The sequence below is a fragment of the Alosa pseudoharengus genome, unplaced genomic scaffold, assembly GCF_046254945.1.
Source record: "Alosa pseudoharengus isolate Yale_2024_CS ecotype anadromous, Long Island Sound unplaced genomic scaffold, YU_APseudo_1.1 YU_APseudo_1.1_scf_13, whole genome shotgun sequence".
NCBI classification, from domain to species: domain Eukaryota; kingdom Metazoa; phylum Chordata; class Actinopteri; order Clupeiformes; family Clupeidae; genus Alosa; species Alosa pseudoharengus.
The window spans coordinates 27,797,056-27,929,555 of NW_027468598.1; the positions used below are offsets into that span (position 1 = coordinate 27,797,056).

Genomic DNA, 132,500 nt, shown 5'->3' on the forward strand with positions numbered 1-132,500 from the left:
TAGCATACCAGATTGGAGCTGCACCTGACCAGAGTTGATGGGTGAGAGACAAAGTCAGCCATATTATTTCCCATCACCCAAAGGTGTCTGCAAAAGAGGAAATGTGCCTAACAAAAAAAGTGCCCGCAAGAATGAAGAAGTGTCCAAGTCACGAGAAAACAACCCCTTAAATACCCCCTCACCCTCACCAGGTGTGCATAATCATCCAATTTGTAAAGCTAGGCCTGCTTTGCCCATGCAATGGCCATGCCAGACCTGAAGGGGGCGCAGATAGTCGTAACAGGCAGGCAGGCAGATTTTCCTTGTAGGCGTATCCAGTGCTGGATCATGCATTTTTGGAAGTAATTGAGTGCCGATCTTCTGGAGTTTTGAGTATTGAGGTATTGTGTGCAAGTGTGTGTATGCCAAGGTCAGTATAATGCTATAGAGATAGAGAAGGGCAAGGTGCCAGTGGGAGGGAGATGACCCAAAGGTGCCTGCAAAAGAGGAAATGTGCCGAGCGGAAAAGTCTCCGCAAGAATGAAGAAGTTTCCGAATCAAGAGAGAGAACCATCCCTTAAATACACTCACCAGGTGTGCATGGATCATGTGTTTTTGGAAGTACCAATCTTCTGGAGTTTTGAGCATTGAGATGCTGTAAGCTGTCGCTTTGTGTGGTGGTTGCCTCCACCGTAATGACTGGGTCCGTAATCAAGTTGTCATTGATGTCGACTGGATGTCAAGATGTCGACTGGATGTCATGATGGATTCTTTCAGCACTGCTGAATGTTTGTGTGGTTACTGAGGAGAGGTCATTCAAATCAAGCCAGTCTGAGCGCATGTCGAAATCTTGTGTGCTGGTATCAAGTTTCGTTTTGTTCGGTTTTTTTTTTTTCTTTACTGAAATGCAGTCATAGTGTGGCTCGGGCTAGTTCACACATAGCTGAGTCGTCATTATGAAGCATTTTTAATCATCGAGTTTAAGCATATTTTGGTGGCAACATAATGGCCACTCTGTGTGAGGGTCCCAGCCCTCCCTCTCCTGTCCTCTGGAGCACAAAGTTTTTTGTTGAATGTGTATTTAGGCCAACCCAGCGTCTTACTATGCACACCGCCTTGTTATTCAGCTCTGTTAAGATGTGTTTGGTGATATGGATATTGGCAAAGAGATTATGTATCTCGATGAGAGCGATCTCTCGTATGACCTGTGATTTCATTGTAGTTCGAAGTGGGGATGAGTCGAACAGTTCTAGTCAGTATTCAGTACGCAGACACACACAAACACACACTCACACACACAAACGCACACTCTCACACACACAAACACACACTCTCTCTCTCACACACACAAACACACACTCTCACCCACACACTCTCACACACACAAACACACACTCTCTCACACACACACACAAACACACACTCTCACACACACAAACACACTCTCACACACACACACACACACACACACACACACACACACACACACACACACAATTTAGAGTATCTGAGGAGGACATGGTCTTTCATGTGAGGCAGAGAGTGCTCAGTTACTCTCTCTTGAGCTGAAGAGTGGATTCAGAAGGATACACCAGGGACCCCCCCCCCCCCAACCTCCTTAAAACAAGCCCCCCATTGTCCTTGCTGCCTCTTTCTCTGAAACTGTACACCTAACTGCTGTGTGTGTGTGTGTGTGTGTGTGTGTGTGTGTGTGTGTGTGTCTGTGTGTTTGTGTGTGTGTATATGTATGTGTGTAGCAGCCCTCCAAGACCCGGGCCTGACAGGTGATACTTAGATGAACGCTACTCTGGAGAAGTCACTGAGGTCTTTTGTGAGAGACCTCAAAACACACCACATTCACCACATTCTCTCTTCTCCTTTTCTCCTTCTTTCCTTCTTTCCCTCTTTCTTTCTTTTTCTCCTTTTTCTCCACTCAGGTGAGCCAGTCCCCTCCACATCTCATGATGGAATGAGCAGAGTTGCCCCATAAAGCATACCAGTGCTGATTGGTCCCCGGAGATAAGGACGTTATTGCTCTCCGGCTGGTCCAACAGATCTCCATATCTGAGCACAAAGGCCCCCTCTGCCTGCTGCTTATCAGTGTGTGTTCCTTATGGCCATGATTAAAGTCATTAAAAATCGCTGATGAGGATTACGAGAACAACACATATATATACATATCAGTCACTTCACACACAAACACACACACACACACGTACACACAGTAGCTCTTAGAAAAACAAGTTTATGTTACAGAGAGGGAATGTGTGGAGCGTGGTTGAACGTACCATATAACATAAGGGTCTATAGTCCAGGTTACAGGGAGATCCATTTGCTGACATACAAGTGACTTACGTACTAATAGCATTCAACTGATCAATACATCTGTATTATCTTGTCGTTTGGAGGATGATTTCAGAAGAAGATAATAATGACAACACTGTACTTTCAGAAAGTCTGTGTTTAATAAACATTTAATGCATTTCCAGGTTTATTGGTACAGTCTACAATGGATCCATGTATCGATAAGATAAGTATCGGCTATTCAACATGTGTCACCCAATAGACAGACAGATGGGACTGTAAAAAACAGAATAAACTGGATGAAAGAAATAATGACATCTTACCCCTTCAGTAAAATACTGCATGGCTGCTTCAAAGACAATCAGTTCTTACTGTAATCTGAATTACCTCACTCACCCCACCCCATGATCAAACATGTTACTGAAGTCCACTCGTGTCCTGGTGTCCTGTGGCAAAGAAAAAGAGAACTCAGTTCAAAGATGAGTGTCCAAGCTCCTCTTCATGCTTACTGAAGCCTGTGTCCTTTATCTTAGCTATATGGCTGTGACTTCTGTATCTCGCATGCAGCTCCATGATTCAGTTGGTCCACTGTGACCACGGCAGTGTCCGGTCCACTGATCCAGCCATCCCAGACAGGAGCCCCGCTAACCCAGTCCAGAACCCGGCCTCACATGGGCCAGATTTGGGCCATATCTGGGCCAGAACGGACTGTCATGTGGCTGGAGGGTCATGGCTGCTGCTGCTAGACGTAGTCTCTCCTCTCGTGTCCGTCGAGGGAGAGGGCTTTGACGGCGGAGTAGCGGGCACGGCTGCCGTGCGAGAGCGTGGCCGCGGAGGCGCCAGCGCCGGTGCCAGCGCGGGTGCCAGGCTGTGCCCGAGCACAGGAGCAGGAGCACGAGAGCAGCGCCCCGCCGAGCAGCAGCAGGCACGACGCCGCCCAGCCAAAGTACAGCGACTTCCCGAACTCCCTCTTCTGCGTCTCCTCCAGCAGCGGGTTGTAGAAGTCCAGCACGATGGTGTGGGCCGTCCAGCACACGGCCACCAGCAGCAGCAGCCCCGCGCCCACGAACGCCAGTCCAGACGCCAGCGCCAACCGCGGCTTGCTGGCCGGGTCGCGGGCGCAGTTGGTGCACTTGGCGCCGGCCACGGCCAGCGCGATGCCCAGCACGCCCAGCAGGAGCGCGGTGACGGTGAGGGCGCGGGAGGCTTGCAGGTCGGCGGAAAGCCCCAGCATGGACTCGTAGATGCGGCAGTGCATCTGACCGGTGCTCTGGACGACGCAGCTCATCCACAGGCCCTCCCAGATCACCTGCGCCATCACGATGTTCTGGCCCACGTAGGCCACCACGCGCCACATTGGCAGGCAGCAGGCCACCATCACCCCCAGCCAGCCGGCCACCGCCAGGATCATGCCCAGGATCTCCACGCCGGCCGAGGGCATCCTCACCAAGTGGAGAGCAGCGCAGCGCAGAGCAGACGAGAGGAGAGGAGCGATGAGGCAGAGCACAGAGAGAATGAGGGTGGACGCTGCTCAGCACACTGTGTGTGTGTGTGTGTGTGTGTGTGTGTGTGTGTGTGTGTGTGTGTGTGTGTGTGTGGGTGTGAGTCTCTCTCTCTTTCTCTCTCTTTCCCCCTCTCACTCACTGGGTGTGTGTGTGAGCTGCTCTGTGCCCGTGTGTGAGTGTGTGTGTGTGTGTGTGTGTGTGTGTGTGTGTGTGTGTGTGTGTGTGTGTGTGTGTGTGTCTACGTGTGTGTGGCCATGTGTGAGGGTCAGTATAAGGAGGCCCAGCCCTCGGGATTAAGCGAGGAGATCGGATCTCTCACTGGCTCAAGGTGCTGAAGGTGTCTTTTCTAAGGAGGGAGGGAGAGAGGGGTGAGGGAGGGAGAGAGGGGGTATGGTGGGCACAAATGCGAGCGAAGGAGGGGAGGGAAAAGAAGGACATGGAGAGAGGAACAGGAGAGAGATAAAATGAGAGGAAGAGAGTGAGAATCAGAGCAAAGGAGAGACATAGGAGAGGTGGGGTGATCAGACAGAGGAAGGAGAGAGAGAAAGAATGAAAGGAAGATAGAGAGAATCAGAGAGAACGAGAGATTGAAGGGATTCAGAGAGAGGACGAGGAAAGAGAGAGATAAAGGACAGAAGGGGGAGCCTTTGGGGTGGACACAGAAATGTTCTGTGATTGTGAAGCCATGACAAATGACACCATGTCATTCTGAAGCTAATAAACTGTCAAACCAGATCCATTACACTCTACAACACATCACAAGTATCAGATCTGACACAAAAGTGCCTCTGCCAGTATTTGAAATACAGCCCCCTTATGCTGAAAGAGAACACCTTAGTCATGTTTCCTCATTAACCTTGCCGTAAAAGCGCTGAGTCACTCCTTCCATCTTGATGATGCCCACCCCAGCGGAGTGACAATCGCTGTCTTTGTTGAGTACTGAGTGAGGACACATAATCCCCTTCTTGACTGCAATGGCTCAGGCAGGCAAAACCTAGATGAATGCTTCCAGAGCAAAGCCGCCTGAATGAATTTATGTGTGAATGACGGGAATCAACCAGTAGCTTTTTCCCCTTCTCACACTGCAATCTGCTATGCTGAAAAACAATCATCACGTGAATTGACCAAAGGATTTTTTTTTTGTCTTTAGAGACAGGACAGTTGAGAGTGAAAGGTAGCAGGTGGGAAAGAGAGAGATGGAGTAGGATCAGGAAAGAGAGAGATGGAGAAGGATCGGGAAAGAGAGAGATGGAGAAGGATCGGGAAAGAGAGAGATGGAGTAGGATCAGGAAAGAGAGAGACGGAGTAGGATCAGGAAAGAGAGAGATGGAGTAGGATCGGGAGATGATCGCTGGTCGGAGTCGAACCCGGGTCCCCATGGGACCCGAGTCTGGTATTGGTGCTGTTGCTTGTGCCACAGCAGCTTCTAAAGGAATTAATATTTACTCCTGGAAACTTCTCAAATACGGAGAGTCAAGTGCCACACCTCTGTAGAGCACTGTCAATAGGCCAATGATTCCAGAGAAGAATTAGCATATGGGTAATGTGACACAACAAGCATTTTTCAAAATGTACACTCACTAACTGATTGGGTGACTTAATGTTTAAACCGAGAGCGACTCCCTGGAAGGCCCCCTTTTGGTATCGGCTAGGAAAACCCCCAAGCCTACCTCACATCTCCGACAGCAAGCTCTACACCAAGCCTGCTCTTATCGCCTCCTCTGCTGCAGGTAATTCATCTCCAGCGCGTATACAAACATTTGTTAGCCGAATAGCTGGTAGGTGTGACCATACACTAACAGACAATTTGGCAGTCCCATACATCATGATGACTCTGATGCTCACTATGATGTTTGATATTTGGCACATTGACTTGGGGAGTCTGTCAGCGCACCGTTAAGGGGTCGTCGTATAGACCTGGGCAACATCTGGTCGAAACACAGGCCAAGTCCAGTCCTCTGGCTCAGCTGTGGAGCAACCCCCCCAACACACACACACACATAAACACACACACACACCCTTGCTGGGAGGCCGTGAACCGAGAGCTGATAGGTGAGGGTTTGATTTTGAAGGTAAACATGGGTGAGGTCACTCTCTCTAGCCACACCCTCTGACATACTCCTGTTGTGAGTAGAGGGGTGTGGAGCAGATTCAGGCACACACACTCACTCACGCGCACGCGCAAGCGTGCACATACACACACACACACACACACACACACACACTCACACACACACATACTCACACACACACACACACACACACACACATGCACACACACACTGGCTGTTTTTGTGTGTTTCATAACATTTCATTTGGATAGTCTTTTATGCACACACGATAAATACAGTCACACACTCAGACACACTCACACACTGTCTCCTTCTCTCTCTCTGTTTTATACAGGTTTGGATTGTTCATTGTTGATAAACCATTTTACAGTAGCTATATACAACCTATTAAACAGAGCTATTAAAATGCTTGCCAGGCAATGATGATACACTCCCCTGGCTATCACATAGATGAAATCTTACTCCAAAAAAAACCTGTTGCTACGTTGGCATTTGTGTTGTTAACTGTCAACAGATTATCCATTCTCAGAGGACCTGGCAAATCAAAATGAAGTAAAGGAAATACAATGAAATAAAAGGTATTTTAGGTTGCAGTTGATTAGAAAGCTGTATTTTATTTGTACTTAAAAAAAATAAAGGGAAAACATGTCTTTGCTCCTTTTCAGGTCAGATCAGGTCTCAGCAAGGATATTTAAATATGAATGTGTGTAAAAGTTTATGGGGACAAATTTATTTCTGTTGTAGATCTTATCAGTTTATCTTCTGGTGGTGATATACAGTATCAGCTGTTTTAGTATTTTATAACTCACTAAAGTAATAACAGTTCTCAAGGTGTAAGTGATTTAAAAAGTATATATAAATTAATCTCTCTCTCTCTCTCACACACACACACACACACACACACACACACACACACACACACACACACACACACACACACACACACACACACACACACTAGTACCCACAGTATTTTTCTTGGGTACACAAAGGTGTCCAAACTGTTCCACATCTCTGCCTCAGCATGTCTAAAACTCAGTATGAAACAGGGAGGGACTGTTTGTGGAAATTATCCCTAACTGTCAATCTGTGCTTACATACACACACACACTCCTCTCTCTTTCTCTCTCCCTCTCTTTCTCTCCTCTCTCTCTCTCTCCATATATTTTCACAGTCTGGTGAACACTTTCACCAGAGATTCCATTTAATAAAGAGCGTTCAACTCACAGACATCAAGACATAAACAGACAAATTAACAAATAATTTACATTAAACAGAAACAAGATGCTGGATGGAGTGGCGTAGGTCACCAATGTACCCGTAAAGCACAGATATAAACACACAAAGACATAAACACACAAATTAACAAATAATAAAAAGTAAAAAGCAAAAATTAGTTAAATTAGTTAAATTAGTCTAATTTGTTGCATCTAACCGGCTGAAGGGCAATGATGACTTGCATGAAACAGCGCACAGCATGGTGCCTTTAAACAGACCAACCCGGTGGATTTACTGGGAGTCTGGTTAGCTGTTAAGTGAATAATGGTGTGTGTGTGTGTGTGTGTCTGTGTGTGTGTGTGTGTGTGTGTTGGGTTGGGGTGCAGGTTTACAGGATGACAGTGAGAGCGGTGGCACAGATAAACAGGTGAACGGCTGCACAGGTAAACAGGTGAACGGCTGCACAGGTGAACAGGTGCCCAGTGTGGCGGGTGCACCTTCATCCTGGCACGGTGCTGAGAGGTGCAGCGCAGTGCGCCCTCTGCTGGACTAACACTAAACATAGGTGAGGTGGGGGGTGGTCACAGGTGAACCAGGGCACGGGTGTTTCGTGTGTGTTTGTGTTCAGCCTGGCACTGTACAGCGCTGCAATTCACGCCGCACACCACTCATGATCTGACACGCCACAGAGGCTCGCCAGATGCACCTGTGGGAGCCGGCAGCCAGGCGGACCGGTTCCAGACGAGCGACAGGTGCCTCTTCCCACGCCTCTCTCTCTCTGCTGTGACAAGTAACAGGCCCGTACACGCGTCTCTGACGTAACAATACTGCACCGAGTAACAAGCCCACACAAGCCTCTCAGAGACGGCAGCAGAGACAGCAGAGAGCGAATGTCAATACACATCAGGTTTCGTGGGATCTTTTGTTATTTTGTTCGTTTGTTTTTCCATTCCATTTAGTTTGTTGCTTTACGTTAAACACATTCCAATACATGATAAAAATAAAAAATTAAAGACACAAACACAAGTTCAGGCTTTTAAGGATTACCCTTACTGCGTAGAAACAAAAATGTTTGTGTCAACTGAGATCTAAATGACTCTGTGTGACATCTCAAAATATTGGTAACACTTTACTTGACAGTATCGACATAATAGTGACATGACACTGTCATGACACATGAACTCTAACCCTAATCCTAACTCTAAACCTAACCCTAACCATAAACCTAAACCTAATCCTAACCCTAACTTGTTATGACAAAAACCGAATGACACTTAATGATAAAAGCATTATGTCATAAACGTTTATGACTTGTTTATGACACGTTCATGACAGTGTCATGTCACTCTTATGTTGATACTGTCAAGTAAAGTTTAACCAAAATATTACTAATTGCCATATCATAATAAGTGAAAATGAAAATAAATTAAATTAATGTCTTAGGTCATGAATATCAGTGACTTCTCAGCCCTCTATTTTTTTAGCTTTGTCTTTAAAAATGTGGTGTGTTGATAAAAATGCTAGAACATTTGCATTCTTATTACCTCAAAATAATCTAGTTTAGAAAGAATGTCAAGATAGTGCTCTGACAGAGATCTGACACAGTTTCGTCGGCTTCATGAGGTTTTGTGCCTGTGACAGGTGAGAATCTCTGGGACGTCCCACCTGATCACTCACCTGAAGAGCTGACTGAACAAACAAAAAAATACAGGACACGCATCACAAACCAGAAAGATTGAGTAAGTCCCAAACTCAGAAGTAAACAATGTCCAGCATTCCTCACAGACTTCCATGAAACTGCTGGATTATGTGTGTACGACGAAGAAACGCCTCAGGCATAAAACAACTCACACAACTCTGTGTTGCGCAACTCCAACAGAGAGACCATTTTAACTGTCAGTAAATTTTGTCATCAAAAACAAAAAGCACGTAAAATGATCCTGTTCTGGAAGCCTTTTACTTGTGATTAATCAAAGTCCAAATTACTGACCATAGGAAATCTGTTTCCATTCTATTCCATTCCATTCAAGTGGATTTTACGTAGAAAATGTGATACCACAGTGATTCTGTTTTAAACAGGAAAATGGTTTGTAAGTATAAGTATATTTACTCTTTTGATCCCGTGAGGGAAATTTGGTCTCTGCATTTAACCCAATCCGTGAATTAGTGAAACACACTCAGCACACAGTGAACACACAGTGATCCCGGCGCAGTGAGCTGCCTGCAACAACAGTGGCGCTCAGGGAGCAGTGAGGGGTTAGGTGCCTTGCTCAAGGGCACTTCAGCTGTGCCTACTGGTCGGGGTTCGAACCGGCAACTCTCCAGTAAAAAGTCCGAAGCGCTAACCAGTAGGCCACGGCTACCCCAAGAGATTGGTGCCAAGTCAGAGGGAAAATAAAAGGCTATCATCCTCTTCATGTATTCAAGAACAGATCCAAGACAGTGAGGAACCAGGAAGAACAGTTTTGTATTTACCTTTTCCTCCAGCACTACTGGTGTGGAGAAAACGAAACAAGACAAATGAACACACTGACAGCACATGGAAACTGTCGTCATATTGTCATGTGATCATGAATGTCTCTGTCATGCATGAGTCAGTGGTTTCTATCTAGAAGGTTGAGTCTACATGTTGAGGAAAAAAAAAACAATTGAAAATTCATTCAATTTATTTCATCATATTTTGTTATATTTGTTATATACACTATATTGCCAAAAGTATTGGGTCACCTGCCTTGACTCGCATTTGAACTTAAGTGACATCTTAATCTATAGGGTTTAATATGACGTCGGCCCACCCTTTGTATACCCTTTTGTTGTACCCCACTTTTGGAGTAAATTAGAGCGGAGACTGAGAGCCAGGCCTTCTCGTCCAACATAAACACACTCCTGAACCTTGGGCAAAGCCTTCCCAGAAGAGTTGAAGCTGCTATAGCTGTAAAGGGTGGACCAACATCATATTAAACCCTACGGATTAAGAATGGGGTGTCAGTTAATTTCATATGCGAGTCAAGGCAGGTGACCCAATACTTATATATTGTGTATATAAATAAGTATTTTGTACCAAATCATATTATTTAATGATATTTCGCACAAATTAACCCTTTCTGGGCAGACACACCTGTTAATTCTCTGTTCTTTAAGAGGGACAATATGTCAATATGACAGCATAATAACACAGGTAACAAAGGCTGTCTTGAATGCCCCATCTAAAGATCTCTATTCCAGTCCTGTTGATTGACTAGTCTTTAAGTGTAGCTGGACTCACATACCTAGTAATGCTTGTCCCTATGCACACCCTGTCAAACAATGTTTTGTTAAACAACCCTCCTCGTCTCACTCATTGTAATGCTTCAACAGCAAGAACATTTCATTAAGGCACAGGAAACGTACTGCTGTGAATGACATTAATGAATAACAAGCCACCACAAGTCCATCTTAGCTTCCCCATATTTAACATATCACAACAATGGAGATAAACAAGAGCAACAACTGGACACAAACAACAAATAAGTATGTGAAACAAATAAACACAGTAAGATCATTGTGAGTTTGAAGTAAACGCTGGCGATTTGATGACTAGCTATGAAAAAGACCTGTTGTTGTCAGTCATGCATACATGTGTGAGTCATAATGGTTGTGTTTAGCTCGAAATGGCAGAGATTGCTATCACACAACATCATAGCACTGAAACCCTGACCCCACCCTATCTGCATGACCCCAGGGCAAAACACTGTGACATCACACACCTGTCCACACACACACACACACACACACACACACACACACCCACACAGTTCTCTCTTTCTTCTCTCTCACGCTCTGTCTTTCTCTCTGTGTGTGTGTGTGTTTGTGTGTGTGTGTGTGTGTGTGTCTGTGTTTGAGATCAGAGAACCGCTCATCCGTGGGTTTCAGTAATAGTTAATCCAAGCCCACCCGGGGTCAAAAGACCAGTGCCCAGTGGAGTTAACAGACTCTCCACACACAAGTAAATGATTGGACACTGGTGTCCAGCAGGCAAGGTAAACCTCAGATAGATTTGGGACACACAGCTACCGAACACTGCTTTACTGAAGAAGCCCTGATGAAAGACTTTACACTCATGCTGCCAATGCTCTAAACTGCATTGTATTTACTGTGACTGTCTTCCTGAACAAACAAACAAACAAAAAAATGCCAAGTGACTAGCTATACTGCTTGTGCACCTTTCTGAGAAACTATCAAACGTTTCCAAACCAAATGGGGTCCCTTATTTCAATCTACATTGTCTTCAATGGTTGCTATATTAATGCCATACATACAGTACACATCTAGCATTCAACAACTCCTTCCTCTCTCCATAGACGGCTTCTAGTGATTGTGCCGTTTACACAGTCTGGTATATAGATAACCACACCTGCTGAACCTGTGTGTGGTATGAAACTGTACATTTTAAGGTTAATATGTTTTTTTTTTTTTTGTCAGTGTCACCTGCAGGGCAGCATGAGATGTGTGCTAGGTAGGCTATTGTTTGCTGTGAAACGTTATCTTCTCAACTGCTGCTAGCCACAAGTGGAGTCATGTTCAAAGCGTACATACAGAACCTGTTTTTCCACAATTAAAGAAATACTAATTAAATGTCATACACTCCAAGCACTTACACAGTCAAGCTTTAATCCACAGCAGTAACCTTTAAGATACCCAAAGAACTGTTCTGTTTTTGTTTACATCAACAATGTTTCTTTACAAAGGTCATATTGTAATGCTTTACTTTACCCTACTTTACTTTACTTTACTTTACTTTACTTTACTTTACTTTACTTTACTTTACTTTACTTTACTTTACTTTGCTTTGCTTTGCTTTGCTTTGCTTTGCTTTGCTTTACACATATGCAGACAGGAATTCATTTGGTTTTGTCCTGCTGATGTGTGGTGGCACATGAGCTCCTGATGAAAGAGTCTTTCACAAGAGTCTGTCTAAGCGGAAAGTCGGTGCAATTGGCCCACCACAGCGTTGAGCAGCAGACTCAAACTACGTAAAGGGGAACCAAGTGGTGTGAAGAGACTTCACTGCTTCAGCTTTGCCCACTTTACCCCCACACACACACACACACACATACACACACATACACACACATACGCACACACACACACACACACACTCACACACACACGCACATACAGTCCAGGCACAAGAGACAAATTGTAAAACAGCACAACATTCTTGAAGTCCCTACTGCTGTGTGTGGAAGTGATTTCATTGATTCATTTACATCGTTGTGTAAAGTAATACTTTCGCGGACGGGCCCCTGATAAGCTGAAGCCCTTGAGTGCTCTGGTGTAATCCCACCGTGAAGGTGATATTCTCCAAAGCCGTCTTTCCGCGCTCCCTAATTGTGGAAATTCCTTGTGAGTGTATACCTGTGCGACAGGAACCCTATCTGCAGGTCCGTGCCAAGCAGATTCTAATGAGCGGCCTCCTTAAAGAAGGCCTTTATTGTCCCAAAAGGACGTTTTTGGCCCGCAAACAGTGGGCCTCTTTCTAGTGTGGAAACAATCGGCATCTATCCTCTTCTTCACCCTCCTTCCACTCCGGCCAACAACTGCAACCACCTCAGCTTGTGTGTGTGTGCGTGTGTGTTTGTTTGTTACCCCTGTGTCGACACCGGGCCCCCAAACATTCTCTTACACTCCCTGTGATTTCCCTGCGTGGAGCGGGGCTACAGCACGGTTCTTCTGAAAACAGACAATTCTTTGCGTGGAGCGTGAGTAGAACTTGGCTCTCCTGAAGACGACCCATTCCCCCGCGTGGAGCGCAACTATAACACGGTTCTCCTGAAGACGGCCGGTTCTCCAGGGGTTTGTGGCTGCATCTCTCCCTGTTCTCTCGGTTCTTTGAGGGCATCTGGTGTAAGGTCAGCTCCCTTCTTGTCTCTTCACACACGTACGTGCAATGTCTTGTATACTAACAGCTACTTTATTCTGACAAACTGGCTCAGACTGCAGTGAACTGCTTTCTTCATGTGTGTGTGTGTGTGTGTGTGTGTAATCTGGTCAGGAGAGAGGTATGATAATATAGCAGTGGTGGTTTGGGTGTGATGTTGTATGCCGATCTTTCAGTCTGATTACTGATTTATTGTACTTCTGCAGCATGATGGTTTTGAACTGCAATGGGTGCTCATCTATTAAGCCTAGTTCACCTATACAGCGATCCGCTTGTCGCTTATCGCTAGTCAAAAGTTGAAGTTGTTTTGGCTTGTCGCCTGTGTTGATTTCACCTGTAATCACTGAATTGCATTACACTTTTGTCAGATATGTCCTTCTCATAGTCAAAGAGAGAGAAAGAGAAAGAGAGAGAGAACGATAGAAAAAAATGACCTACCGCTGACATGACAGATACTTATGAATTGCTCTTTAACATGCTTAATTTTGTTAGCGCTTGCCTGTGTTCTTTAAAAAAAAGGTTTTAAAAAACGGTTAAAATACCTAAAGTTCTTGTTTTAGATAGATAGATAGATAGATAGATAGATAAATAGATAGATAGATAGATAGATAGATAGATAGATAGATACTTTATTGATCCAAAAGGGGAAATTCAAGAATTCAAGTTTTACACAGAATCGCCTCCATACTTCATATTTCATGTTGACTGTGAGTTTAGCATTGAAGCAGACGCAGATTTGTGATGTCAGCCTGATAGAAAAAAAGGTTTCAACCTTTCAGTGTATGCAGAGGGATGATTTCGCAGCAGCTGTGGTGGTGTTGCGACATCAGGCTTTGCTGGGCAATTTCAAAAGTAGCTTTAAAGAAAAAAAACATGTGAACCTATAGCAACCTACAAAAACACACACACATGCACGCACACGCACACACACCCACACCCACACAAACACACACACACACACACACACACACACACACACATTTCAAAGCAAAATGAACATCTCATTTGTGTTCAAATATTTGCGAAACCCTTCCAAGCACGTGTGTCTTTACTCTTGAGCTAAGCTGAGCCCTGTTGCCATGATAGTCAAATGGTTGCCAGGTTGCTAAACCACCCATGACTCATAAGGGGATGACAATGTGGAGGTTTCCTACATGATGAGAGAGAGGGAGGCAGAGAGAGAGAGAGAGAGAGAGAGAGAGAGAGAGAGAGAGAGATGGGTGTGGAAGATTTCTAAATTTCTAAATGGTCATACTAATAAAGTAACTTGGATTTTAGTTTGAATTTGACAAAGACTGGAAAAAAGAGCGAGAAAGAAAGGGAGAGAGAAAGAGGAGGAGAGAGAGAGAGATGTAGATTGAGAGAGTCTCTTCCGTTTGCCCTGGGGGGGGGGGGGTGAATGAGTCACAGAGGTGTGTGGAGCCCCTCCTTTTGAGCAGAGCTTAAAAGGACTGGCTCGCACCCTACCTAAATATTAGCTCTTTGAGCAGCACCCACTCAACACCATCCTCAGAGACAAACGCACACAGACCAGCTCTACACACAACGTACGGAGAACCTACAGAGAACCTACAGAGAACCAACAGAGGATCATCAGAGAACATGGTGTCAGCAGGACTTCAGATGGGCGGCACTGCCCTGGGTATTATCGGCTGGATCGGCGTGATTGTGGTATGCGCTCTGCCCCAGTGGCGCGTGACGGCGTTCATCGGCAGCAACATCGTCACCTCGCAGACCAGCTGGGAGGGCATCTGGATGAGCTGCGTGGTCCAGAGCACGGGCCAGATGCAGTGCAAGGTCTACGACTCCATGCTGGCGCTGTCCTCTGACCTCCAGGCCGCCCGCGCCCTCTGCATCATCTCCATCCTAGTGGGCATCGTGGGCATTCTGCTCGCCACGGCCGGCGGCAAGTGCACCAACTGCATCGAGGACGAGAGCGCCAAAGCGAAAGTGGGCATAGCATCAGGCGTGGTCTTCCTCATTGCCGGCATCCTCTGCCTGATCCCCGTCTGCTGGACGGCCAACACTGTCATCCAGGAGTTCTACAACCCCTTGGTGGTGAGCTCACAGAAGAGGGAGCTCGGCGCCGCTCTCTACATCGGCTGGGGAGCGTCCGCAATGCTCATCATCGGAGGGGCCTTGCTCTGCGCTAACTGCCCCAAGGAGGACAATTATTCCGCCAAGTACTCTGCCACCCCCCGCTCTAACGCCCCCAAGGACTACGTCTGAGAAAACGATTAAAGACTTTGTCTGGCCTTTGTACAGAAAGAAAAAAAAAAAACAGTGACTTCTTTTGTTGCCACATTTCAATTGTTGCCTAAAAGGCTTAAAGAGGAGAGAATGCGAATCAGGGTGGGGAGGGCCACCTAAGCCAGGGTGGAACCAGCAGTCCTCTGCTAAGGTTTTTACTAAGGTGTGCACTTCCAGACAACACGGACAATACCTGCCAATCAGCTCACTGGAAAGACTGAACGTGGGTGTTCAGTTTTTTGTTGTATGCAATTTTACTCCCATTTTAATGTCTCTTTTGATATCACATGAGTTTTTTGTTGTTGTTTTGTATATATTATGCTGTGTATCTTGTACATTCTGAATGTTTCAAATTTTATATTTTTTAAAAGATAAAAATGTTAAGACATTGTAATAAACATTTGGGGTTTAACATAACTTTTTTCTTCCTTTGTCTTCATTATGAATTCTTATACTTGCCCGAGAGGGGTGATTTCTGTAATTAACTATCACAATGAATAGCTCAGGTGTACAAACAACAACCTCAAACTTCAATTCCATGTCTGGAATCAAAGTTGTTTTCCTCAATTAATAACTTTCTTTTAACCAGATCAGATAGATAGATAGATAGATAGATAGATAGATATTCTTATAGTTATTTTTCTGCTGTTAGTGAATGTGTGTGTTGTCTGTATGCTACTGAGACCTTGAATTTCCCCTGGGGATCAATAAAGTATCTATCTATCTATCTATCTCTATCCCAAGGGGAAATTCAAAGATCAGACACAAGCCATCAAACTAGCTCATTATAGCAGGTAAAACAAATGCTGTAAATGTCTTACTGTAAGTAAACGTCATACAATGGTTCAGTGTTATCTGATTCATTGGTAAGCAGTTTATTCAGTTGACTTCGCATTCAAATAACTGAGCCAAGCCCAGTTTTTTTAGAACATGAAGCATTACGTGGACTAGAGAGGAACATTGGTTTGGCCATAGTGGCATATATCACATTCAGTCATTCAGATAGCATTCCTGAGCATACAATCATCCTACTGCATTTTACCTTACAAATGGCAAAAACTAACCCATGCTGTGTGTGTGTGTGTGTGTGTGTGTGTGTGTGTGTGTGTGTTATATACATATAATTAAACAAAGCCTTTTAGCCCTGTCCTATGCCTCAGAATCAGCCCCATGCATAAGACATTCTCTCTCTCTCTCTCTCTCTCTCTCTCTAACCATCTAAAGATTAAACTCCCACTGCCAACACCTGCCACTAGCAGTAACGCCAGCACCTGCACTCTATCGGTACATAACGACTAGACGACTAGTCAACACATATCATGAAAAACGTATCAACTAGTAAAAAGCCGTAGTCATGATGCTAATCAGAAACGAGGCACTGGTAGATGCACACGGGTAAAATAGTTGGTTGTCCAATGTCTCCCCCTACTGTGACTCTAGGGCGGTACATATTTTGGATGAATATATTAAGTGAATAGATCACCCCAGTATACCTAGTAGTTCAAAAAAGGGCGATCAATTGATATATTTATTTTGCATGCCACCATGGAACAATATTTATGGGATAACATGCCTAGTTCTTACACACAGATATCAAATTGTGTATCGTTTGTTGTGTATATACTCCACACACATTCCAGCTATTGTTCTCTCACAAGTGTAACAATTATCATTAATGTCATGCAAATAAGTCTATGCCATGACAGTGAGCACCTGAGGAGATCTCATAAATCTCAGTCAATGGTCCTAATGAATATCTCATGCAGGTTCACAGATAAGTACTGTTTTCACCAATAATACACTTTTTTCAGGTAAATCTGATTCAGTAAATCATTGTTGAATGATACAATGAATGATAAAATAAATACATTCCAATATAAACACTGCAGGACACTTCAGTTGGGCTGTTGCTATAACATCCAATGGCCAAACATTAAGAATGCTAAACAAACCTAACAAATCTAGAAATTGCAGGCACAAATAAAAAAAATGCTCCTTCATTTTCCATAAAATTGGACTGAAAATGTGGGTTGGATTCTGATAGACAAGCACAGTCATGAGTGGACTTGCAGCTTCAGGTGAGGTGTGGAGGCTTCCATGCTAGCAAGCAAGCTAAAGCCCTGGGTGCTAGCATCTGTCACTGCTCTGTGTTTTATGCTGTAACTGCACTCTCTTGCGGACATACACACGAACAGCAATGGACAGCAGTGGACACGAGTTGTTATTTATATGCAGCTTTCTACACAGTTCAAGCACGGGTGGTTGGTGCCCTTGCAGTGTACAGTCCTAGCGGTCACAAAAAATTGGAGTGTATGTACACGGATGTCCAAACATGGCCTCAAACTACATCATTGGGTTCCAGGTTACAGAATGCATCCTGACAGATTGAACTTTTTAATGGACACTGGGACCTACTGACTTGGAACAGCAGCCAATGGACATTCCATTGGATTTCTTTATTTTTTTTGCGATCAAATTTTTATTTTATTTCAATTCAATGAGCATGGCATGTGGCATAATACATACAAAAAGTCAAAAGGATCTGTTCTAGCATACCACATACTGTAATAACAATGACAACAATGACAAAGCAAAAATGACAAAGCAAAAAACAACCAAAAAACAACCGTACGTACACAAAAGACACAATATCGAAAACATACACATACAGACGGAGACATAGACAAAACAGAGAGAACTAAACAACATAGCAGACTAGTGTGGAAAAGGCTGGATAGCTTAAAGCATATCTTTCAAAGATTTAGAGAGATTGTGCCAAAAATCTAATGTCTTATCTGAAGCACCGTTAATTCGGGCCGTTGAAAGCTCCAGATATACAACATCCACAAAGGAAAGGATCCAGGCCTTAACAGAAAGAGTATGAGGTGGCTTCCAACGGGTTACAATCATTTTCTTGGCTGCTGTCAATCCAGCAAAAACAGCGCGCTTACTCAGTTTCGAGAGATTAGAATTTGACAAGTTATTTCAAATCAATACACACACAGACACAGGAATTCTTTCCTGAACCAAGTCAGACAATTTGGATGCAACATTGTTCCAGAATCCATCGACCGGTGGACAGTCCCACATCATGTGAAGATATGTGCCCTGAGCCCTCAAAGAACAAAGCTTACAAGATGAGTCACTAATGATATTCATATGGTGAAGTTTAACTGGTGTAAGATATGTCCTATGAATAAAATTTAAATGAATTTGTTGATGGTCTGGATTGCGTGATACTTGAGGGATATCGGACCACACATCATGCCAATCAAATTCTTCGTCAAACTCAGGGCAGTCCCGCTCCCAGATCCTTTCAACGGGAAGCCCAAAGTGTTGGGGGACTATCATAAACTCATAAAGTTTGGACACCATGCCCTTATTTGAAGTTTGTACCGTAAATAAATGTCGAAGTGGGTGAGTGGATAAAGGGCCCTGCCAGGGAACACCATATGCCTTGAGTGCTGATCTTAGCTGTAAATAAAAGAAAAAGGAAGAACCTGGCAGATTGAATGCATTTTGGATATTAGAAAAAGAAAGTAGACCATGATTATTAAAAATATATTTTAGGTGACGGACACCCCTTTGCTCCCATTGCGGAGCTGATATAGCCCTCCCGCCAATCAATAGAGCTTTGTTATTAAATATTGGAGAAGAAATGTGCCACTTAAATGAGAGATGGCGATGAGATTCAACCGCTCTCCATGTTCGTATAAGATGGGAGACGATGGGGCCAAACCGCAGTTGACTCTGTTTATTAGAGATGTTGGTAAAAAGCACATCCTGGAGAGGCCAAGGTTTTACCAAGTTGCTTTCTAAGGTATGCCAAGAGACTGAGGAGTGTGGATCAAACCAAGAAAGCAAGGGCCTGAGTACAAATGACCAAAAATATAATTTAAAATTAGGGACAGAAAGACCACCATCCTCCCTCCTCCTTTGTAAAGTAGTCATTTTTAGGCGTGGCCGTTTACCCTTCCATATAAAACGAGAGACTCCAGACTGAAGCTTACTCCAGTAGTCAGGTGGAGGGGGGAGAGGAAGCATAGAACTAACAAAATGTATCCTCGGCAAAATGTTCATTTTAGTAATAGAGACACGGGCTTCAATAGACATGGGCAAGACAATCCACCGGTCCATATCCTTTAAAACATTGGATAAGGTACCTGAATAATTGTGCTTAATAATCTGATTAAGAGTGGGGAAGATCTCAATTCCCAGATATTTAAACTGATTTACAATGGGAATACTGACAGATAGGGATGATTCTTTGGCGTGAATGTTAAGATGAAGGAGTGCTGATTTAGACCAGTTAATTTTAAATCCTGATAGTTTACCAAATTCCTCACAGATAAACAGGAGGTGGGGAACAGATTGAGCGGGGGTTTCCATAAACAATAGTGTTCTGTCCTCTTCACACACGGAGTATGATTTGACAGGCAGCTAAACACTTTCCGAATCAACAAGACGTAGATGCAACTGTTGTTTTATTGATAGAAAGGTAAAACTGAAAAGAGAGAATATAGTCTTACATTACTCTCTACACAATCTCATACGTTCATTACAACTCATAAGAATAGCTAACAGAGCCTAGCAAGGGCTAATGAAACACACAAGCTAATTATTGTGTTAGACTAATAAGCAGTTAAACTGCATATATTCGCTAAACAGCCTAAAAGTAAGTAAATGTATCACTCAATAACATCACACACTCAGAAGGAACATACCGAGGATGCTGACACACAGGAGCAAGAAGCATAAACCGCGGAGGAGAGATATTGTGAACTTGCGTGGGAATAAGTTTGTCTTACAACTGACATCCACACCGCTAGGGGGAGACAACGCTCAAATTGAAATCAACAACATACAAAACACAACACTCCCCGTCTGGTATTTCTAAATACCACTTCATTATAATTATTCAAACATGAACTGGTCTGTTGGGAAGTCCCTATTTATTCACAGAGTCCTCTGGTGGAACAAGAAGGACTAAGTCTGAAATGGGCCTACGGAACAGCTTAGGTCCGTCTTCACGTATCACCTTGACCTCCACAGTTCGCACCTTCCCGTCCTTGCTGGGGCAGGCCTTGGTCACCAGCCCTATTGGCCAGAAGTTTCTTTTTGTCTGAGAGTCTTTCAGTAGTACGACGCTGCCAGGCTCAAGGTTTGGCTTGCTGCTTTGCCACTTGACGCGTGTCTGTAGAGTAGACAAGTACTGCTTCCTCCACTTGTCCCAGAACACATTGGCGAGGCTCTGCACTTGTCGCCACTGCCGTTTGCATAAGTCCTTCACATCAAATGTCCCTGCTGGCGCTGACAATGTTCCGACCTTTTGAGTGAGAAGAGTTGAGGGGGTAAGTATGATTGGGTCTGTAGGGTCGGTTGACACAGGGGTCAGAGGTCGTCCGTTGATGATGGCTGCTATTTCAGCCATAAGGGTGGTGAGTGTTTCGTGAGTCAGCCTCGAAGGCGTTTGTAAGAGCATTGAGTCCAGTATTCTTCGTGCTAAGCCTATCATTCTTTCCCAGCATCCACCCATATGGGAAGAATGGGGTGGGTTGAATGTCCATTTGCATCCCCTTTCCGCAAGGTATCTGTCAATTTGCTCACTGATATTGGATGGAATCTGCAGTTCTTTGCAAGCACCAACAAAATTAGTGCCCCTGTCGGACCTGATCTGTTTGACGGGGCCTCTGATGGATGTGAATCTTCGGAGAGCATTAATAAAACTTGAAGTATCAAGTGCTTCGATTACTTCTATGTGCACAGCTCTCGTACTCATGCAGGTGAACATGACTGCCCATCGTTTGCTGTCTGCACTCCCACCTCGTGTGCGACGTGTTAGGATGAACCAAGGCCCAAACACATCAAGGCCTACTTCCGAGAATGGTGGTTGCACCGTCAGCCGGTCTACAGGTAAGTTGGCCATTTTTTGAATTTGGAAGTCGCCCCGCAACTTGCGGCAGGTGACGCATTTATAGATGCTGCTGCTTATTTTCCTTTTTGCTCCAATTATCCATAGGCCTGCTGTCCGTATCGCCCCCTCTGTGAACAGGCGGCCTTGGTGACGTATCTGCTCATGATGATGTCTTATTAGCAGTGCTGCGACATGAGTGTGACCCGGAATGATGAGAGGGTTCTTTTCATCTACAGGTAGGTCCGCCTCGGATATTCGGCCACCCACCCTCAGCAGGCCGACACCATCAACGAAGGGGTCTAGTTTCCTGAGACGGCTGTCCTTGGGAACTCCCATTCCTTTGACAATGGTCTCAATCTCTCGACCATAGGCATCTTGTTGCACAGCGCGCATGATGACTTGTTTGGCTTGTAGCAGTCCTTCGACTGTGAGGGCTTTGCTGCAAATATGCCAGCCCTTGCAGTTTTCTGCGTCCGTAGGCTTTGGATTCTTGAAAAGTTTTGCTGTATGGATTAGACGGGCCACGGTGCGTGTTAAAGCTCTCCAGCACAAGAAGCGCTCAAACCTCTGTGAATTGAGGTGTTCCTCGGAGACGTTGGTGTTTAGTGATGACACATGGGGACGTAGCTCTGTATCCTGAGTAGGTTCAATTAGCTCGTAGCAGTGGGATTGTGGTGACCTTGGTTCCTCCTCTGGGCCGGACAGAATCTTAGGCCCAGTAAGCCACACGCTACCATTAAGGTGAGATGCGGGGATAGCTCTCGTAGCTTGGTCTGCAGGATTGATGTCAGTACGGACATAGCGCCACTGTTTGGGTTGTGTAGATCTGCAAATCCGCTGGACTCTGTTGTTGACGTAGACATAGAACCTTCTTGTTTCGTTATAGATGTAGCCGAGCACGACTTTACTGTCAGTGTAAAACAGTGTGTTGTCAACCTTGAGATCAATTTCGGAGTGAATGAGTTCAGCGAGCTCGACTGCAAGTACAGCTGCACACAGTTCTAGTCTAGGGACTGTATGTTCCGGTCTTGGCGCCAGCTTTGCTTTACCCATGACAAACCCAGCATGGTTGATGCCATCCCTGTCTGTGACTTGTAGGTATGCCACTGCTGCTACGGCCATTATTGAAGCGTCCGAGAAAATGTGGAGGATTCTCCGTAAGCCATCGGACGATGAGATGGGGGTGTACATTCTGGGAATCTGGACACTGTTGAGGTTTTTAAGAGAGTCTCTCCATCTAGTCCATGTTTTCTCTTTCTCTGGTGGCAGGGGTAAATCCCAGTCCGTGGCATCTGTAGTGAGTTCGCGTAGCAACGCCTTGCCTTGTATTGTTACTGGTGCAGCAAAACCTAAAGGGTCATATAGACTGTTTATGGTAGATAAAAGGCCCCTGCGTGTAAAGGGTTTGCTTTCATCTGACACCTGGAAGGTAAAGGTGTCTGTTTTCAGGTCCCATTGTATGCCCAGACTGCGTTGTATTGGCGGATGGTCAATACCTAGGTCTAAGTCCTTTAGGCTGGCGGCGTGGTCGTTAGGGGGAAAGGCACTCATGACTTCTGCACTGTTTGAAGCAATTTTGTGTAGTCTGAGGTTCGAGCTTGAAAGCACATTTTGTGTTGCTTTGAGTAGACTGACTGCAGCATCTGCTGTAGGTAGCGACTTAAGGCCGTCGTCCACATAAAAGTCTCTCTGGACAAACTGACGAACATCTGTCTTGAATTCAGACTCACCCTCTTGAGCGGCCCGCCTTAGGCCGTATATGGCAACAGCTGGCGAGGGACTGTTCCCGAAGACGTGCACCCTCATTCTGTATTCTGTCACCTCCTTGTCAAGATCGTTGTCCCTGAACCACAAAAATCGTAGGAAATTTCTGTGCTCCGTCTTCACCAGAAAACAGTGGAACATTTGCTGAATGTCCGCTGTGACAGCCACAGGCTCTTTCCTAAACCGGATGAGGACGCCAAGAAGGCGGTTATTGAGGTCGGGCCCGTCATGAGAACGTCGTTCAAGGAAACGCCTTCGTGCTGGGCACTCGAGTCGAAGACCACTCGTATTTGGTCCGGTTTTTTGGGGTGGTACACCCCAAAGATGGGGAGATACCAGCGTTCCTCTTCCTTTGAAAGAGCTGGGGCAAGCTCTGCATGCCTGTTCTCAAAAATCCTGGCCATGAATGAGAGGAAGTGATCCCTTGTCTCTGGTTTCCGTTCTAAGCTGCGTTTGAGTGACAACAGGCGGCGTAATGCTTGGGCCCTGTTGTTAGGTAGGCGCTGCCTTTGGGGTTTGAATGGGAGGGGCGCCTGACAGAATTCCTGTTCCATTATGGCCAGGAAGGCCTCGTCTTCAATGGAAAGTGCAACTGACTCGTCCTTGTGTGTTCTTTGGAAGATAGAACATCCCAAGCTGTCTCCATCACAGATGACCTGCTCGTGAGTCTTTGAAAGTTGCATGTCACTGTACCTCTCTTTGACCATGAAGCGGTTAGGGCAGGGAAGAAAGAGACTGGGACGTCCATTTTCCAGAGTGCTTGTGTAGAAGGTATTCACAGTAGTGGGGGTGTGCAGGCCTCCCAGGCAGACTGTCCCTATGATGACCCATCCTAAGTCCAGACGTTGGGCATATGGGGAGTCGTGAGGGCCATTTATCTGCTCTCTTACTTTGTGGACTCTAATTATGTCTCGGCCAAGGAGGAGCATTATGGGGGCCTGAGGGTCCAGTTTGGGAACCTGGTGACTCATGGGTCGAAGGTGTGCATGATGTGCAGCAGCCTCTGGGGTGGGTATTTCTGAGCGGTTGTTAGGGATTTCATTACATTCTATCAGTGTGGGTAAGTCCAGGCATATCTTGCCGTCTATGGATTCAACCTGATATCCGTTAGCTCTTCTCCCAGCTGTATTGACCACCCCTGAACATGTGTTCAAAGAGTAAGGTGAGCTTGGGCCTGTTATGTTAAAGAGGCTGAAGAAATCTGTGCGGGCAAGGGACCTATTGCTTTGATCATCGAGGATAACATAGGCCCTGGTTGCTCTCTCTCTCTGACCAGTAGGGAACACTCTCACTAAGCAGATTTTTGAGCATGACTTTCCCTTTTTTTCCTCGCTGCAGACTTTGGTGCAGCTGGATAAGATGGATGTGGGCCGGTCGTTCTCTTCCTCCCCGCCGTCCTCTGTGACGGGCTGTTGGCGTGTCCACGGGGCTGGGCCTGGATGCAGGGCTGTGTCATGGCGTTCACTTTCGCACTCTGAGCATTTCACATTTATTTCACACTGTTTTGCTAAGTGTGATGATGATAAGCAGCACCTGAAGCAAATGCCATTTTCCTTTAAAAAGATCTTGCGCTCTTCTAGTGGCTTTGCTCGGAACACACGGCATTTTGTCAGGGGGTGTGGCCTTTTGTGTAACGGACACCAGTTCTCGGTACCTGTCCTTTCCTGGGCAGAATCAGTTTTGACGATGTCCGTTTTGTGAACGGAGATGGTGGCTCTTGGATAGTTCTGCTTAACTGCTGTTGCTGCAGACATGGTGAGGTCAAAGCTTGGGTCGTTTCTGGTCCGGGCTTCACGACAAACAAAGTCAACGAAAAAGGAAAATGGCGGGAATGTGACTTTTTTCTGTTGTTTATACTGTGAGCCGAGGCTTAGCCATCTTTCCTGTAAATTATGTGGGAGCTTCTGAACGATGGGGTTCACTCCTCTTGCTGAGTCTAAGAACATTAGGCCGGGCAGGTCTTCGCTGGACTTTGCGGATAGAAGCTCTGTGAGTAGGTCGCCTAGCTCTCTGAGTTTACTATACTCTTTGTTAGGGACCCTGGGAAAGGCATCTAGTCTTTTGAATAAAGCATCTTCGATTGCCTCAGCAGATCCATAGCACTGCTCTAGCCGCTCCCAGATGAGCTTCAATCCCATAACAGGTTGTGTGATGTTGACTGCCCTGATGCGTTTAGCATGTTCTGAAGAGTTAGGCCCAAGCCACTTTACTAAGAGGTCCATTTCCCCAGCAGGGGACACGGCAAGACCTCTCACTGCGTTCTTAAATGACGAGCGCCATGCTCTGAAATCTTCTGGCCTGTCATTGAACACAACCAGACCCGTGGAGACTAGTTCCCTCCTTGCAAAGTATCTAACAAAGTCCCCTAAGCCGTCGCTGCTTGCATGCACTGGTGGATACAGTGTTGTGGGAAGACTATCTGGAGGGCGGCCATGCTCATCTAGCCTTGGTTTGGCCCAGCTACTGTACTGGTTAAGCCCAGGTGGGGTCATGTCACTGAAGTGAGGAGGCAGTCTATGTGGATGGTTGGCAATGTCAGGTGCAAGGATGTTCTCAATGCCTATGACAGGTGTCCGATATTGCGCATGACCACTGATTTGTGTCTTAGCAGGCCTTCTGTGTATGTCATAATCAGAGACTGTCTCTAATGGTGGCATTGAGTCAAGGCTACAGTCAGGGAGGTTATGTACATATTCCCGTGTACGTTGCTGAGAGTCTTGGGTGTAAACTGGAATAAAGGGTTCTTTGTGATCATCTTCATCAATTTTTTCGGCAGCCGCCTCTAATATATTAGCTTCGACCACAGCAACAGCGGCTTTCTTCTGCATGGTCAATATGTCTAATGAAGCTTCTATGCGGGCTTTTTCTAACTTCATTTCCATTTCTCTTTCAGCAAATTTAACTTGGACTTTGGCTGCTTCGGCTCTAGCACGGGCTATGGCTGCTGCCGACCTGGTGGACGACACTCCTGATAGCTTTGCTGATCCTGATATATAAGATCTGGTTCTGTATGAGGCAGGGAACTGTTTCTCTGTCATGATGCATGGAGCGATCTCACCTCTTTGAACTGCTGATTGTGTGAGCGGAGAACGCTGTGACGTGGCAGCAGTCGAGATGCTACGGTAGTTGTCTTCACTCGTGCAGTGTTGATAGCCCTCGTTTTACTGTTCTGTCCTCTTCACACACGGAGTATGATTTGACAGGCAGCTAAACACTTTCCGAATCAACAAGACGTAGATGCAACTGTTGTTTTATTGATAGAAAGGTAAAACTGAAAAGAGAGAATATAGTCTTACATTACTCTCTACACAATCTCATACGTTCAATACAACTCATAAGAATAGCTAACAGAGCCTAGCAAGGGCTAATGAAACACACAAGCTAATTATTGTGTTAGACTAATAAGCAGTTAAACTGCATATATTCGCTAAACAGCCTAAAAGTAAGTAAATGTATCACTCAATAACATCACACACTCAGAAGGAACATACCGAGGATGCTGACACACAGGAGCAAGAAGCATAAACCGCGGAGGAGAGATATCGTGAACTTGCGTGGGAATAAGTTTGTCTTACAACTGACATCCACACCGCTAGGGGGAGACAACGCTCAAATTGAAATCAACAACATACAAAACACAACAAATAGCACATCATCTGCATACAGTGACAGGTGATGTTGAGTATTATAAATGCATATCGGAGAGGCCGTAGCGGACTGGCGAATAGCCTGAGCAAGTGGCTCCAGTGAGAGGACAAATAGAGCAGGGCTCAAAGGACATCCTTGACGTGAAGACCTAGAGATCGGAAATAAAGCCGATAGAGTTCTGCCAGATAACACTTGAGCTGAAGGATTAGAATATAAGGTTTTTATCATTTTAATAAAAGTGGTACCAAATCCCATAGCCTCCAAAACTGACCATAAAAATGACCATTCCAATCTGTCAAAAGCCTTCATGGCATCAAGGGAAAGGAGGGACATTGGTGTCCTACTGCCTGTTGCAGCATCAATGATGTGCAAAAGACGCCTAACGTTATCTGCTGCCAATCTTGATTTTATAAAACCTGTTTGATCAGGACTAACTAATACTGGCACGTGGGGCTCAAGACGAAGGGCAAGGAGTTTTGCAAAGATTTTTATGTCAGAATTTAAAAGGCTAAGAGGGCGATAACTAGAACACTCTCTAGGATTCTTATCCTTTTTTAAGAGTAAAGAAATTAAGGCAGTATTAACATCCCTAGAAAACCCGCCCTTATTAACAGAAAAATTAATCATATCCAAAAGAAAGGGTCCTAACTGATCCCAAAAAGTGGTATAGAATTCAGGGGGGATCCCGTCAAGTCCTGGCGATTTACCTCTCTGCATTCTCTGCACTGCTACTCTCAGCTCCTCTAAGGTAATTGACTCACCTAGACCGACCGAATCCGTTCTGGAAAGTTGGGGTAAGTCCAACTGAGACAGCCAATTATCACACCGTTCTTTGTCTAGAATAACCTCTGATTGGTATAAGTCAGAAAAGAAGGTTTTAAATGTGTCATTAATCTCCTTGGGATCCGTACTGATATTGCCATCAGCTGTTTCTATGGCTGGTATGTCAGAGAAATGATCACTGGTCCTAATTCTCATGGCAAGCAGGTGGCTAGTTCTGGCACCATGAAAATAATATCTCTGTCTAGTCCTGTGAATTTGGAATTCTGATTTCCGTTTCAAAATACTATTAATTTCTTTTTTCACTATGGAGCGCTCTAAAGATACCTGCTCTGAAAAATTATGTTGCAAAGCAGAATCTAGCCTCATGAATTTAGATTCAAGGGCTTGAAGCTGGTGAGATCTGGCCTTCTGTGCATTGGAACTGAACAGTATAGTGTTATTCCTAATGAATCCCTTTACTGCCTCCCATAGAATTCTAGGATCATCCACTGAGCCAACATTGATATCTGCAAATTCCTTAAATTCAGTAATGAACTGAGAAATATAGGCTTCATTTTTTAGCAAAGATGTGTTAAATCGCCATCTGGCTGCACGCTGAGACAATTGACAAACAGTAATGGAACAAAGGACACCCTTATGGTCAGATAAAGCCATTGGTAGCAAAATCGCCTTGTCTATGGAAAGAAAAAGTTGGGGGGATGCAAAAAGAAAATCAATTCTAGAAAAAGATTTATGTCTGCCTGAATAAAACGTAAAATCTTTGTCCCAGAGTATTGGCCCATGATTTTAAAGCATTGGTGGCCTGGCCCTGATCCCCTGAAGATGTTGCGTTTGACCTATCAACAACAGGATACCACACAGCGTTGAAATCTGCGCCAACAATAAAAGAGTAATCAGTCAATTCTAACATTTTGATTGTGAGAGTGTTATAGAAAGTGGCATCAAAAGCAATTGGAGCATATGCAGAAACTAGAGCAATATTTCTGGCATTAAACTCTATTTTAGTTATCACAATTCTGCCCACGATGATAAAACCTTAAGTGGGAGATTCCGTCTAGCTATAATGGCCACGCCTTTTGTTTTTGTGGTGGCAGAGGAGAAAGCCACAGTATAATAAAATCTATTGGCTAAACGCTTAGCATCTGCATTAGTCAAATGCATCTCTTGTAACAAAGCAATATCGACATTTTTGTTCCTCAGTAAGTTTAAGGTGTTTGCACATTTATGGGGAGCATTCAATCCACCACAGTTCCATGATAAAAAAGAAAGTTCACCCATTATCCAAAAAACTCAGTCCTAAAGCATGTAGGCACATTCTCGAACACTGAAGATAACTTCTCATATTGTAGGATTCCAACAATGATGCATCCAAAGTTAAGTCCCTCAAAACATAAAACACATAAGACAAAGACACAGAGAACACATAAAATTACAGTAAAAATAAAGAGAAAAGAAAGGAACATCCAACTGCAGGTCTGTGATCAAAAATGGATATGGGCAGCCAAAGTGGTCCAGCCCAAAACTTTGAAAAAAAGAGTGATGTGGCTATATGCCTTTAATAACCCATAGCATTTACCCCCCTATTTTGAGTTTTTCCTCGAAATTGCACACCGCCTACTTACAATGGCCCTGTTGCCACATACTTTGACTTACAATCAAGTGCCTGACCTCTTTGGAAAGCTAAGGCCTTGTAGATTTTTTGGTACCAATAGATTGACTGTGTGATGAACTATCAGAGAGTGGCAAAGGGTAGAATGATAGTTTTTCTTATAGGCGGTTATGTACATATCTAGAAATGACCACATTCTGCCCTCTTGGTCACTTGTATTGTCTTGAAACCACTACTGAGGCCCACTAGCAGGTCTTGTGAATCTGTATCTCAAAGTAGATCCCTATAGGATGAAGTATGAATGTGTGGGACCCATATTTGTGTGGGCATACACATGCGTTTTGCTTTGGAGACTCCAAAAGGACCTTTGGTTACCCAAAACACATACTGACAAAAAACTCTTCCTATACAAGAACCCCTTTATGTAGAACCATGGAGTGCTTTGCAGTGGCTGTGCCATGAGTCCAGAGAAGCATTATCTGACCTGAAACTCTTACTTTTGCTCCTACGCCTTTGAGATTTCCATGAAAAAAGGACAAACATTGTATTATAAAATGAAACAAAGGTAAAGAAAATAGTAAATATTATAAATATAAAAGGTAAACAATGAAATGCAGTGCAAAAGTTCAAAAAATAACAATACCCTGGCAAACGAAACATCAAATGATTCATATTCAATGCAATACAAATGAATTTGTGTTGGCAACCACGGTCAACAAAATGGAGCGTGTTATGAACAACTGATAGTTCTAATATTGTGTACTGTGCAGAGATACGCTGGGGGCCAGGAGTCCTCATAGGGCGAAACGTGGGCTGTGGTGGTATGGTGTCCTGGATGTCCGTCCTAAGCCATGGTTCTTCATCTCCGCTCTCCTGTCTGCTGCGGAAGCACCCTCTTCCCCTGCCTTGGCCTCTCCCTCTTCCTCTGCCTCTCCCCCTGCTTCTTGCAGCACCCTTTCCTTTTCTTGTCCCACTGGTCTCGGCCACCGGCTCCTCTTCCTCAGACACAGGATCCTCAGCTCTTGTTTTTTTGCTTGGCGGGGCCCAGTCTTCATCGCGGTCACTGAAACAATTGTACAGGTGGAAGTTAGGCTCAGACCCACTAAAGTATATGAAAACCCTTCCCAACAACTTATACAAATGATATAAATGTGTGTACTCAGGTCACACCTCCCCCTGCTCTCTTTTACACACACACACACACACACAAACCCACACTGCATTCTCACCTAATTCCCCAACCCCCAGGTACCAGAACACTGTTCACACCTCCCCCAGGTCACACTATGAAACAAAGCTAAATGAAAAACTATGCACTAAACATTACAAAAGCAAACTAAACTGTATCTGTAACTGTATATGGATATAAGTAGTCTACTCACAGCTCAAAATCAGGGTCCTTCCCAGCTAAAAAGTTCTGCTCCTCATCGGAATCGCATTCCGAAAAATTGCTTTCTTCTCCTTCATCGATGTCCTCCAGATCTTCAATGTCCTCGGGTTCTTCGACATGTTTCGTCTTTTTTTGTCTCTTTGGCATGGTTTACGAACAAAAACCTTCAAAAACATGTCTCTTGCTTGTTTACTAACAAACTTCCAAACCACTGCTTCGGAGAGTCTGATTACGCATGAGCTTTGCGCCTTGAGTTTAGCCGACAAGGAAGTAGAATGTGACGATGTGTCACGTGTCTAAAGAAAGCTCTCATCGTTGGCTACACGGACATCTAGGTCCCATCTCATTGGCTCGTTCAGACGCAGCGCTATGGCCATTCAAAGACTGGTTGTCAGATTCATCGCTTACGTGACTCATTGGCTTTGATGGCATCTATCTCGACTCTCATTGGTCCTACAGACATGTAATTGGTATCGATGGAATCAGAAGAGCCTCGTGAACACGCAGAGTAAAGTCCAGCGTGAATCCAGCGACAATAATGGAAGTCAAACCGAAATAACTGGATTTCCGCGGAAAATAAGTTTTCACTTCGCTTCTTTTCTTATGTATCTGTTTTGTTTGCACTGGCGTGTACAACTACTCAATATATTGGCAATAAAACGATGTAAATATTTCACATCTATGGATTCTTACGAAAATTTCAAGACCAAGCATGCTGGGCTAACTTATTGGTACGGCCATACAGACAAGTGACAAAGTATCAACGCAGCAACTTTGGGGGGTGGTGGAGGGGGGTATTCTGATATGTTATATATCGGGATAAACTTATATTTTACACACGAAATATATGTTAATTCATGGAAAGCTTTACATATATCGATTCTTGAGATTCTCAGCTTTAAAATGGTATATAGCATGACTATGGTAGTTCATGATAAGGTGCAAAAAAATGCATGGGGGTTGTTGGGGGGAGGTGGGGGGCACTGTATTTGCCCGAACTCGGGTCACCCTTAGTGTGCATTAATTGTAATGAAAATCTAATGTGGCCTACAACCCACACAACAAGTAGCCTATAGGCCTAAACATATAATATTGTCAAGAGAGCTACGTCCACTCTGCAATACAAAAAGTAATAGCCTAACAAATTACCTGAAAACACTCATCCTCAAGAGGCTATTTCACTAAAGCTAGTAGCCGTTAAGATAACAGAGAAAACCAAGCCTTTTAACCAGCCTAAACTATTAGTCCAACTTTTAAATGAATAAATTTAAAGAGCAAACCAGTGGTCCACCTGTAACGTCAGGACGCTTGTAGCCTACATCCTAGGTTCAGTCCTCTTGCTCAGTGGTCTCCGACGTAGCATTCATCGAAGTCGCCAGGTATGCAGTCACGTAGTCCTCCGCTTCTTTGGGAGAAGAGAACGATCTGTATTGGGCGTCGTCCTTGATTTTCAGCGTTGCAGGATACAGTAGAAAAAAGTCCAATCCTTTTGTCCGGGCTGTATTCATTGCTTGGTGAAAGGCTTGGCGGCGCTTGACAGTAAAGTTGCTATAGTCTGGCGAGAAACGAATTGCCCGGCCATCGAAGGAAAGAGGGTTTTTCTTGGCAGCATGCAAAATGGCTTGACGAGTGGTGTAACGAAGCACGTTGAAAATTAGTGTGCGGTTAGTTCGATTGCAAGAGTAACTGTAGATTCGATGAGCCCTCATAATCTCAATCTGAGTGTCGGAAAGGGTCGGAAACCACTTGGGAAGGGAGTGAGTGAGGTATTGAATGGCGTTGGAGCCTTCGAGCCCCTCTTCCAGACCAATGATGCAAATGTTACATCTTCGGTTTCTATCCTCCATGTCTGCCAACTTCAAATCTACGTCCTGCAGAGACTGACCATAACTCTTGAGCGCACCAGAGTTGCTCTGGACCGTAGTTTTAAGTTGTTCCACGTCGGATTTGATAGAACCCAAGCTTGCAGTCAGGGAGGCTAGTTCAGCGTGAATAGCACTTAGCTTCTCAACATTGTCTTCTCCCATCTGTTGAATCTGTGTGAGGCGCGGTTCAAAGTAGCCCCGTTGTTTTTCAAATAAAGAGTCCGTAATAGCGTCAATATCTTGCCGACAAAGTTTGCTCTTAGTAGACATAATGGCTAATCTGGTTCCAATATCAAAAAACAAGGTTAGACAAATAACTCGGAAACTACAACAATTTGGCAAGGTTGGGCCAGGAGCTAAAAACCTAAGCTGCCATCTTGTCCAGGTGATCACGTGACTCCCCTTTGGATTTCTTTATAACTCATGCTGACATCTGAAAGTCCAAGCCCTTTTTGCTTGCGTGGACAGAATACATGCTTTCTGTTCTGGTCAACAGCTCTTTCCGACACGTCATAATTCGGTGATATGGAAAAACAGTTACAGTAAGACAACAAAATGAGCATTCGATGGCACAGACAATCAACTTCTCTCTAGAATGGGGTGGGGGGGGTGGGGGGGGGTCTGTTTCTAGATGAGGGCGGGTAGGCGATTTTCATACAATTCCATTGAAGATGGCATTACAAATTTGACCAAAACACAGCATCTACGAGAACAGCTCTACCAGATGTGTTTACTGTGTGGCTGACCTTCAGGGATGCGTTGTATTTCGCCCTCACTGCTCACGGCCCCTGGGCCACTGTTTGTGTGTAAACATCAGGCATAGGGGTCCTGAAGTCACAACGGGGCCCTCTGGTTCACAACACCCAGACCACTCCTTCCACCCTGAGGCTTATAAACACAGAAGGACATCTGGGAGAGCATATTTTGGGGACTAACTGAGTGGATGTTCAGCTGCCTTGAAGCCTTAGTCATCTGGGATCCTTAACCATCTTGGATTTTTATTCGTTTTGTCTCAGTGCGCGGCAGCTTACAGGATGGTTTCCCAGGGGATCCAGATGTTTGGCATCATATCAGCACTGATTGGGTGGCTGGGTGTGATTGCTACCTGCGCAATGCCCCAGTGGAAAGTGTCGGCGTTCATCGGCTCTAACATCGTGACGGCGCAGACCTTCTGGGAGGGCATGTGGATGAACTGCGTGGTGCAGAGCACGGGTCAGATGCAGTGCAAGATGTACGACTCCATGCTGGCTCTCAGCTCCGACCTCCAGGCGGGACGCGCCATGATCATCATTTCCATCCTGGTCGGCGTCTTCGGCATCGTGCTGTCCGTCGCCGGGGGGAAGTGTACCAACTGCATCGAGGATCCGGGCTCCAAGGCCAAGGCGTGCATCGCGGCTGGGGTGCTCTTCATCGTGTCGGGGCTCCTGTGCCTGATCCCTGTATCCTGGTCAGCCAACTCCATCATCCAAACCTTTTACAATCCTTTGGTCATCGCTGCGCAGCAGAGGGAGATGGGGGCCGCCCTCTACATCGGCTGGGCCTCCTCGGGGCTCTTACTGCTGGGAGGGGGGCTACTGTGCTGGAATTGCCCCCCAAAAAAGGAGTATCGCTACGATACCAAGTACGCTCCTCCCAGGACCAGCTCCTCGCCCAGGGAGTATGTGTGAGGGGCCCAGGGCGAATCCAGAGAACAGACTGCTAATACAGACCTCCCAGTGCCCTCTCCACATCTGCGTGTGGATGTCTGTGTTCTTATTGTTTTCATTGTTTATTTATGTAGCACATACATGTAAACAATGTACATATATTGTTTTGTTTTTTCATTCTAACTTTTAAAAAAAAGGCAAAAACATTATGTTAAATCTTGACTTGTAAGCTTATCCTACCAATGAAATACTATGTTATAATGGAAATTTTGGCACAGGTACATATAATTGAAAATACCGTCTACCGTAGTAGAGGGTCAGAAATATGGGTGTGAATACACATTTAAACTTTGGTCTAATTTCAACACTTATGCCAGTGGTGGACGAGAAACCATAAAGTTACAGTAAATATGCTGCTTTTCTGTGTTTGTTTTTCAGTCTGCTGTTTAATGAATGGTACAAGTCATCTTCATGTACCCATGAATAAAACATGTCACAGCAATCAGTCAGCCTGTGTTCCTCCTATCTTCTGATCCCTGTAGTGAAGTCAAGCTGCAGTCACAGGTTGACTAGGACAAATGTCTGTTGGATTAACGGAACTGGATAGACCAGTTCCCTCTCCCACTGTGTGTGTGTGTGTGTGTGTGTGTATGTGTGTAAATATCAAGGCATGAGCAAGGTAACCTCATTCTTCCCTCTATTCTACCTTTTCCTGAATTTGAATCATGTTCATGTTCATGTGTGCTTCACCTTGCCTGCGAGAATTTCCACTGGTCTGACAGCTCCTCGTCCACAGGTTGACACACACATACACACACACACACACACACACACTTAAACATATTGTGTCCGGGTGGTGGTGGTGCGGGGGGGCTATATTTCCTCCTGTGCAGAACCAAACACATCAGTAGCCACTAGTTACCACAGGTTATGCTGATCACAGACATCAGCATTTGCAGGTAGGTCCTACCATAGAGAACAGAGAGTATGTGAACAAAACATCAGAAAAACAGTTATGCACACACACAACACTGATGCCCTGCCAATTAAGCATCAAATGCATTATAATATAGCATGCCACAGGCTATCCAGGCTAAGCATGCTATTGTTATGGTTATGGGATTAGGCAGACGCCTTAGTCTATTATTGACATCTATAAACTAGTAAACTATATATTTCCTCCTGTGCAGAACCAAACACATCAGTAGCCACTAGTTACCACAGGTTATGCTGATCACAGACATCAGCATTTGCAGGTAGGTCCTACCATAGAAAACAGAGAGTATGTGAACAAAACATCAGAAAAACAGTTATGCACACACACAACACTGATGCCCTGCCAATTAAGCATCAAATGCATTATAATATAGCATGCCACAGGCTATCCAGGCTAAGCATGCTATTGTTATGGTTATGGTTATGGGATTAGGCAGACGCCTTTGTCCAAAGCAAATTATTACTATTACTATTAATGCATTTTCTGATTTTCCCAGTATTGTGTCGATAAAATGAAATGAAATGATGTTGTTTGATATCTGTTTCCTGCATTTGAGACAAACGAGAGATCTACACCAAGATCTTTGAGCAGCAGCATTCTGTACTAGTCTCTTTACTCATAATGTAATGTAGAGTAAAGCGTGGATTCCTTTTTCTGCATTCTGACGCGATTAGTCTTTTCTGATTTTGCTAATTGTGTAGATGAAAAAATTATGTTATCCTCAAACATTTCCTGCGTTTGAGTCGAATGAGGATCTTTGACACTTGAACTGAACGTCAGTGAGATGCCATTAAGAGAGTGGGTGCAGCTGGACAGTGGCTTTCTCACATGTTTCGGGTCCACAACCTCTGTTTTATCTGTGTTAAAGAACAGGAAGTTGTTCATCATCCATGCTTGCATGCACATTTCAAGCAAAAAAAAAAATAGTATAATTCCTGGATCTTGTCATGATATCATGAACCAAAAAAACACAACAATGAATTATATGGTGGTGATAATCGTTTACTTGGAACCCAGGAAATAAGAAAGAAAAACATGTATACTCTCCAAGTCTCCCTGACCTCGGCAACATCAGTCTTTTGCAGGCCTTTCCTCAGAATGACCTCAGATGTCAGAATTCCACCACCATCTGTTCTTTCTCAGCCCCTTCCCCTTTGGAGCTTTGGTCGCCTGGATTCTAGTCATTGTGGATCTCTATTGGCTGGATTATAACTAGATGTACCGCAGAGCGGTACAAAATATTACCGCCGCCCAGTCCAGCACATTTTTTCCACAAAAATAAGTCACGCTGAAAGGCATATATGATTCTAACTGTCTCACTGAATTGCATTATGCACACTCAATTCTCACTGGTATCTGCTAGACAACAAGTACCAACATGATTAGTTCATAGATTTCACATGTAAAATACATTTTATACAACCCCACCCCCATCTTGCCTGTTCATAATTCTGAGAAATTCTTGAATTGTGTGCATGTCTGCGTGTACATGTTTATGTTTATGTGTGGGTGGGTGGGTGTGTGTGTGTGTGTGTGTGTGTGTGTGTGTGTGTGTGTGCCTGTGTGTGTGCGTGCATGCATGCGTACATATGTATACTGTGTGAGTATGTGTCATACGTATGATTACTGTGAATGTATGTGTGTGCGTGTGTATCTGTTTATGCACATGTGTGCATATGGAATGGGTTAACATAACCCCTGGAGGCAAACATACGCAAAAAATTGGTCATCCTAGGCCCTACGGTTCTCAAGATATTCACAGAAAACTCTGTTGGTGTACGGTCACTAAATGTACACATAAATTAATTTATTGTATTGCCCCCCATGAACGAAAGTCCACGAAACTTGGCATGCATTCGGAGGGTGTCATAATGATCCTACACTTTCAATTTTGTGCAGTTTTGACCATGTTAGGTCACAGATACCTGCGATTACAACACCTAATTTTTACTTTTTTGTTTTTAACTAGGTGGCGCTATACATGAAATGAGTGGTTATGGAATGGGTTGACATGGCCCCTTAAGATCAACATACAAAAAAAGGTGGTCCTCCTAAACCCTACGGTTCTCGAGATATTCACAGAAAACTGTGTCTGCCCTACCCTCCTTTCGTGGGGTCCAGTCCAGCGGGGGGGCTACAGATCAGAACGCCATGCTATCCATGTGGGGCTACACGCCCACCAAGTTTCGTGTACCCCGGTCTTTCAGTGTCCCGGGAATCCTTGACGGAAAATTGGCCATGCGAAAAAAATAAATAAAAATAAATCTGACTTCGCTGCGCAGCGGTCATAATTACTAAGCAAAAAAACAAAGGCAGATTCAGAATTTGTAACTCAGTTAGCAGAAAGCTTCTGGGAACAGTTTGGTCTTAAGTCTAGATTTAAAACTGGCTACAGTTGGGGCCTTTTTGATGTGATCCGAAAGTTGGTTCCAGAGCTGAGCCGCATAGCAGCTAAAATCTGCTTCACCATGTTTAGTTCTAACAGTAGGTTTTACTAACAAGTTTTTCACCTGGGACCTGAGAGGACGAGAAGGTGTGTACTGCTGAAGCATGTCTGACAGGTATTTAGGTCCTGCTCCATTTACTGATTTATAAACAAGCAATAGTGCTTGAAATTTAATCACTGTCAATTAATACACCATGATTTGTCCAAGTGGGAGCATATAGAGGTTGAATAACAGTGGCCAAGGTGAGAAGGGGAGACGGGGAGGGGGCCTTGATTAACTTGCGGGGCCCTACACAACATGCATACTGTGAGTATAGGGCGATCCGGCCCTATGTGAAGGTGATCCACACAAAATGATTCTTCTTTCCCAGATAGATAGATACTTTATTGATCCCCAAGGGGAAATTCAGTCTTTTATGGGGGGGGGGAAAACTATATTTGGTAACTTCTGTAGACATCCGAAATGGGGTGGGATGATTGTATTGGGATCACTGGGGTGCCAGGTGCGACTGTAAAAGAGTTCAGGTAGGAGGGGCCCCTTAGCAAGATTTTGCTTAGGGCCCAATGGAGGTCTGAACCAGCACTGTGACCAAAATTGTGAGCAACCTTTAAATATCTGACTGAGAAAGGGAGTGCGGAAGTGCGATGATCTCAGATCAGTGAAGAAACACGTTTACTGTGTAAAGTTGTAGAATACCATGGAATTACAAAATACCAAAAGGCAGATGTACAGTAGACTATTGAAAAGTGCCCTTGAAATCTGTTTGGGTTGTGGGGAGAAGCTCACCTCATTGCAGTAAGGTGAGCCTTTAAATGGCAGGTGCTGGCAGCCTGTGGTCTTTAGGTTTCCATTAGCACAGGAAACACTGATCTGTTTAGAATTGTGTTTAATTTGATTATCATTGACATTGGTGTGGACACGTCCTTCGGTCCCCACGCAAATCTACGCCCCTGTGTTAGGTATTTTTCGGTCCCTGTGATAATTTGTGAAATTGTGCAAACGGCCTTTTCAAGTCATTTGAGAAGGAAGGAGTGTAGCAAGCTCCCAAATTGACGCTCGTCTGAGAAATTGAGTTTTGGATAATGTTCAGCTTCGGCAGCTTTACAATGACTGAGGAAGCCTAGAGACGAGTCCATAGCAACAAGTTCATGTGTTGAATTTGTTATTACCCAGTGTGCTTTGTTGAATGGTCTCAATGCTTTATTGTTTTATTTCATGTGAATACTTACTAGAGGAGTAACTTTTCAAGTAGGCTAATGCAGTTGCAGGAGTGTGCATTTAGTTTCCATGCTTATTGTGTTTCCACAACAATGTTAGGGAGTAAATCTACTGAAATGGCCACCATCTTGGTGAAGTGTGATGTGTAAGATCAGAAAGCAGAGGTTGATTTTAGGACGGTAGCTTATGTTGATGTGTTATCATAGCATAGCTTAGTGCGTAAGAGCGTGGGCGGAAGACATCGACAATTGGCCCGGGAGGGTCATGTCATTTTTGATTATGCTGCTGGTGGGTCGTTGAAAATTATATTGCAGGCAGGGGAGGGTCATGCAACTTTTGATCGAAGCACTCAAAATCCCTCCGATGATCCCGTTTATAAATAACGAACGGTCCCTAACTATACCATGAAAGAAATACTCAGGCAGGTGTATCTATATAAAAGTTGCTTCTGTTTTGTGTCTCAGCAGTGCTGACAGATGGGGACTGCCCATTTGTGCTTGTGACGAGAGGCACTCACAGGAGAAGTCACAGCGCTTGTCATGAACGAAGTCATGAACAAAGTCATGCAAATAGTAGGATATTGCAAAATTGTGAAAAACTTGTGATTCTCCGGGACGTTGGCAAGCAAGTTGCAAGGCTGGTTCTTTGTAGCCGGCTACGCTAAGGATGCAGAGGGTGCACGAGTCGCCCTATCACATGTTAGTTTACCATTAAAATGGCTTTTTTTCTCAGTGGGTGACCTAGATTGTCACATAGGCGAGGCCTTTTTAGGAGAATGAGGTGAAGGTTTGTTCATCTAGGCATGCAGGCTCTAGCCAGGAGGGCTTTATGACCCTGAAACCTTTTAGCCAGTTGAAAACACATCACACCCCTCAAGACCATCAATACACACACACACACATTAATTGTGTCAATAATCCCTCCCCATGTCTCTGTGGTCTTATTGTACTTGTGGTCGTATCCAGGTTTCTGTTTCACACAACTAGTATTTCAGTCATGTTTTAGTTCTTCAGACAAGTCACACTGACCAACAAAATACAACTAAACCGAACAACTAAAACAAAATAACTAATTAAGCCACACACCTTCCAAATACCAAAGTTCTGAGGGTGTGGTGATGGAATCGTCATGTGATAGCACACAGATACCAGCTGCATCTCATTGGTCTTTGGAAGTGAAGCCTGTGAAGTTTCACTGAGATATAGTTTGTTGGCGATGTACGCCTGTGGTTCCTGGAAGAGCCATTATGTGGGCATGGTCTTCACTGAAAGATATTGTTTCTGCTGGACAGTTACACTTGCTGGCAGAAAAGGCTGTGTGTGTGAATGTACAGTATGTGTGTGTGAATGTACTGTATGTGTGTGGGAGAGGGGGATGGGGGGGGGGGGGGGTTGAGTGGGGGTGTTTGTTGTTGTTTGTTTTCTTCACCAGATGCTCGTTCTCACCTCCTCCCCCGGGTAGTGAGCGCCTTTCAGGAATCCAGTCGGGCTGGAACGCTGCTCCTCCTCCCTTGGTCCATCCCTGCGTCGGCCGGTCTAACCGGTGTGTTCTTCCTGTATCTCGCTCAGAACCGTCGCCCCACTCCGCACTGGCAGCAGCAAATCTCTGCGTCTCTCTCTCTCTCTTTTACTCTTTCTGTCTGTGAGCCCCATCTTGACCCCACCACCGTCGCCGCGTCTCCACCATGGGCCGCCTCGCCAAGGAGATCTCCGGGCAGGTGATGTGCTTCATCGGCTTCGTGGGTGTCTGCCTGACCACGGGACTTCCCATGTGGCGCGTCACCTCCTTCATCGGTGCCAACATCGTGACGGGCCAGGTGGTCTGGGACGGCCTGTGGATGCGCTGCGTGATGCAGGCCACGGGCCAGATGCAGTGCAGCATCCAAAACTCCATCATGCGGCTGACGCAGGACCTGCAGGCCGCGCGCGCCCTGGTCATCATCGCCGTCATCATCTCCTTCGTGGGCATGATGCTCACCTTCATCGGCGGCCGCTGTTCCAGCTGTCTGAAGAACGAGTCCAGCATGTCCAAGGTGGTCATCACCGGCGGCGTGCTCTGCATCGTGGCGGGCGCCGTCTGCCTGATCCCCGTCACCTGGTCGGCCGCCATCACCATCCAGGACTTCCAGAGCACGCTGACCACCGAGGCCCAGAAGCGGGAGCTCGGGTCATCCATCTACATTGGGTGGGGTTCTGCGGGGTTCCTCATCCTGGGGGGCGCTCTTCTGAGCAGCTCCTGTCCCAAGAACGAGATCAACTACCCCCCACAGCCCATGTACCCCTACAGGCAGCCGGGCGTCTACGGCCCTGGCACGTACATGGCGCCCTCCAAGACCTATGCGCCCAGCATGACGTACGCTGGCACAGGGTCGTACATGCCCAACAAGCCTTATGCCGCACCACCTTACACGGCACCCAGGCAGTATCTCTAACAACGTGGACTACATGAAGATGACAGGACTTGGGGTCCGTGGGGTTTGCTGATCATTTATGGATCAGCGAGTTTTTGAGCTGCACTGGAGAGCCTTTCTGAGAGAGTGTTTACTATTTACTCTTTCTAAAGTGTGTTGTTTGTGTATCTGTTGAGTAGTCTTAGCATGTTGGCATTGTGTAGAGAAACAAAATGGTGTGTTAAAATGGCGTGGCAAAACCTCAAATGTTGTGATGTTGTCAGGTTTATGAAAGGTATCCAATGTCATACAAATAAGTTTGCACAAATTTATACTCCTGTTGAAGTTACATTTTCATGACAAATGTAAATAGAAAACTGTAAAAAGAAATGCTGAATTGCTCTTGATGTTCATGTCTGAAGTGTGATCTGTATTATTATGAAAATACTTTGACAATAAATCATATTTTATAATATCGTCATGGTCCATGTATATGTGTCAAAAACAATACAAAGAAAAAAGAAATTCACTAACATAATATTGAGTTGCAATTAAGTGAGTGACATAGTGTCAACTTGTATATTTCAGAATCAGAATTAAAAAACTTTATTCGCCAAATGTCGCTTGACATTTCATTGAGGTCATTAAAAATCCACAAATTAGCTTTAGTAGTTTATCTAAATGAGCACTAGTTATAGGGTCATTCCATGATGAATCTACAACAAAGTGACAAAAAAAAGGTAGAATAATAGGATATGACCCACATCACAGTTGTAGTAATGTTGAAATCTTGGAACGCTGATGCAAAGAAATGGCAATGACAAGAATATGTGACTACATCATGATGATGTAAAGACAAAGGAACTGAAAGTAATCTATGAGAAAAATTGTCTAGATACCAAAGATGTCCAACAGTGACCTCGCAAAAACAGGAACAACTGTGGAGCAATTTCCTGTGCTGGCGCTCGTCTTTGCCACCTGACCAGCCTGCCAGACAGGCTCTCTCGGTTGAACTCTGGCCAGAACTCACCTTACCTATTTGACTTCAAATGCCACCTCACAGATGCGCATTTCGGCCGAAACTGGTCCTGGCATTGACGTGACAAAGCTCTGAGGAATCTGGTCCAGCTGGAAGTCCCCCCTCCCCCCCCCCCCCCAGTTTCCCTCCATCACCTAGTTTCAGTTGAGATTTGAAAGCTGATGGCTCCACCCATCCACCCGTGCATGCACACCCTATATCTCTGCGGTGACATCCTTCCTTCTTCAGTCAGTAACCGTCGCTCCAACCACATCTACTGCTCCCGTCAAGATAGACAGAGAAACAGAGAAACAGTGAAGATGGTGTCCCAGTGCCGGCAGATGTTGGGCTTCTCCCTCTGCATTATCGGGTTCCTCGGCAGCATCGTCATTTGCGCACTGCCCCAGTGGAGGGTGAGCGCGTTCATCGGCGCCAACATCGTGACGGCGCAGACCTTCTGGGAGGGCCTGTGGATGAACTGCGTGATGCAGAGCACGGGTCAGATGCAGTGCAAGATCTACGACTCCATGCTGGCCCTGCCGCAGGACCTGCAGGCCGCCCGCGCCCTGGTGGTCGTCGCCATCATCATCTGCGTCTTCGGCATCCTCCTGGCCATCACTGGGGGCAAGTGCACCAACTTCGTGGAGGATGAGACGTCCAAGGCCAAGGTGGCGCTGACCAGTGGAGTGGTCTTCCTTATCGCCGGTGTCATGGTGCTCATCCCCGTGTGCTGGGCGGCCAACACCGTCATCCAGGACTTCTACAACCCCCTCGTGACCAGCGCCCAGAGGAGGGAGCTGGGCGCCAGCCTCTACATCGGCTGGGGTACTGCGGTCTTGCTCCTGCTGGGAGGGGGTCTGATCTGCAGCAACTGCCCGCCCAAGGATGATAACGACTACCCAGTGAAATACTCCCAGGCCCGCTCCACCGCCACCAGCCAAGCCTACGTGTGAGGAATGATGACCGAAGGGTCAAGGCCTAGGAGACATTAATAACCTGGTTCCTTTTGTTCAGAGAAGCTTTGCCAGCAGTGTTGGGAGTAATGCATTAAAAAAGTAATGTAATTACAGTAATGCATTGCTTTTTGCTGTAATGCAGTAATGTAAGGCATTACCAATACAATTTCAGTAATATTTTACTCGGTACAATTCTCAGTAACTGAAGTTACTTTGCTTTTTAATCCAATTTTTAGCCATTATTCTCAAACTGTTTGCATTAAGTTTACACCACTGTAAGTGGAATGATAGGCAACCAGCAATGATGAGAACCATTTAAAGTCAACATACAATTTCACTATGGCTATATTTTACTATAAGTTGTGAGTGACCTTTGGCCTTTGAGGCCTACATTGTCCCATGAGCCATAACTGCAACCATTATATTGTTCTTTTGTTAGCCTTAAGCCTAGCTCAGTCATTATGTCATACCACATCACCTCCTGCCGTGTAATGAGCTGCATTGAACACATGAAGATCTATTGAGAACACTAAATCCATATTTCCTGTTATTTTGGTGAAAGTAATGTAAACGTAGTGTAATGCCTTACAATTCAAAGACAGTAATATTGTAATGTAACAAATTACTTTGAGATGACAGTAACAAGTAATAAATAATGCATTACGCTTTTGAAGTAACTTGCCCAACACTGTTTGCCAGTGCACAGAGGAACTCGTGAGAGTGAAGGGAGAATTCACCTGGACTTTGATGAAAACAAGACAACAGAAGTGCCAAAGCTATTATAGTTAATATAATATATATTATATATACTAGTTCAAATTGCCTCTAGGACTAAGGAAGTGCAAAGGTGTGGTATACTGTATATCTTAAGCTTTTCTTGCCTGACTTCCTGCTTGGCAAACTGAGGATCTAATCTGAGATCTAATTTGTTGATTGATATATTGGAGCTGATTTGAAAATCAGAATTACACTTGCTGGCAGAAAATGCTGTGTGTGTGAATGTACAGTATGTGTGTGTGAATGTATGTCTGTGGGAGTGGGGGATGGGGGGGGGAGGGCGCCCTGGTCATCATCGCCGTCATCATCTCCTTCGTGGGCATGATGCTCACCTTCATCGGCGGCCGCTGCTCCAGCTGCCTGAAGAACGAGTCCAGCATGTCCAAGGTGGTCATCACCGGCGGCGTGCTCTGCATCGTGGCGGGCGCCGTCTGCCTGATCCCCGTCACCTGGTCGGCCGCCATCACCATCCAGGACTTCCAGAGCACGCTGACCACCGAGGCCCAGAAGCGGGAGCTCGGGTCATCCATCTACATTGGGTGGGGTTCCGCAGGGTTCCTCATCCTGGGGGGCGCTCTGCTGAGCAGCTCCTGCCCCAAGAACGAGATCAACTACCCCCCACAGCCCATGTACCCCTACAGGCAGCCGGGCGTCTACGGCCCTGGCACGTACATGGCGCCCTCCAAGACCTATGCGCCCAGCATGACGTACGCTGGCACAGGGTCGTACATGCCCAACAAGCCTTATGCCGCACCACCTTACACGGCACCCAGGCAGTATCTCTAACAACGTGGACTACATGAAGATGACAGGACTTGGGGTCCGTGGGGTTTGCTGATCATTTATGGATCAGCGAGTTTTTGAGCTGCACTGGAGAGCCTTTCTTAAAGAGTGTTTACTGTTTACTCTTTCTGAAGTGTGTTGTTTATGTATCTACTGAGTAGTCTTAGCATGTTGGCATTGTGTAGAGAAACAAAATGGTGTGTTAAATGGCGTTGAAAAACCTCAAATGTTGTGATGTTGTCAGGTTTATGAAAGGTATCCACTGTCATACAAACAAGTTTGCACAAATTTATACTCCTGTTGAAGTTACATTTTCATGACAAATGTAAATAGAAAACTGTAAAAAGAATGCTGAATTACTCTTGATGTTCATGTCTGAAGTGTGATCTGTATTATTATGAAAATTCTTTGACAATAAATCATATTTTATAATATCATCATGGTCCATGTATATGTGTCAAAAACAATACAAAGAAAAAAGAAATTCACTAACATAATATTGAGTTGCAATTAAGTGAGTGACAAATATATAGAGTCAAATATAGTGTCAAGTATATTTCAGAATCAGAATTAAAAAACTTTATTCGCCAAATGTCGCTTGACATTTCATTGAGGTCATTAAAAATTCACAAACTATCTGTAGTAGTTTATCTAAATGAGCACTAGTTATAGGGTCATTCCATGATGAATCTACAACAAAGTGACAAAACAAAGGTAGAATAACAGGATATGACCCACATCACAGTTGTAGTAATGTTGAAATCTTGGAACGCTGATGCAAAGAAATGGCAATATATGACTACATCATGATGATGTAAAAACAAAGGAACTGAAAGTAATCTATGAGATAAATTGTCTAGATACTGTACCAAAGATGTCCAACAGTGACCTCGCAAAAACAGGAACAACTGTGGAGCAATGTCCTGTGCTGGCGCTCGTCTTTGCCACCTGACCAGCCTGCCAGACAGGCTCTCTCGGTTGAACTCTGGCCAGAACTCACCTTACCTATTTGACTTCAAATGCCACCTCACAGATGCGCATTGCTATGATGACTTTTATTTTGCATTTTCATCTACTGAATTTTGATACTAATAATATTCATGTACATTTTTATCTATATTCCTAGGTCTAGACAGTGTTGTAATGTAACGGAGTACAAATACTTCGTTACTGTACTTAAGTAGAAATTTCACGTATCTGTACTTTACTTCGCTATTTAAATGTATGTCAACTTTCACTTTTACTCCACTACATTTCCAAGATAAAATGTATACTTTTACTCCATTATATTTCCACTAAGCATCTTCCTTACTCGTTACTAAAACATAAAATTAGAAGAAATGTGTGCGACTGCAATAAGGGAGGTTTGGCAAATCACTGCTCCTAGATTGCATTACGCACGCTCCGCACGCTGCGCGCTCTATTTCAGCGCTTGTTTGTTGCTAAAGGAGGAGGACGCACAACTGAAACCGCCATGGAAGCACGAGCACCTACTGGAGGACCTCCCGTTATCATAGACAACCACCTCAACGATAGTGGTGAACTCGGTGAACAGGGTAGTGGTGAAGAGAACTTCATACACCCGTGGCCATATTTGCAAGAAATGTTTCTGTACATTGGCAGCTTTCTGTGAAGCTACCTGCCTCAGCGGCCTGTGAAAGGCTATTTAGCATCGCAGGACTTGTCTTCAATCCAAGAAGAGTAAGACTGAATCAGGCCCGGGGTGGGTAATCGGAAGAATCGGGAGAATTCCCGGTGGGCCGCATCACTTTTGGGCCGGTCGAGGAAAAAATATTGACATTATAGTCTATCTTTTCTTAAAGTAGGACACGTTCCGCATTCTGTGCATGACACCAATGCAATGCCTCTGCATGGGTTGTAGCCTACAGTACGTGAGGGAGTTCTCCCCTCCCAAAAAGAGTTGGTTGGGTCCATATAGCCCGTCTTTTCCAAAAAGTTTTCTCAGATACGGATAGCCAAGCCGGCCCTACAGTAGACACAAGCGTCAGGAAGGATGGATGGTAGAAAGAGGCCAGGAGAGACTGAGCAGCAGATCAACCAGTCGACCACTGAAAATGATGAGCCCGAAATTAGTGATGAGGAGGCCATGACTACAGGGACAAGTAGAGAGGATAAATTAAAGTTATTTAATGTAAGAAAGAACAATTACCTATCATTATCATGATAGTATATGCCTTGTTTGCTCAGAAGAGGGTGTAGCCTAGTAAAGGAGTAGGCTAAATCACCAAACAACAATATAGCCTACAGATGCAAAAAACATGTAGCCTAAACATTAGTTCAATATGCCTCTTTGTGGAAGCGTGGGATAGGCTACATTGCAAAGGCTTTCTTTCTTTCTTTCTTTCTGTTTTTGTTAACTAGTGGAATATTTTTTGTTAACTTCTCAGTTGAAGTGAATTATTATATAACCTTTACACATTTGTTGAACCATGGTACTAATAAAAACTACAGGATAGTAAGAGCTGAAATGTTGCTTAATTTATCCAATTTCCACCACTATGGAAAACGTGGGCCAGTTTTGTGCCTGAAACTTTATTTTGGTTTTAGTAAAGCATAAAGCATAATATGCTTTACTAAAGCCAAAATAAAGTTCACAATAAAAGTTCAAAATAAACCACTTGCTTTTTACTTTCTACTTTTACTTCAAATACTTAAGTACATTAAATATCAGAAACTACTTTTGATACTTAAGTACAGTATATATCAGATACTTTAAGACTTTTACTTAAGTAATATTCTAAAAGGTAACTTTCACTTCTACCAAAGTCTTTTTCTAGTACGATACTTGTACTTTTACTCAAGTATTGCTATCTAGTACTTTATACAACACTGGGTCTAGAGCACTGTTGTCACTGTTATGTCACTGTTTTCTGTCAATGTCGTTTAATGTCATCTATGTGTGTGTGAAAGAAACCCACTCTTTTGACCTGCAACCAAATCTACCCTTGGGTACAATAAAGTTACCTTACCTTATTTCGGCCGAAACTGGTCCTGGCATTGACGTGACGAAGCTCTGAGGAATCTGGTCCAGCCGGTAGTCCCCGCCCCCTTCCTTCCCCCCCCCCCCCCTACAGTTTCCCTCGATTACCTAGTTTCAGTTGAGATTTGAAAGCCGATGGCTCCACCCATCCACCTGGGCGTGCACACCCTATATCTCTGCGGTGACATCCTTCCTTCAGTCAGTAACCGTCGCTCCAACCACATTTACTGCTCCCGTCAAGATAGACAGAGAAACAGAGAAACAGTGAAGATGGTGTCCCAGTGCCGGCAGATGTTGGGCTTCTCCCTCTGCATCATCGGGTTCCTCGGCAGCATCGTCATTTGCGCACTGCCCCAGTGGAGGGTGAGCGCGTTCATCGGCGCCAACATCGTGACGGCGCAGGACTTCTGGGAGGGCCTGTGGATGAACTGCGTGATGCAGAGCACGGGTCAGATGCAGTGCAAGATCTACGACTCCATGCTGGCCCTGCCGCAGGACCTGCAGGCCGCCCGCGCCCTGGTGGTCGTCGCCATCATCATCTGCGTCTTCGGCATCCTCCTGGCCATCACTGGGGGCAAGTGCACCAACTTCGTGGAGGATGAGACGTCCAAGGCCAAGGTGGCGCTGGCCAGTGGAGTGGTCTTCCTCATCGCCGGTGTCATGGTGCTCATCCCCGTGTGCTGGGCGGCCAACACCGTCATCCAGGACTTCTACAACCCCCTCGTGACCAGCGCCCAGAGGAGGGAGCTGGGCGCCAGCCTCTACATCGGCTGGGGTACTGCGGTCTTGCTCCTGCTGGGAGGGGGTCTGATCTGCAGCAACTGCCCGCCCAAGGATGATAACGACTACCCAGTGAAATACTCCCAGGCCCGCTCCACCGCCACCAGCCGAGCCTACGTGTGAGGAATGATGACCGAAGGGTCAAGGCCTTGGATACATTAATAACCTGGTTCCTTTTGTTCAGAGAAGCTTTGCCAGTGTGCACAGAGGTACTCGTGAGAGTGAAGGGAGAATTAACCTGGACTTTGATGAAAAAAAGACAACAGAAGTGCCAAAGCTATTATTTCCACTAGTTAAAATTGCCTCCAGGACTAAGGAAGTGCAAAGGTGTGGTATATATCTTAACCTTTTCTTGCCAGACTTCCTGCTTGGCAAACTGAGGATCTAATCTGAGATCTAATTTGTTGATTGATATATTGGAGCTGATTTGAAATCAGAATGTCTGAAGTCAAGGATACTATATGAAGGATACATACTGTAAATATGTTTAATTAATGCAGGAAAAATGTCTTTATTAAATCACTATTATTTTGTGTCGTTAAGACTGTGAATTAAGTCAGTGATGTAAACATGTATATGTTTAAGGTGACATTATTTTCTATTTCATTTTTTTTCCTTCTCACATTGTTTATGTGTGCAAATTCAGTCTAAAGAATCTTGTGGTTTTCTGACTGCATGTCAATGTTGAAATAAAAAGAAAATCTCTGCACTTAAACTGGGATGTGTTTGTTCAGTTTTATGGACTTTTATGGACAGGTTAGTAAGCCCTCTGAGAATGTAACTCTAGTTGGGTTTTTCCCCCCAAACCTTTCCTTCCACTTGCTATTCCAGTTTCAGGATGCTCAAAGCTGGTTGTTTAGTGATTACCAGTACAGAAATTAAATCTGTTGAAACAACCCAGTCTCATTCCCCCACGTCGGAAAACAACGCAGAAGGTACACCTTTCTCATTGGAATTTGACGCCAAGGACCCTTGACCATGCGTCAGACCTTTGACGAGTAGGGAGTGAGACCACTTCACCATTTGCATAACAAGGTGTGGTGGACAAGGGTGCAGTTGTTGGTGGGGGAGGGGGGGTGTGGTCACTGGGCATGAGTGAAACCTGTACATCTATCTCGGTCAAACAGCAAGTGAAAGGTAAAAAAAACTCAGTAATGGAGGCTACCAGGTGTATTCTGAAAAGTGTTCATTTAAAACTCCTTCAGGTGCTGCTGTGCCATGACACTAAACATGTGTTTTTTACAAAACCATCAGCAGTAACAGACTACTGTATGCTCTTCCCAGACAGGTACTCATTGATGCCCCCACATACACACTGCTGACATACTTTTATGTAAACATTACAGCATGCTTCAGTGAACCTAAAGCGAAACCCAAAGGTAGTAAAACCATTGTCGCTATTGTTATCATGGGGGAATTTGTAGGTCTCATTACATGCTCTTTCACTTCGATTATTATAGTTTGAGGCATTTCGTCCTGTGTTCCGTGAGGTGACTGCGTCGGAACGTTGCTCAACAGGTCAGACCGTGCCATGTGGCCCTGCAGCATACCGGGCTGCCTACTGACAGACGCAATTTTGTAAAAAAAATTGTGTAACAACCTATGTAACAGTATGTAATATCACATACTTATATTGTCCATACATAATGTATTTTTGTGTACCTACAGATCATTAGTACACTCCAGAGTTATGCTTTATTGTTAGGGTGTCAATAGTCCCAAACTTCACCTCGTCCTTCCCCAAAGAGAGAAGCCACTTTGGCAAAGTATTGTAACAAGTACTTCTTATTACACATGTACTAATGATCTGTAGGTACACAAAAAATAATTTTGTATGGGCAATACAAGTGTGTGATATTACATATTGTTACATTATGTAGATACACTGGAACAAGGACACCTTAAAATAAAGTGTTACCCAACTTTTATATAGTCCGTCACATCTCCCTGAGTGTTTCTTTCATGTGGAAGCTATCTGTGACTGTCAGGCAGGCTGGAGTAGACTTCATCTGCAGGCATACAATTACTAATTGCTCACTGTTGAATGAACATGAACGATTAAAAAAGTTACATTTGGCATTTTGGATAAGAAATTTGAACACATGCACAATGATTGAATGCATTTTTAGTGCCTCCCGTGTGTGAGACATTGTGACCTAATTTGTCACCGTGTGTGAGACATCGTGACCTAATTTGTAAACATGTACAGGTACCCTGTGGTTTGGCACTTTGAGTCGGAAATATCTGACCATCTGAACGTGTTTCCTGTGCTAATGGAAACCTAAAGACCACAGACAGCCAGCACCTGCGGTTTAAAAGCTCTCCTGACTGAGAAATCTGTAACATGAGATACATCTCCAGGGGGCATAGATCCACTGCAGCCTTTGTGTGAAGCTACAAAGGAACCTGTAAGGCGGGTATAATTTTGTTTGGCTCCAAATACTTGCCAACACATACACATACACACATTCCCACAGACACACACACACACACAGACACATACACACCTCCCTCTTCCAAACCCATATAAATACCTCACCTCAGGGCCCGCATGATTTCTTAGCCAGGGAAAGAGTTCTCCGAGTGGAGTGTCTATAAGGTTCCGAGATCGTTGTTGCCATGGCGTCTGCAGGTCTGCAGATCCTGGGCATCGCCCTGGCGTTGTTGGGCTGGGTCGGGGTCATCCTAGTGTGCGCCCTGCCCATGTGGCGCGTGACGGCGTTCATCGGCAACAACATCATCACCTCACAGACCATATGGGAGGGCATCTGGATGAACTGCGTCCACCAGAGCACGGGCCAGATGCAGTGCAAGGTCTACGACTCCCTGCTGGCGCTGACCTCTGACCTCCAGGCCGCCCGCGCCCTCGTCGTCGTCTCCATCGTGGTGGGCATCGTTGGGCTTCTCATGTCCTTCGCCGGGGGAAAGTGCACCAACTTCATCGCGGACGAGGCGGGCAAGGCGCGGGCGGGCATCGCGGCCGGCGTGGTGCTGATGGTCAGCGGCATCCTCTGTCTCGTGCCCGTTTCCTGGACCGCCAGCACGATCATCCGCGACTTCTACAACCCCCTGCTGAACGACGCCCAGCGTCGGGAGCTCGGGAGTGCGCTGTACGTGGGCTGGGGGGCGGGGCTCCTCCTGGTGCTCGGCGGGGCGCTCCTGTGCACCTCCTGCCCCCCCAGAGAGGTCAAAGGTCGCGCCACGTCACTCAGGTTCTTCCCTGTGAAGACCCCCAAACCGTCCAGCCAGTCGGATTCAGTGCCCAGCCACCAACCTCCAACGCCACGCTCCCTCACGCCAACCAAGACCTACATCTGAGACTGCAGGAGCACCTTTGGAGTGCCCGATAGGTGCCCTGTGCCACGCTGCCACCATGGCATCACTGATGCACTCAGGGGAACCTGCGTCATCTCTGCAATGCTTTTACTGTTTCTGTCTGTGGACTCTACTCTGAAGCAGCATGACATGGCTTAGCACATGTGTAACTGACTGTAGCCTTTCATGCCATAGAGTTTAGTGAAGGAGAAGGTGAAATGAAGGCTGTACATATGTGTGATTGATTATTACTATTCTTCTGGATTTCTGCTGAGCACTTTCCTCCTCTCTGACAAAAAATCTCTGATGTTTGTAAATAGATTTCTAATCTTTTGAAGACAGATGAAGGAAAAGGTCAAATGAAGGCTGAGTTTCTGTGACTGTATAATTCAGTTTGTAAATGTGTTTTTATAGACCCTTTCAATCTGTTCCTAGAAGAGTGTCTTGTCCCTTTGAAAAGTACAAGAAACACTTTCATTTTTTTAGAAAGGCAGGACTAAATTGCACTGAAACTTAACACTGAAAAGAATTTAGAGTGATATTGTTCTGATAGTTGTTTGATTATTTCAGCTTAGCTTGCTGAAGTTTGATTGTATCAACAGTTTATTACCCAACATAAGACATTTTACCATAGTTTTATATATATTTAGAAACAAGTGGTGTCTGATGATCAACCAATTGGTGTGTAATTGTGAGTAAACAGAGCTGAAAGAGGTCTGTGTGTGAAAGCAAAACTCTGTTCTCACAGTCGGAAAGACAGGCTCAAGTTACCAGGCTTTCACCTGCAGCCACTCCCCCGCAGCATTCTGGTTTCACCAGGAAACTAAAGAATAACATCCCCACAGCCAACCCGAGACCCTGATAAATACCCTGCATTGTTTAAACATGGTGTTCGTGAACCTTTAAAACAACAGTCTTGGTTTTCAAAAAATGCTTTGTGGGTCAACTCTGGCCCAGTAGATGCCCAGGTCCAGCATTGTCTGTGCTATCTAGACAAGATCTCTTTGGTTCTTTATGACCGTACTTATAACAACTAAAAGCCTGATATGTGTGGTAGTAATGTGGTTTGGCATGTTAGGGAGGGGAAGACATTAGGTCTTTTGTGTGATGCAGTTTTGTTTTTGCAAATTGTGTTCTGTCTGTAACAACTGCAACATTATTAACTGTGTTTACAACGAAAGTATAATAAATGTTGTACATTCATACCTGAGTGTTTCTTTCATGTTGAAGTTGCCTGTCAAATTATTTGGACAAGTTTGACAAATTTCATGTTTTCATAATGATTCATGAATTGTCAGGTGTTTTTTAAAAGCATTGTCAATGTTTTTGTTTTCATTTGAAACTGTGTATGGTTCTTGATATTCCAAGTATGTGGTTTAGTGAGAAACCAGGGTAAATGGCTTCATTATATGGCTTCATTCTCCAATGCCATGGCGCTCTTGTTGTAGGAGGTTTACCACTTACTCTGAGTAAACCATGTACTTGGAAAAGCCAGGGGAAAACATGATAAAATACTGCCATGCATTTCCTCCTTTTCTATGATATGTTATACTGCCCCCTTGTGGTGAAATACTATTTATGCATGGCTGCCTATGAGTGAAATTGGAATAGGCTACTCCCTGATTTGTGACTGTTTAAGAGTTCTGGTATCCCTGTCTAAGAATTAAATTGACCTTTTCAAGTGTACTATTCCTTTAATTTGGAAAAAAAAAGCTCACCACACCTTCTAAAGTGGACTTGCTTTGTAGGATTAGCGTAATACAGAGAGTGGTCAATATGTTTAATTTGCAACACTGTCATGCTTTTTATACACTATGAGGTTAATATACTGGAAATAACTGTACTGAGCTGAAAAGCCAGTATGTGATATATGTATGTAATCTCTTTCTCTTTTCTGTCTTTGATCTACAGGCCTTGGGTGAAGCGGCAGCCATGGCTCTCCAGGTGCTGGGCATAACCCTGGCAATGCTGGGTCTGGCGGGCACCATCCTGATCTGCGCGCTGCCCATGTGGAAGGTCACGGCCTTCATCGGCACCAACATCGTGGTGGCGCAGGTCTTCTGGGAGGGCCTGTGGCTCAACTGCGTGTACGAGCGCACGGGTCAGATGCAGTGCAAGCTCTACGACGCCCTGCTGGACCTGGACCCGGACCTGCAGGCAGCGCGCGGGCTCGTTGTCGTCGCCATGGCGCTGGCCTGCCTGGGGTTCGTCGTCTTCCTGGTGGGTGCGGAGTGCACCAACTGCCTGAGCCACCCGCGGGCCAAGGCGCGCATCGTGGTGGCGTCCGGCGTGACCTTCGTGCTGGCGGGCCTCACCGTGGTGGCGCCCGTTTCCTGGACGGCCCACTCCATCATCCAGGACTTCCACAACCCCATTGTGCACGAGGCGCTGAAGCGCGAGATGGGGGCGGCCATCTACGTAGGCTGGGTGACCGCAGGTCTCCTGGTGGTTGGGGGAGGGGTGCTCTGCACCAGCTGCCCGCGCGAGAGCCCAAGCTACGCCACCCGCTACACCCAAGCCAGGCCAGGCACCCACTGTAGCTACGCCATCAAGAACTACGTGTGACTCGGACTCTGCAGCACAAATTGAATCGTAACAATCTGCTCAACTCAGTTAGTGGTCCAGTTGTAGGGTAATGGTTCTTCAAGGGATGCTCAGACAGCAGATTAGACTTACTCATATGGCAGACTTGATGCAGGTAACATTTACTCGACGGGATCTACATAAAAGTGACATGACACTGTCATTAACACGACACTGTCATGATACATGAACCCTAACCCCTAACCCTAACCTCTAAACCCAACCCTAATCCTAACCCTAACCCTAGCTCTAACCCCAACTTGTCATGACAAAAACCGAATGACACTTAATAACAGAAGTGTTATGTCATAAACGTTTATGACTTATTTGTAATGTTTATGATACATTCATGACAGTGTCATGTCACTCTTATGTAGATACTGTCAAGTAAAGTGTAACCGATGCCTGTTACACATGGCGAAACCATGGAGCTGAGACAGACAGCTGCTCAAAAGTATTTGTATTTTTTTGTTGTTGAGAATGCCTCTTTTGTTACTTATAACTGTCACTTTTCAACCGTCTTCAGTTATTCGCACATGAACTATTTAAAATAAGCATATTCAAGAATGAAACAAAGGCCAGCTGTCCTCAGACATTCCTTCTTATGATAAGTAAGTCTATATGCCAAGTGAAATGTCCTTTGATCAAGCTACAGGAAAAGTTGATCTAGACGTTCTAGGCTTATGCCACCGTAGATATTCTTCATCTTCTGACCTTTAAGCTTGTGAGCATTTAATAAAAACTTTTCTATCAAGTTGTTTTTCTATGTGCAAAAAGCACATTAAAGGAACCGTATGTAAGAAATGTGTTTCAATTAATCATAAAATGGCCCTGATATGTCACTAGACATAAAAAAATCATGTTCATTTCAAATACTTTTATCTCTGACAACAGTAGTCCAGCGAGGATATTGTCATTTAAAAAGTGAAGTTGCAGCCCTCAACTGATGTTGATGTTGTGTTTTGTCATGTCATGTTGTGTTTTGGCCTGATGCGCCACCCTCTACCTATCTACTAATCACGAAGTCAGTAGTGTTTCGGCATCCGGGTTGGCAACCTCGATTCAGGGGGGAGGGGGAGGGGATACACCACTCTACAGTAATTTGAAAGTGATTGCAGTACCAGTTTTGGCCACAATCTTACCTATGGTTCCTTTAAATAAAGTTTTGGGCTCTGTGCCAAACGGCAACAACGGTCTTCGTCCAAATAACTTGTGTGATATCACTTTACTGTAAACCAGTGTTTCTCAAAGTGTGGGGCCCACTAGTGGGGAATAGAGATATCACAGGTGGGGCGTGAAGAACAGGAGGAAATGTGTGCCCATCTTTATCAATGCCTTTCTTATTTGACAAGGAAAATCGAACATTTAAAACAACAAAGCAGCAAGGCACACATAGGAGTCATGGACCTCTGAAGTTCGCCTACAAAATGGAGCCAAAGCTGCCATCTTTGCCCATATAAGGAGATCCGGGTGTTAACTGAAGCCAAAATATCTATGGCAAGTTGCACTGCAAGTTAGCTCTGGGGTAGTGTCTCGTCTTAACGTACCAAAGATCACAGTATCCACTAGAAGGCAGGGTTCAAAAGTGTGTTGGGCAAAACTTCTGCTTTTCCGATTTATTCATCCCTGCAAGAGAACAGGTTCGATAATTAATAATCCCATAGTCTATATCTCAAGATACCAAATCTCCTCATAGGGGTAAAGATGGCTATAGATCAGTGTTTTTCAAACTTTTTCAGACCATGTACCACTTAATCAATGAAAACAAATCATGGACCACCTAGCTAAAAAACAACAAAATAAAGACCTAGTTCGACAGTACATTACACAATAGACCTACTCACTGAACCACCTTGCTTATTGTGTCAGAGAATTCATATGATTTTCATGAGGCAAGCCTGATGCTTTTTCTCTATTAAGCTCCCCCTAGTGTCTGTCCGTGTCCATATGTATGCGAGCCCTTGCTCGGTCTGAAGCTTTTATCCTTTTCTTTGCATCTTCCGTCAAGGGTTTATGCTGCTTCTTTGCCGGCTCTGCCATTATACACACGTTTGCAACCATCGCTAGCGTTTTGTTAGCCTGCCTCTGTGCTGGGGATGCAGGATGTAAACTGATCCTGCTTCTCGCGATGTCTGAGACTTTGTGAGACTACAGGTCGGCCGGTCGGATACACCGAACTTGCAAGTGGGATCAGCGGCGTAACAAACCAATGGTGGGCCCAGGTGCGAGAGCTCTACGCGGGCCCCACATCGAAGAACTTTGGGCCAGGATGAATTAGCTCTGATACATGCAATACACATTAAGGGTGACTTCAATTGTTTATGCAAAGGGCCTGAGGCACCGAAGTAGTTTAGTAGTTACAGATTACAATTTCAAATAAAAAACACACGACTACATATCCATTACATGTGAAAACATTAAAAAATTATTTTATTAACAGCCTGCAGGCCAGGGTAATCTAATATTACTGCATCTAATATTACTGCACTCTTCAACCCTCTGCTGAAACTGAATGCATAGATTGCTTGCTTATAAACTCCATTAGAAGAAGGCCATCTTACGAGCCTTTCGTTGTGCAAAATCGTCGACGATGTTCCCAATATTTAATGCTCTGGCTCTCGTATTTTCAATGGACAGGATAGCTAACCCACGGAGCCTCTCCTGCCCCATGCTGCTCCTTAGGTATAGGTCTTAATAAGTTTGAGTTTGGAAAAAGATCGCTTAGCTGTTGCCACAGTCACAGGCAATGTCAGAAACAACATGAGTACACACTTCCCCGAATGTGGATGTTACACTGTCATAATCTACCACCAGCATTTTGGCAAGTTGAAAAATAGATGACTTCTGTGAAATCTCTGCTTTAAAGCAAGACCTGAATGAGAGGAGTTGTGTTGGGAATGTCCCTGCTATAATCTGACAAACGTCTTGCCTTTTCAAGCAGTTCATCATCACCTTCGAGTTGAAGGGTCATAGGACGTAAAGACTCAAACACATGACAAGTTTCCCGCATACTTGCAAATCTTTGGGAGAGCTGACTGATTATGATGTCCAGAGTTGCATTAAATACCTGCACTTTGAAGTATCTCTCTGCATCGGTTAAGCGCTCATCTTCCGATAGCTCGTGAAAGTGACACTTCACTCTCTGTGCTCTAACATTCTAAAGTTCTAAAAAAAAAAAAAAAGGAGGCAGGGCGGGGGTAGCGACGGGCCCCGGGAGGTCACGGGCCCTGGTGCGACTGCACTTGCTGTACCTACTATAGTTACGCCACTGAGTGGGATATTCTTCCTACAGGCAGTAGCGGGCGAGAGAGTCTTCATTCGCCTGTAATGAGTCATTTAACCATATACCGACTTACGAAGATGATTAATTAACACGAAAACATTGCCTGCTGTCCCTTTAAAGTGCCGTAGTGTTATAGACTGAACCACAATCCGCAACATAATTGGGGGCTCGTCCGGGATTTGAACCCGTTCAGTCCGTAACATAATACGTAGTTTATATATGCAGTGTTGCAGAACTGTTTGGATTTACATAAAAGTTGGTTCAATATTGCAAACAAGTCATCTATATTATATTTTACCACGTCTGCTCGCGGACAACTTGGGATTGCTTGCGGACCAGATGGGGCTTGAAAATTCCCTTGGCAGGATTTCCCCCTCTGCTGGAGAAATGTGCATTATACCATTTCAAACTGTGGGAAAAGGTAACGATAAAGCACATGGATTTGTTTACAAGCTAGTGAGCGGTTAGCATACGTCTGGTAGAACTATGTGGATGTTACAAGGTAAGAAACACGTTTTAAAACGAGTTTCTTGTTTCTGACTTCTCTTTCCGGGACGATAGTTTCAATGTTGCAAGGTTGGTTTTCCGCCTGGGGACGCTAGGCGCAGCGGGGAAAGTCACCATTTTCACCAGAACAGATCATTTAACCATCCAAATGATTTCTAAACGGCTAAGTGACATAATTGTTTGACTGGCAGAGTGGGAGAGTGGGGGGGGGGGGTTGTTTTGAAACCATGGTGGAACAAACATCAGGAAACTCTCTCTTTATGCCAGTGTTTGCCTCACGCCTATGCAAGGAATCCGGGCGAACAAGTTGTGACAGTTGAAGCTTCGGCTGCTTTGTAGTTTAAATTCATCGACCATCAGCATGGATGACAAGTTGAGTCTTGCCGGCCTCGGGTTGGGCTTCACGGGCTGGATCTGTGCCCTACTGACCCGCTTCCTCTCCACGTGGACGGTGAGCGGCTCTGTTAACAACAACACGGACACTGTGGCGCTGCACTGGGACGGCGTGTGGATCCACTGGGAACAGGAAGGAGACGGCTCGCTCCATTATGACTTCATCCAGTCGGCGCTGCATCTGTCCGGGAACTTCCGATCCTCAAGGGCTCTCATCATTGCCTCGATCTGCATCGGATTTGTAGCAAATGTACTATACGTCGTCGGGCGACTGAAGTTCCCCAAGCGCGTGCCGGTGAAGGTGGTCTCCGGTGTTTTGTTCGTGGTGTCAGGCTTGTTGTTGCTGGTGGTGGCATCCTGGGTGTCTCACCGCAGCGTTGAGCCACTGTACAGTGTGATTCCACTTAAACGTGAGTTGGGGGCGGCACTCTACATGGGCTGGATTGGGACAGTACTGCTTATGGGGGGGGGAGTAACTCTGGTCAGTACGCGCTGTCTCTCACCCCTGCCAGAGGTTCATCAACTGCCGATGGCAGAGCTTGGAGTATGAGTCTGACTCAAGTGCTAATTTTAAGGACTAGTGACTCGGACTTGCATACAAATGACTCAGACTTGTGTATTCAGACTCGGATTTTCTTTCTGTCTTTTTTTCATCACTATAACTGCCAGCTTTTCTCTAAATATCCCTGTGAAAAAAGCGAGGATCTAGCATGTAACCCTGCATAGCATTTACACTGACTGCCGCCTACATATATCCCAGCACGCATTAAGCTAATCTGACCAGCAGCTTTCCAAATTTTATAATGCTACCGTCTGCTGATATCTACGGGACCCAGGAGCTGTCATTGCAAGATATTTTTGTATATCGAGAGAATGTGCGCTCATTTTAGTAATTGTTAGCTCATTTTACTGCGTTTACAATTTAGTATATTGTGTGCTCATTTTACTAAATAGTGGTCACATTTTACTAAATAGTGCGCTCATTTTACTAAATTGTGCTCTCAATTTAGTAAATTGTGCACACATTTTACTATATTGTGCGTTTAATTTTTAAAAAATGAAATGAAAGCATAATTTAGTAAAATGAGTGCACTATTTAGTAAAATGTGCGCACGATTTAGTAAAATGTGCGTACGATTTAGTATATTGTGCTCACAGTTTGGTAAAATGTCATTTTGACGTCACACAGGTCGAGAGCGACAACTGTAAATAAGCTTTAACACTCCAACATCCACAGACACACACCTAAAGAGTTGTGCTTAGAATTAGCTGGCATTTTTACATGAGATAGGCCTATAGCTGGAATAAATTTGTGGTTTCTGTGAATTCTCTTTATGAATTCTCGTCATTTTAGTCTGTTCTTAAACCATAATAAATGATTAAATACCAGCTGGGGGTTTACATGCTGTACATATAACTGTGAAATAAACTGTGAAATAAATCCCACCAATAGGTGGAAGAACACTAAGTAATTATGCTTACTGCTTCTTTACCGTAATTATGACGGACGCGCAGCGAAGCGGCGGTCATATAGGTTTAGTCAGATTTTTTTCTTCTTTTTTTTTCCGCATGCCCAAATTTCCGTCAAGGATTCTCGGGACACTGAAAGACCGGGGTACACGAAACTTGGTGGGCATGTAGCCCCACATGGATAGCATGGAACCATTGTTTTTCGTTTTCATCTGTAGTCCCCCCGCTGGACTGGACCCCCCGAAAAGGAGGGTAGGGCAGACACAGTTTTCTGTGAATATCTCGAGAACCTTAAGGTTTAGGAGGACCACCTTTTTTTTGTATGTTGATCTTAAGGGGCCATGTCAACCCATTCCATAACCACTCATTTCATGTATAGTGCCACCTAGTTAAAAACAAAAAAGTAAAAATGAGGTGTTGTAATCGCAGGTATCTGTGACCTAACATGGTCAAAACTGCACGAAATTGGAAGTGTTGGATCATTATGACACCTTCTGAATGCATGCCAAGTTTCATTGAATTCCGTTCATGGGGGGCCACACAATAAATTAATTTATGTTACTGTACACCAACTGGCCTGTAGGTGGCCGGAGACAGTTTTCTGTGTATATCTCGAGAACCGTAGGGCCTAGGAGGACCACCTTTTTTTCGTATGTTGCTCTTAAGGGGCCATGTCAACCCATCCCATTTCCACTTATTTCATGTATAGCGCCACCTAGTTAAAAATTAAAAAGCAAAACATTAGGTGTTTTAATGACAATATATCTGGCTGACATGGTCAAAACTGCACGCAATTGAAAGTGTAGGATCATTATGACACCCTCCGAATGCATGCCAAGTTTCGTGAACTTTCGTTCATGGGGGGCCATACAATAAAATAATTTATGTGTACATTTAGTGACCGTACACCAACAGAGTTTTCTGTGAATATCTTGAGATCCGTAGGGCCTAGGATGACCAATTTTTTGCGTATGTTTGCCTCCAGGGGTCATGTTAACCCATTCCATATGCACACATGTACATAAACAGATACACATGCACACACATACATTTACAGTAATCATACGTATGCACTCACACAGTAGACATATGTACGCATGCATGCACGTGCACACACACAGGCACATATGCAGGCACACACACAAGCACATGCACGCACACACATACACACACAAACACACACACCGACACACACATAAGTATAAAAATGTACACGCACACATGCACACAATTCAAGAATTTCTCAGAATTATGAACAGGCAAGATGGGGGTGGGGTTGTATAAAATGTATTTTACATGTGAAATCTATGAACTAATCATGTTTTGGTACTTGTTGTCTAGCAGATACCAGTGAGAATTGAGTGTGCATAATGCAATTCAGTGAGACAGTTAGAATCATATATGCCTTTCAGCGTGACTTATTTTTGTGGAAAAAATGTGCTGGACTGGGCGGCATATTTTGTACCGCTCTGCGGTACATCTAGTTTCCCAACTATTAGCCGTGGTTTATACATTGATTTTGCAAAATTTATTCAGCTATAAGGTTAATACGTGGGGGCAGTTAATATGGTATTAGTATGTTATTTTTTTTACTTGTATAAAACACTGTCCTGCTGCTTATACACAATGCGGCTAATACACAGGAAATACTGTATTAATGGATGGATTTGGATTAGCTGCTGCTGGATACAAGACTTCTGGATGAATAACTAGTTAATTGGCAAACAGAATGCAATGTTTATGAAATGCTTGAAATATGTAGAAAGGACTCTTGACAGTTCTGTACCCTGTAGTTTTTTTTATAAAAGATTGGTATTATTCAACACCTTAGTGCTTCCTACAAAATTAATGAATTAATGAATGCTTCCTACAAGAATATCATGAACACAACTGCACTAAACTATGTCAATGACCCATACATTATTTTCAGTATTTTATTAATTGGCTAACAGAACTGCCCTTCTGCTAATTTCAGGCATTTCATAAACATTGGTACAACCCAGTAGTTTTGTAAACATTGTATAAACATGGTACAGCACCCTGTAGTTTTTGTTTTCATAAAACATCAAGAGGTCTTAACTGTGAATACTTCCTAAAAGGTATCATGAACAACACAACTGCATTGAACTATGTCCATGACCCATACATTACTCTCCAGTATTTTATTCATATCAGACCTAAAATCTGGGTAGCTGTCATAAAGAACTGACAGCCGTAGAAAACACCCACATGTATATGCCACAGGCCTTCTCTCTAAGCCTGGGATGTTTGTAAAATCAGTGGTGACAGTGTTGCCTAGGAACAGATCTGAGCCTATACAGAATCTCAGAAACTGAGACTATTGCTTCGTATCACACTCTTGTAGATATGTTGTCTAGCGCTTTTCTGTTTCCTTATCTTGGACATTAAGTGTGGTGGGGAACTGAAGCGATCTTATAATTTTTCTTGTTGTTGGCAGCAGGCTACCAAACAGTTCCCACTTCCACAAGGTGCTTGTTGAGAGGGGCAAGCAGTGCTTGACCGCTGATCAATAACAAAAGATGGCTCTTGGGTGAGAGTTTTGTGTGCCAATTCCTGTAGTATTTTTTCATCAAGTTCTCTGCAGTTGACACTCTTCGGCAGTTGTAGTGGTATAAGATGTCCAGTAGTTCATCTTGATCACAGCCTCTAAAGTCAGTACGGCAGGATTCCAAGACAATGTGGTCTCAGATTCTGAGACATAAATAAGGAAATGATCAATGATATCACTCTTAAAGCTGCAGTTGGCAAGATTTGTTTCATCATATTCACTGAAACCGACACTATGTTCCAACAGAACAACATAAATCAGCCGGTTTTAGAAAAAACTCCACACTTCTACCTCCACCTAGAGCCTGTTATTTGTTTTGCAAAAATCCACAGCTCCCGGTTCTTCTGGTCCAATCAGAGCAGGGCTGTGTGAAATCTGACTGTCAATCACAGTCTGGTGCATTCTGGTGCGCACTGACGAGCACAAACTTGATGAGAGGGTGCTTGGTGGTAGTGGGGGAGGGGCATGAGAGTTGTAAACATTCAAAATTTTGCCAAACTTGCCAACAGCAGCTTTAACGGACTCAAGAGCTGCTTGCTCTAAGATCACCGGAGCAAGTTTAATGGGGAGATATTTCTCCTTCTGCCAACCAAAAGAAATGATTTGCCCTATAATTCTCCAATGTTTCTTTTCCATAGTCATGCCTGCTCATAGAACTCATGCCTGAATTCTGAAAAACCATCTCTGAGAACCCCTCCTTCATCCTGTCCCATCTCATATTGTCTAGGAAGTAAGCCTGTTTGAGTTGTGATTCACTCGGATCTTTCACCCGTATCTTTAAATTAACCCATGAGTCGCGAGTCTCTAGTATCATTAACTCGGATCAGTTGAGTCCTACAATTCAATCTAAAACGATAAACAGCGCCACACACAAACCTCTTGCAACATTAGCTAGCCTAGCCTACTAGTCCTAGCCCTAGCCATCGTAGCTGCCAAAAATGTAACAATTTCGTAGGCAACCACAACTCCACAAATCAACTCAAGCGAGTGAGCAGGCAGTCCGAGATAACTGGTTAACTTCCCGCAGAGCCGGAAACATTGCAGACTCACAGACCATGGGACTTGGAGCTGCCGAGTAGCAATCCGGGTTAGTCAGATCAGCCGGCCGGTTAGGCTACGTTGAGTACGAGTCAGTCGAATCAGCCAGCTACGTTTTCATGATGGATCTGTAGACGAGCGAGTAGGCTAGCTCCTCCTCAAGGTGAAAAGCAATTCCACAACAAAAGCCATTCTTTCACTTCTGAAATAACATTCAATGTTCTGCATGTAGACATAATTAGATTTGGTGTATAGATGTAGCATATTAAAATGCAATTAGGTCGTGCAGACAGTCCGAACTGCACGCTCATGGAGCTGCTTGAGTAGGCTATCTACCCGGGTCAGTCGGATCAGCCAGGCGGGCCGGTTACGTTATGTTGTTATGAGTGCGAGTCAGCCGAATCAGCCGGCTACGTTGTCATGAGTGGATTTGTAGACGAGCGAGTAACTCCTCGTCAAGGTGAAAAGAAAATCCACAACAAAAGCCATGCTTTCACTTCTGAAATAACATGTTCTGCACGCATAGCCTACTTTAAAATGCAATTAGGTCGCGAAGACAGTCCGAAACATTGCAAGCTCTGTATGGAGCTGCTTGGCTAGCCTACCTGGGTCAGTCGGATCAGCTGAGCGGGCCGGTTACGTTATGTTGTTATGAGTGCGAGTCAGCCAAATCAGCCGGCTACGTTGTCATGGATCTGTAGACAAGCGAGTACTCCGCATCAAGGTGAAAAGCAAATCCACAACAAAAGCCATTCTTTCACTTCTGAAATAACATAGGCCTACAATGTTCTGCACGTAGGCATAGCCTACTTTAAAATGCAATTAGGTCGCGAAGACAGTCCGAAACATTGCAAGCTCTGCTTGGAGCTGCTTAAGTAGCCTACCCGGGTCAGTCGGATAAGCTGGGCCAGTTACGTGCATTATGAGTGCGAGTCAGTCGAATCAGCCGGCTACGTTGTCATGAGTAGATCTGTAGACGAGCGAGTAGCATAGTTTCTACTCGTGTCAAATTGATAATAAAAATAGGCCTAATGAGAATAATAGTAGTAGTAGTAAAAATAATAATAATAATAATAATAACAATAATAATAATTTATTCACTGCAGGGCATTTCTACGTTCCTGTTTCTATGTCTACATTGAAAGTCAATTGCCTAGGCTACACTAGGTCAAGACAATAAATAAACAGTCTGGCTCAAACTGCTTTCTTTCCCGTGAGTGGGTGGAGGTTTTGATGCTATTATATTAGGCTATTTTATATTATATTATATTATATTATATTATATTATATTATATTATATTATATTATATTATATTATATGATAGGCTACCTAACAGTATAGCTATTATTAATAATAATATTAGTTGCCTAGTATTAGCAGCCTATTAATACGTTATTAGAATAGATTCCTAGTAGCCTACTATTAGTATATAGTAGTGGTAATAAACATTGTAGCAGAGTAGCATTAGACCTAGGCAAACTTTTCTATTGTTAACAAAACAACAACAAATAATTAATTATTATAATATAGGCTACCCTCTCTGTCAATAAGATCAATTAATTAAAATAAGTTTCTTTAGACTTACTTGACAACATGTTTTCAGGTAGTGTCATAAAGCCCTTACCCCCTTCTCTTTTGTAATATATCTGACTGTTTGACCCTCTGCCTTGTGGCTGCACGGAAAGCTACATGAGTGAAGTTGCCGCGGTAATGTACTTGACCGGCCCCCTTGACCCCTTACCCCAGTAACAGGCTTATCTGATTGGGAGGTAAGGGGGTAGTCCCCACCCCACACCTACTGTATTGTCCCCAACCCCCAAGTCCAAAAACACCTCAAAGAGAAGTGACAAGAAAAGTGAGAGTGGTGTCAAGACAATTTGGAGGTTAATTTCAAGAAGTCTCTGAACATGAGCAGCAGAAAGATGAACAATGTGTGGATGCACTTCGACCAGGAGAGCAAAACTCTAAACGCTAAATGCAAGTTCTGCAAAAACCTGGTTTCAAATCATGGAGGATCCACATCCAACATGAGAAGGCACTTAAAAATGAAGCACCACACTGCACTGCTTGAAGTAGGACTGAATTTTCTTGCGATTTAGCAATACTGACTCAAGTGACTCGTTCAACCCGGATCAGTTTAGTGAGTGACTCAGAATAACCCGGATCCTTAAAAGGAATCGAGTTTGACAGGCCTACGAAGGAGCCGCTTTATTTAAATTTCAGACTGTGTATAAGCCAGACTTTCATCCCTGAAATGTGCAATAAGCTACCTGGCCACGAATGAACGAGAATAATGCACCCCCCGCCACACACACACACATACACATACAAAAATAAAAAGGTTTTTTTTCATAGCAATGTCTCCAGTAATTGTTTTTTTCTTTTTACTTTTGTTTCGTTGCTACATTTTTAGTACATTCACTTAAAGTATTACATTGATAACTGGTTGTAGTTTTCTTTAATTCTGTAAGAATGTTTGGTTTTTGTAAAAACTTTTGTTGCAAAAAATGTAGCTGATTACTGCAGAAATTCTAGCCTATATAAAGCACATCAATGTGTTCCTGTTGACTTGAAAGAGTAATTTAAATGGTACATGTGTGTATGGTTTGTTAATAATAGTTGAGTTTTGATTGCAGTGTTTCATTTTGGCATAGATGTGAGTTGTTTATCTCCACACGCTATGTCTTATTTGGCTGTGTGTAGAGTTTTGACATAATGAGCCAGATTCTGCAAAAGGAAGCAATAGGCAAAAACTGTAGGCCTAATGTTAGTTTGACAAATTTCATGTTTTCATCATGATTCATTATATGAATTGTCAGGTGCTTTTCTTGTTTTCATTTGAACCTGTGCTGAAAGTCTACAGCTGTTGGGTAAGCCCAGAGCAATATAAAGGTAGAGTTGCGACAATAGACCTCTCCAGAATAAGTCCCGCCTCCGTAACTTCCGTATCCATCCAACTTCCGGGCGTCGATTGTCTATGGGAAATAACATGGCGTTTCGAAATATCATACCGGTAAAACATCTGTAGGTAGCGAAGTAGAAAAAAATGGTGGGCAGATTGGCCTACACACTTCTGCCATCTAGTTTCCACTGGATTTTTTGATTGTCGGTGCCGTTAAGTAGTATAGTCTATAGTATACTAGTATCCATAGCCTAGATGCGCATTGCGCATACGTTACAACTTGACGTGATGGTGAAGCTAAATGCCCAAGAAACGTCACGTCATAAAAGTGTAGGCCTGCTAAACGCAAAAACTTAATGACAGCTTGTTCGTGGTGGTGTAGTGCTGCCTAATTGAAATGGGATAGGCAAGGGTTATCTTATATCTATTACGTGTGGCCAGTGTTGGGAGTAATGCGTTACAAAAGTAATGTAATTACTGTAATGTATTGCTGTTTGCAGTAACGCGGTAATGTAAGGCATTACAAAAAAAAAATTGGGTAATATTTACTCGGTACAAACTTCAGTAACGCGCGTTACAATGCATTTTAACCCAAAATTAAGCGCTTGTTTTTGATACATATTCGCAAATACCACCGCGAGAACAACAGACGAGAAAAAATGCGCGCAAAATAGTAGAACGTATCTCCTGATACTGGTTGAAGATGACTGTGGCTGCAGCAGACTCAAAGTCGGACTCTATTTGCGGGATGGACATAAGCCTACGCTCATTATTTTTAGCTTGTCAGAGACAAGGATATGAAGAACATAATAGTTAGTGCACGTAGAAAACAAATGTACCTCCGCGCTACTGCGGGTCACATCTAGCGCATCAACGGAGAGGACCGAATCCAGTAGAAGAGAGAGAGTTCACCGGAGCGACAAAGATGTGGAATTTAAGTATTTTTTATTTAAGGTCTCAACATAAGGACTAACGTTTCGACGTGTGCCACGTCTTCATCAGAGTCAAGTATGACATCAACTTGACTCTGATGAAGACATGGCACACGTCGACAAAAAATCCATTCAGATAGGCCTAGCTAGGTGGATACCAGGCTCATAATTCACTTTTATTTGCAAAACGAAATGTGAAGCAACATGTCATTGCATACTTTCCAAAGCAATGAAGGCTGCTTTAAACAACTTAACATTGTGCATATTATTGTTAATATTGTGCTATCAATGTAACTCAACAAACAAGGCTTGTAAACAAGAGCTGGCAAAAGGGCATTATGAGAACGTAAAGATCAATGCTCTTAAAGTGACCGTGCACCATTTATAAGAAAACAGCATTTCTTCAGAAATTAATGTTAAAAAACACACAGTAGGCCTAATGGTCTGTATAATAGGCCTTTTATTTTACTTTAGGTGTTTGAGTTACCATTTAAATGTCACTCACTCAAAGCCACTCACTTAGGGCACCGAAATGGCCAGTAGGCCACCATCTTGACATGTCTTTATTACAGTTTTTTCTGATTGCTTAAGCACATTTTTTGTAACTATGGCTTTTTTTGCAAAACTCTACACACAAATGGCAAAACCTCTCACCCAATCAGCAAAACATTGTAGTTCTCTTGCAAAAGCTAACACACCTTGCTTAACTCTTCACACCTTCGTAAAAATGGTGTTTTCATATCTAACAGTAAACACAAGCCATCACAATATAGTAAGCACACAATGTGCCAACTACACACTGATGGTATGAATAAAAAACACATCTGGCTTTTGCTTTCTCTGTGCACAAGGTAGACTATGTCAGTTTGAGGTCATACTTTTGTCATAGTTCTGTAAACATACAGGGATCCAAACTTCAAGTATTAGTGTTTATTTACACACATCAAAACAAACACAAGTGTGTTTTTCCAAGTCAAAACACAAAATAGCATTTCACTGAGACAAAACAAATCAGTCTACATCGGGTCGTCTCTCTCAAAATTCTGTCTACATCACATGCAATGTCCTAGTCCAAGGCACTGGGAAAAATATATTCTGGAATGACGTATCCAGACCTGACATGACAATATCCCCACATGTAGACTGTTTTTTTGTCTGTAAAAGGGCTATTTCTTTCTCTTTTCACTCTTCCTGCTCACTCCATTGTACCCATTGTACATTACCTGTGGCTTATTTATAGTGCTTAGGCTGATTGCAAAGTGAACTAATTATCTAAAACAGTTTTCACATGAGAAAGTGTGCCAGAGAGTTGGCAAAATAGTGTAAATAATAGCCATTGTGCCTACAGTTGTGCAAAGTGTGTGTTACAAAATTGCAAACTGAGTGCAAAGCAGTGTTTGTGCTTTTTGTTTTGCGAACTCAGTGAGTGGTTTTGCCATTTGTGTGTAGAGTTTTGCAAAAAAAGCCATAGTTACAAAAAATGTGTTTAAGCATTCAGAAAAAACTGAAAGCTTTGATTTACAATAGGCTCTCTATTGAGCAGGCCTAGGCCTTAAAGTTACAGTATTTATATCACAATTTACCAGACTTTGACCTTTTGTCCGTTTTTAACAAAATTCTGACTATGATTGTTCCTTGTTTTGCATCATGAGCACTGCGCCTATTGCATTCTTACTGTATGTTGTTAGCCTTAAGCCTAGCTCAGTCATTATGCTATACCACATCTCCCTCTATTGGAAGAGCAATGAGCTGCATTTAGAATGGCAAATCCATATTTCTAGATATTTTGGTGAAAGTAACTTAAAAGTAATGCAATAGTAGTGTAATGCCTTACAATTCAGAGACAGTAATATTATAATGTAACAAATTACTTTGAAATGACAGTAATAAGTAATGCATAGTACATTACGATTTTGAAGTAACTTGCCCAACACTGCGTGTGGCACATTTATTGGGCTTTTAGCCTCTTTTAATTTATTTGATGAGGAACGGATAAAGACTGAGCAGCAGAAAAGTCATAGTCGAAAGTCAAATCGTTTATTATTATAATTAGGCTATTGATAGCCTACTATTACTTTACTACTATTACTGTTATTATTATTATTATTCGGATGAGGCAAAGGAATGTAAATCTGAGTCTGAAATGTTGGCCACAAACATACTGCTGTAACTGCACTGCTGCTATTATTAATTGTTAACTTCCGGGAACTATTTGAGGCTTCCATTAGCTGCTGCCATTGTTGGAAAAAAATGGAACATGGAGTTGTCGCAACTCTACCTTTATATGGCTCTGGGTAAGCCCAGGGAAAACATAATCAAATACTGCCCTGCATTTCCTACTTCTCTCAGAGTATGGCTCTGCCATCTCTATACGGCTCTGGGCTCTGCTGTATGATACTGCCCTCTTGTGGTGAAATACTATTTGTGCATGGCTGCCTTTCTGTGAGTGAAACTGGAATAGGCTAGGCCTACTCCCTAAAATAGGCAACATAGAACGGGTGAATAGGGTAAAAAATGTAACTCCTTGATATTTCTATGAAACTTTACTAGTTGATTATTTATGTAGAGACAATATTTTTTTGCATTACAAGTTTTCTGAAATATATGTTTATGGATGTAATTTAACAATATCTCATTAATTATGCACTCATTTGCATGTACATTTCAATTCCAGACATCTGAATATTGGATAGTTAACATTGAATGTAGTCACGTTCAGGTTTGCCTTCAGAACTTTTTCTGGATTCAGAGCCTTAAAAGAATGGCTTGTTCAAGCGCCAGTCCTAGGTTATGCCGATTTCAGTCGTCGCTTTATCTTAGAGACGGATGCAAGCCATGAAGGATTGGGGGCAGTTCTGTCACAGGAGAAGGATGGGTTACGGCGAACAATAGCCTTTGCTAGCCGGGGCTTGCGGCCAAGTGAGAGGAACATGTCAAATTATAGTGCCATGAAACTCAAACTCCTTGCAGTCAAGTGGGCAATCACGAAAAAAAAAATGCAAGTATCTCCTGGGCAAGTTCACCGTGTACACTGACAACAATTCCCTCCAATACCTGCAGTCAGCGAAACTGGGCGCTCTGGAACAGCGTGGGTTTCTCAGCTTGCCCTCTTTGATTACAACATCAAATATCGTCCTGGGACAGCTTATCACAATGCCAATGCCCTTTCTAGGCTTCCCACTAATACTTTGCAATCTGTGTCACACGGCCTGGACGTCCCCCTGCCGCTTGCCATAGCCAACATGCAAGCCTCGAGTGCACCTATCCGAGACTCTTGGATGACAGAATCTTGTATGCTGGACACCATCCCTGGTGGAACCAAAAGAGACCGGAAAGTCCTGCAAGGGACTGATCCCTGTATTTCCAGAGACCTGTGGTTTTGGTGACAGGGACCACCACATACCCGTTAAGACAAGTAGAGTGAACCAAGGGAAGTCCAGCAGCTGATAAAGCAGTGGTCCCAGATACAGGAAGTGGATGGGACGTTGTACCGAGGGATCCAGGCTCCTCCTTCCAGGGATCCAGTGCTGCAGCTTTTACTGCCAAAGGTGTTGTGAGTTGAAGTGCTCACTAGCCTACACAACAACCACGGCCATCTCGGGGTGGACAGGACCACAGATTTGATATAACAGAGGTGCTACTGGCCCCAGATGTGACATGAGGTGCAAAAGTGGTGTTCTGAGTGTGAGCACTGTGTGGTTGCTAAAGCAAGACAACCAGCAAGCCAGAACCTTCTTGGGAAATCTGTTAGCCACTAAGCCTTTGTAGATAATCTCCATTGACTTTACTCTCTTGGATTGGGCTAGCACAGGACAAGAGAATGTTCTGGTAGTCACAAATGTTTTCTCAAAGTTTACCCAGGCCTTTCCCACCCCTGATCAGAGAGTTTCCACCGTAGCTAAGATTCTAACTGAGAGATGGTTCTATGTGTATGGCGTGCCAAGGAGAATCCACTCTGATCAGGGGCGCAGCTTTGAAGGGTAGCTGTTGAAGCACCTGTGTGACACCTACAGCACAACAAAGACTAGAACCACCACTTATCATCCAGAGGGGAACGGTCAATGTGAACGTTTCAACAGGACACTTCATGACTTGCTCAGGACCTTACCCCCTGAAAAGAAGCGTAATTGACTCTAGTTTCTCCCTCAGCTCCTGTTCGCCTATAATACCACTGTGTACCAGTCCACACAGCACGCCCCATACGAGCTGATGTTCGGTTAGAAGCCACAGTTACCAGTCGACCACCTACTTGGAAATACTGGAGGTGACCACAGGGACAGTTCACCGACTGATTGGGTGGTGCAACATCAAGAGTACCTGACTTCTGTCTATGCTAGTGCTAGGAGACACTTAAGAGGCTGCGGCATATCGTAGGCATGGTGGTCCTGACACTGTAGTCCTCTTCAAAGTGGTTGTATTCACATCCCACCTCACTGAGGCTAGGTGCAGGACAAAAAAAGGCTTATCAAGGAAACAAGAGTAGTTGTCCGCACACTGCAATCTCCCAGAAGAACTATGTTTATTGAGTTAAAAACATAACATTACAGGCCTGATGAAGACCCTGGTGGGTCGAAACGTTGCATTATGTTTTTAACTCAATACATTCAGTTCTTCTGGGAGACAGTGTGCGGTCCTGACACTGTACCCATATTACCACCTGGCACTCTAGTCTTTTTCTAGTGGGCAGTGGCAGTGTAGTGGTTAAGGAGCTGGGCTAAAGTGAAAGTTGTTGGTTCAATTGCCGGCTTTCACTGTTATGCCTTTGAGCAAGGCACTTTTAACCCCAAGTTGCTCCGGGGACAATGTAATCCCTTGTAATATAGCTGACATACAGTATTTAAGTGACTTTGGTCAAGAAGTGTCTGCTAAATGTAATGTACATGTAAACTCTTTTGCAAGAACCATTTTCACGGTCGCCACAAAATCCAGGATACATGGGTGTCTACCAAGTATGAAATTGTGGAGTGTCTGGATGGAATTGGCACACACTATAAGATCAGGCCGTATGGGGAAGAGGGCGCCCTTAAGACGTTCCACTCATAATACTGCTGGACAGCATTCAAACCTCTTCCACCTCCCACAGTCTGTTTCACATGAGTTCTCTGCCAGTGTAGCAGAAGTAAATATTCTCCCCGTCCTCTTCAGGCCTTGGCAGTAGATAGGTATGCTACCAGGATGGTGAACTTTAAAGACAGATGTGTATGCAGAAAGGCTGACCTGCAGCGCTGGCGCACATGCCCACCCGTGGATGGTGATCATAGCTTCCTCTCTGGGAGAACAATGCCATTTGAAAGTCATTTGAATTGTTTGGCGCATGAGTGGTTGTTGTTGTTGGAAGAGCTTTGTTCTTAATTCTAAGACTTCATTGCTTCTCTCGCACGCCCGGCCTGTTGGCTGTGGATAACCTGTTGCTTTTAAAGAGAGCAAATGCACATGATTTAGTGTCTGAACAATGTTTTCCCTTGAGTTATTTGTTTTTTGTATTAGTTCAGGCTGAGAGGGCCATCTTTGGTTTGTCTGTTTGTTTGTACCTTATATTCTTTTGTTTGTTAATTTTGCCTACTGTTACTCAACTACCCATGCCTATGACACCTAGTGGTGTACTGTGTTGCCTGTACTATTATAGATCGATCATTTCCAAGACAAATTTCTCTTAGACAATAGAATGACATGGCGGGTCAAGCATCAAGAAAAGCAAATATTAAGAAATCATTTTTGACAACTAGGGTGGAGGTGTTTTTACACTTTTCAGACACTCAAAGTTTGAAAACTATGGATATTGTTTTAGAACCAACAACCTTTCAACATTATCTGGGTGTTTTGTGTGCAAAAAGTGGAATTAATTGTCAAAAAATAACTTTACTTTTTTTTTTTTTTGACTAGATATAATCGTTTATTTTAAAACATACAGATAAAAACACTAAAGATGGATCGTGAAAATTTGAAGACAAAAAAATCTTGTTCCTTAGACTCTATATATAAAAATCTATTTTTACATGAAAATCCAGCGGGACCCTATTTTCCAAACACAACACTGTACTATGTGGAAAGTGCAGTGCAAGCTCTAGACAACCTCCTGGACCTGGACCCGACCTGCAGGCCGCATGCGGACTGTTGTTCGTCGCCTTGGCGCTAGCCTGCCTAGGCTTCGTGCTGGTGGGCGCGGAGTGCACCAACTTCCAACACGGGCCAAGGCGTGCATCGTGGTGGCATCCGGCGTGACCTTCGTGCTGGCGGGCCTCACCGTGGTGGCGCCCGTTTCCTGGACGGCCCACTCCATCATCCAGGACTTCCACAACCCCATTGTGCATGAAGCACTGAAGCGCAAGATGGGGGCGGCCATCTGCTCTGCACCAGAGCTACGCCACCCGCTACACCTACACCCACACAAGAACTATGTGTGACTCGGACTCTCTGCTGTACAAATTGAATCGGAACAATCTGCTTTACTCAGTCAGTGATCCGGTTATAGGGTATGGTTCTTCAAGGGATGTTCAGACATGTTCATCTGGCAGACTGAATGGATGCCTGTTGACATTTGTGACGAAACCATGGAGCTGAGACAAACAGCTGCTCAAATGTATTTGTATTTTTGTTGTTATTGAGAATGCTTCTTTTGTTACTTAACCGTCACTTTTCTTCAGTTATCAGCACATGAACTGTTTAAAGGAAGAGCATTCAAGAATGAAACAAAGGCCAGCTGTCCTCAGACCTTTTATTTCCCTTTTATGATAAGTAGGCTAATCTATATGCCTAGTGAAATGATCTTTGATTAAATAGCCTACTGTAATATACTCTACCCTAGATATTCTTCATTTGGTGACCTTATGATAATTTAATAAAGGCTTTTCTATATAGTTGTTTGTCTGTGTGAAAAAGCACTAAACGGCAACAAAGCCCTTCATCCAAATAGGCCTAACTTGTGTGATATCACTTTACGCACAGTGCCATTATTGTTTGGTTGGCAGAGTGGGAGAATGGGGGGGGGGGGGTTGTTTTGAAACCATGGTGGAACAAACATCAGGACGCGCTCTCTTTATTCCCCAAATGCCGGTGTTTGCCCCCACGCCTATGCGAGGAATCCGGGCGAGCAAGCTGTGCTAAAGTGACAGTCAAAGTTTCAACCGCTTTGTTGTTTCGAGTCGTCGACCAGCAGCATGGACGACAAGTTGGGTCTTGCCGCCGTCGGGTTGGGCTTCATGGGCTGGTTCTGTGCTGTGCTGACCCGCTTCCTCTCCATGTGGACGGTGAGCGGCTCTGTTAACAACAACACGGACACTGTAGCGCTGCATTGGGACGGCGTGTGGATCCACTGGGAACAGCAAGGAGACGGCTCGCTACATTGTCACTTCATCCAGTCGGTGCTACATCTGTCCGGGAGCTTCCGATCCTGGAGGGCTCTCATCACTGCCTCGATCTGCATCGGATTTGTAGCAAATGTACTATACGTCGTCGGGCGACTGAAGTTCCCCAGGCGCATGCAGGTGAAGGTGGTCTCCGGTGTTTTGTTCGTGGTGTCAGGCTTGTTGTTGCTGGTGGTGGCGTCCTGGGTGTCCCACCGCAGCGTTGAGCCGCTGGACAGTGTGATTCCACTTAAACGTGAGTTGGGGGCGGCACTCTACACGGGCTGGATTGGGACGGTACTGCTGGTGGTGGGGGGAGGAACTCTGGTCAGTGCGTGCTGTCTGTCACCCCCGCCAGAGATTTATCGCACGCCGGTGTCACCGAGCGCACCAGAAGCGGTGGACCCTCTCAACACCATCCACAGTGCAACTTTCAGACAAGACGATTCGCCCTATTACCCAACTACAAGACCATTCTGAAAATAATTTTAACGCTATCAGATGTTCTACGATACACTTATATGGACACTGTTTTGGAGAAATGCATTGACTTAATTTGATTTATAACGGTTTATAACGGACAATATGCAACAATGTTAGCATTTCTACAAGGCAATGCCTTACAAGTTTTGTTTTACTCTAGCACTAAGCTATAATTATTTATGTAATGTTGGTGTTTTTTATCCTGTTTGTGCTAATGAGGTGAGGATGGTGACCACTTCATTAGATTAACAAGTCATGAGGTCATACATTGTTTGATTATTCTGTTCTCCTCTCGGCTTTATCTGACTTATCATGTGAATGTATGTCCTGTCGCAGTTATGTGGCACATGTTTTTGAAAGAAGGCCAATAAACAGTGGCTACTGATGCTGCATTCTACACAGCACGGAAGTTCCGAAACCAATCGCAACATACCATGAACTGAACATGCTTCTGACTACCGATTTGTCTGGAATGCAGCTGAGCAGCTCGTATGGATTCTCAAAAAAGCCCGTCTGGAACTTACACCTGTTTGTAAAACTTAACCACACTTTATGCTCAACATACCACCAATCTCACTTTGTAATGTAGAGTACCCCCCAGAAACATTACAACACATGATCATCCCTCTAAAAAAATCAACAACCTCAGTTGTCCCAGGCAAAACATGGGCTTTACTTGATATATTCAGATTTTAATAATAATAATAATAATAATAATAATAATAATAATAATAATAATAATAGTGTATATATTTAATGGTGTACATGTATACAATGAGTATCCATTCACATATACTTTAAGTGGTGTTAATAATGGCATATTTCAATGGCAATACACATTGTAATGACTGAACCACCTGATGATGCATCATGCTCTGACACTGACACAACCAATCAGTTTTTAGTGTGACATCTCTTCAACTTCATCTCTTCTAGCACTCAAGCATTGCTATGCGGTCATACACTGTGGTTTTTGACTATTGTGAACACTTTCTTCGCCCCAGTCACCTTTGGAGCGTGATAAGATTTTCAGCAAGGCACAGTTAGGTTGTGGCTCTATTGTGTGATCATTCTTTTAAAAAGTCATGCTGGGTATTCAGTTTCTAGTATTGATCAGTGAGAAGCACATGGACATTTGTTTTCTTTTTTAATTATCTCCCCTGAAAAGCTATTGTACAATTTTCACAGAAAATAACAGCATATTCCACAGTGGTCCTTGCAGAAGCGATAAAATTAGGTTTCCTTAGCAAGACGGAGTAAATTAAAAGGTTTTCCCTCCTCACAGCCAGACGGTGTAATGGGGTCTGAGAGACAGGAAGTGATGCGCTACTCCAGCTTTTCGTCTCCCTCCTCTACATCCTTGAGGCTGAGGACCTCAACAGTGCCCTTGCCTTTGGTCTCACAGCGGATCAGCTCGTCAATCTCCCGGAAGCAGCCTGGATCAATCAGACACACCTGAGGAGCGAAACAAACACACACACACACATTGCATAAAAAGATACATTATGAGCACAGATATAATAATAATAAAAAATACAAACTTGTGAATCTGTACACTGCAATCTTAAACATTAATCTGATACTTTAGCACAACATTCCAACAATATAATTTCTATTCAGAACAGGCTTTAAATGTCTTCAGTAAGTGGTCATTGTTAATGGCCAGGGTTCCCACTCTAAGTCAAATGTAAAATTCCATGACTTCCCTGACAAAAAAAATGAATTTGCATGACTTACTATATAATGAATAGTACAATATACCGACCAATGATTTCAGCGCACCCGCATATAAGTCAAGAATTTTTTACTTTTTTAGTGGAGGAGATGAATAAATAGGCATTAAATAAGCACAGTTACGCTACTCAATCAAGCCATACAGCTATTAACCAGACGCCAATTCTATGTGGAAATATATTTGTATTAATGTATTTTGGGAAGTACATTTTAAACTGCTACACCAAAATTCCCTGATATTCCATGACTTTGCCCCCAAAATGATAAAATTCCATGATATTCCAGAAATTCCATGACCCGTGGGAACCCTGAATGACACAAGTGATAGTTGATGAAGTGGACATCTGAGCCAGATGTGTTTGGTGCGTTAATTAACCAGTATCTATGTGGGATGGAAAATCAGCCCTCACCATCTCTAGCTGGTCATCAAAGTCCTCGCTCTCCACCACCTTGAGGAGGGTCTTGAGTTTCTCCTTGATCCGCTTGCCATCTTTAGCGGGCAGGATGAAGCGCAGGCGCATGTGAGCCCGCTGGATCTGAATGGACTCCTTCAGCTGCCGGATCACCTCCAGAGCCTGTCAGGGGACTGATACAGTTAGGCTCCTGGTGACTCAACATTTCATAACTTGTAGGTATGTTGAACATACCTGTTAATATTGAAAACAGGGATATGGTAAAGATAACATTTATATAAAAGAAGAAAAATAAGTATTTGGCTACTGAAACATATAATCTTCAACATGGAGAGAGTTGTTACTAAAATGCTATGCGAGATTACTTGCTACGGGGACAGACCAGAGTACCACTGGGTTACAATCTATAAAAGAAAACATACATACAAACAAAACAATCTCCATAACCAGACCATAAATAATGTTTCAACTTGCAGTAAAAAAAAAAAATATATCCACACGGGGGCAGTATGTAGATACGAAAATCATAGATACAGATTTGGGCTCTGGCCCACAAAAGCGATGATACATACAATTACAAGGCCAACACACCTGATGAAGCAACATCTGGTACTTCTAATGTAACATCTACCCCTAACCTTACGGGAGACCTGCTACAAACCTGCTGTTTTGTGCTCTTGTTTGCTTTGACTGAGTAGTGGATGTCCTTCATGGCTCTCTCTATGAGGTTGACAGTGTATGGACGCTTGGTCTCTGGATTGACACACTTCTCGGCCACTATTGTGGCGATGTCTCTGAACATCTGCTCGAGCTGGCTCTGTCGCTCTTTGTCTGACACTTGAAGTTCTCCTTTTGACAAAATCTGAGAACAGATCATTATAAAAGATAAGAGTATGGGACATAACTTGAGAGATGCTGGAGATGAGATTAATGTTAGTATCTGTGGGCAATCAGTGATGAGTGGTCCTAGGGTCTTACTCACTTGTTTGCATATTTCTGTCAAGTCGTCTGTCCCAAATGCTTTGGACAAATCCTCCTTTTTTGCCACCTGACCCTTCGACACATTGATGAACACTGTATTTGTCTGTAGGACTTCATCTAAATCCTTCTCCCTACAGTAAAGATGCAGGATGGAAAACAATTGAGTAGGGTAGCTGTAAGTTGTTAACTATTAAATGAATCGCCAAATATTTTATTTTGGCATTTAGTTACACTCCAATGACATTCCATTTCTCTCACGTGACTGCCAGCCACCGGCAGCCTCGGAGTGATAAAAGGCGGACATCCCCATGATTGGCAGCCTGCCATAATGGACAGGTAGGTATCAGATATCGGAGTTCACGTTTTAAGACTGACTGGAAGACAACGAACATCGTATACTAATGATGATGACCAAAGGAAATATTGTAGGACAGCGTGACGCCAGTAAAACAGAGTGGTGGTGGCTGGGGTGAAACTGTGGCGATGTTTGGAATGATCAAGTTATTTGAAATCTTTTGTTATCATTCAACGTTAAAAAATATCGTCGCTATATGCAAATCAATGACTGCATATATACTCTCTATATAAAGTAATTTATATAAACATATCAACAAACTAAATCAAACACTGAACATGTATTAACGTAATGCTAGCTAATGTCAGTTAGCCACCATGGTTATTACGACAGCCATTACTCACGCTCCGGATCTCCAACTCATGACTTTATTCTTGTAGCAGGCTATTTCAAATCGCTTTCCACCCTTCTTCATCCTGACATATGCCACATTTGTCAGTCGAATCTGGTTGGTTGGCGTGAATATCGACATTTTCAATACCGATACCTCCACACTATTCAGAGGTAACGTTGCTGCTACTAGCTATCTACACACGCAACTTCTGTTGTTGTGCCTTCACAACGCTCCGGAGTGAAGCAATAACAGGCGTGAAAAGGTCCTACTTGGATGCGCATTGACCACAGAGAGTAGCTTGATTGACAGCAGGTGAATAAAAAATGGGCTTCCTCGAAGATTCAAGATTGAGTTTATTGTCCCACGATGTAGATTTGACACGGGCACCCACCCATATAATTATATATAGAAAAGCACCAATTAAAATACTTAGAAAGTAGGCTAATGTATAGGCCCTATGTACAGAGGTTCTATACAGATAGATAGACAGATAGATAGATAGACAGACAGACAGATAGATAGATAGATAGATAGATAGATAGATAGATAGATAGATACTTTATTCAATCTGAGTGGAAATGTAGGGTAGCCTAAACATTCGAAGCTTATAAAACACACACATAAGAACAGGAAAAAAGTATCTCCACACTATCAAGATGAAAAATACAGTTATGGTATGACAGTCTCTTTTATATCAGATGTGAAATTACATAATACAATTGTATTATTTTTCAATGAATAACTGCATTTATTAGGATAATAAGTTATGGAAGGACAAGGACTTTGTCCTTCTATAATAAGTGTGTCTTTTCATGACTCTGATAGTAGCCTATTGCCTATATCTTTCACTGATGCTGGTTGCTGTGGTTACGTCACATCTGGGATTAGGAAACTAAACTGACAAATAAGACTACCTACACAGAATTTCACTTTTTTATTAGTGAAAATACAATATACTCTATAACACTGTTTAGTTCAATTTAATAAAATGCTAATGTCGGCCTTCTTTTCTTTCCTGTCTTTACAAACGAATTCTGAAATATCTTGACAAATGACAAGTCAGTCTTTCATTAGCCTAGTCATTACTTTCAAGTAGAGACTATTCAATTTACCCCCAGCGACAATCGTTAAAGCAACTGCAGGACAACCTCCTGTAACCAATACACCGTGGAAGGTAACTAAAGTTTCAGGGACGTTCAGACAGTTTGTTCTGTCGGTAGGATTACATAACCCTGACCTCTTCCCCGCTGCACTTTGTGATTTACGATAGAATTCGGGTTACATGTGCACGACGTAATTAGGTAACTTTTATGGATCAGCTCATTTAGGAGATAAAATGTGTAAGTACGGAAATCATAGTCATGGCGCAGATTTGGTTTATGATAAAATGAAGAATATACAGATAAACATCTATATTTCAAATAAACAGAGAGATAAATTAGATAATTGAGGATGTATTATCGATCGGATATAACACAGTAACTAATAACACCTTTCCTACAACACCCCTATTTGGAAGAATATTGGTTCAGACCAATAATATGACGGTGTGGCGTAAAATTTCCGCATCGTGCAACTTGCGTGCAACTTGTTTTACAGAACAGGGTGAGAGGGTGAGTGGCTGAACTTTCTTGCACTCATATTTGTGAAGTTTGGTGCATTTTTATGGACATATCAGTGTTTTGTACAGTTGATATTTAGACAGATATAATTTACGTCAGTGTTCATCACAGTAGTTTGCAGAGCTAACAGTGTCAGGAACGGGGTATGCAATTGTTAGCTGCCGCTAGCTTGATAAAATGAAGTTATAAACTTTCTCAAAACTGATTTGATGTAACCAGTAACGTTGTTCCAGAAGATGACATTAGAAGATACAACTATTGTAATATAACCACATAGATGCTTCATATATTAGAGACTATGTTGTTTGTATCTAACATAGCTTAAAGTTGACGGGTTGATATCGCCCAATAAATTACCCAAACAACTCAACGTTAGCAGTAACGTTACACTTTGGAGACCAGCAAGACGAATCCTTGCTCGCTCATTCGAGTCAACTTTCTGATTTACGTTAATGTTAGTCGTTATTTGCAGAACGATAAATGCACTAACGTAAGTCAATGCATCAAGAGATAAGATAGCAGGTGATCAGTGGCTTTGTGATCCTGAACTCTCTTGACCTCGTTTGAAATTATCCCAACGTCGTCATTAGCTTTAACACAATCCGACAGATTTTCGCTAATTCAAGCTCCTATTGTAGTTTAACACAATGAATGACATAACGATTATCGAACTGATCTTTGGTCGTAACAGTGAAGTTAAATTACAGATATTACGCTAACTTAGGGTAATGTTAATGTTGAAATTTTAAGCTCGGCACAGACTTTGTTTTGTCTTCAATATTAGCTGTCCCTGACGTTTTCAAGACTCCCAGACGATTTCATGTTGTGGCTCTTATGGGAGTGCTGCGTGCGATTGCCCCAGTGTCTAGTCAGAGCATGTGACCAAGGGTCGGTAAATTGCACTGCATGGACTGAAGGAAGCCCCCTGTTGTTGCATCTAGGCTGACACTGCGCATTCTCGAAATTCATGTCAGACGAATATCTTCTTTTTGTTTGGAACCAGTAAAATGATTTAGCTGTAGCTATTGTATATTTCTGTATAATGTCTGTAGCTCTCCGCCTGGTGTGAAACTTAAAACTGGTGATCTGATGTTCAGCAGCTAATGCTAAATTTTCTAATAGAGGAGGGCGAAGAGCAGATTTGTAATATTTGTGATTGTGGGCGTTTTGATAGACAAATGATATATGAATTCTCATTGCATACCTGTGTTTGAGTCTTAGTCATTTTGATTTTGTAGACATGTCCACGTCATGCTTCTGAGTTTAATAATTGATTGTTTCAAGTGGCCTTTGTCCAAGTTGTGTCTAACAGGCTTGTAGGATGAACTCCCTAAAATTCTCCCTTTAATTCTCAGTGAACTGCTCAGTAAATCCCAGTAAAAACACATTGTGCTGAGAAAGGGCTAGTTATGTATTCAGTTGATTGAAGTCACTGTTAAGAGTCTGAAACTGATTAACAGGCAAAATAAAAGAAATCTGACTGACATTGTTTTTCCTGGTTGTCCATGTATTTTGTCAGATATCACTCACTTGTAAGCTGTGGAGAAGTTTATCATTTTAGTTAACTGACTGACTTTTTACAATTGCAGGAGATCAATAACTTGTTTTTACATCCTTTACTCAGTCATTGAGTAAACAAGAGAACCAAATGAATCCGTTCAGAACACCTTCAGAACTAAATGTTACCGTAGGAACAGATCAGGCTGTTCTTGTTTCCTTTGGGAAGACCAATGGGAGATTCACCAGTATTTATGAGTTAGCCTACACTGTAGTATTTTACTAAGGTAACTGAAAGACTTATCTGGTATACTGGTGTTGGGATACTCTGATGTTTTCAGTTTTTGAGGGGAAAAGAGCACTCTGCTGTCTTGTGCTCTGTAAAATGTCAAAACGTATTGACCACCATTTACAATCCAAGTCTGGAACCTTCTAAAGATTGGGGCATCCCTCTTTGTGGTTTTGTTGTGTACATTAAAAAGAGGGTGTAGTCTATGTTGGAGGCATTTTACGTTGAAATAATTTAAATACTGATTTTGCATGGTCTCTGTGCAGGTATTCCTTGGCTATGTAACATCTAGTTTGTAGTATTCAGTCCAGTGCTGATCTTGGGAGGGAGTTAGGGTGTAACCGCCTCACTTGATCTTTGGCCTCTGACCTGTAGTTTGTTGATGTTTCTGTAGTTTTGCAGCACGAGCGTGCAGACACCGCACCCAGGACTTTAAAACCAACAAAATAAACAAATAAACACACAAGGCCTACACACACGGCCGGCGACGCGATAGCGATTTATGGCAGTGTGTGACAGCCTTTATGTGATTGCAAACCAGTACAGTAGTAAGATGCATAAGTAGTCTCTGTTAAGGGTGTGTGGATAGGTCCATTGCTGTGGATGCAGGGTATGGTAATGGCGGACATTAACGTTGTCTCTCAGCTATCTCCCCAGTCTCGTTAGTAGACATTAGGGTCCAAATGTTTTTATTGGCTCAGCTTTCCTTGCTGTCAGACTTAATAAATGTTATTTTGTTGTCGCTACTCTCTCCTACTCTTACTAGTACACGTGGCGGACGTTATGATGTTTTGCCCCTGCTCGGTCTCCTAAGGTGTTGCTTTCCATCATGGCCGACATGATTGTCTTGTGTCTGCTCTCTCGAATGCTATAACGTTGTTTCTCCTCTCTAACTTGCTATCAGTTATGGCGGACGTTGTAATGTTGTCTCAGCTCTCAGCTCTCACCTCTCTCTCACCCTTGCAGTGTTGCTATCAGTCATGGCGGACGTGCAGTCGGAGGCGCCTACCCAGCCCGATCTCATGGAGGCGGATGAGCCGCTCCTGAGCAACCTGGACATCTTCCTCTTCTCGCTCATCGCCGGCCTGGTCATCTACTGGTTCACCTTCCGCAAGAAGCCGGAGCCCATCCCCGAGTTCAAGAAGCTTGACATGCCGTGAGTACCCCCCTCTCTCCCATCCCCATAATCAGCTGTGAATGAGTTTAATATTTAGGAAAGTAGACCTGTGGGAAGCACTGTTATATTCCTCCCCAACAGTTGAAGTCTCACAGATAGGTGGACAAGTGGTGTCCTGTGTTCAGTTTAGGCATCCAAGGCTCGGCTCATTTAAATCCTTTCCAGTCAGAAAGAAAAAATGGGATAAGACGCTGCATGTTTTTGCCCCTTTGAGCAGAGTAGATAGACTAGACCTTGTCTTATCACGTCTGTGTGGAGAAAAGTTCAGGTATTGAGGACATTATGAAAGCTGCTGGCATTTTGTTCGGAGGGGAAACTCTAGTTGCACCAGCTTTACATGGCTGCTTTTGTAAGCTTTCTAAGATCTCGCATGGCCATTAGGAAACCTGTTTTTTTTTTATTTATTTTTTTTTTAGAAAATCACAAGTCACAACCTAGAAAGTGGGTTGGTGGTTACTCAACTCCTGTATTAATCCAGCTCTTTAGACAGAGAAAGAGGGAAATCATGTGCCAATGTAAAACTTGCTGTCGTCGACAAACTAAAGTGAAAAAAAGGAAGGGAAATGTTGCACTCTTGTTACATGAGTTTTATGTAAGACTACGTTATGCAATGTGTTTGAATTGAGTTCTTGAGTACATCAGGGGCTTAAGAATTATGTTTCAGGCTAATTTATTGCAAGATGTTGCACTTAACAACGCTTGGTTACTGTGTTCTTATCCACTCTTATCAGGGCACCACTGTTCTTGTTGTATTTGGTGAAAGTGTCTTTCCTTCCTGTCTTTTTAAAAGTTTTTACTTCACAGCTGTTGCACCTCCTGTGTGTGATGTTGGCCCGTGAATTGAAACAGCCTATCTGACTGGGTCACCTCAATTTCAGCAAAACCGAACTGTTCAGTTGTTCAGGTCCCTGTTTGGGATTTCAGTGGGATGTCGAGTGTGATGTGGTGTTCTATCCCGGTCCTGTCTCAAGGGTCTTGTTGTTTTTGTGTCTCTTGCCAAGCCAGATGGAAACATGGCGTATGCACTCCAATATGCGTCTGTGTGATGTAGTGTGCTTCACCCATAGCTAAGGGGTCTAGTTAAGTCTGTCTGTGGGCTGTGATCGCTCAGGTGCATGTGCTGTATTTGGTGCATCCTGTAGAAATTTGAATCTGGATTGTGGAATTGGTTGTTTGCCTTGTCTATGCTCTCATTGAGATTAACTGTTAGTTTGCCAGGCTTAGACAATAGATGGGGTTGAGAGAGAGAGTGTGTGTGTGTGTGTGGGGGGGGGGGGATGTTGTATCAAATGTCCAGCAAGCAAGCAAGCCTGCAGATTAAGGCAATTGTGTAATAAGAACTGGTAAAATGGACAATGGCATCTGTCAATAAACATAGAAAATGTGCTGTAAAAGTGCTCAGTCAAATTACTTTAAGAACATCAGCAACAGCTGTTCTGCTTTGGTTAATTTTTTGTGATTCACATAGTTCTCTGCACAAACAAGAGTACAGTATACAGCTCTGTTGTTGAGGTGTTTGTGAGTGTGTGTGTGTGTGCGTGCGCGCGCCCCCGCCCCCATGTGTGTTCCTGTATCTCCAGAGGAGCAAGGCTGCTTGTTTGGCACACTCTGTCCTTCCGGTGGCCCCAGCTGCACTCCTCCGTTGCTACAGGAGACAGGACACCAGTTCTCTCCTGTCTGCCAGGGTGACACCTTAACGCTGGCGGCCTCCCCCACCCTGCCCTCCCCTTAGCAACAGGCACTAGCAACACATTCAGCCTAGATCTGGCTCTGATCTGTCCCTGGTTTCGTATGGACCCGGGGGCAGCACTTCAGACAAGATTCCAAGTCAGCCCCTAGTGACTACCCAGCCATGTGGGCAATTGTGGCCTACTGGTTAGGGCTTCGGACTTGTAACAGGAGGGTTGCCGGTTCGATCCGCGACCAGTAGGAACGGCTGAAGTGCCCTTGAGCAAGGCACCTAACCCCTCACTGCTCCCCGAGCGCCACTGTAGCAGGCAGCTCACTGCGTCGGGATTAGTGTGTGCTTCACCTCACTGTGTGTTCACTGTGTGTTGTGTGTTTCACTAATTCACGGATTTGGATAAATGCAGAGACCAAATTTCCCTCACGGGATCAAAAGAGTATATATACTTATACTTATACTTATGTGTTGCTACCTAGCATGATGACGGCTACAAACATGCTCTAGGAGCTGACTGATCTAATCATATATATGTGAACATGCAGTCACTCATACACATACACCCACACCCACTTCACAGCTGCATGCCTTAGCTTCTCTGAGTGCAGTAGAGGCTACACCTCACCCAGTCACGCCCATGCGTCTATGTGGAGAAAAGTTCAGGTATTGAGGGGATTATTAATGCAGCTGCCCTTTTGTTCAGTGGGGAAACTCGAGTTACATCAGCTTCACAGTGCTGCTGTTACCAGCTTATCCTACACACGGCTTATCCATCAGAAAACCTGTTTGTCTGAAGACAAATCAGCTGGGGGTGGGTCACGACTGGGAACTACACACTGTGGAAAGACCAGTTGACGAGTCTTGAGTTGACACAGGAGGGGCCATGATGTAAAATGGCATGGTGTTGATGGACACGGTGCCCTGCCAGAGGGGCGTGAGGCCAGACACAGGAAAAGGGTTGCGTGACTATGACTGACCTTTGCACTGAGAGAGAGAGAGAGAGAGAGAGAGAGAGAGAGAGAGAGAGAGAAATAGGTGACATTATTGGATGTAGTAGAGGGATTGAAGGAGGGGTTGTTGTTGTTTCTTGAACAACAAGATTCTTGAATGCTATCCGGCTGCTCTGAAATCATTGGTCAGTATATTGTACCATTCATCATATATATTTATTTTATATTGTAGCATTCATTATAAGTCATCAAGTATGTGATTCCTCTGAAAAATTATACTAACGTCTTGGAAATGTTGTACATTTATTTAAATAGATTAAGAAAACCATCGTTATGCTTCGGTACTCTATTGTTGTGGTTTTTAATTACTGGATGTCGGTGCAGCTTTACACCATTCATGCCACTTCATGGAGTAGAACAGTAGGCGGCAGCTCTCTCTCAGCACCTGAGCCACAACTGAGCCTTAACTGAGCCATAACTGACCCATGTCTGGGTATTCATCTCCGTGACGGCTCAAGGAGGAGTGTGTTTGAGTGGCCAGAGGGGAAGCAGCTGGGGCGTGTTCTGCCGGAGGCTTGTGTAAAGCCGAAGGCATCCCTGAGGCCAGGGAGAGGAAGTGCTTACGTGACAAACTTGTGTGTAGGCGCAAGGCAGTGAGTAAGAGGGAGGGAGGGAGGGTGGTGGTGCAGTGTTTCCCATACATTGACTTATTTCTGGCGGCCCACCACAATATCAACATTGACCACCACACTGATTTTCCAGGTTGTACTACATTGTGCTTAAATCTGGTTAGCATCATAACCACGCTGCGCTAATTTGTTAAAAACTGTTGCATTCAAGTTAATTCTGCAAACCTACCACCACAAATAGAATTTAATTCTGTGGGAAACACTGTGGTGGTTTCATTTGGCTGTGAACAGGAAGGGATAGCGAGCTCTAACCCCAGCACTGGTCTCTGGCCTTTCCCCCTGAGCCCTGTAGATGAACCCTGTATAAGGCCTGCATCTCAGGAGGTGTGTGTGTCTGAAGTAAGAGAGTGTGTGAGTGTTGGAATCAAGCAAGTGTGTTGACTGTCTGAAGGTAGCGAGTATGTCAGTGTCTGAAGTAAGCTATTGTGTGAAGTAAGAGAGTGTGTGAGCGTTGGAATCAAGCAAGTGTGTTGACTGTCTGAAGGTAGCGAGTATGTTAGTTTAGCTTCTGAAGTAAGCTATTGTGTGAAGTAAGAGAGTGTGTGAGTGTGTGAAGTAAGCTCTACTCAGTATTACACACATCAGACTATTTGTTTTCCGCACCCATGAGCACACAAGGGTCCCGTGGGGTCCAGGTGACATAAATGTCACCGTCGGCGGGTGTTGGCAAAGCTCGGTGTGGATGTGCACGTACCCTTCACCCGGCCACCATGCTTCAAGGGCACTAAATGCACACAGTGGAAAACCAAAAGGCTTTAGGATCTGACCGAAAGGTTTTGGACTGCTGCGCATGTATGGAATGCGCCTTCAAAGTGGACAAGAAGTGGACAAGAGAGTAGTGTAATTAGAAAATAAAAGAGGCCTTAGTATGTCAGTAAGTGCGTAAGAGCATGAAAGTGTGTGTGTGTGTGTGTGTGTGTGTGTGTGTGTGTGTGTGTGTGTAAGTATGGGAAGTGTGTGTGTGTGTGTGAGTGAGTGTGTAAGTGTGTGTATGAGTATGGGAAGTGGTGCCTTGTGAAGTGGAGTCCATATCAGACCATAGACAGTAAAAGAAATGGACGAACAGACTCCGTCGTTTTCAATGGGAGGGCACAGAGTAAAATAGAACGATTTTTCAGTCGGTCCCCCCAGTACTGCGCAGACTCACACTTAACTTTGTGACGTTAGCCATCGAACTGAATCTTGTAACTCATATGATAGATACACAGAAATTCTTCTTAAACATTTATTTATGTATTATTATTAATATCATCCTCACGAGTGATACCAAGTCGTGTTAATGTTGAAGCTACCACACATGATCATCTTCAAAAACAGTCATGCTAAAACAAAACAAAAAAGTTATAGCCTTGAAGCTAATCTTCTTTCCACTTTTCCGACTTACGGTCAATCCATCGAAAACCTCTGAAATGATTATCGTTAGTGCCATTTTTCATTAGGTTTACTTGCCTCTATGCAATGCTTTACTTTAACATACAATGCTATAGGCTACATAGCTTTGTTCATGAGTTTCCGTGCTGGCTGGACTGAGCTTCTTATCCAAACAATACAGTTATCCCCCTACGGTGCGTTAGCTTCACTACAACCGGACATGCTAAACATTCTTCTTAGGGGAACCTAACGTTACGTACGAGGTAGTCGAGTCTTGTTTTGCCTTTTATTGTTTATGTAGATTACACAGAAGCTACAATATCGGCACAGGATATATGTTATATGAAGTTATGGTATTTCAAAAAAATCGTAAAATGAATGGGCTTCTATGGGGTTAGCAGAGAAGTGGTCCCTCCAGCTTACATTGATTCTTCTACTTCCGGGAATTCCCCTGCCCCCTTGTATCAGACGTGCAGGCCTACGTCACTCCCAATTCGCTTCCCGTTCTTTTGAGCACGCCTGTTATTTCCTTTCTCCACCCCTACCCCTGCACCCCCCCCCCCCCCATACTCCCCACCTCCCTACTCCCCACCTCCCTACTCCCTTCTCCTCTGTTTAATAGGGGGAATGGAGGGAGAGAAAAAAGCAAAAGAAAACTGGCTTTAATGCGGCCCTGGAGAGCGGTGGGGGGGGGGGAAAGGCCAGCCAAGCCGTTCTCTCAGCCTGTGGAAAGGTGGAAAGTTGAGGCGCGAGACAAGCGCCCCATTCTGTCTGCCCCCCTCTCCTCTTCCCTTTTCCCCTCTCTTCCTCTTCTGGGTCGGCCAGCTCTAATTTGCCTCGCTGGTCGGTTGAATGGCGCAGGCCCTAGCTTGCCACAAGAGAATCCCTTTATGATGGATGAGGTTGCCATAGTAATCTCACTCTTTGTGAAGGTGGGGGGCTGTGTGTGTGTGTGTGTGTGTGTGTGTGTGTGACTGAGGGTTGGGCTTTAGTGAAGTGAGCTTTCCATAGAAAGTGTTTTCTAACATGGTCAATTCCCCTCTGTCTGTCTCTCTCCTACTCTCGTTCATTTTCTTCATTTTCTCTCTCTGTGTTTCTCTCTTGTCTTCTCCCTGATAAGGGTGCATGTTTATGGTTCATTTTGGCTATAGAACTATAACTTCATTAATCTTGTTGGAATCGGTACGTGAGAGAGAGAGAGAGAGAGAGAGAGAAAGAGCGATTTTGTGTGTGAGCGAGAGAGAGAGTTGTGTGAATGAAAGAGTGAGTGAGAGGGGGAAGGGGATACAACAGGGGCTGTGAGAAGGAGGAGGGGAGAAACGGAGTGAGGGAAAGAGAAAGAGGGAGGGAGTGCGAGAGAGAGAGAACTCTGCGTTTACTGGCATTTACGGGAGATTTCATTAGGCTGGGCTTGGTCTCTCTTCCCTGTCTAGCTCTGTTCGTTGTTGCCAGATGTTACTGGCGCCTTCCGCCACTCTGTAGGACTGCCTGTGTGTGCGTGTGTGTGTGTGTGTGTGTGTGTGTGTGTGTGTGTGTGTGTGTGTGTGTGCGTGCGTGTGTGCGTGCACGCGCTGAGAGAGCAACACCGCAGCAGTTTGTTTCCAGCAGCAGAGAGAGAGAGGGAAAGTGCTAATAGGTAGCAGTGTCAAAATCTCCATCTGGACGGCTGCTTTCTTGTTTCTAACTCTGCCACACACACACACACACACACACACACACACACAAACGGAGAGAGGGAAAGCGAAAGAGAGAGAGAGCATGGCGCGCTTGAGTGAGCTCTCCACAGGATCTGCAAGACCATTCCTCTCCACGCTGATCCGTACGCTCGGGTTGTGATCGTCGTAGCGCTCCTGTCCGCCCGTCCAGGGGGAAGCGGTCAGCATTTGCTCCACCTCCTGAAACAATCGCCAGGGACTTCCTCCATCCATGTCTGTGCTGTGAGATAGGACCTGCCTTCCCCCATCCGCAGCTACTACCGGTGGTGATAACACCAGCCTTCCACAAACGCGTCTGCTGTAGAGGACCACACCAGCTACGTGCATCCGTCTCCATCTTGGGGGGGCTTGTCATCCTGACTGGACGTTAACGCGTGTGTGATTCGCCCGCCGCATGCTTGCTGCTTCGGCTGTCAGCATCACTGAGCGTGTGCGTGACTTTAGTGTGTGTGTGTGTGTGTGTGTGTGTGTGTGTGTGTGTGTGTGTGTATCTGTGTGTATCTGTGTGTGCGTGACTTGAGTAAGTGAGTGAGTGAGTGAGTGTTTGTTTGTGTGTGATCAGCGACCTGATGGCTTGCTTGTGGCTCGGAGCGCTGGCATCGTAGCGCAGCGTGTGGTGTAGCTCGGAGGCAGCCACCGAGCATCATGGGATGCGTGTTCTCTCTGCCGGAGGAGCGCAGGGCCGCTGCGGAAAGGTCAGTGGCTCTCCACGCATGCACGCACGCACACTCATGGACACACACTCCCGTCATACATGTGGCCCTGGTTCCTTCGTCTGTGTCTGTGTCTATCTGACTGGCCTTTGGAGTGCCAGAGTCATGCTGACGCTTCACTAACGGTGGGAGAACGCCTGCGGAATGTGTTGTCATTTGGAGGAGGGAAGGATGAAAACATGCACTGTGCTGTCTGTTTTTTTTTTACTTTATTTATAATTTTTTTATTATTAAATACTCAAAGCGGATATCTTTGTTTTGTAACATTTTAGCCTGAATTACATGTTGGGGAACTCAGTACCATGGAACACATTGGTGGTTAACGTGTCCTGCTCTGTTAAGTGAGTCCTCTGAGCATACAATGCTCCTGTTTGCTGGAAGGAAGTCGGCTGGTTTTGCGTACTGTACATAGAGTTTAATATAGAGCTATGCATAGCTTATTTGGGTATTGCCTCATAAGAGGGATTGTAAAGTAGGTGGGTTTAGTTTGGATAGTAAAATCACCCTCTAGGTCCCTAGGTTACAGCAGTGGTGTTCACACCGAGTTTTCTTGCTGACTCTAATCTTGTAAAACTGTAGTTGTGCTCTTCCCAACACTGATATCAGTAAAACTGTAGTTGTGCTATTCCCAACACGGATCTCAGTAAAACTGTAGTTGTGATTTTCCCAATGGTGTGCTCTTCCCAACACTGATCTCAGTGAAACTGTAGTTGTGCTCTTCCCAACACTGATCTTAATGATATTCTAGTTGTGGTATTCCCAACACTGATCTCAGTTAAACTGTAGTTGTGATATTCCCAATGGTGTGCTCTTCCCAACACTGATCTCAGTAAAACTGTAGTGGTATTCCCAACACTGATCTTTGTGAAATTGTAGTTTTTGGCTTCTTTGTATGACTCTGAGCATTCACTGTTAAGATGAATTGTGTTATTGTTTATGCTGGGCCTAAGCACTGAAAAGTGTGTGTGTGTGGTGTGTGTGTTATACTCTTTAAGACGCTGTGTGGTGTTGATGCCTGAGTTCTGCACTGTGTTTCTGAATACAGAAAAAGGGGGGGGGGGTGCACCAATCAGCAGTGAGCCCTTGGGCTGGGAGACGTACAGGCTGCTTAAATTCCTCAGACCCTACCCGCGACCCTCCGCCTGAAGAAAACCAAACTGGTTCCGTTTATTGTGCAACAGTTGGCCAGTGTCCCAGAGCATTTAGCAGAGTAGGAAGAGGAATCTCTCTCTCTCTCTCTCTCTCTCTCTCTCTCTCTCTCTCTCTCTCTCTCTCTCTCTCTCTCTCTCTCTCTCTCTCTCTCTCTCTCTCTCTCTCTCTCTCTCTCTCTCTCTCTCTCTCTCTCTCTCTCTCTCTCTCTCTCTCTCTCTCTCTCTCTCTCTCTGCCTATGTAACCCTTGTGTAATAATAATCCTCATCCTTCACTAGCCATGTCATGTTCGCTGCTGTGCAGTTGGAGAACTGTTATGCAGGGACAGGCCCCAGCCAAATGTTCTGTTAAATGATAACATATGAAAGTGGCTGATAGATTTCAGACACAAAATGATGATTTGCTGTTGAGAGGTTGCTGAATTTGACCATTTGTCTGTCAGTGGCTGGTCGATATTTAAGTCATTTTAAGAAATTAGTTTCCAACCCTGGCAGCATACCAACACACTGAGTCATAGCTGAGTCACATGTACAACCCTCAAATGGAGCGGAGTGTTGAGGACAAGGCAGTGTGGTTTAGCACAGGGCAAGTAGACCAGGAGAGTGGATAGTAGAGCCCTAGTTCTGTTTCTTTGGGCTGTAATCAAAGGTGTGTGTGTGTGTGTGTGTGTGTGTGTGTGTGTGTGTGCGTGCGCGTGTGCGCCTCTTTATTGAGGGGGTGTGAGTCTTTATTGAGTGTGTGTGTGTGTGCGCGTGTGTGTGCGCGTGTGCGTGTGTGTGTGTGTGTGTGTGTGTGTGTGTGTGTGTGCTTTCACTGGTGTAGGCAGTGGACAGCAGGTTAAAGGCTGAAGGTGTGTCCATACACGGTCACTGGGTCAGAGCTGCGCTGCGCTAAGAGAGGAGAAGACTGGAGAGGAGATCAGGGCAGGATAAGTGTGCTATTGCCCCCGAGTGAGTCCTGTGTGTGTGTGTGTTTGTATGTGTGTGTGTGTGTTGAAGAGGTACGTAAGAGACCTTGCTGTCCTGCATGGTATGTGGGTCCTGAAGGGCTGTAAATGTTTTGCAAGATTGTTGTTGTTTTTGCATATTGGATTTATGGAGCCCTGATGCATCAGCATGTTGTCAGCATGGCTATGCCAATACAGCAGCATGCTCAATATGACTTCGTAGTATATCACTATTAATATACTTGCTGAAGCATTCCATAGTATGAGTCTGTACCATTATCAAATATACTATAGCACCCCACAGCATGAGTCTATGCCAATATACATATAGTAGCATCTCAGTGTGGTCTCCCATACAGGAGTTAATGGGAGAATGAATGCAGAATGAATTAACCCTTAGAACCCGATTGACGCAAAGTGCGTCAAAAAACACACCCTTTCTTCTCTGTTACAATGCTCCGGAACGGTTCATCGCAGCGAGATGAAACCTTTATTGCACGACAGAGCAGAAGTGGGGCTTTCCAACGAGACTACACACTTGTCTTCACGATCAAGTATGAAAATTTAAAAAAATCATGAAATTAAATCAAATTGCATCATATTTACAGTCTATACTTCTCTGCATTCACCTGCACACACATTACTCTAGTTTGAATTACTCGCGAACCCGTGATCGCATCGATATGGCAAGCATATCAGATGAAAGAGGGGGCACAGGGCTATCCATTGGTACCATGTTTATCGATCCTTCTGGCTTATAAAATCAGACGAAGTGACTGCAAAATAATAACGTCATGTACACAAACCAACGCTGCACACTCATTACTCTCGTTTGAATTACTCGCGGACCCGTGATCGCATAGATATGCCACGCATGTCAGATGAAAGAGAAGACTCAGAGCTATCATTTGATACCAAGTACATCCTTCTGGGTTATAAAACAGACGAAGTGACAGCAAAATAATAACTTCATATAGCTGGACTTACCCCACGTTTTTGTCTGTTCTTGGCAAAGCATGTTTATAATCCAATGCTATCATGTGTTTCTCTATGGCAAAGCATGTTCATATTCCGGTTTTGAGATCCTAGCAAATTCCTGCATGGCATCCAATTCAAGGCTCACATTGCATTCCAATTTGTTCAACAAATAAACACCTTTTTTGCCTTTACTTTGTTCATGGCAATGCAGTAAAGAGTTGAGAATTATTATGACTGCATACACACAGGCACGCAGGCTAACACGCAACCTCGGGTCAAGTCAGGTCAGATCAGTTCGTGTCACAGATATGGAGCGCAGAAAGTTCATTTTTCATCACTAAATAAAAAATGGCATTTATTTCCGTAAATCACACAGCAAATATTTCTGTAAATTGCTCAGCCCCAGAGTATCCCTCCAACATGGCAATTATATTGCCCGATTCAGGACAGTCTGCCCTACACACACATGAAATGCATGTAGAGCTGTGAGCTTGCAGTGGTGAGATACATGTCGAAATATAAGAATTTTTATAATACACTTTTTATATTTTAATTCTTTAAAAATCAAAATAAAATCAATGCTAGTATTAATACATGAAATGATGGCAGATCTGAATAGCCTAAACTCTCCTGAAAAAAACAATATATAATATATGTGTGTGGCACTTACAATGACCAGAATAAATCCTTATGAATAAAGGTAGTGAAAATGCCCTAAAAACAGCTTAGGGTTCTAAGGGTTAAATAAAAAAAGATGGGTGTACTCGGTAGTTAAAGTGGGATTTGGCAGGTGGGGGAACCCTAAAATCCTGTGTCGGTGCAACGGGGAAAAATGGCTCACCGTTGGACAACATATTGAGTATCGTGGTGTAGCAATACTTTTTGGACAATAATTGCTAACTTCTTGGTCACCTCTGTATAGGCAAAAAATGAACTCATCATTTATTTAAACAATATCATCGCGCTATATCATTGGTATGAAAGAATATATTTATTAATCAATATATAACCCCTTGGTGTACTGCTCTTCCATGAAACCCAGTGGAGTAGTACAGCTGGTCAGCACCTATTCGTATGATCTGGTGCTGAAAGCTTTGGCCTAGCGTAGCGTTTGTGTGCTGCTGCACATGCACCCAGCGGCAGCATGGTTTCCCCCTGCGGGTTGTTTTTTGTTTTGGGCCGGCCTGTCTACAGCCGCCTCCTGGGTCCTCAAGGCGAGATGCCTCCTGCTAAGCTCCTGTAATCACATAAATGAAGTGGAACTGAGGCTGCGAGGCTTCTCCCCCCTTGTGTTGCTGTTGCACGGCCTTGTTCATGGTGATCGTACTGAGCACGCTCAGTAGAGAGCAGACGCTGGTCAAACTAAGCTGAGTAAACTAACTGTGTGTTTGTGTGTGTGTTTGTGTGTGTGTTTGTGTGTGTCTTTGTGTGTGTGTTCCTTCCCTTCTCCAGAGCCCCTAGCACCAGGGAAACCAGCTTCATCGAGAAAATGAAGAAAACCGTAAGTTGGCACTTTAGTAGTTTTGCATTCCAGTGCAATGATCTGGCAGGTAGATCCAGCTGATTCTGTTCAACAATGTTAATATTTATAAATTCTGTTAAATCGCAATTTTCTAGAATGGAGCCTTTGTGCTCTGTGAGAGGTCTCGCTTTAGTGTGTTGACAGGGCTGTTCAGAATTTGCCCTCTATTCACTTCAGATGTGTGTAACTCTGCCAAGTTCATGTCAGGACTTGAAGGTCTTTTTACTGGAGCTCTGACACACACACACACAGACACACACATTTGTTTTGAAGAGTGAACTGTGGCGCATGTGTGTATCATCTTTGCCATCTCTCTCTGCCAGGGCCGAAACATTGTGGTGTTCTACGGCTCCCAGACGGGCACGGCCGAGGAGTTTTCCAACCGGCTGTCCAAGGATGCCCAGCGTTACGGCATGAAGGGGATGGCTGCAGACCCGGAGGAGTACGACTTGGTAATCATGAGACCTCTCCTCCTCCTCCTCCTCCTCCTCCTCCTCATCATCATGAGACCTCTCCTCATAGGCCCTCCAGTCACATCACAATTTCACAGTACAGCAGAAATGACAAAAATGACCTTATGTTTGATAAGGGCTTTATAAGGTCGCTTTGGACAAAGAAGTCGGCCAAATCCTATAACCATAACCATAACCATTAGGGCGCTGAATGTTCTAGAAAAAAACTGAAGTGAGTGAGTTTTACCTGTTGTACTTGTATTGTTTTGTTATTTCTATCAGTAATAAAAAAGTGTTTTGTGTAAGCGTGTGCGTCTGTACAGCTGCAAGTGTTTGAGTGTTTGTGTGTGGTCCTCGACTGTGTAATGTTTACAGTCGTGGGGTGCCTTGGCTCTGTACTGCATTCCTGCATTAGCTGCTGCGTAGTGTAAGTAAATGTGTGTGTGTGTGTTTGTCTACAGTCGGAGTTGGCGCGTTTGTCGGAGATCGAAAACTCTCTGGCCATCTTCTGCATGGCCACCTACGGCGAGGGCGACCCTACGGACAATGCCCAGGACTTCTACGACTGGCTTCAGGAAGGCGACGCAGACCTGGATGGACTCAACTTCGCCGTGAGTTCCACTTCCTGTTCCCTCAACATCATTTCCTCTTTTTTTGCCAGTCCCAGCATGACTTGACAGTCTTTCTCAGCCTGTGGAGTAGAATGAGTTGTTTTGTTTGATGACGTGACTCGCTTAGTCATGCTCTTGTGGGAAAGAGGATGTTACCGGAGGGGCAAATAAGACCATGCCCAAGCATTTAAGTGATCTCAGCAAATTTGGCAAGTCGAGGGACCTGATGTCAGTCATTCACCATCAGTGCTGTGAAGATGCTTTATCACTGAAAAGGGGCAGCTCTAAGAAAACCCACATGAGCACGTCACGGTTGCAGCATAAAGGGCGTGAAGGACTCCTTGAGTCGAACCGTCAGGCTATTATGACTGACCCATGTCACTATCGGCCACTGCGGTCAGCCATTGTGGTTATGGTTTGATGTGAGCCAGTGTATGGTTCACATCAGTCTCCACAGAATGGAGAAGTTGAGTCATGTTCTTGTGAATAAGGATCTGGATTTGAGACTCCGCTCTTGCTTAAGTCTCGCTGATGCAGCAACATTTTGGGGGATTGCAGTGACACAGCAGTTTTGACAGACTGGTGAATGTGGCCCAGTTGAGTGGCTCAGCAGTTACTTGACACCAGCACCCCTCTGCTCACTCACTCACTCACTCAAAGCACACATGACTGAAACAAATATTTACCCCAGAGGCCTTATTTCTTTCGCCATGGTCAATTACTGCAGTGACCCTTGACCCCTGCGGAGGGATTATTGTCTGTGTAGTTTTCCCACACACTAGTGAAATGGGCAGATTAGCCAAAGCCTCTGGGTTAGCTGTGTGATGACTTGGACTATAGATTCCACTCTTTTCCTTGGAAGGTATTTAAGTATGTGTTTTAGTATAAGTATATATATATATAAGTATAAGTATAGTTTTTCCCAAACACTAGTGAAATGGGCAGATTAGCTAAAGCCTCTGGGTTAGCTGTGTGATGACTTGGACTATAGATTCCACTCTCTTCCTTGGAAGGTATTTAAATATGTGTTTTACATTTGCATCTTGAGCCCAGGCTCGGTTAAGACTTGAACAACAGCGTTTAGGCCCTAGATTTGCCTTCAAAGGGTGCACACATATAGATCCATAACATAAGTATAGATATGAGTGCTTATATACATGTATATGACTGGGCCCTTTTTCTATGTTCTTTTCTGTGCAGTACTTTGCATTAAAGGCATTGGCTGCATTTTCAGAAATTGCCTGCTGTGCTGACATAAATGTACGTTGCTTTGTTTGGATGGAAGCATCTGTTTGAGGAGCAGCCTAATATTAATAAGAAACTGAATGCCGTATGTGTGTGTGTGTGTGTAGGTGTTTGCTTTGGGAAATAAAACGTACGAGCACTACAACGCCATGGGCAAATACGTGGACAAGAGACTGGAAGAGCTTGGAGGCAAGAGAGTGTTTGACCTCGGCATGGGAGACGACGACGGCAAGTGAGTATGACGAGGGTGTGGACCAATCAGAAAAGAGGAGCAACGTAGTCTAGCGCTCACTAAAGACCTGGAGGAAATGAAAGATGGGGCTTGTTTATGACACTGACTTGTGATGATACACATCCTGGATTTAATTATTTGTGTGTTTTTGAAGCTGGAGATATATGGGTTCTAGTCCTTTTACTCTGTAAATACTTGTTGCAAATCTCTCCAACAGACACGTACAACCTTAGTTATCTACCAGGAGAGTAATTTATTTCTCCTCCATTGGCAGTGAGTCAGTGGCGGCTTGCTTTATCTGAGAGCCAAGCCTCCGGTCGAGTTGTTTGAATAGAAGCCCGGGCATTCATTTGCACATCTTTCCATTCGTTAGGATCGTCTCTAAATGACAAACATGTGCCTCCCCCTCACCCCTATTTCTACTGTGTTGAGTGTAAGCCCTGTGGATGATGATGATGATTTGTGGTGTGTGTGTGTGTCTGCTCAGCCTGGAGGAGGACTTTGTCTCGTGGAGGGAGCAGTTCTGGCCGGCCATGTGTGAGCACTTTGGAGTGGAGGCCACTGGCGAGGAGTCCAGGTTAGTGGTCTAACCAACCCCCCACCCCCATCTTCCCTGCCCCTTCTGCCCCCTTCACTCAGTGTTTCATCTGCCCTGCATGCATCAAACTCAAAGCAGGCTCAAGGATAGTCACTCCCTCTCTCTCTCTCTCTCTCTCTCTCTCTCTCTCTCTCTCTCGACTGACAGACACTCACATTTTTGTTTTTATAGTATGCAGTGTTCTGGGCATAATAGCAGCCTTAACTTAATGGCTGAGTTTTAATTACATACCAGTCCTCATGAGAGTACTGAGCTGTGTTCGACTGTATAGTGAGTGAGTGGACAACCATTACACAGCCCTGAAATTATGAGAGAGCTGAGGACTGTAGGACAGCCCTGAGACTATGAGAGCTGGGGACTGTGTCCTTTTGGATAGACTTGAGACTATGAGAGCTGGGGACTGTAGGACAGCCCTGAAATTATGAGAGCTGGGGACTGTGTCCTTTTGGACAGACTTGAGACTATGAGAGCTGGGGACTGTGTCCTTTTGGACAGACTTGAGACTATGAGAGCTGGGGACTGTGTCCTTTTGGACAGACTTGAGACTATAAGAGCTGGGAACTGTGTCCTTTTGGACAGACTTGAGACTATGGGAGAGCTGGGGACTGTGTCCTTTTGGACAGCCCTGAGACTATGAGAGCTGGGAACTGTGTCCTTTTGGACAGACTTGAGACTATGAGAGAGCTGGGGACTGTGTCCTTTTGGACAGCCCTGAGACTATGAGAGAGCTGGGGAATGTGTCCTTTTGGACAGCCCTGAGACTATGAGAGCTGGGGACTGTGACCTTTTGGACAGACTTGAGACTGAGAGCTGGGGACTGTGTCCTTTTGGACAGACTTGAGACTGAGAGCTGGGGACTGTGTCCTTTTGGACAGCCCTAGACTGTCACCGGAGTCCTGGTGCCTTGCAGCTGCTCTCCTTCTGTTCTCTGTTCCCCGTCTGCTTTGAAATCTCCTGCATTAGTATTAGCATGGCCTACTAGCCTCTCAAAGCTTCATCCCCATCAAAGCAGACCGGGGAGCTCTGTGATGTGCACATCTGCAGATCCTCTCTCTCTCTCTCTCTCTCTCTCTCTCTCTCTCTCTCTCTCTCTCTCTCTCTCTCTCTCTCCCCCCCTCCCCCTCGCTCGCTTGCACACCAAGGATTTTTTAAAATGACAACCTATATTATAAATGCAAACATAATACAAACCCGTATAATTAAGACATGTTGACGGAAGATTGATGGTGTCATTTGGAATGCATGTCATTTGGAATTCGTGTTTGAAACTAAATTATTGTAATTTCATACCATCAAAGCAAGCTTAGGCTTGCACACACATACACATACACACACACACACATACACACACACACATGAAAGCACACTTACACACAAACACACAGTATACACTTACACACACACACACACTCTGGCAGATACTGAAGTCGGGCACATAGGCAGACACAATGATGGATGTGACTGACAGATGACGGATAAAGCCACACACACACAACCTTTCCCCCTATTTCCACAACCTATGAGCGAAAGTGAGGGATTACCTCACCATGAACAAACACACACACACACACACACACACACACACACACACACACACACACACACACACACACACACTGTGCTGATCCCCACCCTCTCTGTTCCCTCTCCCTGCTGTAGCATCCGTCAGTACGAGCTGAAGGTGCACGACGACCTCAACATGAACAAAGTGTACACTGGAGAGCTGGGTCGACTCAAGAGCTTTGAGAGCCAGAAACCGTGAGTTCACAGCCAATCACGGCTTCACAGAGCTCCTCACAGCATTACCGCATGTGCATCGGCAGTGTCTGCAAGGATGGTTATTTTTAACAGAACCATAAAAGCTCATGACCTTAATTTCTATGTTTCTATGTCTAGGTTCTTACTCATAGTATTAAATTAGCAAGAAGACGTTGCCGAGTTATTAAACAACCTGTGTGTTTAATTTAATTTGAATTAAGACTCGACCCACTCCTTTACTTGTTCCCAGTTGCCCATCAATGAAATTAGGGCGCCTGTGAATCTGTAATTTATTGTAATTAATCTGTAATGTATTCACAAATATCATCTAAATCGAAGGTGTATACCAAAAATGTACTTTCAGTTAGAGTTGGATCACCAGTTTAGCTTAGTTTACTTATTTGTTTTATTTGACAGCATCCTTGGCTGACCTGAAGCGGTGCGAATTCATAGCATTTAGAGGAGATGAATAGTAGTACTATCGCCCCTTTTAGTTAAAAATAGTTGGTGTGTAGTATATCCACTTCCTCAAAGCCCAAAGTGTACTCTGACTGAAACCAGCACCTGGGTTTCCTGCAGTTCTGTTTAGCACCGCTAGTCTGACCCCCTTTATCACGCCGATGGTCCATCGATGACGTAAGTGAGACTGACTAACTGAAGTGTCCTCGCCGCTTTGGCTTCCTCTGCACGTCTGACGTCGGCTCTGACACGGCAGGTTGGGGAGCTGTAAAATAGCTATGTTAGTGCGACGTTCGATTCCAGAGATAGGAAGCGGAGTTTGATCTCCGCTTCCTATCTACTTACCTCACCCGCTATGTCAGCTTGTTCCTCGGAACAGTATCACTTGGTAGACTTGGTGCGATGAGTCATAATGGGCTAATTCAGTGATCCCTGTGATGCGAGGCTCCCTGGCAACTAGCACAACAAATTTCTCTCATGTCTTTGCTTCTAAGAAAGCCCACTTTTGTTTTGTACACAGGAAGAGAAATTATAAGTTTTATCCCTTTGCCTTTCGTTTGCATCTTTATTGTGTCGACATCCTAATTATTTTTGTGTTTTGTGGCCCCTGTTGCACTCTATTACTGGGAGAAATTTAGAAATAAATATACATTAATGTCCATTAAAAAATAAATTATGACTGGGTGTGTGAGATTCGCCATTCTGACTCTCATTTCTCTCTCGCAGGCCCTTTGACTCTAAAAACCCCTTCCTGGCACCGGTGACGGTGAACCGTAAACTGAACAAGGGGGGCGACCGCCACCTCATGCACCTGGAACTGGACATCACCGGATCCAAGATCAGGTAACGCTCAAATAGAGTAACGACTAACATTACAGGTGTTAGGATGGATGAACCTCACCATAGGATACCATTACAGGTGTTTGGATATGTGAGCCTGGGCTTTAAGCGCATCTTTGAGTGAACGCAGAGCTGTGTGTGTGTGTGTGTGTGTGTGTGTGTGTGTGTGTGTGTGTGTGTGTGTGTGTGTGTGTGTGTGTGTGTGTGTGTGTGTGTGTGTGTGTGTGTGTGTGTGTGTGTGTGTGTGTGTGTGTGTGTGTGTGTGTGTGTGTGTGATTTCCAGAAATACGTTAGGCTCAAATGGCCAGTGTTGTAGTCAAGTCACTATGCCTCGAGTCTCCAGTGTTCAAAGTGTCCACTACTCATCCGAGTCGAGTCACTATCAAATGCAAAACTGACAACCTTTGGGGCATTCACGTCTCCAGGCATTTGGCGCCATTAAATTTAACGTCCGTTTTGTAGGAACATGACGTGATGTATGACATGAAGCAGTATTGCACTAATGTTAATACTAAAAATAATTTAGATATTAAAATCCTATACCAAATAATATTATAATGACATATTACAGTTATACCCTAATAAAGTCGAGTCCTCGTCTCAATTTCCAAGTCTGCATGGTCTGAATGTAGGAGTTCAAGTTCGAGTCATTAAGTGCTCAAGTCCAAGTCAAGTCACTAGTCTCTAAATTTAGCTCATGCCTCGGACTCGAGTCCGAGTCCTGGACTCGAGTACAACAACACTGCAAATGGCCAAAGCCAAGATGCTCCCCACATAATTTAGAGAGGAACAACAGAGACGCAGTGCTCTCTTCAGAGTAGTGCGTCATCACTGCCAGCTCTGTAGAAAACATTAAAACATTGATATCAGTCAGTGAAATGCATGACTGGAAAGGCTGAACTGAAGATACATATTGATATAGTAGAGATTGTTTGCGGATGATGTCATTGGTGTGGTTTTTGCTTTGTGGCAAGTCTTTGATACGGTGCTAATAGGTGAGATAAGGCTTGCTTACAGCAGTGTTTCACCTGAATGATTTCTGAGTGCTTATCTGGGTTGTTAGTCAGACCCTATAAGCTATAACTGTACTGTGCTGGTTTTTCAGCATGTCATCAGTCTTGGCAGAGGGCCTATGGTGTTCTACTGCACTGTTGCCTGAATGACATTTCTCAGGAGGGGGCGTACGTGACTGTTACCAAATTATGAATGTGACCTGAAAGAGTCTCTCTCTCTCTCTCTCTCTCTCTCTCTCTCTCTCTCTCTCTCTCTCTCTCTCTTTTTCTCTCCTTCTAGGTATGAGTCAGGAGATCACGTGGCTGTTTATCCCATCAATGACACAACTATTGTGACCAAGTTGGGTGATATCCTTGGAGTGGACCTCGACACTGTTATCTCTCTCAACAACCTTGACGGTATGACGTTAACCTTGTGGAGTGTGTTTGTGCAACATCTGTGTGAAAGATGAATGGCATCATCTGAAGGCTTCTCCGTCTGCCCACGCATCTGGGGGAGGGAGAGCAGCCTTTGTTTAGATTTAGTTTTTCAGTCATTACTAAATACAGATTACAAATTTGAATTTCATATTTCTTGAGAGTTCTTCTTAGTAATTTGAAATTATGTAAATGTATCTTTTGTGACCACAGCTTCAAAATACAACTCCTAAGACAGTACTTTCATCAAAATTCATCAAAGACCTTGGGAATTGTGCCAAGTTGTCAGCTTTCTTTGGTGCTGTGTAGAAACTCAGGAAATGTGCTGGCTCCCCTGTCATGTTTAGTCCATACCACCATCCTGAGGTGTGTGTGTGTGTGTGTGTGTCTGTCCCTCGCAGAGGAGTCCAATAAGAAGCACCCATTCCCCTGCCCCACTACCTACCGCACCGCTCTGACCCACTACCTGGACATCACGCATCCTCCGCGCACCAACGTGCTCTACGAGCTGGCCCAGTACGCCACTGACCCCAAGGACCAGGAGAACATGCGCAAGATGGCCTCCTCCTCCGCCGAGGGCAAGGTGAAGGGGGGCATCTCCATCTCCATCTCCATCTCCGTTCAGGCTCATTGAGACTGTGCCTGATGTTGACGCTGTTGTATAAGAGACAGAAGAGCTTTCCAGAGAATCTATTGATTTAAGCTGAAAATACAAATTCTTCTCCGCACAAGACTGTGTGACTAACTAGAGGGAGACACATAGCTTGCCTTTAACATAATTAAAGCATCACTCACACAGGAAAACAAATAAAAAAATAACAATGGTTCGATAACTTCTTTGTGTTCATACTCGCCCCCCTGTAATGATTGAGTAAAGCAGCAGATCACCTCTACTCACACACAAAGGCATTTAACAGGTTTGCGTCTCTGTAGCCTTGTGAGAGTGCACAAGCAAGGTCAGGAGTATTATCTATGCTGTGAACTATCCTAGCTATTACTTCTTCTTCTGTGAGCTGGCCTTGAAGTTCAAAAGCTCAATCTGCTTTTGTGCTCTGTGATGAAAATACGAGACGAGTTTGGATAGGGACATTTATGTTTTACTCTGTGCATAGAAAGAACCAGAGTTCCAACACTGTTCAATTTAAGAACATCAGATCAGTGAAACACTTACTTTCCTCATGACAAATCAATGTGTCCATGGCAAAAAAAATGTCAAATCCACGGCAAGAAAGTATTATAATTCCAACACTTGCCGAGATCATACTAAAGTGTGTGTGTGTGTGTGTGTGTGTGACCCTGTTGCTACTCCCTGATATTTGAGCCCTGTTCTCTGCTCTCCTGGTCAGGCGTTGTACCAGAGCTTCGTGCTGGACCCGTCCAGGAACATCCTGGCCATCCTTGAGGACATGCCATCGCTGAAGCCCCCTGCTGACCACCTGTGTGAACTGCTGCCTCGCCTGCAGGCGCGATACTATTCCATCGCCTCCTCCTCCAAGGTGGGCCATACCCCCGCCACCACACACACACACACACACACACACACACACACACACACACACACACACACACACACACTTTTCCACAAACATTTAATTTAAAACAGTTCATATTTTCTTTTCATCTCATTTCACTTGAGAACAACACAATGTCCCCATTAGCACACTGCCTGTTTGTGTAAGCAGAGCCTTTTGGTGTAGCTCACTGGTGCCCTCTGTTGGTCTCTCAGGTACACCCCAACAGCATCCACGTCTGCTGCGTGGTGGTGGAGTACAAGACCAGCACGGGCCGCACCAACAAGGGCGTGGCCACCAACTGGCTGAAGAGCAAGCTGCCCACCGACAACGGCCACAAGACCACCGTGCCCATGTACGTGCGCAAGTCCCAGTTCCGCCTGCCCTTCAAGGCCACCAACCCGGTCATCATGATCGGGCCCGGCACGGGCATCGCTCCCTTCATGGGCTTCGTCCAGGAGCGAGGCTGGTTAAAGGAGCAAGGTAACACCTTACACACTCAAACTCACACTCTCTCTCTCTCTCTCTCTCTCTCTCTCTCTCACACTCACACTCTCACACACACACACACACACACACACACACACACACACACACACACACACACACACACACACACACACACACACACACTCACACTCACACTCACACTCACACACAGTTGTGTTGCTTCGCATTACATTGGATGATTATTGTTCTTTGAGCAAAAGGACCTAAGTCCCTAGGTTGGGAGATTTGTTTTACATGTTCATATTCATGCATAGCATTGTATTATAACTTGGGGCAAAACACCACTCATATTTTCATTTAATTTCAAGTCATTTACATTATTTAATGACTTACATAAGTTCGTTTCAGAAGGCAACTCAGAAGGTCCTCAGCCAACTAGTCTGCATGCATACAGATTTCTAGTGTGTTCAGTTACAGTGTGTAACTGTCTCCAGTAAACTATAAACATTGCACATGCTGTAGAACGAAGCTGTAAGAATGAAACAACTATACAGCTGTATGAGGAGAGAAAGCCTTGTGTATCTGAGAACATGAGGAAACGCCAAACTCTGGTCCATTACTGCAGGATCTCTAATGTACTGTACTGTGTTGTGCTGGATCTCATTTGTCCTTTAGCTATAACATGCTATGGAAGACTCAAGCCACCGGAACTCAACTGCATTACTATCACTTTATCCATCTCAATTATACAAGTGACGTGACTCAGTGGCTTGGTTGATTTAACGTGTGTGTGTGTGTGTGTGTCTTCACTCTGCAGGAAAAGAGGTTGGTGAGACAGTGCTGTATTACGGCTGCCGGCACAAGAACGAGGACTACCTGTACCAAGAGGAGCTCGAGGAGTTTGAGAAGACAGGCGTTCTAACCAAGCTTAACGTGGCCTTCTCCAGAGACCAGGATCAGAAGGTACAACCAGTCAGATAGACCGTACGGCTTATGACCCCCGTTGGGTCATAGGGCACCAAGGTTACTGCCAACAGCAGCAGCAGTGTCCAGCACTAGACAATATCTGTCTATTACCCTGTGTTTCGTCTTAATCCCAAAACTACACAGAAGCTAATTTTAAGTAGCTAAACAGGCTTAATTCAGTAGCTGAACAGAGGCTAATACTAGCTTATGTATTTCCTGTTGATCATGCCAATTATGTAAGATTCTGACTGGTTAGTGTAAGAAAATGGACAGAGAAAGTACATATACCCACACAATGACCAATGTGGGGGGTGTTGAAATGTCCTTGCTATAGCTGCAGTATGTGGGATGGTACTGCTCTAATTATGATACATGAATGGTAAGATAACAATTTATTCAGCTTACTTTAACCTTGCTCCTTTAAATTGCTCCAGAACTATTCGTTGCAGTGAGATGAAACCTTTATTGCGTGCCCGAGCAGAAGTTGGGCTTTCCAACAAGACTAGGCACTTGTCTCTACTATGAAGTATTCAGAATTTGAAATTAAATCAAATTGCATCATATTTACAGTCTATACCGCTCTGCGCTCACCTGCGCACCCATTACTGTCGTTTGAATTACTTGCAAACCCGTGATCTCATAGATATGCCACGCATGTCAGATGAAAGAGGAGACGGAGCTATCCATTGATGCCAAGCACATCCTTCTGGGTGAAAAGGATCATGTTACAAAAACAGATGAAGTGACCGCAAAATAATAAGTTCAACCTACCCGATGTTTTCGTGGCGGAGCATGTTCGTAATCCGACACCATCATGTTTGTGTTCCTTTATGGCAAAGCATGTTTTGCCTTAACTTTGTTCATTGCAATGCAGTAAAAAGTTTTTGTAGAGAATCGTCATGAGTGCACACACAGGCTACCGTGCATCAGTTTGTGTCACAGATGTGGAGCGCAGTGATCAGTACAAGGTCTTGGCGAAAAATTAATGCAACGCTGGACAGAAATAAATGTTGTGACATTGCAGAAGCTTGTGGAAACGATGCCACAGCGAGTGCGTGATATATTCAAAGCTAAAGGCAGTCCAACGAAATATTAGTGTGTGACCTTTTTTTGGCCAGGCAGTGTATTAATACATGAAATGGTGGCAGGTCTGGGTAACCTAGACTGAAAAAAACAATATATAGCATGTGTGAATGGCACTTATAATGACCAGGATAAACACTTATAACTAAAGGTAGTGAGAATCCAGGCCTCATAGGGTTAAAGGTGGGTTGTTCAAGTTCAAATTCAATTCAAGTTCACTCTTTATAATTGTCTACTGAACATCACCTTAACCAAACCAAACCTTAATCCATAACCTTTATCCATAACCTTAACCGTAAATTATAGTTCAGACAGTTTATAATCTGGATATCTGTAGACAGTCTTATAGGGGATCATCCAAATAAAATGGGACCGATGATAATAAAGAACTGTACTTTGTGAGTGTGTGGTGCTGCTTTTCTTAGTCATACTGTGTCTCTGATCCCTCTCTCTCTCTCTCTCTCTCTCTCTCTCTCTCTCTCTCTCTCTCTCTCTCTCTCTCTCTCTCTCTCTCTCTCTCTCTCTCTCTCTCTCTCTCTCTCTCTCTCTCTCTCTCTCTCTCTCTCTCTCTCTCTCTCTCTCTCTCTCTCTGTGTGTGTGTGTGTGTCTCTTTCCTTCCTCCCTCCCTCCCTCCCTCTGGATTTGTGTTATCTCAGGTGTACGTCCAGCACCTCATAAAGAATAACAAGGAGGAGATCTGGAACCAGGTCCACTCACAAAGTGCACATATCTACATTTGTGGGTGAGTGGAAATCACACAACAGCTTTTATTTATTCCTAGCCTAGCTAACTAACGTAGAGGCCCATCTTTACTAAATGGGATTGGAGTGGTTATTAAATTGGATTGTTTAGTCCAGTTTAGTTGACTAAATTGTGGGGACAAAACGAGACTTGGTTTGGTTTACTTTGTATGTTCATGTTCCAAGAAACTCCATGTAAAAATGTCAGGACAAAAATGAGACCTGTTTGTGATCCATCCATAGGGATGCTCGTAACATGGCACGAGACGTCCAGGCGGCGTTCTACGATATCGCTGAGGAGCTGGGAGGCATGACGCACGCCCAAGCCACTGACTATGTCAAGAAACTGATGACCAAGGGGCGCTACTCGCAGGACGTGTGGAGCTAAACGCCTATCCCCACCCCCTCCAAGCACCAGCCTCCTCCCCTGAACAGTATGGGGGGGGGGGGGGGCAGTACCAGGGGTCTGGACACAAGTCTATCTTCTACAGTTATTTTTAGTTTTGAGAATTTTGTTTTTGTCATTGTTGGTTTTTACATGTTTCTTGAGACCACATGTGCACACCAAAAACAGTCTCTTAAGAATGGTAAGGTGAGCAATGCTTTGGGCTGACTCCATAAACTCATTGTACATATGATGGGGGGGGGGTTGCAATGTGCTAAACGTGGACCAAATCTCACTTCCGCAGTGACCCAGGAGATTGAGGAGGATTTGTTATAGATATCATATGTGTAAAGTTGTGTAGAAACATTTTCTGTGCAAATAATTAACTTTATATCATCACTGTTGCATAATCAATCCATGCAGAGCTTGACAAGGAGCCTTTGAATGTAGCCTTTGACATTATGCATAGTTCCAGTGGCTGTGCAATGCATTTATTTTTTTAACTGTGTACAGTAATTGACTACAGCCACCGCATATTGCAATGCAGGATCAGTTAAAAGCATAGGATGACTCATTGCGTCTATCATGGAGCTTCTCATAGGGGAAGCTATGAGGCTGCCTTTTAATGGATTGTCATAGTCTTTTTGACTTTCAAGTGTTTGATGCAATGTTCCTAAAGTAAATGCAGACTGCAGAGGGGTGTTGTGGCTCAGATGAAAGCATCACCCTGTGCACACATCTTTATTCCACACTATTCAGTTTACTTTTTTAAGTGATTAACTGTGGGGGGTTTAAAGGTTTTTTTTTAAGCTCATCAGTCACTTAAATGCTTCCAATTTTAATGCAAAAAAAGTTCCCTGATTTCCCCAATATATCACTATTGTTTGGAAGAGCTCCCAGAAAAGGATGAGGATGTATTTACTTTGATCATGGTTTTTCATGTACTGTAATTAGAAGCCTGTGAATTAATTTTATTCCGTTTTAGATGTTCGTATGTCTCTCTCTAAGTCTGATGCACATTTGTGTCCAACATTTTAAACGGTGCACTTAAAGAAGTGGTTTGTTCTGTTGTTAGTTTCACTGATTGGTGGCTATTAACATGGGCTCACTGTGTTCTTGGGTGAATGCAAGTGTGTCCAATGTTCACATTTGAGTGACACTTAAAAGGGTGGGATGGGGGGGGGGGGTGATGAGCGATATGAACTTTGGAACCGCCTATTAGTACTCTTTTTCTTTTGAAGGAAATTATGTATCCTCTCCAGTCAGACCCCACAAATTTATTGTAGACAAAGTGAATTAGTGCCTTATTATATAGCTTGCCTTCTTTTAACTTGTATCATGCAGGTAATACAAGAGTTAGGTACATTGATACTTGCTGTTATTTTTCTGTCAGCACCATCAACTTTTATATGCAATTTTCCTATGTATTAATATAACTAAGGCATGTCTTTCTAAATGAATAAAACTGTGATTAAAACGTGTGTCTCACTGTGGTCTATCTGGCAAGACACGAAATGTGTCAGATACTGGGCTATAATGATCTTCACTTATTGAGTAGGCATAACTCGTGGCCCTTGGTGGTCATTGTAGGCCATATCGTAGCTCCTCACACTTCCAATGCGATTACGATGACAGCTGGCTGGCAATATTGGTGACCACCCATAAATAACAAGTTACCAGGCAACAGCAACCATATTGCCTTACCGTTCATGGGCTCTCACTTCACCTCAGACGCGCAAGCGCACACGCACATTCATCCTTCACATTTTCCTCTTCGTGAACTTAGAGCAAAATATCTTAGCTTTTCTTTATTAGCTTTTGCTGTGGTCTTATTTTAACAAGAGCTACAGATAGGTCCATGTCTTAAAGAAAACACTCATAAAAACAATCGCAAATTGAAGACTGGCTTAAATGGGATTTGGCTGCACAAAATTATGCCGGCAAGATGTATTATTTAGCGCATTTCATACACATGAATACTTGAATGTGCTTTATACAAAGACAATGATGGTAAGTAAAAGCATGAAAGGAAAAGTGTCCCAACGTAGGCCTATTAACATGGATAATTAAAATACACAGACACAACGTGGAACAAGAGTGCATCTGATTACAAACGTGCAAATATAATATTTAATTATATATTTTAAAAAATATAATAATATATATTTGGTACAATGACTGACATGGGGACCTGATGCACTGTTGTGGGTTTTGGACAGTGAAGGCATGGAAATCCCACTTTAGTCTAAACTAGCCCATTGCACAGAGAAACTCATCAGCTAGGCCTTCACAGTTTTGTTTTGTTTATTGTTGTTGTTGTTTTTTTTTTAAAGGTAGGCCTGCAGGACTTTACAGAGAGGCGAGGGTCGCCATGAATTGTTTAGGTGGAACAAATATGACGCCAGTATGAGGCTTGTGTTACATTTTCTGCTACAAAGTGACCATCAGTGGTTTTGAGGGCCTGGAAGTCTCATTCATTCATTCATTCAATCACATTCATTAAATGTTTGGCCCCAACGAGACAGTAGGGCCTAATCTAATAGGTTACAGTGGCCAGCAGTCTGTTACAACAATTATTGCTTACAACTGTTGCTCAATCCAGGAGGGATCATGTGACGTTACACCTAAACAGGAAAATGGCGCAATGGAATATACTATCATGTGTAGGACAGGGTGTAACGAGAAATTAAAATTATGATTTGTTACCGAAGACTCTTTTTTCATGTATGTTAAAACATACACAGTATTAGTTTATTTCATCTGACAATAATGACAGAAATGTAATAGTTGTCTTTTCTATAATGGCAGATACACAGTAGTCAGACGACACAACACTCTATCTTACTTTGAAACTGGACTTGGTACACGCCAACTTGAGGTTAGAGTTGATAAATGCCGCAGTGTGTGTGTGTGTGGATGTCGTTTGGTTTTTAAATAATCGTAGTTAAAGGAGGGCTATTCGTTTTACTTAGACGCAAATATGGCCTCAGGTAAGATTGGTTTGGTAGTGCAAAGCGAAAGGCACGTATTTTGTGGTTGGTACGTACTTAAATGGTAAAGGTGAACGTGTGGTAAGCGAGAAAAGCCAGGGGCTAACGTTACCCCTTAGCTGACAAGCTAATGCTAGCGTACTGAGTAGCGAGGCAGTTAGTAAGTACCTCCTAGCAGTTGTTGTGGCCTAGCTCTAATTTTCTGCCTTAACATCATGTAAATTCGTGTCATAGTTATTCGAAATGTCCTCAGAGAGAAAATTGCCCACACATAATGCAAGATTAGTTGTTTTTTTGCTATGCAGGTCAAATGGTTACAACCCGGTTTTAACCGCCATTTTTGTTTGGCAGCGTGGTCTGAGGCTAATGTAGCAGCTAGCTGCTAGCCATCTAGCGAGCCAGCTTAACATTAGCGGCTAGCCAGCTGGCTAAATAGCTGACAATGTGACGTGTGTAGGCTAAACACGAATTTACCTATTGCTGAGGTTTACCATCACATGTTTGTATTGTTTACATTCTTCTTTTGATTGATGACTAAACGTGGTTATGATTTTCCACTTTACGTCTAGATTCGGGCTACGGGCAGCCTGGAGCTCAACAAAGGTAACGTTGCTAGCTTTATCAATCTGATGTTAACGCTAGCGAGTCAGCTAGCCTGTACACACCGTAAAGCGATGGCGTGCTTATGTCCATTCAATCACAGACGCTATAAAGTTGTTAACTTAACCCTACAAGGTATTGCCTTGCCATGATTCTTAACATACTTGATTCTTAACATACTCGTTTGAGGGTAACCTAGATTTAGCCAATCAGTTTACCTCCTCGTCAACGTTAACATTTCTGATGTTTCCCAACTGATTTTTGTGTCCAATGTTAAAATAAATTGATGTTAAATGCTTGTCTTGCAGTTATGGCTCTTATGGAAGTCAAGGCTATCAACAGACTGGACAGGTTGGTGTGGTTATCTGCGGATAAGTTAACATTAACCTTACTCCTATTGATCTCTACACCACGTTGTCGAATGTAGGTTAACATGCATATTATATTTCAGCAGGGCTATGGGCAAGGCAATGGAGCTGGTTCTTATGGTGCGTATGGTCAGTCAGGTGAGTGGCTTAGCTGCTCTTCCTCGTTAATTAAACCTCTGTTTCCATGCTCTCTGGCGTTGTGTTGACTGTTTTTTTTTTGTTTGTCCTCTTCATAGAAGGGTATGGTCAGCCGGCCCCCCAGAGTTACTCTTCAGGCGGCTACGCTCAGCAGCCACCACAAAGCTACGACTCCTATGGTCAGCCAAGCACGGACGCCACGGCTGGGTAAGTGTCACATCGATACAAACTCTTCACTCTTTAGGTTACTCACCTTTTTGGTATCAAATGGGACACAGATGAGAATTTTGCAGGTCCTAGGAAAACATAATTTGGTGTCAGGCCTATTATTTGGGCGTCAGAATAGTATAGTCCGTCTCTGTTCTTGTACTCTGCACAATGACAAAGTTGAATCTAATATTCACTGGTTAGCGGTTCGGACTTGTAACCGGTGGGTTGCCGGTTCGAACCCCGACCAGTAGGCAGAAGTGCCCTTGAGCCTCACTGCTCCCCGAGCGCCGCTGTTGTTGCAGGCAGCTCACTGCGCCGGGATTAGTGTGTGCTTCACCTCACTGTGTGTTCACTGTGTGCTGAGTGTGTTTCACTAATTCACGGATTGGGATACATGCAGAGACCAAATTTCCCTCACGGGATCAAAAGAGTGTGTATGTATACTTATACTTAGAAGACTCCCAACCCTACTCTACCTCTGACTCTGTTAGCCACCAAATCAATTTTTGAATGTAGTTCTGGAAACTTGGTTCACTTTTATTTCCAAGGGTTGTAGCCACCACTGGTGAAATGTACAACTACAGTTTAATTAAGCTCTTAACCAATCATGGAATCTATTTTAAATGAAAGCAATTAAACAACTTTAAAGAAAGGCCAGGCTCAATCTTGGGTCCCTGTGGACATCTTCCTATAAGTCTTCTTGCATATCAACTTGTTGATTTTGGTTTCCTTTTGTTGACATTGCAGTGTTTCCCACAGAATTGAATTCCATTTGTGGTGGTTGGTTTGCAGAATTAACTTGAATACAACAGTTTTTAACAAATTAGCACAGCGTGGTTATGATGCTAACCAGATTTAAGCACAATTTAGTACAACCTGGAAAATCATTGTGTGGTGGTCAATGTTGATATTGTGGTGGGCCGCCACAAATAAGTCAATGTATGGGAAACACGGCATTGACTGTACTTTCATGGCTGTGGTAGAAAGTCTGGATAACTGTGTCCCTCCACTTATGTGATGTTAACCTGTCTGCATGTCTGCGCTGTAACACAAATGGCCTCTCGTAGGACATGTATACATTTTCAAAGTCAAGCCATCTTTGCTAACACGGTGCCCTCTTTCCCCTGTCGATCCTCTGCAGGTACAGTGACAAGGCCTCTTACGGCCAGCCGCCGAGTGCAGGCTACGCCCAGCCAGCCGCAGGTGGCTACGGACAACAGTCCGGCAACAGCTATGGTCAATCTGCTGCTCCAGTAGCTGGGGGTGGAGGAGGCTATGGCCAACAGTCAGGTGGTTATGGCCAGTCTCAAGGGGGCTATGGAAGGAGGAACGAGGGTAAAGTGTCCTCACGTGCCTGTTCACTAGTTACGAGCAGCAGTTTCCTACACACATTAGGCCTTTTCCTCTCTCCACGGCTGCCAAACTATCATCTCTGCTGTAGTTGTCTAATCTTAAAGCTGCAGTTGGCAAGATTTTTTTTGATCATATTCACTAAAAAACCGACACTATGCTCCGACAGAACAACATAAATCAGCCGGTTTTAGAAAAAAAACACGCACTTCTACCTCCACCTAGAGCCTGTTATTTGTTTTGCAAAAATCCACAGCTCCCGTTATTCTGGTCCAATCAGAGCAGGGCTGTGTGAGATCTGACTGTCAATCACAGTCTGGTGCGCACTGACGAGCACAAACTCGATGAGAGGGTGCTCGGTGGTAGTGGGCGAGGGGCATGAGAGTTGTAAACATTCAAAATGTTGGTTAAGTCCCCCTCAATCTGTCAGACTTGCCAACTACAGCTTTAACTTGTGCAACTGTTACGGTCTTTGAGCAATTTGTGGTAGAAGTTATGTTTCTGCTGATGGACTTTTTGGTACTGCTGGAGTTGGGGCTCAAAGATGAGTGTGTGTGGGTGCACGTTTGTGTGTGTACTAGATAAAGGCAGCTAGATATTCTCTTCTGTGTTGGCTGAAGACCTGTGGGTTATACTATGACGTGAGAATAATGGTATGTTGAGAAAAAAGGAGTGTTCAGAATTCAGCGAACCAAGGCGTACAGTTGCCTTGTTGCCCGTCATTGTTGTTAACACTTTAAAGCCAACAATGTAATATTTGAAAGCACCTCTGCCTCAACAGGCCCCCTAACCCCGCGCCATAGTTTACCCCTCTAAGGTCGTTGGCTGTGAGGCTGCTGTGCGTGTCGTGTCGGAGTGTCATTGTGCCCATGTTTGCCCCTCGCAGGTGAGAGCCGGCGGTATGGAGACGATGCTGGTTCTGACCGCTCCGAGGGCTACCGTGGCAGGGGCCGTGGGGGCTACGATCGCGGTGGCTATGATCGCGGTGGCTACGACCGTGGCGGAAGAGGAGGCCCACCTTCTGGTATGGGGTAAGTCACTGAGCGTGCAGCCCCAAAAGGTATAATCACATTTAGAGAGGGATGCCCATGATTTCCATTCTTAATCCTCCACCTAAACCATTTAGGCCCCCCCCCCCCCCCGCCTAAACCCTAAATCTAACCCCCAAAACACACACACACCTACCTCCACACCACCCTTTTCCCCTCACTCCACCCATGTACTTCATCCACCTTACCCCCACATCAACAGAGTCTCAGCTGAACTGGTAGCACAAGTGTTACGGTAATACCCTGCAACCCCCTTGGATTCACTCTTGAGTCTGTTAGCGCAAAGCGATGTGGGGAATGTGTTGACTGGTGCTCACCTGTTCGTCCTGGAAGCTCTGCCAGTCATGAGATTTGGTGCAGCACCTCACTACCTGTTTGCACAGAGCACCTCTGCTCTCTCTCAAAGGTATCCTCCCTGTGTGGTCACATTCCTGTGTCTAGGCAGTACACTACAGTGCTTCTATCCTTATGTAAAGTCTCACGGAAAGCCATTCAGTACTCTATTCAACACATAACTAATGTATGTATTCATTTTTAAATGATACCAGTCTCCCAACACCTTAGTAATGAAATTAGTATGTTGCCATACGTGCTTTGCAGCCTGCCTTGTTTTTATCTGTTCACTGTAAATCTAGCAAGAGGATTGACTGCCATGGGGTAAAAAAAAGAAACACTTTATCCACTTGTCCTGTATCCACCTGTCCCATCATTGGTATATATATATGGGATCTGTTTAGGTCTCAGGAGGTAATGATTTGCCAGTGCCTCATGTTCCTGTGCACCATTTAGAAAGTCCACTGGTTGTAAAGTTTCGCCCTGCTATATGGCCACCCCACCCCCTTCCCATTTCGATTTGCGGAAACCCCATGGACTGTGAAATCTGCCCTGAGGTTGTATTTGCTGTCGACATGCAGCACAAGCTTGCCAGATCAACTATTCAAATGGGGACAATGTTGAAACGGTGACATTGCAGTGTTGTGTTCTTGTTTCACATGGACTGGTTTGCTTTTGTGTTAACATGGTCTACATTTTATACTGCAGGTATCAAAGTGAATGAAATTTAACTCGGACCTCAGCCATTGGAGCTCATATAAGCACTCAATGGAAGAAAAATAGATTCTCATTGTACGCTTCTAGAACTTCAGTGTCACACTGGTTAAAATTTAAACCCCACATTTACAAGGTAGCCCAGAGGCGACCCTGCCAAAGTTTTGGGACCAGACACTTAAATCACAACTTTCTGATTTCCTGAACAAATCTGACTATGGATCAACCACTCTTCATTTGCAAAACTGACTGTAGATTTGAAGTCAAAATTTGGCCCCAGTTACTTTAAATTTCCTACACATTGTCTCCTGTTTCGTCTATTGGCCCAACTTGTGTTGGATGGGAGACCTCCCTACCTTCTGAGTTAACCATGGCAGGGCATCCTAGAACTGTGACTGTGTAGTGGGGAGCTTTGGGCTCCTGGTTTGCGACAAAGGAAAGCCATCATATCTTCAATTTTTCCTCCGCAGTGGTGGGGACCGTGGTGGCTACAAAAATTTCGGTGGTAAGTGATGAGCATCAGAACCGTCTCAATGGGGGAGGAAGGAATGAGAGGAGGAAAAAAAAGGAAAAAGAAAAAGGAGAGGAAAAAAAATAATAAAAGGGGGAAAAAAAGCTTACTTTACAAAGATCAATCTCTTGAGCCACCATTTATGTCTGTGCATACCCCAGGAGCATCAGTATTTAAACTGTCTGTATGAGGTTTTCCTCTGGTAAAAGCTCATCTGGTATAAGCTTATATCTGTAACATGATTAACCTTACACTTGCATGGAGGGTGAGAGCGTGGTAAATGGCAGCCTATGGATGAGCCACTGTCGCCTGTGGTGGAAAGAAACTTGCCTTAGCCAAAGAGTACTTGTGGTTTGTTTTGTTTGCTAAACTCAAGACCCTGTGCTTTGGTGCTGCAAGGAGTTCTCCAATCACTCAAAGGTTATGCAAACACTGGTGGATAGCTTTATATTGTCAGTATATTGCCAGTCAATTGTAAAAGACAGAAAGAAGCTTGTTTATACAAAAAAAAAAAATATGTAGCCCAAATAGTTATGCAGTTAAGCATCTAACGGCGTCTCCCTCCCTTCTCCTGTTTTGTTGTCTTTCAGGACCCAGAGACTACGGCCAAAGGGATGATGCTGGTGAGTATTGGCCAGATGCGAGTCTGGTTCTGCTTAAGCTACATTGTGCATGATTGGGTGGACTAGAGATGAGTCACTTGGTCAGCCAAGCTTGCTTTAAGGGATCCCGTGTTTCTCAGCTTTCTCGTTTTGTTTTCTTCGTTTAGGTGGAGAGACGGACAACTCTGACAACAACACCATCTTTGTTCAGGGCCTGGGAGAAGACGTAACCACTCAGGAAGTGGCCGACTACTTCAAGCAGATTGGCATCATCAAGGCAAGCCACTTCCCTCTAGCTGTAGCCAGCTTGTCTGATTCCGCTCACATTTACGGTTATTCCTTTTAGCGAATGCCATTATCTTCAATGGCTAGTATTTGAGTGTTGGACATTTAACGTTCAGTTTGACATCCAGTTATTATGAAGATTTGCTATTGTTAATGTTGTTGTTATAATTATTATTATTATTATTATTATTATTATTATTGGTCTTATTGGCTCTTTGCATGTACGGCTCGTTTGTTTCCGGTAGAGCTAGGTGTGTTTGAACCTGCCACTATTGTTAATGTAATTAATGTCTACACGGACCCGGTTAAGTGTTGCCTAGTAAATCAGCACGGTACGATAAAGAAGGATTTATGAGTTAAAATGGTTATTATTGGGCAAACAAGATATTCAGTGTCTGAGTGAAGATGTAAGGAGCATAATATAACAGAAGATGCCGTTATGACACAGTTAACGCTCCACCCGAATTAAATTGGCCGCATTGAAAGCCTTTCGTTTAAGTAGCCCATTATACTAGATAAAAGTCTCTCCTAAGTAAACCTAAATATTCTACTGCTACAATCACCACTTGCAAGTTGCAGTCATTTTCATTCTGTTTTGTTGTGTGGTTTTTTTTGTTTGTTTGTTTTTTGCTACAGTTGAACAAGAAAACCGGCCTGCCTATGATTAACCTCTACACAGACAAGGCGACGGGGAAGCTGAAAGGGGAAGCCACCGTCTCGTTTGACGACCCGCCCTCTGCCAAAGCTGCCATTGACTGGTTTGATGGTGAGCACTAGCCTGTTTTCCAGACTCACTGCTTTGGTTCACATTGTTTGGTTCACATGCTTTGTGTTAACTTTGAAATCGTTGGTCCAGCCTAATGAATCACATTGATCAGAGAATCCTAATGTTACTTCCTACTTTGCCTAACCTTTAAAAAATTGATAATAAACCACATTGGCATAGTAGCTTTGCTACTAGATCTACCTTTTACCGCAGCCATTTTCAAAATGACATCCCCCTCGTTGCTGAATGGCCAAGCACCCTGATGGCCGAGGGAAATGTTAGTGCATTGTCAGATGCCAGGCTAGTATTGAAAGTGGAAATAGTTGATGGTGAAATTAAATTGAACGGCGATACTAGGTGGTAGTGGTGTAACGGTACACAAAATCACGGTTCGATGTGTACCTCGGTTTTAAAGTCAGTTTGGTTAAGTTTGGGTACAGTAAGCCTGTAGGTACTGCTAACATAAAATCCACTTATAATATGTTTGATGTGGAATGGGAATAGTATTTTTTTTTAAAAGGTGTCATGATTTTGACATTAATTGACTAAACTGACATACGCAAAAAAAAGAGATGTCTGCTCAGATCGGAAGCAGAGCAATGTTGAGTCCTGCTATAGCACCAGCCATTAGCCACAGACTAACCCTCTTTGAAACATGTTTATCAACCACATTTCCACCCGCGTCATGTTGCTTGAAGTCACAATTGGGATCTTGCTCAGTCACAGGCTGTATCGTGTCAAGTTGAACACTTGCCTGTCTTCCTGTAACTACTCATTTGTAAAAAAAAAAAAAAAAATTTCCCCCTACTTCATATGCCTCCCATCACTCAAACGGTCTGCTGCTACAAACTGCTGTTCATATCTTTGAATTCGTCATGTTTATTGTGTGCAACACTTCTTTTGCCTTCAACAGGAAAGGAGTTCCAAGGAAAACCCATCAAGGTGTCGTTTGCCACCCGTAGGGCTGAATTTGCAGCCGGCAGCCGAGGAGGTGGTGGTGGTGGTGGTGGTGGTGGCAGAGGACGTGGAGGTTCGAAACGTTTTTTTTTTTTTTAGTTTTTTTTTTTCAAATTTCATTCATGTTGTGCTTGTTCTTTAAACCAGTTTCGAATTCTAACCATGTGCTGCTGGAGCCTGTTCCAACCTAACTAAACCTTTTAATTAAAGCAAAAACCATTATCACAATTATTTTGAACAATAGATATTGTTATTTAACCTGATAACTCAGTGATTTCGGAAGCGCCATCTATTTTGTAAGCTGTAGAGTAAAATGTTTTTGATACAAAAATCACTGACTGGTCATGGCTGGTTTGATGCAACACCTGATCCTGGTTCTTTCTGTCCCTCCTTCCAGGGTTCAGGGGTCGCGGTGGATTTGGTGGTGGCGGACCCAGCTTTGACGTGAAGGGTGGAGACTGGCCCTGTCCCAACAGGTAGAGGGCGCTGTTCTTATTCCTATGTAGATTCTACCACAGGGAGTTAAGTGAGTGGTGATATGTGCACTGGAGGAGGGAGTTGGGCAGATGCCTCACCTGTACCTTTCTTTTACCCCTGAGGTCATTTTATTTAATCACAGCTGTTCAATTATTTGGATGGGTGCTGCTTGGATGTTGGGCTTTTACTTCAGAAGAACATGCATCCTGTTTTATTAGTCCTCATTTGGATTTGGTGAAACTAAGGCTGGAACAATTCAAATGAAACTAATTGACTAAATTGTCAAACTCCTTTATTGGTGCTATTTTTGGTAATTGGTTAATTCGTTTGTGACAATTTTTCAGAAAGATGCAAAATTAACTGATTTTATCAAATAAAACAACAAATTGATTAATCATGAAAGTAACAGATTAGTTGACTGAAAATAATTTGGTTGCAGCTTTAGGTCAAATAGATGGATTTGGTCAAGTCTTTTTTTAAATCTGTAGACTTCATAATGGAAGCAGAGGTGTGGTCTTAAGTGTGTATGGCGGTGATTGAAATTTGCACCAACCAGATGCTGTGGAAATATAAAAAGTGACTGGTAATTTCACCAAGTAGTTTGGGTCCATTTATGTGACGGTGGCTGGTAGAATGAGTGTGTGTCTATGTGTGTCTGTTGTTCATCCTTGATTTTCTCTCCTCCCTCAGCTCCTGTGGCAACATGAACTTTGCTCGCCGTCAAGAGTGTAACAAGTGTGGCGCGCCCAAGCCTGGAGACAGCTACGGTGGAGGTATGTCGGGAGCACTGGCCTCTAGCCCCTGGGCACACAGGTGCCCAGTCAATGCACACATTATTGCCCTCCTCATGACCTCTCACAGATTCTCTCCCTCTGCAGTAATCATGAACAACAACAAAAAAGAAACAAAAAGAAAAATGTAGTTGAGACAAAAACTGCTTTTCACAGTAAACTAGCATAGTTTAATCATGTGTCCCTCTGTTTCCCGTGCGGCCCCAGACCGCGGTGGCGGTGGTGGTAGGGGAGGTTACGGCGGCGACCGTGGAGGTGGCTTCAGGGGCCGTGGCGGCGGTTTCCGGGGTGGAGATCGCGGTGGCTATGGAGGAGGTGGTGGAGGATACGGCGGTGGCGGCGGCGGCTACAAGATGGGAGGAAGGTGGGTTACCTGGGGATTTTTTGGATTTTTCCAGAATTTACCTGAGCAACTAGTGGTGATCTCAGTGTCGCCCATCTGCTTATCTCTGGGATACCATTTAAGCATTGGCATGACTACTTATGTAATGATTGCTCAACTAAGCACCTCTGTTTGCATTGGCGTTTCGTTGTTTTCATGCACTGATGGAGCTAGTTAAATGTCTTCTTAAAACCATGTACATGTGAAATAAACTCTTAATTTAGATAGGGCTACATATTTGACTATGTGCAGAGGTGATTCATGATCCCTCCCCCCCCCCTTCTCTCTTCAGAGGCGATCACAGGGAAGACAGGAGAGACCGGCCATACTAAAGAATCTCCCCAGAGCCCCGCTCCAGTGGTCCGGGGTTGTCGCCGAGGTGACGAGGAAGGGGTCATGGGTCGGAGGGGAGGGGTCACGTCCACATCTGCGATTTGCATACCTTTCATTGCCAGCGCGTCCTATTGATGAACTGTTTCTAAGCGATCTTTTTGAGGCAGAAGTGTTGATGTTTGTCTACTGTGAGGGGATTGGTTGGGGGGGTGGGGGGGCAGGGAAAAGATGGAGGGAGGGAGGGGCATGGCCAGAGGTTATTTTTGTTACTTTAATTTTTTTTTTTTTTTTTTTTTTTTTTGGTTTGTTTCTTCCTCCCCTCCCCTTTTTCCCCTGATTCTAGTAAGTTTTGACATTTTTGAGCTTGACCTAGACTTGTACCAGACTTCATATCATTGTTTTGTAAGATTAAACTGATCTGTTTTACTTTACTGTTCTGTTTTCTTTTTGTTTTTCAAATGATATTAAACACCATTCTGATCTTAACCTGTTGCGTTTACTGCTCCTATGCTGCAGGCATCACCTGTATTGCCAGACTCGGTCAATTCAGTGTATATTTTGTTATAAAGATATCCCTAAGAGAGAGATGTCATACAGAACACTAAAAAAAATAAAATTAAAATAAATAATGTCTCTGCTATATCTGCGCTAAAAGGAGCACGTTTGCCAGTTTAGTCTCACTGCTTCCCAGATGTTACCTTGTCAACTTGAGTTGACGATTGGAGGCACGCCCGTGTGTCTGGGAGGCGCTACTGCCCTCCCGTTCCTTAAATCCAGCGGACTGCTGCAAGCGCATACTCGGACCCGGCATGGGAGCGCACTGCAGAGTAAGCTGGGTAGTGGAAACGAATTCTCCACAGTAGAGCCTCGCAGTGGGTGTGGGAGAATGTCAGTTTTCGCGTGCTGAATACCCTTTCTAGTATTTTGATGGTGACTCAAATACAGTACTATGATCGCCGTTTTCTCGCCGTGTACTGTTGAGTTACGCCTGTTACTGGCGCTTCTGTGCGTTGCATGCCATTGCTCACCGGTATCGAAGTGGGAAGCAAGTCAAGCTGATGTCCAGGTAGGTGACGCTTTGTCATAAAGGAGCCTAAACTCCTCTCTGTTAGATATCTTTGCCAGACTAATTGTTTTCGTCAGTTTGGCTATGAGCTTAAGCAGTTATGTGTAGCCTAATTTGAATTTGTAGGACATGTTAATAGACTGAGCGGCTGTTCATTAAAATTGCGCGCGGTCTGTCGAAAGGAGATTTAACCTGCTCATTAACTCGCCATATGCCCGGAGGAGCATACGCCCACCACAACCTCCAATTGGTTTAAATAACAGGTAGAGTAGCCTAAGCTAGGCTACATGTGGTTTTAAACAAGCCTTTGAGCGTATTTTTATGCGTCCTGGCATTGTGGTACTTTGTTTTGCCTGTGTGGATTAGATGTGGGTCTGGCTCGTCAGGCAAGATTAGCTCAGATAACAACTGGAATATTGAAGTGGGCCCAGGCTATTTTTAATTTCGCAATCAGTGGTTTATTCAGCACTTTTAAGAAACTGTTTCCCTAACCATGCCCACTTTTACTAGGGGAAAATGGGATAGACTAGACCATTGCATCCTCTTCACCCTTTCCTCATAGGCTACTTTGCAATAACTAAGTGAAGTCTTCACAGACGTCGAAAGTGGCACTGCACATGTTTAATTCTCAAATACTAGATAGGCTACAATTTAGGCCACCCCTGGCTCAAGGCACCATTTCATTACAGCCTATTGCTGTGCAGTGAGCTAAATGGAAAGACGACTTTGCTAAATGCTCCAGTCTGGGTAGCCTCTGATTCTCCCTTTGCGCTGTGCTCCCCCACACCCGCTGTTATCATCCCTCTGGGGCCTCATCCTGCTTGTCTCCCTAAGACATCCATGATAAATCGTCTCGCTTTTTGGTGTAAGTCTTTGTCAGAAAAGAACTGAAAAGCCCGGTTAGAAATTGACACGGGGCTTTGTGCTGTTCTAAAACTAGTATTGTCCTCCTGTTTTTGGCCCTCGTCAGCCAGCCATGGGAGTGTCTGTGCGACTCTCATGTGGTTGGGATAGTCAGCTGGATGAGAACTTAAACTGGCATGGTTGGGAAATAGGGACAAGCCATATTCAGATGTGGTGAAAATTGAATTACACCCAACAGCCCTTAAAATAGAAAACAAAATGATTGAAGGCAGTTACCCACAAGAATGTGTGGTGCCTTTCATTGTATTGTTAACCATGAACACATTAGGGCACTGAAACATGCCTTTTGTGGGTGGCACCAAGAATGTTTTTTATAAATGATGAGATCTTCTGTTTACATTATCCATAAATGATAGGCCAAATTATTAAACATTTTTTCCATAAAGTTCTTCCATTTTCATTGTTGGCTTAAAGGCTCTCACCTGTCTGTTGCCTGAGACTGACAAAAAACATGGGCTAGGCCTATTTCTTCTCTATGTTTTTTTCAGTGGTGTGTTTTTTTGTTTGTTTCAATATTCATACATGGCATGTTGTCATGTTGTTTTTTGTCTTAAGGCTTTCTAGTCTATCTCAACTTGGAAAGTTGATTGAGGTGTCTTTTTTGTTGCTTTTTTGGTCTTTTTCGGTACCATGCTAAAAACAAACTCACCTGCAGCCAAGTTATGCTAAGCATTATAAGTCAAACATATTCCACACTGGATGGGCTACATGCAGAATCTGTTGAAATGCTTTCCATCGCCATTTCACCATTTTGTTAAACTAAACATAAGATCAACAGATAGCTTTGGCATTAGAATCTGCATTATTTATGTTATACATCTGATCTTTATTGAGGGGATGGCAGCATAAAGCCCATGAAATGAGCTGGCTTAGTCAGTTCTACAACGCCTGCAACATGAGCCATATTTGGGTCTAACATGATCCAGCTGTGGCATGAACGGGTTCTAATTTCCTCCGTGTATCACGGCATATCTGTAATCGTCCCGGATTCTGTCAGTGCAATGCCTTCTGGGAATTATTACGCCCTCCTCTGGGGTCTTCCCTGGCTGGCGTTGATGGGTGGTCTGGAATCTTCTAGGAAACTCTCATCACCCTACGGAATGAGGAGTAAAGGTGTATGTATGTGTTTCTACCTGAGCGAGGGGGAAAGAGTAGATGCTTAATTACAGGTATAACGTGATGAGGGGAAATGTCTGAGGAGTGTAGATCATACCAGAGCAGCCTTAAAATGCTCTGGTGACATGCAATCAGTTTTTGAGCTTCATTTCATACAAGCCTATAGGATTTCATGTTCTGTATCCTTTTTTCCGACGCAAAACCAAGTTCAATATTTTCTTTCACCTCAATGCTGTTACTGTATGATATGAATCAAATGCACAACACAAATGAATATGAAACATCTCTAAATTAACTTGATTTATTAAAATAAATTCTCATTTCAAAAGGTCTACTGAATCCTTTTCAAACCTCCCAGATCCCCTCTTAGGCTCTCTCTACAACTTCACGCAGAGGTCAACATCTGTGTGTGTGTGTGTGTCTGTGTGCTTGTTCTTGTGCGTGTGTGTATGCGTGTGTGTGCGTGCGTGTGTGTGTGTGTGTGTGTGTGTGTGTGTGTGTGTGTGTGTGTGTGTGTGTGTGTGTGTGTCTGTGTGGAGATGGGGTGACATGTACATTCAAGGGAAAGCATCTATCTTCCCCTAAAGTACACCACGTCAGGCGGTGTATACAGTGACACAGCTGTGACTGACTGTGGTGTGTGTGTCTGTCTCCCAGGGCTTCCTCGAGAGGTATGGATACCTGCACCAGAGCGATCACAGGCACAATGCTGCAGAGCTCAAGTCAGCCGTCAGGTAATCAGCTCCACAACACTGCACTGCACTTGACCATATCATACCATACCATACTCTACAATACCATACTATACTATACTATACTAATCTATATGATTCCCTGGGCGCTAGATCAAGGGCTGCTGTCTACTCCGGATGTGTATGTGTGTACTAGAGTGTGTGTGGGCTCCTGGTTAGGTCACTGCTCCTAGTTTGCGTGCATGTGTGTGTGTGTGTACACTACTCCCGGATCGTAACTAAATTATACAATACTATAGAATACTATAATATACCATACTATACTATACTGCACTATACTACACTATACTGTACTATCACACATTACTACACAAAAACATACCGCACCACGGCTCTAACTTCAGTGAGTATCTAATAGACTGACAGGAAGATGTGTGGCTGTTACTTGGTGGTTGAGTGAGTCTGAACATCTTCTGATTAGCAGCCGGGTATTTTTCTGTTCTTTTCTGTTCATTACCCATTCCAAACTTTCATCCTTCTCTGAAATTTACTACCCATAAATCCTCCCGGCAGTTTGTCTCTCCTAGGATGTTCTTGCCTGAAGGAGTCTTTATCCATTTATTGAGGACAGGGACATTGCAATGTCACAGAGCCGAATGCACCTCTCTCTCTCTCTCTCTCTCTCTCTTTCTCTCTCTCTGTGTGTGTGTGTGTTCTCACTGTAAGATTCTATGTGTGTATTCCAGTATACAGCTAAAACACAAACAAACAAACAAACAACCATTGCTCCAACCAAACCCTGCTACAGCAAGAAGAAATAACTTTAGTGTGTAACAGTTATGCATGAGCCTGATTTTCCACACCCTCCTTGGCTTCATTGAAAGTGCTTGGTCATTTATGTGAGAGAAGGAGTTTAATGACTGCTTGCTTCAGTCAAGTCCTGTATGACTTCAGCTCATGTAATGCACTATATTTGTGGGGGTGTTTTCACAGACCTCCATACCAAGCGGGAGACTGAGCTCCGGGACTGCTCTGAGACAGGCAGCCAATCAGGCGCGACTAGCGGACCTATTAAGATTGGCTTGTGGAGCTGTAATCTAATGACCATTATTTACGCTGGAATTTACACTTATCTAGATGTGCGCTGGCTGGATGGCTGGCTGGGCCTGGGCCAGGCCCATTAGGCTGAGTCAGCTGGCCAAGGAGTCTCCACACATTTCAGGAGGGGTGGCCCTGCTGCCTGTGTGGCAAATATGGCCGACACCACACACCTCTTTTTCAACTTCCTCTCATTTTGTTTCTCCTATTCCCTCTGGCTCTCCCTGTCTAATGCGGCAATCATGGCATAATGAAAAGTGTTGATTGGTTAACAGGGTGGTAATAATATGGAAATATGTATATGATCTCTATCTTTCTCTGATATATTCTCTGACAGTCTCAGTTAATTTCACATCTCTCACGTTACTTGATTTCTAGTTGATTTAGTTGATCTAGTGTGTCTTTTTGTTTTAGGGACTGTGGTATGTGTAAGGGAGTCTATTTCACTCTGTGCTCACTACCTGAATTCATCATAGTATGCAGACAACACAAATGGCAGCCATTTCAGAGAGCAAACACGCAGTACTGACTGACTAAAACTAGAGGCTGTGCACAGAGAGATGGGGCTTCAGTAAGAGTATAAATAATCGTCATGTCTCTTGACAGGGAGTTCCAGTGGCTTTCCCACTTGCCAGTCACCGGCAGCCTGGACAGCGCCACCCTGGGGAAGATGGCAGCGCCGCGTTGCGGGGTGAAAGACGGGGGTAGTCATCGAGCCTGGGCGAAGAGGGTCAACGCCATCTTCACAGGAGGCAGCGGCGGTGGGGGGCACCTGCGCAGGAAGAGATACATACAGACAGGTGAGTGGCCGTTTCTGTCACCTGTAGCGGATGCCGACTACCTCAGAGGGAAACTGTGTGGCTGTTAACATGGTCATACGATGTGTTGACAGCCAGTCAGTACTTCTACTGATGAAACTCATCATTTCCAAAGACAAAACAGTGTGAACAGAGGCATGCGTTGGTGATTTACTACCAGTTGCGCTCTCATTGAACAGTCAGCAAGTCATCAATCCGCCTCATAGACCCCATATGGAAACAAATGGAAATGGAATGAGTTGTTTGAAAAAGTGTTTTTTAGTGTGCAATACTAGGAACTAGAGACATTCGGATTCTTTCCAGCCATTTGTTTCCCGGTAGTCAGGGACGTGCAGTCTGGGCGTGTCTGACGTCATATAACATAATACCAGCGGCAGTGCCGAATGTATAATTACTGGCCTCGTTGGACAGGCCCGAGGTCGGCTCTGTGTGGAACTCCTCCCCTACAGGTGGAGGCATGCGTTAGATAATTCCTACCTGTCCTGCCCCTCCGCCTGACCTCACCTGATCTGGGGTTTGTTACACACCCCTGCACCACCCCAGGAGCGCTCACACATGCCAAAAACAACAACTTAATTACAGATCCCGTCCACAGCATGGACAGTAAAGGCCTTAAGTAAGCAGTAATAAAGTCTTTAGTCTAGCTGACCGACCCTTACGTAAAACACCACAGACTCCTGATTGACTTGTTCTGCTCTCAGGAGTTTAGCTCTGTAAAACCCATTAGACACTGAGTAAGGAAATACCTGTTGTATTGATGATATATTAGTTTTCCCTCTCGGTGCTGGCTGTTGTGATTAGCAATAAAGATGGAACCGATCCCAGGCTCTGTTAGTCTGTGTTGTTTCAGGCGCCCCATTACCTGTGGTTGTGTCCAAGCCACTTCACCGTTCCCACTTCCTCCACTTCCTCCCATGATGCTACACAGGAAGAGAGGGGAGAAGTGTGTGTGTATAGACAGAGAGATTAGCCCGCGAGCGTCTGACTGCTGCCCTGAGGCAGCACAGATGTGACGGAGGAGGGACGGATCTGGGCCAGACATGGCCCAGAATCCCCCCCGGCCTCAGCTGTTGTGTGACTGCTGAGAGGCCCCACCGTGCCACTCCGTCTGTGTTGTAACAGTGTTGAATCGGCAGAAACAACTCCACATTCCCTCGTGTCACTTGAGGGATTTGTTAACACTGCTGGAATGCTGCTGTGTGAAAGCAGCTTCAGCCAAAGTCAAGTTGGTACCTGACGCCTCCCATCTGTTCGCCCGCGTGAAGAAGACAAACACGTCTGTAGCCCGTTTCTGGAGCCCTGGACTGATGAAATCCGCCTCACCGCCAAGCTCTTGGCTCCTCTGTTATTGAGAAATGCAACTGCAATTATCTGTGCTGTGTAACTTCAGAGTGACCTCACTATCGGACCGTTTTTAAATGACCCAAACACGTCTGGGTCGTTGTTTTTGCTTAAAGTATATTTCTAACTGTTTGTGTTAGTTGTTTAATAGTGTGTGACTTTACCCCCATATATCATATCCTTGCAGTGTTTAATAAGTTATGCTTGTTTTGTTGCTCAGGCTTGCTGTGTTTGAACAAGGCCCCAGTGCGTTTTGAGGAAATCTAAAGAGCCTCAAGCACAACACACCTTGTCGCTTAAACATTTCACACATGTTGTGGGAATTCGACCGTTGCTTCCATTTAAAGCCTGCATTCCATCACCTTGTCCAAGATAAGCCAAGACTTTCACCTCTCTCTCCCTTCCATGCTCTCACTCTCACCTCTCTCAGTCTCCCTCCTTCTATCTTTAAAATGCTCCTACAGTTTGGGTGTGGCAATAATAAAAAGAACTTAGTTTTTAAACTTAATTATGGAAAAAAATGCAATTCTTAAATACCTTCTTCATTTCTGAGCACTGGTGCACCAAGATTCAAGATTGAATCTTGAATTTTGAATCTTGAATCTTGGTGCACTAGTGCTCAGAAATAAAGAAGGTATTTAAGAATTGCATTTTTTCCAAAATTAAGTTTAAAAACTAAGTTCTTTTTTTTAAACATTTTCTCTGAAATCTGTACTGTTTTCTCTGAAAACTATTAAAGCCCTAACTTCCTCTTACTAAACACTACTGCCTAATGGTCACTTCCTAGTCACTGCAATAGCTCTCTCTCTCTCTCTCTCTCTCTCTCTCTCTCCCTGTCTCCATCTCTCTCTCATTTGTTCACTCCTCTCTTCCTCTTCCTCTCTTTCATTCAGACTATCTGTATCCCCCTCTCTGGCTCTCAGTCTCTGCCTACTGCAATAGTAATTACTCCCATTTGGGAAGTCATGGAATGTCTTCGGGATCCAACATCCTGCTCCGTTATGGTTCCCCCCTCGGGACAACGCTTAAATGCTGCTCAGACTCACTGCAGCCAGATGGGAACATTACCCCTCTACATGCTTCATCAAGTCCAAACCCCTTAAAAACTCTCATTTATAGGTATTCCTGTACCAGTATGGAAATATTGCAATGTTATGATTTACGGTAATCAAATAGTGAATCCTAGTGCTTATCTAATATTTTACTTGAAGCACTAGATAATATGTTATTCATAGGCCTCTTAAAGCAACAGATGGAGACTTTGGTCAAAAACTAGCAAACTACAGACAAGGCGTTGTCATGGCGTAGTGTGACACAAACCACATAACTGCATAGTGCATGGCATAGGTGACAGGCTGGACTAGTTGACACTGTGCCATGAAAATTAATGTGAAGATGATACCATTCCCTGTTCCTATTACAGGAATTCTAGCTGAAATTGATCTACATTTAACAGCAAATTTACTTGTCTACGTGACGCTTTTGAATAATGGAAATCCTCTTGCAGTTTCTTTGTATTCTCAGTAGTGTTTTCTCAGTGTGGCAGATTGAGCTGTATTACCTTACAAACACACTTCTCTATCTCTGTCCCACACACACAGAGAGAGAGAGAGAGAGAGAGAGAGAGAGAGAGAGCATCTGGGCCAGATGTTTGAGGCGTGTAGGGTGGATTCCTGTGGCCTGCTCTGACACAGCAGCTGGCTCTGGGCTCTGGGCCCCGTCATCACCCTCCCCTGAGGGGCCACTCTGCTTCGCATGTCTCTGCCCCGTCACTGCCCTCACTCCCAGACCTCTCTCTCTCTCTCTCTCACTCCCAGACCTCTCTCTCTCTCTCTCACTCCCAGACCTCTCTCTCTCTCTCTCTCACTCCCAGACCTCTCTCTCTCCCTCACTCCCAGACCTCTCTCCCTCTCTCTCTCTCTCCCTCACTCCCAGACCTCTCTCTCTCTCTCTCCCTCACTCCCAGACCTCTCTCCCTCCCTCACTCCCAGACCTCTCTCTCTCTCTCTCCCTCTCTCCCGGACCTCTCTCCCTCACTCCCAGACCTCTTTCCTTCTCTCTCTCTCTCTCTCTCTCTCTCTCTCCCTCACTCCCAGACCTCTCCCCCCCTCTCGCTCTCTCCCAGACCTTGCTCCCTCACTCCCAGACCTCTCTCTCTTTCTCCCTCTCTCCCTCACTCCCAGACCTCTTTCCCTCTCTCCCTCTCTCTCTCCTAGACCTCGCTCCCTCACTTCCAGACCTCTTTCCTCTCTCCCTCACTCCCAGAACCCTAAATCTCTCTCTATCTCTCCTCCATGCACTCGTTCTCTCTCCCTCTCTTTCTCTATCTGTCTATATCTCTCTGTCTCTTCTTCAGTCTTCTCCACTCTCTTCACCTCTCTCTCCCTCTATCTCTCCATCCATACCCTTTCTATGTGTCTTCTTCTCCATCTCACCCTCTCTCTATCTGTCTGTGGGATATTAAGTGGCCCAAGAGATCTCTCCAGCCTGTCCTCACTGCCAGATGTCTGTCAGAGACACTCTCAGATTGTCTCAATCATGTCTCAGTTCTGTCTCAGTATATCGGCATCCCCTCGATGACCTCAGTCCTGTCCATTGTCATCCTTGTCACACAATTGAGCTCAACCTTGCCTCAGTAGTTGGGTTTCCATTCAGCTCATTCACACATTCGATGCTCATTCATGAACATGTGGTCAAAGGCAACGTGTTTCTGTATGCAATATAACAACACTGGCACTCTTGAAGGAGTTCAACACTCATCTCCTGAGCTTCTTATTCCCTCCTGTGATAACCTGGCATGGCCCCGCCCGCCTTTTCATTTCACTGAGATACTAGTCTGGCATCTGACAACACACTAACGTTTCCAAGATGCCTGGAGTAGTGATGATGCCGGTTTCAAAATAAGAATGTGTATGTGTGTACAGAAAAGATAGGCATAAATACATTGATTCCTGACTGTCGATGGGGTTTATTATCAGTTTGTAAAAGATTAGGCGAAGTAGGAGGTAACATTAGGAATCTCGGAACAATGTGATTGGTTAGGCTGGACCAGTGACTTCAAAGTTAACACAAAGTCTATGCCCGTTACGATGCTAGAGTTGGAAACATTTCCCAATAGTGAGAGGCCAGCCTCTCTTCTTGAAGTGAAACTAAGTAGTGTGTCTAGAAACCAGGCAAGTGCTGCGATGCTGAAAGCCAAGCAATGTGTGTCCCTCTCCTCACTCCAGTGGCCACGGCAACAGTGTTTGGACATGTGCTTAGCCTTCCTGTTATGGCTTTGCATAGTGTCCCGGGGAGTGTGTTGTTACTGACCTTATCTGTGTAATTTGACATTGTGTAATTCCATGTATACAAACATAGGTGGAAGCTGAAACAGGAAAGTGCAGTGTAGCGGTGTGTAGTGGTGTGTAGCGGTGTGTAGCGGTGTTTAGCGGTGTTTAGCGGTGTTTAGCGGTGTGTGTGTGTACGTGTACCCTGCAGAGCTGTGTGATTTAGATGTTTGGATGGGGGGAGCCATGTAATTATGTACAAGTCACAAGAACCACAAGCTCGTTGAGCAAACTGTTTACAAGACCCTGTGCACACAGACACACACACACACACACACACACACACATTCGCACATTCGTGCTGCTGGTTTATCCAGCTGTGCTTGGAGGTCTCTGTATATCCCATAATCCTCTCAGGGATTCCAGCATGTGCCTGTTTGTTGGTTGAGCATGAAGAGTGCTCAGGTCGCTGGGTCCACACACACCTTGGTGTTTTGTCTCGCTTCGTGAGCTGAAGTGGTTTATAAAACGGGCTCACAGTTGTGGTGGGTAGAAGAGTGAGAGGATACAGGTGCGCAGGTCACCCAGGTGGCTGCAGGATCAGGTGGATTTGGGCTCAGAGAGCCACTCGGAGTCGGGATATATTACCTCTGAGGATTTTGAAATAAACTGCTGGCCTGTGGACAAGGGGGCTTTACCACCAAGCGATGTTACTGGCTTATCTTGGTACCTTCAGAAGTAACCACTGATCAAAAGAACGCGTCACTGGCAAACAATAGAGGCTTGGAGCAGTGGTTGCTGCCAAAGTCACCTGTGGAAGCCAGTGACCTTGCGTTGGAGGCCAGTACTACACCCCTCTGAGCTCTGGGAGAGACATACATCTCCCTGTCTGTGTGTTTTGTTGACCTGAAATATGATTGGTTTAGAGCAGTGGTTCTTAAACTGATTTGCAGTCTGGATTAGGGACCTTTTTCTAAAGGTTTTTAGTCAAAGGCTGCCATTGACATAATGCCTTTGGTGTTGACATAGCCTACTTATAAGAGAAGACATTTCCTATCCCTGCTTCCAATGCCCATCTCGCAACATTTAAAAACCAAATCCAGCTGGTTAGAGAGAAGGGGGTCGCGAAACTTGGCCCATGCCCATGTACTTGATTTATCGTTTTCACAATTCACATTATTGTGGTGCTGCCCTGGTCAAACGTTAACAAGCTGGCGGTTTTCTGGCTCAGCTGGCCTTTACATCACCATCTATTCATTTGGCACTTTAGTCCAGGTAAACCCAACAGGTATACACAGTAGGGAAAGGAGAAAACAGTAAAAAAAAATGATTTGTTAGAACTTTAGCAATGATATGGAAATGCAGCCCAGGGGAACCATTTGTCTTTT

General features: G+C 44.2%; 14 protein-coding genes and 1 long non-coding RNA gene across 18 annotated transcripts in view; 12 read left to right on the plus strand and 3 right to left on the minus strand.

Annotated features, from left to right (window-relative positions):
* Positions 1–3,025: 3,025 nt before the first annotated feature.
* Positions 3,026–3,727, minus strand: LOC143121234 (claudin-4). Its single transcript, XM_076281612.1, has one exon. It carries the CDS (start codon positions 3,722–3,724, stop codon positions 3,026–3,028), a length of 699 nt encoding a protein of 232 aa, XP_076137727.1. The 5' UTR covers positions 3,725–3,727.
* Positions 3,728–14,459: 10,732 nt separating this feature from the next.
* On the plus strand, positions 14,460–15,665 carry cldna (claudin a). The gene has a single exon (XM_076282741.1). It carries the CDS (start codon positions 14,601–14,603, stop codon positions 15,225–15,227), a length of 627 nt encoding a protein of 208 aa, XP_076138856.1. The 5' UTR covers positions 14,460–14,600; the 3' UTR covers positions 15,228–15,665.
* Positions 15,666–28,557: 12,892 nt separating this feature from the next.
* Positions 28,558–30,823, minus strand: LOC143121235 (uncharacterized). The gene is made up of 2 exons (XR_012986448.1): positions 30,349–30,823; positions 28,558–30,029 (listed from the first exon to the last, which is right to left on the minus strand). It is a non-coding gene; the product is annotated as an uncharacterized LOC143121235 (long non-coding RNA).
* A 2,304-nt stretch (positions 30,824–33,127) lies between these two features.
* LOC143121983 (claudin-4-like) lies at positions 33,128–34,372 on the plus strand. Its single transcript, XM_076282740.1, has one exon. The coding sequence runs from the start codon at positions 33,256–33,258 to the stop codon at positions 33,886–33,888; it is 633 nt and encodes a 210-aa protein (XP_076138855.1). The 5' UTR covers positions 33,128–33,255; the 3' UTR covers positions 33,889–34,372.
* Positions 34,373–40,077: 5,705 nt separating this feature from the next.
* On the plus strand, positions 40,078–41,393 carry LOC143121982 (claudin-like protein ZF-A89). The gene has a single exon (XM_076282739.1). It carries the CDS (start codon positions 40,214–40,216, stop codon positions 40,958–40,960), a length of 747 nt encoding a protein of 248 aa, XP_076138854.1. The 5' UTR covers positions 40,078–40,213; the 3' UTR covers positions 40,961–41,393.
* Positions 41,394–42,171: 778 nt separating this feature from the next.
* Positions 42,172–42,889, plus strand: LOC143121981 (claudin-4-like). Its single transcript, XM_076282738.1, has one exon. The coding sequence runs from the start codon at positions 42,257–42,259 to the stop codon at positions 42,887–42,889; it is 633 nt and encodes a 210-aa protein (XP_076138853.1). The 5' UTR covers positions 42,172–42,256.
* A 1,021-nt stretch (positions 42,890–43,910) lies between these two features.
* LOC143121985 (claudin-like protein ZF-A89) lies at positions 43,911–44,889 on the plus strand. Its single transcript, XM_076282742.1, has one exon. The coding sequence runs from the start codon at positions 43,913–43,915 to the stop codon at positions 44,453–44,455; it is 543 nt and encodes a 180-aa protein (XP_076138857.1). The 5' UTR covers positions 43,911–43,912; the 3' UTR covers positions 44,456–44,889.
* Positions 44,890–47,641: 2,752 nt separating this feature from the next.
* LOC143121988 (claudin-3-like) lies at positions 47,642–52,751 on the plus strand. The gene is made up of 2 exons (XM_076282744.1): positions 47,642–48,222; positions 50,866–52,751. The coding sequence occupies exons 1-2, from the start codon at positions 47,724–47,726 to the stop codon at positions 51,549–51,551; spliced, it is 1,185 nt and encodes a 394-aa protein (XP_076138859.1). The 5' UTR covers positions 47,642–47,723; the 3' UTR covers positions 51,552–52,751.
* Positions 52,752–53,464: 713 nt separating this feature from the next.
* Positions 53,465–55,299, plus strand: cldnj (claudin j). Its single transcript, XM_076282743.1, has one exon. It carries the CDS (start codon positions 53,481–53,483, stop codon positions 54,111–54,113), a length of 633 nt encoding a protein of 210 aa, XP_076138858.1. The 5' UTR covers positions 53,465–53,480; the 3' UTR covers positions 54,114–55,299.
* Positions 55,300–57,811: 2,512 nt separating this feature from the next.
* LOC143121989 (claudin-4-like) lies at positions 57,812–59,782 on the plus strand. The gene has a single exon (XM_076282745.1). The coding sequence runs from the start codon at positions 58,283–58,285 to the stop codon at positions 58,862–58,864; it is 582 nt and encodes a 193-aa protein (XP_076138860.1). The 5' UTR covers positions 57,812–58,282; the 3' UTR covers positions 58,865–59,782.
* A 14,601-nt stretch (positions 59,783–74,383) lies between these two features.
* LOC143121391 (claudin-3-like) lies at positions 74,384–75,049 on the plus strand. Its single transcript, XM_076281751.1, has one exon. It carries the CDS (start codon positions 74,384–74,386, stop codon positions 75,047–75,049), a length of 666 nt encoding a protein of 221 aa, XP_076137866.1.
* Positions 75,050–75,784: 735 nt separating this feature from the next.
* sbds (SBDS ribosome maturation factor) lies at positions 75,785–79,094 on the minus strand. Its single transcript, XM_076282746.1, has 5 exons — positions 78,880–79,094; positions 78,182–78,311; positions 77,861–78,061; positions 77,197–77,361; positions 75,785–76,507 (listed from the first exon to the last, which is right to left on the minus strand). Exons 1-5 carry the CDS (start codon positions 79,005–79,007, stop codon positions 76,379–76,381), a joined length of 753 nt encoding a protein of 250 aa, XP_076138861.1. The 5' UTR covers positions 79,008–79,094; the 3' UTR covers positions 75,785–76,378.
* Positions 79,095–80,426: 1,332 nt separating this feature from the next.
* porb (P450 (cytochrome) oxidoreductase b) lies at positions 80,427–109,409 on the plus strand. 2 transcript variants are annotated; one of them, XM_076282748.1, is made up of 16 exons: positions 80,427–80,482; positions 83,244–83,433; positions 95,103–95,151; positions 95,496–95,624; positions 96,086–96,235; positions 97,588–97,712; positions 98,200–98,289; positions 99,970–100,068; positions 101,254–101,370; positions 102,661–102,779; positions 103,199–103,380; positions 104,144–104,293; positions 104,524–104,791; positions 105,576–105,721; positions 107,464–107,549; positions 107,791–109,409. In XM_076282748.1, exons 2-16 carry the CDS (start codon positions 83,258–83,260, stop codon positions 107,933–107,935), a joined length of 2,031 nt encoding a protein of 676 aa, XP_076138863.1. In that variant the 5' UTR covers positions 80,427–80,482; positions 83,244–83,257; the 3' UTR covers positions 107,936–109,409. The 2 variants fall into 2 exon arrangements, with proteins under 2 accessions (XP_076138863.1, XP_076138864.1); XM_076282749.1 differs by lacking the exons at positions 80,427–80,482; positions 83,244–83,433 and adding an exon at positions 89,601–90,558.
* Positions 109,410–110,810: 1,401 nt separating this feature from the next.
* Positions 110,811–120,990, plus strand: taf15 (TAF15 RNA polymerase II, TATA box binding protein (TBP)-associated factor). Of its 3 annotated transcripts, none has more exons than XM_076282750.1 (16): positions 110,811–110,922; positions 111,492–111,525; positions 111,831–111,873; positions 111,974–112,028; positions 112,127–112,235; positions 113,380–113,573; positions 114,475–114,619; positions 116,155–116,189; positions 116,786–116,818; positions 116,965–117,074; positions 117,719–117,848; positions 118,762–118,878; positions 119,203–119,281; positions 119,973–120,055; positions 120,281–120,437; positions 120,748–120,990. In XM_076282750.1, the coding sequence occupies exons 1-16, from the start codon at positions 110,913–110,915 to the stop codon at positions 120,785–120,787; spliced, it is 1,374 nt and encodes a 457-aa protein (XP_076138865.1). In that variant the 5' UTR covers positions 110,811–110,912; the 3' UTR covers positions 120,788–120,990. The 3 variants fall into 3 exon arrangements, with proteins under 3 accessions (XP_076138865.1, XP_076138867.1, XP_076138866.1); XM_076282752.1 differs by having other exon boundaries at positions 113,380–113,528; XM_076282751.1 differs by having other exon boundaries at positions 111,974–112,010.
* Positions 120,991–121,588: 598 nt separating this feature from the next.
* Positions 121,589–132,500, plus strand: part of mmp28 (matrix metallopeptidase 28) — a 24,467-nt gene continuing 13,555 nt past the window's right edge. The window contains exons 1-3 of the mRNA XM_076282753.1: positions 121,589–121,854; positions 124,552–124,628; positions 126,291–126,484. Of these exons, the coding sequence (XP_076138868.1) occupies positions 121,738–121,854; positions 124,552–124,628; positions 126,291–126,484 (388 nt within the window). The 5' untranslated portion in view covers positions 121,589–121,737. The remainder of the gene's footprint in view (positions 121,855–124,551; positions 124,629–126,290; positions 126,485–132,500) is intronic.

Bases quoted from the DNA above. Each gene is read 5' to 3' on its own strand.
- LOC143121391 (XM_076281751.1), top strand. From the start codon at position 74,384: ATGGACGACAAGTTGGGTCTTGCCGCCGTCGGGTTGGGCTTCATGGGC.
- LOC143121985 (XM_076282742.1), top strand. From the start codon at position 43,913: ATGTATGTCTGTGGGAGTGGGGGATGGGGGGGGGAGGGCGCCCTGGTC.
- LOC143121989 (XM_076282745.1), top strand. From the start codon at position 58,283: ATGGATGACAAGTTGAGTCTTGCCGGCCTCGGGTTGGGCTTCACGGGC.
- sbds (XM_076282746.1), bottom strand. From the start codon at position 79,007: ATGTCGATATTCACGCCAACCAACCAGATTCGACTGACAAATGTGGCA. The intron at 77,362-77,860 runs GTTTGTAGCAGG...GTCCCCTGACAG, and splicing joins ACAAGAGCACAAAACAGCAG to GCTCTGGAGGTGATCCGGCA. The intron at 76,508-77,196 runs GTGAGGGCTGAT...TTCGCTCCTCAG, and splicing joins TTGATGACCAGCTAGAGATG to GTGTGTCTGATTGATCCAGG.
- LOC143121983 (XM_076282740.1), top strand. From the start codon at position 33,256: ATGGTTTCCCAGGGGATCCAGATGTTTGGCATCATATCAGCACTGATT.
- porb (XM_076282748.1), top strand. From the start codon at position 83,258: ATGGCGGACGTGCAGTCGGAGGCGCCTACCCAGCCCGATCTCATGGAG. The intron at 96,236-97,587 runs GTGAGTTCCACT...GTGTGTGTGTAG, and splicing joins TGGATGGACTCAACTTCGCC to GTGTTTGCTTTGGGAAATAA. The intron at 105,722-107,463 runs GTACAACCAGTC...GTGTTATCTCAG, and splicing joins CCAGAGACCAGGATCAGAAG to GTGTACGTCCAGCACCTCAT.
- cldna (XM_076282741.1), top strand. From the start codon at position 14,601: ATGGTGTCAGCAGGACTTCAGATGGGCGGCACTGCCCTGGGTATTATC.
- LOC143121234 (XM_076281612.1), bottom strand. From the start codon at position 3,724: ATGCCCTCGGCCGGCGTGGAGATCCTGGGCATGATCCTGGCGGTGGCC.
- LOC143121982 (XM_076282739.1), top strand. From the start codon at position 40,214: ATGGGCCGCCTCGCCAAGGAGATCTCCGGGCAGGTGATGTGCTTCATC.
- LOC143121981 (XM_076282738.1), top strand. From the start codon at position 42,257: ATGGTGTCCCAGTGCCGGCAGATGTTGGGCTTCTCCCTCTGCATTATC.
- taf15 (XM_076282750.1), top strand. The intron at 111,874-111,973 runs GTTGGTGTGGTT...ATTATATTTCAG, and splicing joins GCTATCAACAGACTGGACAG to CAGGGCTATGGGCAAGGCAA. The intron at 117,849-118,761 runs GTGAGCACTAGC...TGCCTTCAACAG, and splicing joins TGCCATTGACTGGTTTGATG to GAAAGGAGTTCCAAGGAAAA.
- LOC143121988 (XM_076282744.1), top strand. From the start codon at position 47,724: ATGGTGTCCCAGTGCCGGCAGATGTTGGGCTTCTCCCTCTGCATCATC. The intron at 48,223-50,865 runs GCTGGGGTACTG...TGGCGTCTGCAG, and splicing joins GGGCGCCAGCCTCTACATCG to GTCTGCAGATCCTGGGCATC.
- cldnj (XM_076282743.1), top strand. From the start codon at position 53,481: ATGGCTCTCCAGGTGCTGGGCATAACCCTGGCAATGCTGGGTCTGGCG.